The 141360-nt window shown below is 48.0% G+C and overlaps 4 protein-coding genes and 1 long non-coding RNA gene across 7 annotated transcripts; 2 read left to right on the top strand and 3 right to left on the bottom strand.

Annotated features, from left to right (window-relative positions):
- Positions 1-135: 135 nt before the first annotated feature.
- POLE4 (DNA polymerase epsilon 4, accessory subunit) lies at positions 136-7250 on the bottom strand. The gene is made up of 4 exons (XM_053372658.1): positions 6979-7250; positions 4620-4704; positions 2218-2259; positions 136-394 (listed from the first exon to the last, which is right to left on the bottom strand). The coding sequence occupies exons 1-4, from the start codon at positions 7213-7215 to the stop codon at positions 381-383; spliced, it is 378 nt and encodes a 125-aa protein (XP_053228633.1). The 5' UTR covers positions 7216-7250; the 3' UTR covers positions 136-380.
- Positions 7251-8221: 971 nt separating this feature from the next.
- Positions 8222-46125, top strand: LOC128405735 (excitatory amino acid transporter 5-like). Of its 3 annotated transcripts, none has more exons than XM_053372648.1 (11): positions 8222-8806; positions 16239-16318; positions 24718-24930; positions 27702-27744; positions 31993-32215; positions 35017-35116; positions 38190-38423; positions 40023-40217; positions 41941-42075; positions 44724-44823; positions 45566-46125. In XM_053372648.1, exons 2-11 carry the CDS (start codon positions 16275-16277, stop codon positions 45686-45688), a joined length of 1410 nt encoding a protein of 469 aa, XP_053228623.1. In that variant the 5' UTR covers positions 8222-8806; positions 16239-16274; the 3' UTR covers positions 45689-46125. The 3 variants fall into 3 exon arrangements, with proteins under 3 accessions (XP_053228623.1, XP_053228621.1, XP_053228620.1); XM_053372646.1 differs by lacking the exon at positions 8222-8806 and adding an exon at positions 8926-9949; XM_053372645.1 differs by lacking the exon at positions 8222-8806 and adding an exon at positions 11775-12379.
- On the bottom strand, positions 9839-11878 carry LOC128405743 (uncharacterized). Its single transcript, XR_008328348.1, has 2 exons — positions 11812-11878; positions 9839-10047 (listed from the first exon to the last, which is right to left on the bottom strand). It is a non-coding gene; the product is annotated as an uncharacterized LOC128405743 (long non-coding RNA).
- Positions 46126-49667: 3542 nt separating the features above from the next.
- Positions 49668-76885, bottom strand: CREB3L3 (cAMP responsive element binding protein 3 like 3). Its single transcript, XM_053372649.1, has 10 exons — positions 76441-76885; positions 73509-73633; positions 70937-71240; positions 64842-64954; positions 62933-63067; positions 60124-60230; positions 57503-57571; positions 55798-55882; positions 55067-55163; positions 49668-51377 (listed from the first exon to the last, which is right to left on the bottom strand). The coding sequence occupies exons 2-10, from the start codon at positions 73629-73631 to the stop codon at positions 51013-51015; spliced, it is 1398 nt and encodes a 465-aa protein (XP_053228624.1). The 5' UTR covers positions 73632-73633; positions 76441-76885; the 3' UTR covers positions 49668-51012.
- Positions 76886-87097: 10212 nt separating this feature from the next.
- MAP2K2 (mitogen-activated protein kinase kinase 2) lies at positions 87098-127148 on the top strand. Its single transcript, XM_053372650.1, has 11 exons — positions 87098-87365; positions 97146-97356; positions 99320-99466; positions 103113-103190; positions 105153-105204; positions 107005-107129; positions 108934-109147; positions 115135-115199; positions 118351-118412; positions 119812-119857; positions 125303-127148. Exons 1-11 carry the CDS (start codon positions 87268-87270, stop codon positions 125411-125413), a joined length of 1209 nt encoding a protein of 402 aa, XP_053228625.1. The 5' UTR covers positions 87098-87267; the 3' UTR covers positions 125414-127148.
- Positions 127149-141360: the final 14212 nt, after the last annotated feature.

Raw genomic sequence — 141360 nt, 5'->3', positions numbered from 1 at the left:
AGTCGGCCATGACTGGACCTAATGGTCAGGGGTCCCTTTACCTTTTTACCAATGTGTGTGTTGTATTAGGAATTGCAAGGTAGAGGCCAGGTGGCCAAGAGGTAACATACACAACACTGTACTGCACAACAGAGGTATGGAAAAAAGATGTATGTATTTAGAGTACAAAATGACATACAGACTTGGGAGAAACCACAAGGGTTGGGGTATATACAAAGGAATTTACAACAGAGCCTGTTTCAAATTCAGGGCCATTTCAAATCCACCAAGTCTGGCAGGCAGAAACAGTCCCTTCATCTCCCTGGGAACGTTTCCTTCTGTGCCTTTTGCACGGCACGTTCTGTTCCAATCTCTCCTTCCAGGGATTCCCCTTTCTTGCATCAGTCCAGAGTACCTACAGAATTAAACAGAGGAGCAGGCAGACCGTGAAATGAAAATAGGTGGTTTTCGAATCAAGGCAGCTACCATTTTAACAGATTTACATTTGGCCTGGACATAGCTTGGAAAGTTCATTTTAAAGAAGAACTAATTCCAGTTCACGTTCATCCCTTTAGAAAGGGATCTAAATTTATCCATTTTTATCAATTGTGCCTTGGCTTCTGTTCTGCTTCTCAGCATTCAGGTTGTTACAAGTCAATGTGCTAAAGCATAAAATATACTGTATTTTTCGCCCTATAGGACGCACCATCCCATAAGGCGTACCTAGGTTTTTTGGGGGGGAAATAAAGGGGGGGAAATTATTTTTCCCCCCCAGGCACGGGGCTGGGGAAGCCCGAGCTTCCCCCAACCCCAGCCCCCAGAACAGGCAACTCTCCACAAGCCGTGGGAGCCCGGCACCGGGCTCCCACGGCTTGCGGAGAGCTGCGCAAAGCCTGCAGAGCGAGAGGGGTCGGTGCGCACCGACCCCTCTCGCTCTCCAGGCTTCAGCGAAAGCCTGCATTCGCCCCATAGGACGCACACACATTTCCCCTTCATTTTTGGAGGGGGAAAAGTGCGTCCTATAGGGCGAAAAATACGGTACTTAAGAAGACTAAGAAAACATCAAAACACACACACACCGTGGAATGTGAAAGGTTTAATTTATTTTTTCCAACTATTATGAACCTTCAAGGCCCAAAGGGTTGGACTACAACTCCCATCATTCCTAGCCTATCCTCCAGATACTGTATTGTTGTTCGGAGACCTTAGCTCTTAAACCCAAAGCCAACCAACCAAATTGCTCCTTTATATCTCAAGTTGCCATCAAAAGGTTTTCAAACACCATCTCAAATGCCCACAAGCCCCCAAACAACACACTGTTGGAGCAATTGAAGGATCCAACCCCCCCACACATCCATTAAGGCACTGGGGAAAGGGTGAGAGGGCGTGATATTTCCTGGACTCCAACTCCCATAATCCCTGGCTGCTGGTTATGATAGCTTCTAGGACTGATGGGAGAATGGACTCCAACCATTTCTGGATGGCATTCGCATTGGCCTTGACTTTAATTCTGACCTATACAGAAATTGCTGGCTTCACATGGACTATACACCTCTGAGGTTCATGGCTTTCCCCAAAGAATGGCAGGAACTGTAGTTAGTTCAGGGCGCCGGGAATTATAGCTCTGCGAGTGGCAAATTAACAGTTCCCAGGATTCTTTCGGGGAATCCAAATGTATGCCGTAGATGTGCCCAAAGTGATTCTCCGTCTGAACTAGAGCCTGGCTTTCACCCACTGGAATTCAGAGCCAAGGTGTCAGGTGTGCGTGCAGGAGCCAGGCCCTGTGACCAGTAGGACTCTGCAGGACCGGGGTCTTCCTAAGTTTGTTCTGAAGAGGCAAGGTGCGGCCACACAGGTGAGGCCGATTGGTAACTCACAGCACCTGGTGGCAAGAGCTGGGAAGGGCTATAAGGTCAACATTTCCCTTTGGCTCTTTGCCACAGCAACACGTTCCCTGCCTTGGGGTCCTTGACTCCTTGCTCCTCGGACCCCTGACTTCGTGACTCCTTGCTTCCTGACCCCCGGACCCTTGGCTTCTTAACTCCCGGCTCTCTGACCCTCAGACGCTTGGCTCCTGGACCCCCGTTCCTGCTTCCACCCAGCCATTTTGCCCCCGGTCCTGACGTCCCCTGCCGGGACTTCGATCGCCCGTGAACCGGACCGGGACACCAGGTAAGGCTAGCTCACCATTCTGACAAGGCAGCGACACCACCAAGAAAACTTGAAACAAAACCTTACCTTCCAGAAACGCAAACTCGTCTATTGCTTCTATGGCGTTGTCTGTGGCGGGAGCACCAATTTGAAAAGGAAATAATAATAAAAGGGAAATTAGGACTGATATCTGCAAGGATGGATCAGACCACAGAAATTTGTATTCTGAACTGTAAAAGGGCTCCTATTTGTTGGCTGCAAGAGAAGTTATGGCAGCTAATTTCAAATCTTCCCCATGCCCTTGAGGCTTCCCCAGATCCCTGATATGGCCACTCTTTCTGCCCAAATAACACAGCTTGTGTTCCTAGTCCCTGTGAGGTTTCTTGTGGGGGGAGGGGTTGCCTTCCACCCTAATCCCTGTACCTCTTTCTCCCCTTTAGGAGGAAGACCTATAGCTCAGTGGCAGATGGTGGGAATGTAAGAAGGTAAAATGCTTTTGGGAAATGATTTAAAATGAATTGAAGAAAATGTTGAAATATACATTTGTTAAGAAACCAGAAGCATTTTTACTAGGCGTTACAGGTAATGAGATAAATAAGAAAGAAAAGAAGTTATTTTTATATGCAGTGACAGCAGCAGGAATATTGATGGCCCAGAAATGGAAACAGGAGGAATTACCTACGATAGAAGAATGGAGAACTAAAATGATGGATTATGCAGAACTGGACAGAATGACAGGAAGGATCCGGAATCGACGAGATCAAAGATTTACAGAAGATTGGGAAAAGTTTATCCAATATATGCAAAAACTGAGTGATAATAAAATTACGTTTGTAAGCTTTAAGGAAGCTGTGTGAGGGGAAAGGGTTAAAAGGGCAGAAATGTGTAAAAAGTAGTAATAGGAAGGAATGGCAGACAAATTGAGGGAAGTCAAAAAAGAGAAGATGTAATTAAGATGTATGGAATGTATAAATTTGTTTTTGTATTTGAAAACTAATAAAAATGTAATATAAAAAAATATAGCTCAGTGGCAGAGCAGCCGTTTTGCCTACAGAAGTACCCCACCATCTCCCTTCCTAATCTACAACCTGTGCTGTTTTCTTTCTCCACTCAGTTGGTTAGAGCTTGGTGCTGATTGTCAGGGAACTGACATCGGAGCCAGAAGTGGAGGCAAGGCTCCCAAGCGATGCCGGAGAAGGGCCCAGCAGGGAGAGAGGGGACTCATCGGCTGGGGAAGGAAATCAGCGTAACACCAGGGATAAAGGGGGGGCGGATGGGGGAATCGGAGAGAGGGCTCCAGGACTCTTCGCCGGAGACCAGCGGGGAGAGCACAGGTCCTCCGCTACCCACACCCACCCTGCGCAGAAGGCTTCCGCGCAGGGAAAGTAGGCGTAGACTTGGCGTCAAAGAACTTCTTTGCTGGAAGAAGTTCAAGAAACGCCCACTGACGGATTCTGCTAGCGACTGAAACAGCCACGAAGTGAAGGGCTGTCCGGCCAGGAAAAGGTTTAACCAGGCAACCTCGCCAAGAGTGGCGGCAACTTACACACGAGCAACCCCATATAACCATTACACTGATGATGCCAAGAGGTTGCAGGTTCGATTCCAGTATGGGACAGCTGAATATTCCTGCATTGCAGGGGGTTGGAACAGATGATCCTTGAGGTCCCTTTCCAACCCTACAATTCTATGATTCTATAATTCCACAACTATCCGGGCTTTAGCATCACGGCAAACAACAATTAAGTGTGTCCTGGGCGAATTCCTCTCCTCCACCTACTTGAACCAACCATTCACTGAAACTGCAATGCTCTCTTCCTGCTTCGGCAGCGACCGTTCTTGTGAACTGCACAGCAGCTCAAGGGGGCCAGGATAAGGATTGTATCCAATGCAGGCCCTACTCAGAGTAGATCAATTTAAATTAATGAACCTAACTTACTCATGTTACACTAACTTCCAATGTGTCTAGTCTGAGCAGGACAAGCACTCAATACAGCCCTGTCCTGCCTTGGACAGGTAGGAATGCGTTCTTCTTTTTCCACTAATGCTTATTTTATGTACGGCTATTTTAATTTTGTTTTAGGGCTACCATACGTCTGGAATTTCCTGGGCATATCCAGGATTCGCCCGTCGAAGATAGTTTCTGGGTGAAATTTTTGAAAATCAGTTCAAATGTCCAGGAAAACCCAGGTATATGGAAGTGTTAATTGTTTTTGGTGAATTTCCTAAAAAATAGCTTAAAAACTATTTTTTTTGGAGATGTTGCAAAAAAAGAGAAAAAGCCCAACAACTTTGCCAAAACAGAAAAAAGCTCACTTTTCAAAATATGGCAACCCCATTTTGTTTAGTTCTTTAATAACCCATGAAGCATTCCTCTGGTTTACAACCTTGTCAACACATACGCACAGCATCATTTTGGTTCTTAAGAATTAGGAAGACAAGATGGGCGGGGTATAAATGATAAAATTGTTATTATTTTACTTCCTTACCCAGGTCTTTCCTCTGGAGAGTTTTCCGTTTTCCTTGCTGTGCATAGATGTAGGCATCTTTTGCAATGGTTTCCACAAACAACTCCTGTGAGGATGGAAGCAAAGCGGGGAAAACAGTTTTAATGGACTGTAAATAAGTATCTACTTTTGTCTGTCCTGAATCACCAAAAATTCAGCTTTGCTGGATGCCCAGGACTTTTGACATTATGGAGAGAGGAAGAGAAACTTCTCTCTCTGTTCACTTCCTCCACACAATTTGATACACCTTTCTTGTATGTCTGCTGCCTTGCTTTTTCTCTGAACGGTAAAGGTAAAGGTACCCCTGCCCGTACGGGCCAGTCTTGCCAGACTCTAGGGTTGTGCGCTCATCTCACTCTATAGGCCGGGAGCCAGCGCTGTCTGGAGACACTTCCGGGTCACATGGCCAGTGTGACAAAGCTGCTATTTATCTACTTGCACCCGGGGGTGCTTTCGAACTGCTAGGTTGGCAGGCGCTGGGACCGAACGACGGGAGCGCACCCCGCCGCGGGGATTCGAACCGCCGACCATGCGATCGGCAAGTCCTAGGTGCTGAGGTTTTGCCCCCAAATGTTGTAACCCTTCCTCATCAGGGAGTTGTCTCCACCACCACAATCATTTTGGTTGCTTTTTCTGAGCCTTTTCCAAGTTCACAATATCCTTATTGAGTTGAGTTCACAATATCCTTATTTAGTTGGACGGTTAAGTTCAGTCAAAGGTGACTCTGGGGTTGCGGCGCTCATCTCGCTTTCAGGCCGAGGGAGCCGGCGTTTGTCTGCAGACAGCCTTCTGGCTCATGTAGCCAGCAGGACTGAACCGCTTCTGGCGCAACGGGACAACAGGACGGAAGCCAGAGTGCATGGAAACGCCATTTACCTTCCTACAAAAAAGTTACCTATTTAACTACTCGCCCTGGCGTGCTTTCGAACTGCTAAGTTGGCAGGAGCTGGGAAAGAGGAATGGGAGCTCACCCCGTCACAAGGATTCGAACCACTGACCTTCTGATCGGCAAGCCCAAGAGGCTCAGTGGTTTAGACCACAGCGCCACCTGTGTCCAAAGAAGTACATGGTATTCTAAGCACGTTCATGCTATAAATTTGTATAATAGCATGATGATACTGTGCATTAATATGGAAAGCCAAATTGGTTTATTAGAAGATCCAAAAGCCACAGCGGGGGCGATAGCTTTATCTTAACCAATAAAAATCTCACTCAGCAACACTACCAATAGTATATGCTGTCATACTAAAACATCCTATTTTATTAATATTACTATCAGTGTTCTCTCAAACCAGAACCATCATCAATAATTAAATGGCATCACCAGTAATTTACTGCAGAGTATTTGTTAACATATTATTAATTAATATAAAACCATGGTCAAATCCACCAAAATTTCTTATTACGAAGAATAAAAAGTAATTCTCAAAGTGTGCAAATTAGATCTCAGAGTCCTCTTTGCAATTGACCGCTAGCCCATCCAGCGACTGCTGGTTTGTTTGTTTGTTTGTTTGGATGTTGCCATGGCCTCTGGCTAGCACAATAAAAATTATTAAATTAAATTAATATATGAATTTATTTAAAATATGAATCCTGCCTGTCTCCCAAGTTAGGCTTTGCCTTTTACATGTATCCCAAGGAAATATACAAACATAAGATGATTTGTAAACAATTTGGGGAGCTAAAACTTATATTAATTATGAGCATTAGAAAAATAATTACATGATTACTGTATTAGACACACCAATATTCACAATTATGATAAACATTCAAGAATAGCCATAATTATAATCAGAACACCCACAATTGTAATTAATTCATATGGATCATGTGATAATGAATTACCTGGCCAGGTATATAACAGAACAAGCATCAGGAATATGTTTGCAGAACCCCACCCCCTCTTCACCACGTGGTTAGAACTTGCAGCCAATCGCCGCAGCCAAAAGTGGCACATCCCCGCCCACCACCCACCCTCCTTTCCACTCTGTCACGCCTTTCACCCAACCCAGGGCAAAGGTAAGCTTCTGATTGGCTAGGGGTTTCCCACGTAACCATCCGTCCCCGCGTAGCCGAAAACAGCCTTCTGATTGGGCAAGGGCGTAACCGTGCAAGACCGCCCACCTCCTTGGCTCGAGGGCAACTCACGTCAACCGCCGCAGCGCGCGCCAACCACGAAAGCCGGCCTCCTGATTGGCGGAGGCTTAAAAGCGGCGCCCCGCCTACCGCCTTAACCTAAGTCAACCGCCGCCGCGCGCTCGCGCGCCAACGCAGTCGGCCTCCTGATTGGCCGAGGCGAACACGAGACCCCGCCCACCGCCTCCCTCAGTCAGTCGCTCACCGCCGCGCGCGCCAAAATGAAGATGGCCTCCTGGCTGGCCAGGCTGACGTCCGGGTCGGCTTTGACCAGCGCCTTGACACGCGCCAGGGGCAGTCGGGCCGGCCGGGCCGCGCTGGAGGAGGTGGCAGCGGCAGCAGCTGCCGCCGCCCCCGGTGCTGCCGGTGGCGGCGGCGGCGGCTCGGACTCTTCGTCTGCCGGCGCCGAAGCCGCCACGGCGTTTCCCTCAGCCAGCGCCATCTTAGCCGGGCTGTGGAGTGGCGCCAGTGCGCCTGCGCCGCGGCCGGCCTGTCAATCGAAGCGCCCATTTCCCGCTCTTTGCGCTCGAAGGCCACGCCCCCTCTGGCGCGCCACGTGCTTCTGGAGCCCAATAACTTGGCATCACGTGTTCAAGTTACCACGTGGCAAACCTCTAGACCGGATTCCAGTTGTCGGGGAACCGGCTCCTTGCCGAGTTAACCCATTGGAATAATAATAATAATAATAAATAATTTTATTTATACCTTGCCCTCCCCAGTCAAGACCGGGCTCAGGTTGGCTAACAACCAATAATAAAACAAGTTGATTAAAATACAATTTAAAAAACGAGATTAATATACAACATTAAAAAGTTAGGATGCAGCCTCTTCACAGGAGGAGAAAGGAAAAAAGAAAAAGGGGGAGGGAATCAAACTGATTCTAAGCCAAAGGCCTGGCTGACCAACTCTGTCTTACAGGCCCTGCGGAAAGAAATCAGGGCCCTGGTCTCATGAGACAGAGCGTTCCACCAAGTTGGGGCCAGTGTTGAAAAGGCCCTGGCTCTGGTTGAAGCTAATCTAACTTCCTTAGGGCCCAGGACCTCCAAAGTGGTGTTATTTGTGGACCTTAGGGTCCTCCATGGGACGCGGGTGGCGCTTTGGGTAAAAGCCTCAGCACCTAGGGCTTGCCGATCGAAAGGTCGGCGGTTCGCATCCCTGCGGCGGGGTGCGCTCCTATTGTTCGGTCCCAGCGCCTGCCAACCTAGCAGTTCGAAAGCACTCCCGGGTGCAAGTAGATAAATAGGGACCGCTTACTAGCGGGAAGGTAAACGGCGTTTCCGTGTGCGGCTCTGGCTCGCCAGAGCAGCGATGTCACGCTGGCCACGTGACCCGGAAGTGTCTCTGGACAGCGCTGGCCCCCGGCCTCTTGAGTGAGATGGGCGCACAACCCTAGAGTCTGTCAAGACTGGCCCGTACGGGCAGGGGTACCTTTACCTTTACCTTTAGGGTCCTCCATGGGGCATACCAGGAGAGGCGGTCCTGTAGATACCCAATGAAGGGTGGGGAGGGGAAAAATATTTATTTTGAAATATGGAGTTTTGGTTGCCACGTATTTATGTAATAAGAAGCAAGAAAATAGTCAACCATACACATTATTGAGGACAACAGTTCCTTTCCAGAATATCTAGGAAAGAAGTGTGTTGTATAAAGACAGATAAACAACTAAATATTATTTGATATATGATGCTCCCCTACATTTTTAAAATATAACAAGTATAGAACTTTGACCATTCAAATGGCTTTGTGGACATTTTGTTGTAATCTTTACAAAAAACCACGTAAGGTAAAGGGAACCCTGACCATTAAGTCCAGTCGTGGCTGACTCTGGGGTTGCGGCACTCATCTCACTTTATTGGCCGAGGGAGCCGGCGTTTGTCAGCAGACAGCTTCCGGCTCATGTGGCCAGCATGACTAAGCCGCTGGGACTGAGCAACGGGAGCTCACCCCATCGCGGGGATTTGAACCACTGACTTTCTGATCAGCAAGTCCTAGGCTCTGGTTTAACCCACAGCGCCACCTGCGTCCCTTGTAAGGTAGGGCACTGCTAATAAACAGTACATAAATCCTTACTTCTTGTAATCACCATTTACCCAACATTCCATGGTGCACATATATATATGTGTGTGTGTGTGTGTGTGTGTATACAGGTTTAGAACAAATTGAGGTAGTGATTATCTCCTTTTACTTGATCATGTTTAATATTTAGAAGTACATAGGAAGCTGCCAAATTCCAAGTCAGGCGTTTCACTGGTCCAGCTCACATTGTGGCAATGCCTTTCCAGAGTTTCCGGTGGCATCTTACAGGGTAACAGGACTCAAAACTGGAACCTTCTGCATGGCTTTCTAACAGTTACGGCTTACCCCACTGCATATTACCCAGACCTTATTTAATTTACACTGGTATTAAAAAAATATACCGCCTCAGAAGCTGATAGAAGGGAGAAGGGTAACCAGTATCAAGTCAAATCGCTGGTCCATCTAGCTCAATATCAACTATGCCAACTGGCAGTAACTTTAAAGACTGGTACTATCTGGAGATGCCGGGAATTGAATCAAGGACCTTGGGCATGCAAAAGTATCCCATTGAACTCTGGACCTTTCCATAAAAATTAATGGATCCTGAATAGCGGGCTGAATTAAATAGGAACTTATAGAACCCAAATGCTCTATAAAGGGCTTAAAACATAGGAGCACTGTGGTGAGTCAGTGTAAGCATGACAGCTAAACAGAACAGTGATAAGACACGGCATAATGCTTTTAAGTTAGTATTTTACTATTTGACTTTAACGAAGTAAATATTTGGGTTGTGGGGGCTTGCTGACAACTGGTATCCTGTGATTTGTTGGAACTGCAGTCAAGGTTTCCTTTTCAGTTTTTTGAATATGTGGGCAAGACCAGAAATTGTGCGCAAGATCTGCTTCTGAGTGCATAAGGGAGGCCTACACTGAGAGCTTGCTTGGTAAATCTGAGCCTTTGAAGTAGTACAATATGAGCCTGGGCTCCTCCACACCGATGTGTTATTGTGTGTGTATCCTGCCAACATGCTCTTGACACGGTAACAGTGGTGGATTTATTCTGCTTTATTCTATGATGCTTCTCCAATGCTGTTCTGTCCAGAGGGCAACAAAAACAGGTCAAAAAGAACATTTGTGCAGTTAGAGGATTTCACCGGGAAGGTATGCCCATTAAGAATGGAGTAATGTGGCCACCTCAAAACTTCTGCAAGCGCACAAACAGTACTGAAAGTAGGGTTGGCTGTGTGTCGTGTGACTACCTTGAACACAAATCGTGAATGTGCAATGGAACAGATGCTTGGAAGGGCCCTCCTTTGTTTTGTTTTTCTGCAAGCAGACGTAGCTCTATTCTTGCTTATTCCAAATCTAGACTTGGATTAATACGTCACAGGACATGTCACTTTCTATTATTTCCTGGACTCCAACTCCCATAATCCCTGGCTGCTGGTTATGATAGCTTCTAGGACTGATGGGAGAATGGACTCCAACCATTTCTGGATGGCATTCACATTGGCCTTGACTTTAATTCTGACCTACACAGAAATTGCTGGCTTCACATGGACTATATACCTCTGAGGTTCATGGCTTTCCCCAAAGAATGGCAGGAACTGTAGTTAGTTCAGGGCGCCGGGAATTATAGCTCTGCGAGTGGCAAATTAACAGTTCCCAGGATTCTTTCGGGGAAGCCGTGTGCTTTAAATATATGCCGCAGATGTGCCCAAAGTGACTCTCCGTCTGAACTGGAGCCTGGCTTTCACCCACTGGAATTCAGAGCCAAGGTGTCAGGTGTGCGTGCAGGAGCCAGGCCCTGTGACCAGTAGGACTCTGCAGGACTGGGGCCTTCCTAAGTTTGTTCTGAAGAGGCAAGGTGCGGCCGCACAGGTGAGGCCGATTGGTAACTCACAGCACCTGGCGGCAAGAGCTGGGAAGGGCTATAAGGTCAGCATTTCCCTTTGGCTCTTTGCCACAGCAACACGTTCCCTGCCTTGCTGCGTTTGGCTCCTTGACTCCTTGACTCCTTGCTCCTCGGACCCCTGACTTTGTGACTCCTTGCTTCTTGATCTGCGGAACCCTGACTTTGTGACTCCTTGCTTCTTGATCCTCGGACCCCTGACTTTGTGACTCCTTGCTTCCTGATCTGCGGAACCCTGACTTTGTGACTCCTTGCTTCTTGATCCTTGGACCCCTGACTTTGTGACTCCTTGCTTCTTGATCCTTGGACCCCTGACTTTGTGACTCCTTGCTTCTTGATCCTCGGACCCCTGACTTTGTGACTCCTTGCTTCTTGATCCTCGGACCCCTGACTTTGTGACTCCTTGCTTCTTGATCTGCGGAACCCTGACTTTGTAACTCCTTGCTTCTTGATCCTCGGACCCCTGACTTTGTGACTCTTTGCTTCTTGATCCTCGGACCCCTGACTTTGTGACTCTTTGCTTCTTGATCCTCAGACCCCTGACTTTGTGACTCCTTGCTTCTTGATCTGCGGAACCCTGACTTTGTGACTCTTTGCTTCTTGATCCTCAGAGCCCTGACTTTGTGACTCCTTGCTTCTTGATCCTCGGACCCCTGACTTTGTGACTCCTTGCTTCTTGATCCTCGGACCCCTGACTTTGTGACTCCTTGCTTCCTGATCTGCGGAACCCTGACTTTGTGACTCCTTGCTTCTTGATCTGCGGAACCCTGACTTTGTGACTCCTTGCTTCCTGACCCCCAGACCCCTGACTTTGTGACTCCTTGCTTCTTGATCCTTGGACCCCTGACTTCATGAATCCTTGCTTCCTGACCCTTGGCTTCATAACTCCCGGCTCTCTGACCCTCAGACTCTTGGCTCCTGGCTCCTGGACCCCCGTTCCTGCTTCCACCCGGCCATCTTGCCCCCGGTCCTGACGTCCCCTGCTGGGACTTGGATCGCCCGTGAACTGGACCGGGAGACAAGGTAAGGCTAGCTCACCATTCTAACTAGGCAGCGACACCACCAAGAAAACAGTACTGAAAGTGGGGTTGGCTGTGTGTCGTGTGACTACCTTGAGCACAAACCATCGTGAATGTGCAATGGAACAGATGCTTGGAAGGGCCCTCCTTTGTTTTTTTCTGCAAGCAGACGTAGCTCTATTCTTGCTTATTCCAAATCTAGACTTGGATTAATACGTCACAGGACATGTCACTTTCTATTAAGCTAAAAGGGGATCAGATAACAACCGTGCTCTGGTGTGATCCTCCGTGGAGATTACCAGGGAGCGAAAGAGAGAGTCTTTCCTTTGCATTCCTTCTACCTCTCCAGACAGGTTCTAAGCAGGGAGATATGATTCCTCCAGGACAAAAGGTGCCTCAATGATGCCCCATGGGCTCCAGGATCCTGCCCTTGACGCTGCGCTCTCTGGTTCATCTTGGTGAAGCTCTGAAAGCTAAGGCACCATGTGGGAGCAGTTGAAGAAAGCACTCTTTTGCCCGTTCTCCATCAGCCTTGTGGGGCTCCGGAAGTGGATACGGGCCTTCTGGAGCAAAAATGGCCTCTTGACACTTTCCATGCTTTCTGTGATGACTGGATGCCTTGTGGGGTTTCTGCTTAGGACACTGGAATTGTCTGATTTGGTAAGTGACTGGTTTTTATGGAAGAGCAACAGGACAGGCCTTTCTGAAGCAAGACATGCAATAGGCAGAGACTGGATTTCTACGGCAGAGGCCATAGCTTGCTTGGAAATGGCATACTCCGGCATGACCCCAACATGGTGGGGATCGGCTGTGTTTACTCCAGTATAGTGCATATGCTCGGGCGCGCTTAACATCCCATGCAGATACTGCAGGAAGCTTCTTTCCAGAGAAAGGAACTGAGCAGTGGGATTTTGTTACCCCAGAAGCAGCCAGTTTCAAATCTGAGTGGCCCTGGAAGAATGGAGAGTGTGTGTTTTGGTTGTTGCTTTGTTTAGTGAGGCGATTGAGTTTGGGATTCTTCACTTTTTTTCTGGCAGAGGGATTGGTATCTAGAGAGGCAGAGTTTCTGCAGGTGAAGCTTTTTGCTGCCATGGTGATCCATGGATCAAAGGTGGAGGAGCAATTCTATTTGCAGTTTAATGAGAAACTGTCTGTTTTCCACTTCTTGAACTAATACAGAAACACAGCTGTCCTTCGAAACTCACACCTCTCTGACTTTTGCAGTGCAGTGTTCCAGTCAAGTAATGTATACAAAAATACATGTTTTGGTGAAGGTAACATACAAAAAGGCATTATATTAGAGGGAATTGCTTCCCAAAATGTGCTTATTAGGAGAAATCTGTACCAAAATGTTGGTACCTTACTTGGCTGGAAAACCCAGAAGTGTGAATTCCGCAGGACAGCTGTCTTTCAGATCGCATATTGTTTCAGAAAGCTTGAATTAGCTATGTTCGCCTTTAAATGTGATTCAAATCAAACTCACCCTGCATCCCCAATGACAGGGGTACCTTATTTCAGAGGTTGTGGCTACCTGAAAACTCAGGAGGAATCACCAGAGAATAAGCTGTTACTCCTTCCCCACCCACCTTGGCCGGCTCCTCTTTCGACATGGCCTTGTGCCATCTCTGACAGGGTTTAGAGAAGCCATTTCAGTTACGGGTGCTTGGTGTCATAGCTCAAAGTGCCAAGCTAAGCTGGTTACTTAACTGCAGCAAGACTCTTCTCTCCTTCCCCATTGTTGTGGCTATGATTCCCACTGAACGCAGTGCTGAATTGAATAAATTGACATTGGAAAAGTATTGGTGCCAGGGACAGATCTGCTATGAAACTAATGAAGTTTAACCTTCAGGGCCCCTAATCCCAGAGGGGCCCCAGAAGTAACAGTCTACATTGATTTAAAAATTTGGGTCTAGTAGACCCAATTTGAGTCACATGACTCAAAATTGATTATTTTTTTGTTTATGTTTCAACAATCGCAAAGTGTTGAGTGTCAGCAGCACAAATGTTGTAAAGGTGGTGTCACAGTACAGCAATTTTAAGCCAAATCTTAGCTGTAGTAGTTATTTTTTAAATAACAAGTGTGGTGATCTGTCATGGAACAACCCCATTGGAGAAGATAACAGTGGTTACCCAGACCTCGTTGCTGGTTGCAAAGCCCCGCCCCCCCAACAGTTCAAGCTTCAGGGTCCAAAAATGTATGTCTGGCACTGATACCTTCACCTCTTAAGCCAGGGGTGGTAAACCAGTGATCCTCCAGGTGTTGGACTAGAACCCCGTCCCTGACCATAGGTCATGCTGGCTGTTGGTGCTGAGGAGAGTCCAACAATGTCTGGAGGGCCTAACGTTCCTCAGCCCGTTCTTAAGCCTACCTGTCCAGGTTTGCAGCCAGTTGACCCACTGAAAAAGATGAACAAGACTAAACAGGTCCAGTAGTTTTCATAGGTCTACTCTGCGCAGAGTAGAGCTTGATTCAACCCCTTCTTCCTAATTCTATAAACTCTGCTGGGGAGTTCGAAGGATAAGCCTGCAATCTTTACATAGGCTTTCTACTGTTCTGTTGAGCTCTGTGGGACACCCTCCTCAGAAAGTGAGCATGCATTTGGGCCGTGAAATACTCCTCTCCATTTTCAAGCTTAGTAGCAAAGGATCAACTCTTGTTTCCTCTCCTTTTTGGCACTCAGAATGGGGGCTTCCCAATAGTTGCTTCCCCTGGCCACATGCGCACCACGCATTTAAACCACACGCCTTCCCCTAAAGAATCCTGGCAATAACGTAGGAACACAGGAAGCTGCCTTATACTGGATCAGACCATAAGTCCATCTGGCACATGGTTGTCTATGCTGAGTTGCAGGGTTTCTCTCCAGGGTTTCAGGTAAAGGGCATTCACATCCCTACCAGGAGATGCTGGGATCTGAACCAGGGATATCAAGAATAAGAATAAGAATTTATTATTTATATCCCACCCATCTGGCTGGGTTTCCCCAGCCATTCTGGGCTGCTCCCAACAGAATATTAAAAACACAATAAAACATCAAACATTAAAAACTTCCCTAAACAGGGCTGCCTTCAGATGTCTTCTAAAAGTCAGTTAGTTCTTTATTTCCTTGACGTCTGATGGGAGGGTGTTCCACAGGGAGGGCGCCACGACCGAGAAGGCCCTCTGCCTGGTTCCCTGTAACTTGGCTTCTCACAGTGAGGGAACCGCCAGAAGACCCTCGAAGCTGGACCTCAGCGTCCGGGCAGAATGATGGGGGTGGAGACACTCCTTCAGATATACTGGACCAAGGCCGTTTAGGGCTTTAAAGGTCAGCACCAACACTTTGAATTGTGCTCGGAAACGTACTGGGAGCCAATGTAGGTCTTTCAAGATCGGTGTAATGTGGTCTCGGCAGCCGCTCCCAGTCACCAGTCTAGCTGCGGCATTCTGGATTAATTGTAGTTTCCGGGTCACCTTCAAAGGTAGCCCCACGTAGAGCGCATTGCAGTAGTCCAAGCGGGAGATAACCAGAGCATGCACCACTCTGGTATCCAGCATACAAAGCAGATGCTCTACTACCAAGCTACTGTCCTTCTCTATGTGAGAGGGTGGGGTAACTGCACCCACCACCACAAAGCAGTCCTTGGAGAGCTGGCCACCTTTGCCCTATGGAAATGTCTCCATTCGTGATTCTGGATGTGAGGGCTAAGCCTGCACAATCTTGTCACCAATGGGAAGTGTGGAGGATGGCAACATGAGAATGGGCCTTTTCAGTGGTGGCCGGATGGGCGAGGTATAAATACTACTACTACTACTACTACTACTACTACTACTACTACTACTTCTTCTTCTTCTTCTTTTCTTCTTCTTCTTCTTCTTCTTCTTCTTCTTCTTATTCTTATTCTTCTTATTATTATTATTACTATTATATGCTCTCTTGGGGAGGCTAGAGTGGTACCATCGTTACATATCCTTAGCTGCCAGGTGAAAACATCCATCAGGCCTTTAGCTTTTAACTAACTTCGGCCTTTTCGTGTGAGTGGGATGCTTTAATGTAGATTTTTAGGTGTGTGGTTTTTTGGTTTGTTTTGCTGGCTTTATTGCTTAAAATATTTTAAGTCGCTTTGAGTTGCTGTGGCAAAAAAAAGGGACATCATCATCACCATCATCCTACCCACGTGTAAATTTATAGGAGGGAAAATGTGCTTAAAAAGAACATCGTTAATTCCTTGCCATTGAATGATGGCTGCTACTTGGTCACATCCACACCAGCACATAGCTTCCCTCAAAGAATCCCGGGAACTGTAGTTTACCCTTCACAAAGCTTCAGTTCCCAGCCCCCTTAACTAACTACAGTTCCCAGAGTTCATTGGGAGAAGCCACACACTTTAAATGTATGGCGTGAATGTGAGATTGTTTTCAACCTAGGTTCCAGCTGTGTGTGCGATGACTTTCTTTTTTTGCTGCAAGTTCTGTGTTTCTCTGCTCCTCCCAAGTTCTCCTCTGTGGCCTAACGCTTTTGCCTTTCCCCCTCCCCTACAGGAGAAGCAGTATTTCTCATTCCCTGGAGAACTCCTGATGAGGATGTTGAAGATGCTGATATTACCACTGATCACCTCCAGGTAAGAGCAAGAAGGCCAGGAAGCGGCAGGTGGAGAGGGAGTCGCAATATTGTTTAGAACGGCTCTTTTGCGCCTGGAAGAGAAGAGTTTGCTTTCCTGGGGGGTGCAGTTCAGACCTCCCTCCAGAGTTGCCATGGGCAATGTGCCAGGAGAAGTGCAATTAGTTCTTCCAAAAAAGAAATAGTCAGCTTTGTTTTTGAGCCACTCCAACCTCTCTCAACCCCAGGGAAGAAAACATTCGAATCTCATGGGCCTCTGCATTTATTTACGCATGGAATCGGGCTCAACAACATAATGTCTAGGCGTGCTTTTCCCCCTTTTTAATAACAAGAATACAAAGCTGAAAATGAATGAACGGCAGCTAAAATACTACGTTCATTTTTCACATCATCTGGTCCTTCCTCTGCCCCCCCCCCAATATTCTTAAGAGGGTCTCTTCTCCTGTCTTCAGAGAATAGCTGGAAGTGGGGAGGCAGAAAAAGGTCCTCCTTTCCTTCCACTCTGCAGTTTTAATCTGAAATCTTAGGCGCAGTACTGCACCCAGAACTCAGTAACTGCTTGCACTAATCAAATTCCCTGTCGCAAAATGCACCTAGAACAACAGTGGGAGTTTCGAACACTGCCAGGGCAGGAGCGGTTCTGTTGCTTCCCTTGATCTGGACACCAAACTTCTGTTGATGCAGACTAGGATAGCATTCATTTTCTTTGCTGCTGCATCACACTTCCTTTCATTTTTCTACTACTGGCAGGATGGTGTTATACCACAGGCCCAGTTCTGTGTGCTGGCTTGAACCTGCCTGAGACCCATATACATTATTGACCCCTCCCACCATATAACAATGTGTGTTTGTCGTCAGCAGTCCACCAAGCGAATATGATTGGTGTTTGCTCACATTGCTGCCGTGTTATTTTATAAGTCCATAAACCAAACTTAATTAATCATGGGGTTTTTTTGTTTATGTTGAAATGAATTTAAGTATGTTATACAAGTTATGTAACTTACATTAAACAATGGACAGCAGAATCATGGACTTCTGGAGTTGGAAAGGACCCCAAGTGTCACTTCGTCCAACCCCCTGCAATGTGTCAGGAGCTGGAGAAAGGAGTAAAGGTAAAGGGACCCCTGACCATTAGGTCCAGTCGCGGACAACTCTGGGGTTGTGGCGCTCATCTCGCTTTATTGGCCAAATTGGCCAGCATGACAGCCACTTCTGGCGCAGCGGAACACCGAAACCAGAGCAGCGCACGGAAACGCCGTTTACCTTCCCGCCGGAGTGGTACCTATTTATCTACTTGCACTTCGTGCTTTTGAACTGCTAGGTTGGCAGGAGCAGGGACTGAGCAACGGGAGCTCACCCTGTCATGGGGATTTGAACCGCTGACCTTCTGATCGGCAAGCCCTAGGCTCTGGTTTAACCCACAGCGCCACCCGCATCCCTGGAGAAAGGAGTAGGTCAGCAATAAAACAGCCGGTGTTTACTCAAAGATACCAAAGCAGCACAGAGCTAGTGATCACAGCAATTCTTCCCAGTTGGTCTTGCCCCAATGAGGCAGTTGCGAGGACTGAATGCCCCCACCTTCCAACCACACTCTAAGGCAGGCATAGGCAAACTCGGCCCTCCAGATGTTTTGGGACTACATCTCCCATCATCCTTAGCTAACAGTGGTCAGGGATGATGGGAGTTGTAGTCCCAAAACATCTGGAGGGCCAAGTTTGCCTTTGCCTGGGTTAGAGCAAACTTGGATCTCCAGCTGTTTTGGGACTACAGTTCCCACCATCCCTGGCAACTGGTCCTGTTAGCTAGGGATGATGGGAGTTGTAGTCCCAAAACACCTGGAGGGCCGAGTTTGCTATTCCTGCTCTAAGGCTCCTCCCCTGTTCCTTCCCCAGCAGCCTAAGGCTCTGACATCTCTCTTTGCTCCACCCTCTTCATACTGTACTTCTTTGGGTTCTGGGACACCAGGGGGAGGGGAGCTGGTCACAGCAGGAAGGGGAGACCCTCCTGGCTTCTTCAGCCTCCTGCCTCATCTCTGTCTCCTGGTCCCCGTCTTCTCCTGCCCCTGAGTCGGGACTGCTCTCTGCCATAGCCTCTTCCTACTCACTAAACGCTGTTACCTCTTCAGCTTCCGACCCCTCATCCTCCCGGTCTTCTCCCTCTGACCGCTCACCGTTGTCCCACCAGCACTCCCTGGGCTCTGAGCCGTTTTCCCCTGGGGGTTCCCCAGCTGGTGCCTCCCACCACTCCTTGCATCCAGCCAGCCCACGACACAATGCAGGAACCACAGCTAAAAAATCCCTGGTAGGTGGCCATCCAGGGACACGGGTGGCGCCGTGGGTAAAAGCCTCAGCGCCTAGGGCTTGCCGATCGAAAGGTCGGCGGTTCGAATCCCCGCGGCGGGGTGCGCTCCCGTTGCTCGGTCCCAGCGCCTGCCAACCTAGCAGTTCGAAAGCACGTCAAAGTGCAAGTAGATAAATAGGGACCGCTTTCTAGCGGGAAGGTAAACGGCGTTTCCGTGTGCGGCTCCGGCTCGCCAGATGCAGCTTGTCACGCTGGCCACGTGACCCGGAAGTGTCTTCGGACAGCGCTGGCCCCCGGCCTCTTGAGTGAGATGGGCGCACAACCCCTGAGTCTGGCAAGACCGGCCCGTACGGGCAGGGGTACCTTTACCTTTACCTTTTAGGTGGCCATCCAGTGAGACGAACAACATAGAATTTGACAGAAACTGAACTGCAGCAGAACGGAAGCCTTGCTGATTCCGACAAACAAGAGGTCAGAACAGACACCGCTGCCTTTTTAACAATCCTGGTGTCGGATCATGCCCTTCTCTGCTTTCCATATGCGCAATACAAACATTGGCCACTAGGCTTAGGGCCTTTGCAGCGATGGCAGCTGGACAGGGGTGGCGTGTCCTGCTTTGCCACTTAAGGCGAAATTGGCACATGACTCCCCACCACTGAAGCCGCCTGTATGTGTGTTGAAAGGTGGCACCTGCAAAGCGTTGGCAACAGCGCTGGCTTCTGGCAACATCTCGCTAAATACTGGTGCCAGTGCCAGTGCCACTCCTCTGCTGCCCGTGGGGTGGGGTCTGTGGGAGTGCCACCCCATGGACTCCCACTGCTTGCCTCATGGGACGTCTGGCCCTGCACCTGAGGCTCCCTGGAATGGGGGAATTCTCCCTGTTTGCATTCCAGAAGGGTCAAAACCTCTCCTTTTTCGTCAGACGTTTTCTTAACTGGCTGATAACATTTCCTGGGTAGTTCTATTCTGTTTTATTGATCTTGTATATGATGGTAGTGTGAATGGCTCCGTTTCTGAGAACAGCTCTTGGAGCCCATTAAGTGCCTCTGCAATCCCCTTGGGAGCTAAATATCTCCCAGGCTTGACCCTGGATAAGGGAGCGTTGCCTCATTACAAAGGTCAGAGCTTTTGCTATCCCCACTCTCTGCTTCAGTAAATCTGGCTCCACGACATCCCACTCTCCCTTGGTCAGTCATCAGTCCTTGCAACTAGGAACAGTGAATGAACTTAGTTTTGTTTTGTTTTGCATTTTAATGAGAAACTACCTAATTGCCACCTAATTCAAACCAATATGCAAACACAGAAACACCTTTGACCTTTGCGCTTCTCCAAGTTTCACAGTGCCACTTCTCCAGCCAGTTTGTGCAGCAGTACACATCAGAGGATGGTGTACATAGGAAGGCACTTGCCACTGAAAGTAACACGCAAAAATGCCTTATATTTGTCGAAACCGCATTTATTGGGAATAACCTGCACTAAAACGCTGACGAATTTTCTTGAATATTTTTGTTAAATGCAAAAATTTCAGTACAGTGTGGAAAACCGAATGCAAGGCTAATAAAATGAGAAACTGAGAAAAGCAGAATGGATTCATCCATTTGCAACACACGTTCCTAGCTTCGTCTCTCCACTGCCTTCTTCTGAGTTGACTCTCCCACATTTATATAGCACCTGGCTTGGTTGTGCTTCCTGTCTCTTTTCACCAGCTCCTGGAATGCTTAGATTGGGTTTTAGTGAAGCAACGTCACAGCCAAGTCCTTCAAAGTCTCCATCCTCACACTTCTATTTCTCTCTCTCTTTTGTTTCAAGCTGTTCTGGACACATGCTTGAAAAGCAGAATGTGACAAATAGACAGATTAATAGATGTGGAAGAATTGTCTGTTCTGCACCCTGTACCTGTAGACAGAGGCAGGGGGTGTGAAGGGAGGAAGAGAGAGTCACAGGTTGTAGGTAGATGGATGGACTGCTGGATCAGGACCTCGGGGTCCCTGCAGCTCAGCATCCTGTTCCCCACAGTGGTCAACCAAGATTCCTCCAGAAAGCTCAAAGCAGAACGCAAGCACGTCCCTACATCTTCTCCCCTCCTCCATGGTTGCCTCACAGCAAATTGTATTTAGGGTCATATTGCCTCTGAATTTGAATATATATATATATATATAGAATTGTAGAGTTAGGAAGGGACAAACAAGATGAATTTTAACAGGGAGAAATGTAAAGTATTGCACTTGGGCAAAAAAAATGAGAGGCACAAATACAAGACGGGTGACACCTGGCTTGAGAGCACTACATGTGAAAAGGATCTAGGAGTCTTGGTTGACCACAAACTTGACATGAGCCAACAGTGTGACGCGGCAGCTAAAAAAGCCAATGCAATTCTGGGCTGCGTCAATAGGAGTATAGCATCTAGATCAAGGGAAGTAATAGTGCCACTGTATTCTGCTCTGGTCAGACCTCACCTGGAGTACTGTGTCCAGTTCTGGGCACCACAGTTCAAGAAGGACACTGACAAACTGGAACGTGTCCAGAGGAGGGCAACCAAAATGGTCAAAGGCCTGGAAACGATGCCTTATGAGGAACGGCTAAGGGAGCTGGGCATGTTTAGCCTGGAGAAGAGGAGGAGGCTAAGGGGTGATATGATAGCCATGTTCAAATATATAAAAGGATGTCACATAGAGGAGGGAGAAAGGTTGTTTTCTGCTGCTCCAGAGAAGCGGACACGGAGCAATGGATCCAAACTACAAGAAAGAAGATTCCACCTAAACATTAGGAAGAACTTCCTGACAGTAAGAGCTGTTCGACTCCCATGGATCATCTAGTCCAACCCCCCACCAAAGGAATCTCAGCTAAAGAATCTCTTAAGTGATTCCTGTCTGTTTGAAAACCTCGAACAAAAGGAGAGCCCACCACCTTCCAAGATCATCTATTCCATTGTCAAAGCAGCTTCTCCCACCAGAAAGTTCATCCTAACGTTAAGCATTTTAGTGCCAATTTCTTCTAATACAGCCGGGATGACCCTGGTCAGTCCTGGTTTGCCCTCCCCCCAAAACAAAACAACCCTCAAGAACTTTAACCCAACGAAACTTTGATGAAGCTTTCTCAAAAAAAGCTCAACAACTCTGGCCAATCCTTTTTTTATATAAAGATATTTATTAAGTTTCCAATTTTACACAAACAAAAAGCAAAAAAACACACATACAGTTCTCAATACTTAATTTTCAATGACATATTTCCCTGACCACCTCATACCTCCCCTTCTTGTATTCCAATTCAAATTATTTACTCAGCAAATCCTTATCTCAAAACATTACAGCTGGAAACCCCTTAGTTTCAATCCAACATCATTCAACATTCTTTAATTTTACAATATTTCTGTAAATAGTCCTTAAATTTCTTCCAGTCTTCTTCCGCCGACTCTTCTCCCTGGTCACGGATTCTGCCAGTCATTTCTGCCAATCCCATACAGTCGATCATCTTGGCCAATCCAATGAGTAGATCACTGCCAGTTTTTTTTAATAGTGTGAGTAGATCGTGGTCTCTTGGAAGTTGGACGTTCCTGTTCTAATATAAACATTTCTGCAAAGCAATTTACCCAGTATGTTATTTTTGCTAACTTATGTCTTCTTATGCAAACTTTATTATTGTCATTTATTAAATTTGCATACCACCCTTCATCCTTAGATCTCAGAGCAGTTTAAATATTATTATTATTATTATTATTATTATTATTATTATTATTATTATTATTTTATTTATTTATTTGTACCCCACCCATCTGGCTGGGTTTCCCCAGCCACTCTGGGCAGCTCACAATAGAATATTAAAAACATGATACAACATCAAACATTAAAAACTTCCCTAAACAGGGTAGCCTTTAGATGTCTTCTAAAAGTCAGATAGTTGTTTATTCCCTTGACATCTGATGGGAGGGTGTTCCACAGGGCCGGTGCCACAACCAAGAAGGCCCTCTGCCTGGTTCCCTGTAACCTCACTTCTCGCAGGGAGGGAACCTCCAGAAGGCCCTTGGAGCTGGACCTCAGTGTCTGGGCTGAACGATGGGGGTGGAGTTTAATGCATAAACTTTACCCTAGTTATATGTTGGTTTTTTGGTACACACAACTTGGTGGGAAGAGCCGCACTGCCAAATTTGAAGCGCAAATTTCCCAGGATGGCTGTGCGTTTCGGTTTGTGCATTATTTGGGGAAATTGCAGATTTGGTAGGTTTGCCTTTAAATGCAGACTGAATCCAGTTTCTCCCTCCACTGCTAGATGCAGGTGAGCCATCTGTGCCAGGAGTCCATTCATGCGGAGGGTTGCGTTTCTTGTTTTCCAACCCCCACCTCAGCATCTCTTCCTGCTTCCTTTAATCAGCCGCCCTGTCCATTTTCCCTTAATGGGATCCATCACATGGCCCAGAAACGTGCAGCTGGGAGCTTAGGCTAAATTGCTGCAGATTACCTGACATGGCAGGGATCTCACATGTCGCCTGTCTTAGTTCCCAAAGCTGCCCGTCCAGTCTGGCTGCCGCCACACCATTTTAGCAACTTGAGAGCGAGCTTTCGGAGCGTTCTGAAGATCGCGGCAGGAAGTGCCGGGGTTTAAAGGGGGCACCTTGCAAGACTGGGCGGCACAGAAAGGGCAGTATTAGCACCCATGCCAGATATCTGCAAATCCGTGTTTGGGTTTCACTCCTGCCAGCTCAGCATTTAGAGCCCTTGCAGCCGTTTTGTGAAGTTATAATTTTAAAAACATCAGCTTCCAAACCAGCACCCAAAATTACAGATGCTAATTGAAAATGAGCTACTTAAAACAGTGCATTTAAGGAGCTGGCATGACTCCATAGAGAGATGAGCTCCTAAGGGAGTCCTGCTGCCGCAGAGATCTGAGATGTTGCTCTGCTGATGGGATGGCAGGGCAGGGCCCTGCTATCGGAAATCAGATCTGGAATCTCGTTGAAACCTCTACCGTTTACCAAATGCTATCTCAGTCAAATGATTTAAACACTCAGGAAACATTACAGGGGAGTCCAAATTCATACTGTGTATGGGACATGGGTGGCGCTGTGGGTTAAACCACAGAGCCTAAGACTTGCCGATCAGAAGGTCGGTGGTTCAAATCCCCGCGACGGGGTGAGCTCCCGTTGCTCGGTCCCTGCTCCTGCTAACCTAGCAGTTCGAAAGCACATCAAAGTGCAAGTAGATAAATAGGGACCGCTCCGGCGGGAAGGTAAACTCTTTCCATGCACTGCTCTGGTTCGCCAGAAGCGGCTTAGTCATTCTGGCCACATGACCCGGAAGTTGTACGCCGGCTCCCTCGGCCAATAAAGCAAGATGAGTGCCGCAACCCCAGAGTTGGCCACAACTGGACCTAATGGTCATAGAATCATAGAATCATAGAGTTGGAAGAGACCACAAGGGCCATCGAGTCCAACCCCCTGCCAAGCAGGAAACACCATCAGAGCACTCCTGACATATGGTTGTCAAGCCTCTGCTTAAAGACCTCCAAAGAAGGAGACTCCACCACACTCCTTGGCAGCAAATTCCACTGTCAAACAGCTCTTACTGTCAGGAAGTTCTTCCTAATGTTTAGGCGGAATCTTCTTTCTTGTAGTTTGGATCCATTGCTCCGTGTCCGCTTCTCTGGAGCAGCAGAATGTTGGAATGTTGGAAGGATCCGGGGGGTGGGTGTTTCATCCAGTCTAACCCCCCTGCAACGCAGGAATCGCAGCTAAGTCTTTTCCTTCCAGTAGCACCTTAAAGACCAACTACGTTAGTTCTTGGTATGAGCTTTCGTGTGCATGCACACTTCTTCAGAGGAGGTTGATGGACTTCCATTTTATGCGGCTCAATGTGGTGCCTTCCATAGTTCCAGTTACAGATAGGTAGCCGTGTTGGTCTGCCATAGTCAAAACAAAAAATTTTTTTCCTTCCAGTAGCACCTTAAAGACCAACTACGTTAGTTCTTGGTATGAGCTTTCGTGTGCATGCAAAAATTTTTTGTTTTGACTATGGCAGACCAACACGGCTACCTATCTGTAGCTAAGTCTTTGTAATGATGTACACAGTTAACCAGATCACCACTATCCTCCTCCTCTCCCTTCAGCTTGATGTCTGGCTTGGCCACCATGGACTCCAAAGCCTGTGGAAGGATGGGGATCATTACCATCACCTATTACCTCTGGACAACCTTCCTGGCAGTTACCACCGGGATCGTCTTAGTCATCAGCATCCACCCGGGGGCCGCTGCCCAAAAGGAGGAGTACACTGTCGGCAAAGTGGTGCTCAGTTCCGCGGATGCTTTGCTGGACCTCATCAGGTACAATCTGCTTCTCTGCATGTTTCTCAAAAGCTCGCGGTGTGTTTGAACAGTTTAAAAGGAGGGGCGGGGGGCCTCAGCCTTGGGGGGCCAGATGTGGACTTCCAGCTATCTTCATCCGGCCCATGGAAGCCACATTATAGCCCACACTCTACCTAACAGCAAAAGTTTCATTCTGCAAATTTCTTTTAATATCTTCCCAGGTTTTTAAATAGTTATCTTTATACAGATTTGTACTTTTTCACATTACTTTTTAAAAAACTGGGCCAAGTAGACGGGGGTGGCGCTGTGGGTTAAACCACAGAGCCTAGGATTTGCCGATCAGAAGGTCGGCGGTTCAAATCCCCGCAATGACTGGGTGAGCTCCCGTTGCTCAGTCCCAGCTCCTGCCCACCTAGCAGTTCGAAAGCATGTCAAAGTGCAAGTAGATAAATAGGTACCACTCCAGCGGGAAGGTAAACGGCGTTTCCGTGTGCTGCTCTGGTTCGCCAGAGGTGGCTTAGTCCTGCTGGCCACATGACCTGGAAGCTGTACGCCGGCTCCCTCGGCCAATAAAGCGAGATGAGCACCGCAACCCCAGAGTCAGCCACAACTGGACCTAATGGTCAGGGGTCCCTTTACCTTTACCTTTATGTATGTATGTATAAATAAATAAATGTTGGTATTATTATTATTATTATTATATTGTACATCTCAGAAAGACCTGCAGTCAGTGTAAGGGCCATAGATCTAATGCCCTGAAGAGTCACCCTCTGACAAGTGCAGTCTTTCCCAGAATGATTATTAAAGGTAAAGGTAAAGGTACGGGATTTTGTTGTAGTTGTCGTCTAAGACTGCGGCTGGCGTCATTTGGAAAAACAGCTCAGTAAAGGCATTTCTTAAGGAATCTTGGTGGGAGTTTGGTCAGATAACTAGGTCTAAAATGCTCTCAAGAGTGGATACCCAGGGGGAAATCTGGTGTTTCTAATTAGTTGTGGGTCCCTTCTAAGCCAATCCTTTAGTTGTCACTTAAAGGTAAGGTAAAGGTACCCCTGCCTGTACGGGCCAGTCGTGACCGATTCTGGGGTTGCGTGCTCATCTCGCTTAAGAGGCCGGGAGCCAGCGCTGTCTGAAGACACTTCCGGGTCACGTGGCCAGCGTGACGAAGCTGCTCTGGCGAGCCAGCACCAGCGCAGCACACGGAAACGCCGTTACCTTCCCGCTATACAGCGGTCCCTATTTATCTACTTGCACTTAGGGGTGCTTTCGAACTGCTAGGTGGGCAGGAGCTGGGACCGAACGACGGGAGCTCACCCCGCCGCGGGGATTCGAACCGCCGACCATACGATCGGCAGGTCCTAGGCGCTGAGGTTTTACCCACAGCGCCACCCGCGTCCCTTATTATTATTATTACTATTATTTTATTTATTCCTTTTTTTAGTTTATTTATACCTCTCCCATCTGGCTGGGTTTCCCCAGCCACTCTGGGTGGCTCCCAACAATAGATTAATTTAAAAAGCAATCAAACATCAAACATTTAAAACTTCCCTAATAGGGCTGCCTTCAGATGTCTTCTAAAAGTCAGATAGTTGTTTATTCCCTTGACATCTGATGGGAGGGCGTTCCACAGGGCGGGTGCCACCACCGAGAAGGCCCTCTGCCTGGTTCCCTGTAATTTCACTTCTGGCCATGAGGGAATCGCCAGAAGACCCTTGGAGCTGGACCTCAGTGTCCGGGCAGAATGATGGGGGTGGAGACGCTCCTTCAGGTATACCGGACCGAGGCCGTTTAGGGCTTTAAAGGTCAGCACCATCACTTTGACTTTTGCTCGGAAACATACTGGGAGCCAATGTAGGTCTTTCAGGACCAGTGTTATATGGTCTCGGCGGCCGCTCCCATTCCTCAGTCTAGCTGCCGCATTCTGGATTAGTTGTTGTTTCTGGGTCACTTTCAAAGGTAGCCCCACGTAGAGCGCATTGCAGTAGTCCAAGCGAGAGATAACCAGAGCATGCACCACTCTGGCAAGACAATCCATGGGCAGGGAGGGTCTCATCCTGCGTACCAGATGGAACTGGTAGACAGCCGCCCTGGACACGGAATTAACCTGCGCCTCTATGGACAGCTTTGAGTCCAAAATGACTTCCAGGCTGCGCACCTGGTCCTTCAGGGACACGGTTACCCCATTCAGGAGCAACTTCCCGTATATGTTCTTTCTTCAGGCCAGTACGGGTTAACATTGTGGTTTTAATATGCAAATGCAGAAACTCTCCGGGGATTATTTACTTCAGTGAATAATCCATACTGTGACTTGCAGGGATTTTTTTTTTCCAATTTGCATTTGTAATTTGGACCCTCACATCCCATGTCTCCTATATGAATCCGACTCTCTTTCTTAAAGATCGTTGGGGGGCTGCCTCCCTCGGCCACCCACGACTCGAGAGCAGGAGGTGGAGAAATTGTGAGCCTCTGGCACAGATGCCATAGCATCTGATAGAACATTGCTGCTCAAACTTTCTGATGTGGTGCACTGACAATTCCGCCCCCACCCTCTCGATATGCCAGGACAGGTGCCATCCTTAGTCTGGGAAGCGTCCCACCCAACCTGGGCTGTGGATAAACTACAGTTCCCATGAGTCTTTGAGGGTGGGAAGGGAGCCATGACTGTTAATATGCTACAAATGTGCTTTAAATGTATGGTGTGGGTGTGACCAAAAATAAATGAGTAAACCTCCATACATGTGGCTGAGGTCTAAAGTGGCCTTCTCAATACTGTTTTGTTCTGTCTCCTGCAGAAATATGTTTCCTTCCAACCTCATCGAGGCTTCGTTCCAGCAGGTGAGCCCTTGATATAGTTCTCTTCTCAGCCCTTGTGTGCAGATCAAGCCGTCCAGCCAGCCCAGGGGCAGCCTCTCTCTGCTCTCAGCTCCTACTCACCTAGGCCATGGGGGATAGGCACATTCAGAAGCTCTTGAGACCTCAGGATACGCTGACCCCAGCCTGTCCACTTTTGAGAGCTTCCAGAAGTATATGGCCTGCTGGCCCAAGACATTTTGGCACCCGAGGCGGTTTCCAAAATAGTTCCTCCCAGTGCCAGGGAAGGAGAAGGGGTGTGGGAATAGCTACATCAGGAGGGAGCTACATCATCAAGGGGGAAAGAAATATCTACATTGGAATCTGCTGCCTCTGTGGATAATGATAATAATAATAATAATAATAATAATAATAATAATAATAATAATAATAATTTATATCCTGCCCATCTGGCTGGGTTTCCCCAGCCACTGTATTAAAATACAATGATTAATCAAATATTAAAAACTTCCCTAAACAGGGCTGCCTTCAGATGTCTTCTAAAAGTCAGATAGTTGTTTATTTCCTTGATGTCTGGTGGGAGGGTGTTCCACAGGGCGGGCGCCACCACCGAGAAGGCCCTCTGCCTGGTTCCCTGTAACTTGGCTTCTCGCAGTGAGGGAACCACCAGAAGGCCCTCAGCACTGGAGCCTGCCACCTGAGGCACTTGCCTCACCTTGCCTCATAGGTGGGCTGGCCCAGTGTTTGTGAGATGCAAAGGTGTTCCCCTAACACGCATATTTTTGACAAGCCATCCCCCCTGGCATTCTTGCATGTTATTTCCACTAATATATGCACTTTAGTATATTCATGTTTGTAACTGACTGGAGAACTGCATTGCAAAATTCAGAGAAGTGGGAATTTGTAGGATGGCTGTTGTTTCGGTTTGCATATCGTTTCAGAAAGTGTGGATTTGGCTGATTAATCAGATTTCTCTCCTCCCCCCCAGCAAAAAACACACAGGGCCCCTCCAGATATCTGTTTTATTGCGCTTTCATGATGATTTCTGCTCACGGTGGTATTGGTGTGGTTATATACAGTCCCACTTACACTGCGATTTCCCCTGCAAAAGTCCCAGGGAAGTCTGACTGCTTCCTCTGTAATTGATGCAAGTCCTGTAGTTCCCTTTTAAAGCCCAATAGCTTTCAATACCGCGAATGCTTTGATGGCGAGGGAGCAAATCTTTCAGTGGAGAGGGAGGTTGTTCTGCTTTTGTTGAGCTGTCCCACGAGAGCTTCCCTCCAGATCTCAATAACGATGCATCACAGAAGAACTAATAAAGCAAAAGGATGTGTGGTCAGTCCACAATCCATAACTGACCGCTAATGTGCTATTTGCCTGTTGCAGAATGCACCCACAAGGGGGGGAACCCTCTTAAGCTCTTTATTTCCCTCAGCGAGCCAGGAGGGTTGTGTTCTCACCCATCCATACCAGGTAAAGGTAAAGGTACCCCTGCCCATACGGGCCAGTCTTGACAGACTCTGGGGTTGTGCGCCCATCTCACTTAAGAGGCCGGGGGCCAGCGCTGTCCGGAGACACTTCCGGGTCACGTGGCCAGCGTGACAAAGCTGCATCTGGCGAGCCAGCGCAGCACACGGAACGCCGTTTACCTTCCCGCTAGTAAGCGGTCCCTATTTATCTACTTGCACCCGGAGGTGCTCTCGAACTGCTAGGTTGGCAGGCGCTGGGACCGAGCAACGGGAGCGCACCCCGCCGCGGGGATTCGAACCGCCGACCTTTCGATCGGCAAGCCCTAGGCGCTGAGGCTTTTACCCACAGCGCCACCCGCGTCCATACCAGGTACTATGAGCTGAAAAGACTACATGGTCTCAGCACCATGGATAGCGCCAGTGAAAGGTGAAGGTGGATTGAGACCATCAGAGCTTGGATGGCCTCCAGTCAGGGATTCTTGAGCTGTGATTCCTGCATTGCAGGGGGTTGGACTAGATCAGGGACGTCCAACTTCCAAGAGACTGCGATCTGGTCCCTGCGATCGACCGGTAGATGGCGATCGACCTGTTGGACAGCCCTGGACTAGATGACGCTGCAGTTTTATGAAGCCTCAGTCACATCCACACTGGGGTGATTTCAACAGTCTCCTCTGAATGAAACTTACCGTATTTTTCGTCCCATAGGATGCTCCGTCCCATACGATGCACCTACTTTTTTGGGGGGGAAATAAAGGAAAAAAATTTCCCCTTTATTTCCCCCCCAAAACCAGGTCGGGGAACAGTGGGATGGCGGCGCTGCGCCTCCCCGCTGTCCCCCGAGCTTGTGGGGCTGGCCGATGTCTGCCCGGTGCGAGGGGCGCTCTGCTTCGGGGCGCCCTACGTGCCGGGCGGCAGGCTTGTGGACACCTGCGCGAAGCATGGGGCGTCCTCCGGAGGGCGCCCCGTGCTCCGCGCTGCAGGCTGCCGCCCGCAAGCCTTGCGCTCCCGGGGGAGATCCCCCGGGTGCGCAAGGCTTGCCGACACCTGCGTGAAGCACGGGGCGTCCTCCGGAGGGCGCCCCGTGCTCCGCGCTGCAGGCTGCCGCCCGCAAGCCATGCGCGCCCGGGGGGAGTTCCCCCGGGCGCGCAAGGCTTGCAGACACCTGCGCGAAGCACGGGACGTCCTCCGGAGGGCGCCCCATGCTCCGCGCTGCAGGCTGCCGCCCGCAAGCCTTGCGCTCCCGGGGGGATCTCCCCCCAGGTGCGCAAGGCTTGCCGACACCTGCGCGAAGCACGGGGTGCCCTCCGGGGGACGCCCCGTGCTCCGCGCTGCAGACTGCCACCCGCAAGCCGTGCGCGCCCGGGGGGATCTCCCCCCAGGTGCGCAAGGCTTGCTGACACTTGCGCGAAGCATGGGGCGTCCTCCGGAGGGCACCCCGTGCTCCGCGCTGCAGGCTGCCGCCCGCAAGCCTTGCGCTCCCGGGGGGAGATCCCCCAGGTGCGCAAGGCTTGCCGACACCTGCGCGAAGCACGGGGCGTCCTCCGAAGGGCGCCCCGTGCTCCGCGCTGCAGGCTGCCGACCGCAAGCCGTGCGCACCCGGGGGAACTCCCCCCGGGCATGCAAGGCTTGCGGATAGCTGCCTAAAGCCTGGAGAGCGAGAGGGGTTGGTGCGCACCGACGCCTCTCGCTCTCCAGGCTTCAGCGAAAGCCTGCATTCGCCCCATAGGACGCACACACATTTCCCCTTCATTTTTGGAGGGGAAAAAGTGCGTCCTATAGGGCGAAAAATACGGTAGTTGAATACCACCCCGTACATTTAAAGCACACGGCTTACCCAAAACCACCCTGGGAACTGTAGGTTGTTAAGGGTGCTGGGAATGGTAGTTTGATGAGGGGCAAATGACCATTCCCAGGATACTTTGTGGGGAAGCCACAAACTTTAAATCTATGGTGTGGATGTAATCTGCCTTATTGGCCTGAATATAAGCTGCACCCGCAAATAAACTGCACCTTTAAAATTGGGGGGGAGGGAGAAAAAAGACAATACCGGGTCGCTTCCTGGGGGGGAGCTGCACAGCTATGCTGGTGGCGTAAGGTCGTGAATATAAGCCGCGCTTTAACTTTTCACTGTTGGAATTGGGGGGGAAAGTGTGGCTTATATGAGGGCCAATACAGTATATGGCTTACATGAACCCTCCTTTTCTATTTCTTTTTAAGCTTGAAAAAACAAAGAAATGACAGTGTGCAGAAATAAAACATCTGACATCAAGCACTTTTTAACATAAAGATTAAAAGAAAATAGATAAAGAGAAACGACAAAAACTTCTGATTCTCTGTCTACCAGCTTACGGAAAATTCTTACTTCATAATAACATTCAGTTCTCCACTTTCCATAAACCAACCTTTCTTTTTTCAGTCTTCAAACCCTGACACCACAAGTTCATTTTCCTTGTTGTGTGGGGAGTTTTCGGTTGTTAATAAGTGTCAACAGTGATTTTTCTCAAATTAAACACGTCAACTTTGCCATCTCGGCTAAAACTATCGTTTTAATAACTGTTCTTCTATAGTAGGTAATAATAAGTCCTTTCATCTTTCTGCATATAACAGTCCTGTGGCTGTGATCATATATTGCAGTAATCGTTCATACTCTTTTTCTAGTTGTATATTCAGGAACCCCTAGCAGAAAAAGCTATGAGCCCTCTTTTTCTAAGATTTAAAACAAAGCAGCCCAACCCAAATTGTGTAAAAAACCATTTCTCCAGGATCCACCCATCTGACATGTCATCTGACATTTTGCTTCTAGTACCGAACAGTTCTTCTGCCCGTGGTGAAGTCATCTGGGATCCCGAAGAAATCGACAAAGTCACTAAGTTTCATCTACTTTGTGCCGGATGCTGAGAACTCTGAGATCCAGCGGCCGGTGCTCCTTGAGATCACGCCAGCGCCAGAAATGACCTACCGGACCCTCCCTGGCAGCAATAACGAGATGAACGTGCTAGGAATAGTTATCTTCTCAGCCACAATCGGTATGCATATCAAATCCCAACTTGGGGGGGGGGGTTCGCCCCAACGTGTGTGAACAGATGAATTTGGTGAAGTCAGGATTTGGAGACATTGTTTTATCTCTGCGCAGAAAGGGATTCTTTGGGTGCCTCAGTTTTTGGGGTTGCGTGCAGTATAGCACTAAGTTAAAGTAAGCTAAAGTACAAGGGACACGGATGGCACTGTGGGTTAAACCACAGAGCCTAGGACTTGCCGATCAGAAGGTCGGCGGTTCGAATCCCCGCAATGACGGGGTGAGCTCCCGTTGCGCGGTCCCTGCTCCTGCCAACCTAGCAGTTCGAAAGCACGTCAAAGTGCAAGTAGATAAATAGGTACCTCTCTGGCGGGAAGTTAAACGGCGTTTCCGTGCGCTGCTCTGGTTTGCCAGAAGCAGCTTAGTTATGCTGGCCACATGACCCAGAAGCTGTATGCCGGCTCCCTCGGCCAATAAAGCGAGATGAGCGCCACAACCCCAGAGTCGGTCACGACTGGACCTAATGGTCAGGGGTCCCTTTACCTTTACCTTTAAAGTACACTTGCTCTGCTGGCAAAACCCTTTGTGCCAGAGGAACGTTGTCATGTAAGAGAATGCATAAGAGGATGCTGGTAACTTGGTTGCACAATAGGTTGAACAATCTGTCGCCCAGTGAATTTCCGCCAGTGCAACTGCTGTACGAGATTCCTCTTGTGCACAGCATAAGAACTCACTTGTCTACTAGCACAAAAGCCCTTTGTATTTCTAAGATGTCTTGATTTTAAGAAACAAAAATTCCTTCCAGTAGCACCTTAGAGACCAACTAAGTTTGTTCTTGGTATGAGCTTTCATGTGCATGTGTATCTGAAGAAGTGTGCATGCACACGAAAGCTCATACCAAGAACTAACTTAGTTGGTCTCTAAGGTGCCACTGGAAGGAATTTTTTAAATTTGTTTCAACTACAGCTGACCAACAAGGCTACCTGCCTGTAACTTGATTTTAAGAAGGTTTTGTTAATGCACATTTCCCCCTGCCCCAAAGTCAACAATTTAATACATGCTCTCATTCATTAATAATGTAAAAAGGGGGAAGAAAGAACATCACAAGATTGATAGCGCATGTTAGCATAGATTTTCATCATGGTGATCCCTATTCCAGTAACAGCCATTCAACAGTGGAATGGGCACATTTAGAAGGTGGAGGACTCTCCTTCACTGGAGGTTTTTAAGCATAGAAGAAGAGTTTGGATGTGATATCCCGCTTTATCACTACCCAAAGGAGTCTCAAAGCGGCTAACATTCTCCTTTCCCTTCCTCCCCCACAACAAACACTCTGTGAGGTGAGTGGGGCTGAGAGACTTCAGAGAAGTGTGACTAGCCCAAGGTCACCCAGCAGCTGCATGTGGAGGAGCGGGGAAGCGAACCCGGTTCACCAGATTACGAGTCCACCGCTCTTAACCACTACACCACACTGGCTGGGTGGCTGTCTGCCAGGGATTCTTTAGCTGTGATTCCTGCATTGCAGGGGGTTGGACTAGATAATCCTTGAGGTCCCTTCCAACTCTAAAGTTCTATGACTATGGAATTAGCAAACTGAATTTAACATTCGCAAGTTGTCCTGTTACGATTTGTGCACAAAATATAAACATACGTACGGTGGTCCCTTGGTTCTCAAACGACTCAGAACCCAAACACTGCAAACCCGGAAGTGAGTGTTCCGGTTTGCAAACGTTTTTCAGAAGCCAAACGTGTACCGGTTTGAGTGTTACGCTTCTGATTTGAGTGCCACACTTCCGTTTTAGTGCCACTCTGAGATCTGTCTGTTTTTGCTGTCTATTTTGCATTTTTGTTTTTGTGGCTCTTTTCTTTTTGTGACTGTGTGGAATCCAGTTCAGCTACTGATTGATTGTGTGATTGTGCTACATTATTTATTGCTTTCATTTTATGGATCAATGGTCTCGTTAGATAGTAAAATTCATGTTAAATTGCTGTTTTAGGGGTTTTTTTTCAAAAGTCTGGAACGGATTAATCCATTTTGCATTACTTTCTATGGGAAAGTGTTCCTTGGTTTTGGAACGCTTTGGTTTTGGAACAGACTTCTGGAACGGATTAAGTTTGAGAACCAAGGTACCACTATACACGCTACTAAGCAGATAAAATTTCAAGCTCAATTAGAATTTTAAAAAACCCATACAATTTAAAACACGGGGCATGATTGTGGCGGTTGCTAAGAATTTTTCAGACTCTGCTGCCACCAGCTTCATCTGCAAAGAGAAAAGTCACATAATAATTGGCTGAATTGTCCTGGCTGGAAAGGAGCATCTTGTCTTACACCCCTTGAAGATGAGATTATATTTCTTATTATTTACTTTTATTGATCACATTTGCATCCCACCTTCCCTTCAAAGAGCTCAAGGTAGTGCACTCTTTCCTTATAACAACAGCTCTGTGGGGCCGGTTAGGCTGGGAGACTAGCCGGCCTGAGAGTCACACGCAAGCTTCATAGCTGGGTGGGGATTTGAACCCTGGTCTCCCAGGTCTTAGTCCGACATGCTGACCACTACACCACACTGGCTCACACCAGTTGGTAAAGGACTCTGTCCAATGCCCGGCCTACTCAAGAGTAGTCCCATTGAAGTTAACTGGGCATGGCTAAGTTGAGTTCATTCATTTCAGTGCGTCTCTCCTGAGTAGGGCTGGCATTGTTTACAACCCGCTGCAACCGCGAGTAACGTTGGACACTGCATTGCACACTGTTATTATTATGCAAGTGGGGCCTTCATTTATACACCAGCAACTGTTTGTCGGCAGGCCTCCTTCTGGGAAAGATGGGCGAGCGAGGGGCTCCTCTGGTAAACGTCTGCCAGTGCCTGAACGAGGCAGTGATGAAGATTGTGGCCATGGCAGTCTGGTAAGTCAAATGCCGACCCGGTGGGCCAGCAATTCAGGCAGAGATGGGGAAGCTTTTTGGCTTCGTGGGCCAGGTCCTTTCCAGGATCAAATTTGACAGATAATAATAAGGGACGCGGGTGGCGCTGTGGGTAAAACCACAGTGCCTAGGACTTGCCGATCGTATGGTCGGCGGTTCGAATCCCCGCGGCGGGGTGCGCTCCCGTTGTTCAGTCCCAGCGCCTGCCAACCTAGCAGTTCGAAAGCATGTCAAAGTGCAAGTAGATAAATTGGTACCACTTTATAGCTCGCCAGATGCAGCTTGTCACGCTGGCCACGTGACCCGGAAGTGTCTGCGGACAGCGCTGGCTCCCGGCCTCTAGAGTGAGATGAGCGCACAACCCTAGAGTCTGGCAAGACTGGCCCGTACGGGCAGGGGTACCTTTACCTTTACCTTAATAATAATAATAATGATTTTTATTTATACCCCGCCCTCCCCAGCCAAGGCCGGGCTCAGAGCGGCTTACAAGCACTAATAAAAACAAGTTGAATAATTACAACTTAAAAACAAAATTAAAATACAACATTAAAATATTGAAACATTAAAATATTAAAATGTAGCCTCATCGCAGGAGGAGAAGGAAAGGAAAAAAGAAAGAGAGGGAGGGAATCAAATTGGCTCCAAGCCAAAGGCCAGGCGGAACAACTCTGTCTTACAGGCCCTGCGGAAAGAAATCAGATCCCACAAGGCCCTGGTCTCATGAGGCAGAGCGTTCCACCAAGCCGGAGCCAGTGTTGAAAAGGCCCTGGCTCTGGTTGATGCTAATCTAACTTCCTTAGGGCCTGGGACCACTAGGGTGTTGTTATTTATGGACCTTGAGGCTCTCTGTGGGGCATACCGGGAGAGGCGGTCCCGTAGGTACGAGGGTCCTAGGCTGTGAAAGGCTTTAAAGGTCAAAAGCAGCACCTTAAATCTGACCCTGTACTCCACCGGGAGCCAGTGCAGTTTGAAAAGCACTGGGTGAATATGCTCCCATGGCAGAGACCCCGTGAGGAGCCTCGCTGCAGCATTCTGCACCTGCTGGAGTTTCTGGGACAGCTTCAAGGGCAGCCCCGCGTAGAGCGAATTACAGTAGTCAAGCCTGGAGGTGACCATTGCATGGATCACTGTGGCCAGGTCGGGGCGGGAAAGGTAAGGGACCAACTGCTTGATGCGGTGAAGGTGGAAAATGTCGCCTTGGCTGTTGTTGTAACCTGCCCCTCCATGGAAAGGGAGGCGTCAAGGATTACACCCAAACTCTTAACGGAAGGCAATGGCACTAATTGGGCCCCCGCAAGAGAAGGGAGTTGGTCCCTCATCTCCATGCCATCCCGACCCAGCCATAGGACCTCTGTCTTCGAAGGATTTAGTTTCAATCGGCCCCCACGAAACCATCCAGCCACAGCTTCCAAGCATCTGGTCAGTGTGTTCGGGGCTGAGTCGGTGTGGCCATCCATCAGCAGATAGAGCTGAGTGTCATCAGCATATTGGTGACAGCCCAGCCCAAAGCTCCGGATAATCTGGGCAAGGGGGCGCATAAAGATGTTAAAAAGCATTGGGGATACATGTGTGTCTTGCCTTTTTAGTTTGTAAACCTGGTGGCAAAGCCTGCCTTTCTTTCTTTTACTAATGTGAGACACTTTGGGAGCCAATAATTGTCTGAAAAGCAAGATTAGAATATTTAAATAAGCCCTGGTGGCTGCATTCTTCCTCCACTGGAACGAGCTAGTTTGGTTTAACGGTCCTAAGAGACCTGCATTGGCTCCCAGTACATTTCCGAGCACAATTCAAAGTGCTGGTGCTGACCTTTAAAGCCCAAATGGCTTTGGTCCTGTATACCTGAAGGAGCGTCTCCATTCTCATCGCTCAGCCTGGACACTGAGGTCCACTTCTGAGGGCCTTCTGGCGGTTCCCTCATTGCGAGAAGTGAGGTTACAGGGAACCAGGCAAAGGGCCTTCTTGGTAGTGGTGCTCACCCTATGGAATCCCCTCCTATCAGATGTCAGAGATAAATAACTATACAATCTTCCGTAGGCATCTGAAGGCAGACCAGTATCAGGAAGTTTTTAATGCGTTGTGGTTTGTTGTGTCTTTATATATTTGTTGGAAGCCACCCAGAGTGGCTGGGGCAAACCAGTCAGATGGGCAGGGTACAAAAAACAAATGATGGTATTGATGATGAAGTTCACTGAGTAAGTTTCAAAACTTCCAAAGTCGTTCCAGTTGCTGAGCGAATAGAACGTGAACTAAATTTGTTTCAGAGTAGAATGATTTCTAGCTCACATTCAAGCTCATTCCCTTACATTTTGCTTTGTTTACGCTGTAGGCTCTCTGGGCCTTTAGATTTAAATTGTTGGGGGAAATAAACGAAGCAGTTCACGTTCCTCTGTGTGTGTGTGTTTTGACGCCCTCGCCGCAGGCTCCACGATCATAGCTGTCAACTTACAGATTTGAAAATAAGGGACCAGCAGCCTTGAAAATAAGGGACCAGCAGCCAAAATAAGGGACCAGCAGCCTCACCTCTTCCAGGCACTCCAGTCTTCCTGTCCTCCTGCAGTCTGGTCAAACTCATGCTGGGTAGCTTTGAGAATACTGTCCAACCAACTTTGTAACCAGAGGTTCAACTGAATAGAATCTGAATCACATGTACCACAAGGCCTATGCAGCCTCAACTTAAGATGGCTCCCCGGCCTGGCTTTGCACTGCAAAGTTTGCAGCAGCACATGCAACAAAATGCATTCAAAACCCCCCTCAGCTTGCATTAACTAGCCACACACAAGGCGTGCAAGCTCCACCCCCCAGTCGTTCTTAGACTTCTTATTGGGTGAGCAACACAGCCAAGCAACACAGTTGGAGCCTCCCTCCTCCCTGGCCGGCAGGGAGGGAGGGAGAGGAGCTGCTTCCTTTGAAATTTAAGGGACATCATTTAAGGGACATCCATCAATAAGGGACAGCAGCGGGACATGGCGCTGGAATAAGGGACTGTCCCTTCAAATAAGGGACGCTTGACAGCTATGCCGCCGATCCTGAGCTTGCCCGTTTTGTGCTGTTGCAGGTACTTCCCGTTCGGCATCGTCTTCTTGATAGCCGGGAAGATCTTGGAGATGGAAGACCCCTCCACGATTGGGAAGAAGCTCGGCCTCTATGCCATGACTGTCGTGACTGGCTTGGCCATCCATGGCCTCTGCTTCCTGCCTCTGCTGTTTGTGCTCATCACCAAGAAGAACCCTTTCTCCTTCATCCGGGGGATCCTCCAAGCCCTGCTCATCGCTCTGGCAACGTCGTCCAGGTAAGAGGCGCAGGAGACTCTTAAGGCCTAATGTGGTGTCAGGGCTGGAGTCAGGCGGAGGTCAGCAACACCTGAGGCCAGTGAAGTTAAATCTTTACTCAAGGAAGTCAACCACGGAACTCAGGCCTAGTGGTCTGTCTTTCCAGGAGGTCTTGCCCCAATGAAGCAGCTGCGTGGACTGAAGGTCCCCGCCTTCCCACCCCTCTCTCTAAGGCTTCTCCCCTCAAAGGTTTTCCCCATTCAGTCTCAACAGTGTCTGCACACAACTAACCTCTGTTCTGCTCTTTTCATTTCTCTGCATGTTCTGGGAGACCAGAGGGGGAGGGAGCTGGGTTCTTCTTCCTCACCCTGAAATAATCCTTGGAACTGCAGTTTACCCCTTGCAGAGCTATCATTCCCAGCACCCTTTAAAAACTACAATTCCCAGGATTCCTGGGGGGGGGGGGACACACACACACGCCATGTGTGTATGGTGTACGCACAGCTGGTTTTAAAAATCTGTTTGCCCCTTCTTGGGTGGGCGGCTTTGCGGATGGGCCCCGGGTCTCTTCTATTGCAAGCCAGATCGTCCTCCTGCCAACAGATTTGCCAACGGCAGTAGGGATCAGAGGGTGGGCGCAGAGCCAACTGACCAGTAGTAGCGCTTGGCCCCACGCCCAGTGCAAGGCAAAATTCCCAGCTTGCAGGGCCTTTCGGCCTCTCTCTCACTGAAAGGCGGATAGGCGTTGGGGAAGCCTAGTCTTGGTTGGGGGAGGGGGGGTTGTAGCCTCCGCCTGCTTCTCCATGGGTAAGGGTATTGTAAAAGGAATTGGGGGTTGCTTGTGCGTAAAGGGTGCTGCAGCTCTAGGCAACGTTGCCTGGCTAAACCTTTCCCTGGCTGGACAGCCCTTTCTCCATGGCTGTGTCAGTCGCTGGCAGAATCCGTCAGTGGGCGTTTTCTGAACTTCTTCCAACATAAAAATTCTTTGACCCCAAGTCTCCTCCTAGCCTCTCTGCGCGGAAGTCTCTTGCGCAGAGTGGGCGTGCCCAACGGAGGTCCTGGGCTCTCCCCGCTGCTCTCTGTGGAAGAGTCTTGGAGCCCTCTCTCCGCAGTTCCCCCTTGCTTCCTGGTGTCCCTCCTATTTCCTTCCTCAAAGGAAGTGTTCTCTCTCTCCCTGCTGGTCCCTTCTCCTGCATCGTTGGGGAGCCTTACCTCCACTCTAGGCTCCGATGGCAGTTCCCTGACAGGTATCCTGTTAAAAGGATCCAGGAGGAGTGGCTCCTGTCCCAGACAGGGGCTAGGGCCATACTGTTCCTCCAACGGTGACCATTTGGGGGACACCCCTATCTGATGTAGGTCATAGGGCGTCCTTCCCCCCACTGGCTTCACCCTTAGTAACACTCCCAGCAGACGATCGGGAGTGACATACGCAGTTGCTTGCCACAACGCCTATGGCCAAACCTTCACAGCTGTAACCAATAACTTTGTGGCCTTATTTGATCCCAAACCAATATGCCTAGTGTTGTCTAGTTATTTGCACCTTAGGGAACAGGGAGGTTGCAGGGCCTCACTACGGAAACACCTGTGTCTTGCTAACTAGCGTGGGTTTTCCCTCACAGCTCAGCCACGCTGCCCATCACCCTGAAGTGTCTTTTAGAAAACAACGGGATTGACAGGCGGATAGCCAGGTTTGTCCTCCCGGTCGGGGCAACCATCAACATGGACGGGACTGCGCTTTATGAGGCAGTGGCAGCCATATTTATCGCGCAGGTCAACGAATACGACCTGGACTTTGGGCAGATCATAACCATCAGGTAAATCCACTTCCTTCTTTCATATCCCCCCTCTGGCCTTTGTAACTGAAGCAGAAGAAAGAAAGAAAGAAAGAAAGAAAGAGAGAGAGAGAGAGAGAGAGAGAGAGAGAGAGAGAGAAAGAAAGAAAGAAAGAAGGAAAGAAAGTTTAGACATTGTGATTGAGACCATGCATTTTTCATGACAAGTGTCGAGAAAAGGCAAGAGTGTGGCTTTCTTGCCATATTTGTTATGTTTTGCCAGTCTTCTTTATTTTATATGGTGATGACCCAGTGCTTAGAAAGTCCTTTAAAAAAAAAAGACCTAACTCAAGTTCATCCTTTCCAAAAATGAACTACGTTGTTCCTGTTAACAGTTCGTCCTTTTACAAAGCAAGATAGTTTAGTTCAAGTTAATCCAAATGAACTTTCTCAGGTTAGAAAAAAATTCATCCTTGCCCCCTTCCCCCCCCCAAAAAAATGTTCCAATGTGTAGTATAAAATAATAATGTTCCAGTGTGCAGTATAAAATATAGTTAGGTAGACTGAGAAAACATGAAATGTGAATGGCTTCGTTTATTTTCGCAATCTTGAAGCTTAAAGGCCCAAAGAATCTAAAGCAGAAAAAAACATATGTAAGAGGACTATGAAAACCTCAAAATGCACACACAATAGAATATGAATTGCTGATTCCCCACAACACTTAGAATCTTGTTCTGAACTTCAACTTCAACTAGAAATCATGTGAAGTTCTGCCAGAAGATGAACTTAATTCACCTTTAGTTTGCTTGGCAAAATTTGATGCGTCGATAAATGTTGAAACTGATGAACCTGTAGCCAGTTAAAACCAGGGTCCAGGCAGCTAGTGTTCGTTGATGGCTGTATTGCCCGCCAGTATTAGAGACTGCATGCCTCTGAATGTCCGTTCCTGGAATTTGCAGATGGGAGACATTGTTCTTGGGCCTTACAAGCCGGGTGGCTACCGTGAGAACTGAATGCTGGGCTGGATGGGCCTTTGCCCTGATGCAGCAGACCAGTTTTAATGGACCTTTCTAGTGGCTTAGGCCCAGGGCCAGCCCAAGAAAATTTTGGCACCTGAGTCAGACCCCAAAATGGCATCCCCTTCCCTGCCACCCTGCCTAGGAAGAAGAGGCGAGGGAAGATCTACATCAGGAACAAGTAAGGGAAAGAAAGATTGACACCGGGAACTCCTGCCCCGGCAGATCCTACCGCCTGAGGCAGTCAACTCGCCTTGCCTCTTGGGTGGGCCGGCCCTGAATAACAATCTACATTGAGATCTGCTGCCCCTGAGGATTCTGCCGCCTGAGGCAGTCTCAGCTTGCCTCATGGGCGGGCCGGCCCTGCTTAGGCCAGCTGCTGCCTTTCAGACTTAACTTCCCCCCAATGCCATCTGTAAAATGGGGGCAATACTACTTGGCCGGTTTAGCTGTAAGGATTGCTGAGATTATGCAGAAAGCACTAAGTGGAAATCACCGGGGGCTACTGAAAGGTTCTGACCATTCGTCTATATCAGTGATGGCCAAACTCGGCCCTCCAGCTATTTTTGGGACTACAATCCCCATCATCCCTGACCACTGGTCCTGTTAGCTAGGGATGATGGGAGTTGTAGTCCCAAAACACCTGGAGGGCCAAGTTTGGCCGTCACTGGTCTATATGGCATCTGCAATGGTTGGGAAAGCCGCCCTGTCCCCAGAGCAACAGCACTCTGCTTCTCCTCTTCTCGCAGCATCACGGCCACAGCGGCAAGCATCGGGGCAGCCGGGATCCCCCAGTCGGGCCTTGTTACCATGGTCATCGTGTTGACCTCTGTCGGCCTCCCCACGGAAGACATCACCCTGATCATCGCGGTTGACTGGGCCTTGTGAGTTGCTCTTTACTCCGTTGGTGTGTCATGTTTGAATGCAGACTGATTAGACAAATCCATGGGGAAGAGGGCCATCGATGGTGTCCGTTAAGAGTTTGGGTGTAATCTTCGACACCTCCCTTTCCATGGAGGCGCAGATTGCAGCTATAACAAAGGCGGCATTTTTCCATCTCCGCCAAGCTAAGCAGCTGGCTCCTCACCTCTCTCGCCCTGACCTAGCCACTGTGATCCACGCGACGGTCACCTCCAGACTGGATTATTGTAACTTGCTCTATGTGGGGCTGCCCTTGAGACTGACCCAGAAACTCCAGCGGGTGCAGAATGCTGCGGCGAGACTCCTTACAGGGTCCTCGCTGCGAGATCACATTCACCCGGTGCTATACCAGCTGCACTGGCTCCCGGTGGAGTACAGGATCAGGTTTAAGGTACTGATTTTAACCTTTAAAGCCCTATATGGCCTAGGACCCTCGTATCTCCTGGTATGTCCCACAGAGGAACTTGCGATCTTCAAATAAAAACATCCTGAAGGTCCCAGGCCACAGAGAGCTTAGGCTGGCCTCAACCAGAGCCAGGGCTTTTTCGGCTGCGGCTCCGATCTGGTGGAATGTTCTGGCACAAGAGACTAGGGCCCTGCGGGACTTGACATCTTTCCGCAGGGCCTGCAAGACAGAGCTGTTCCACCAGGCCTTTGGCCAGGGCACAGCCTGACTCCCGCCTTTGGCAATCTTCACGGAGCTCTGGCCCAATGGTTGCCATTGGTTTGATTTGAATTAATTTTATAATGAATGATTTTAGAGTGTTGTTTTGTGTTGTACTGTTGAACTGTTTTATTGTTGTTAGCCGCCCTGAGCCCGGCTTCAGCTGGGGAGGGCGGGATATAAATAAAATTTATTATTATTAACCCTAAAAAGCTTGGATGGAGTTGCATTCCCTTGCCATTCCTGTTGCATGCTGAAGACATGCTCCCTTACCCTGACTGTTGACACTTGAGATATACATTTTTAGGCTCCACCCCCTTACTGTGATTGCCGCTTGCTTTAAACCGTTTTCAATACTGCATTTCAAATTGTTGTGGCGCAACCTGGGGCCTCAAGGTGAAGGCCAGGTAATAAATCAGAATAAGCACAGTAAGCACAACTCAACCAAGGAAAAGGAACAAAAGAGATGGGATTGTACCCACTGTTAGTCCTACGGAGAGGAGTCCCACTGGTTTTAAATAACATGAATGGACTGCAGCCCAATCACCTTCTAAATCTGGCATAGCTGTCAACTTACAGATTTGAAAATAAGGGACCAGCAGCTTTGAAAATAAGGGATCAGCAGCCAAAATAAGGGATTTTAGTTAACCAGCTGAAATACGAAGTTAAAAGGGACCAGATAATTTGGGAGAGCAGCGCCGGTTTTTAGCCCTTCGTTTCCAGAGGTTGCTGCTCAAGACACCAGCCGATGAAACACTGCAATTAAATAACTACAAGCAGCAACCACTTTTTGCGCAAAACGAAGTCCAAGCTACGAAGATGCTGCTGCAGTTCTGTATCTTTTCTCTCGTGCTCCATCTGCAGCTCTCAGTTCCATCAGGTGGGGCAGGAGGAGGGCGGGGGGAGATAGCGCCCGAAGTAAACCTGCAGATCAAACCATCTATGCTAGTCTACCACTACAAATCTATGGGAGAAGCGCTTGCAGTCCTTCCTCTGCTTTCCCCCTCTATGGTTAGCCTTTGGAAGACCTGCCCGTGCCTCCACCTCCTCCTCATCTCTCTGAACTGCTTTCTCTATGGTTGCCCTCGCTCTCCTCTCAAGGCTCCTCAGCAATTCATAGGCCGCGCCAGGCTGCCCATCTCATCTGGGTCCTTCGGCGGCACAGCTGCAGTACGACCTAGCGGGAGCAGTGGGCAGAGGGGAGGTCCCAGGCAGAGAAGCTCAGTTCGGCGGCCGCGAGGAGGATAGCGGCGGAAGGGCCCGAGGGGCTCCCGGGGGCCGAGGCTGGTGAGAGGAGGCCAGAGGGGGGCGGGGCGGGCAGCCAAACAACACAGTTGGAGCCTCCCTCTTCCTGGCCGGCAGGCAGGGAGGGAGAGGAGCTGCTTCCTTTGAAACCCGGGAAATTTAAGGGACATCATCAATAAGGGACAGCAGCGGGACACAGCGCTGGGATAAGGGAGTTTCCCACCAAACAAGGGACGGTTGACAGCTATGAAATCTGGCCTGTGGATGGTCTGGGAATCAGCATGTTTTTACATGAGTAGAATGTGTCCTTTTATTTAAAATGCCTCTCTGGGTTATTTGTGGAGCCTGTCTGGTGTTTTTACATGAGTAGAATGTGTGCCTTTATTTAAAATGCACCTCTGGGTTATTTGTGGGGCCTGCCTGGTGTTTTTACATGAGTAGAATGTGTGCTTTTATTTAAAATGCATCTCTGGGTTATTTGTGGGGCATAGGAATTTGTTCATTTTCCCCCCTTCAAAACATAGTCCGGTCCCCCACAAGGTCTGAGGGACAGTGGACCGGCCCCCTGCTGAAAAAGTTTGCTGACCTCTGTCTTTGAACATAAAGCTGCGGAGAAATGGGAAGGGCAGCCTGACTGACCATCTGAACCTCTTCTTTGAAATGGTTTCCAACCCTGTTCTGTTTGTCTCCCACATCTTCTAGGGACCGATTACGCACAATGACCAACGTCTTGGGAGATGCGCTGGCAGCAGGAATCATAGCCCACGTCTGTCGGAAAGATTTTGCTCCGAAACCAGGCAAAGTATGTGTGGGTGTCACTTGAGAAGCGGTTACCGTGTTACCTCAGGTTACAAACATTTCAGGTTACAAACTCCGCTAACCCGGAAGTATAGTACCTCAGGTTAAGAACTTTGCCCCAGGATAAGAACAGAAATCGTGTGCTGGCTGCAGCATGAGGCCCCATTAGCTAAAGTGGTACCTCAGGTTAAGAATGGTTTCAGGTTAAGAACGGACCTCCAGAATGAATTAAGTTCGTAACTAGAGGTACCACTGTACATCCAAACATATCATAAAGTCAGTTAAGGAGTCGGGTGAGAGGGAGGGGTAAGGAAGGACAAATCGATCAGGTTTGTTTTTCAAAAATTCTCATTTTTCCAATCTTAAATTCAGTTCTCCACATTTCCACAATAATTTGCGGTTTGCTTAAAAAGTCCTCATGGCCATTCGTCAGCTTCTTAGCGCAAAACATACTTTTAAAAAATAGGGTTTTGACTAATAAAAGTTTTTGCAGAATGATTTCCCCCAGATTTGTATGATATTTTCACAAAGATGTGCATTTATATGCACGCGTTGCCTTTGTTTGTACATTTCTGTACCGATTACTTGGCTGAAGGAGTGCAGAATTTTAAAGGATGTCTGCATTTCGGTTTGCACATTGTTTTGAAAGATAAAGATTTGGCTTGTACGCTTTAAAAATGTGGACTGAATTGAATTCAGAGCTGGTTCGTCTCAGCACCTGCATTTTGCTTCCCACTTCCCTACAGGATCCCGAGAACAACGAAGAAAAACCAGCCTTGAGGGGGACGTCTGCCTCCAACGACCACGTGATGGAAGTGATCGGAGAGGTTTTAGCTGAGCAAAAAAACTACAACATCTGTCAGGTGTGACACCTGCAGCCCACCTGCTCCTGGGGAGGGAAGGCAGGTCAGTGCGAAGAAGGTGCCTGTTACAGCTGCTTGACCCTCTGAGTGTCCCACCGGACAAGGGCCTCATCGCGCACAAACACAGCAGAGAGATATGCACTGTGAAGAAGAAGCTCCGAACGACACAAAAGTGCCACGGCGTGAAGACCTCCTCTTGCACGGATAAGAACATGAGAAGAGCCTGCTGGGCCAGGCTAGCGGCCCGTCTAGTCTCACAGCAGCCAGCCAGCTGCCTGTGGGAAGCCAGCAAACAGGATTTCCTGTTTCCCAGCCTATTAGGAGAAGCCGGGGGGCGAACCTGAGACCTTTGTGCATGCAAAGCAAGATGCTGTGCCGCTAAGCTACAGACCTTCCCCTGCAGACGCCCAAATTAGAAGTCCGTCAGCAAGAAAGAAGTGCAGTAAGACTGCTTTCCCCCCACCCCACCTCAAGCCTGGGACATGGGCCTTCCATGAAGAAGACGTAAAAGGAGCCAGGTGGTCCATCCATTGCAGCATCCTTTTTTCACAGCGGCCAACCAGACGCCTGCGGGGAAATCCGCAAGCGGGATTCGAGCGTGAGAGCAACCTTCCCCTCCTGTGTTTTCCAACAACACTTATTCAAAAGCATAGCCGCTTCCAAGTGTGGCAGCAGTAGCCTTAGATAGCTCCATGAATTTCTCGAAATCCTCTTTTAAAGCCATAGAGGTTTTTGACCATCACTGCCTCCTATGACAGCAGGTTTCAGAGTTTAACGATGCACCCTTTAAAGGATAACGGGTGTAAGGAAGCCTGTTGACAACTGCTTTCAGCTCTGCCCAGACACAAACAGACAGACAGCAGGATGGAATTTCCCCAAGCCACATCTTGCTAGCGTCTCTAACTAGGTTACGCGGGTGGCGCTGTGGTCTAAACCACTGAGCCTCTTCGCCTTGCCGATCGGAAGGTCGGCGGTTTGAATTCCCGCAACACGGTGAACTCCCATTGCTCCGTCCCAGTTCCTGCCAACCTAGCAGTTCAAAAGCACATCAAAGTGCACTTACAGTGGTGCCTCGCAAGACGAAATTAATCCGTTCCGCGAGTCTCTTCGTCTTGCGGTTTTTTCGTATTGCGAAGCACGGCTATTAGCGGCTATTAGCGGCTATTAACGGCTTAGCGGCTTTAAGAAAAAGGAAACAAACTCGCAAGAACTCGCAAGACGTTTCATCTTGCGAAGCAAGCCCATAGGGAAATTCGTCTTGCGGAACGACTCTTCATAGAATCTTCATAGAATCATAGAATCATAGAGTTGGAAGAGACCACAAGGGCCATCGAGTCCAACCCCCTGCCAAGCAGGAAACACCATCAGAGCACTCCTGACATATGCTTGTCAAGCCTCTGCTTAAAGACCTCCAAAGGAGGAGACTCCACCACACTCCTTGGCAGCAAATTCCACTGTCAAACAGCTCTTACTGTCAGGAAGTTCTTCCTAATGTTTAGGTGGAATCTTCTTTCTGGCATTTCCGTGCGCTCTGGTTTCCGTCACGGTGTCCTGTTGCGCCAGAAGCGGTTGAGTCCTGCTGGCCGCATGACCTAGAAAGCTGTCTGCGGACAAACGCCGGCTCCCTCGGCCTGAAAGCGAGATGAGCACCGCAACCCCACAGTCGCCTTTGACTGGACTTAACCGTCCAGGGGTCCTTTACCTTTTAGTAGGTTATAATTTCCTTAGGATAAAAGAGACCAAGTGCTTATCTAGCTAAGGAGGTTTGGAAGTCATATTGACTTTAAAAGGTTGCGGCTGCTATTATATAATGTGAGAGGAAGCTCTCAGAGCCTTGTCTGTTCCCCGTGTTCATGTTTTCTTTTTACTTGGAACTTTTAATTTTTAAGAAGTTAGATCTGAGCAAAACTGAGGGCCCCTTTGGGACACGGGGAGTAATCCAGAGCAGTTCATTGGCAAAAACGTCTAATACTTAGCGAGTCTGTGGAATGAGCCAGTTGTGTGGCCTCCGCCCTTGTAAGGAGACAAAAGGAAGAGTGAAAAAGCTGGGCTTTTGCTGCTTCGGGACAAAAATGTACATTAAAAACCTGCATGCGGGCCATGCAAAGGGAGAGGGGAATTGTACAAAGACGCTTTTGAAACAAAATAAAATGTTTTTTTCCAAATGTAGTCGTTGTCTTTATGGATCTGTTTTCTTCTAGAGAGATAAAACGTCTTCTCCCTGTTGAGTTGAGGTTTTTCACTTCGCTCTAAGGATTCTCCTGTGCTTGGCCAACAAGGGCCAGAGTTTCCTCGAAGAACCCGAAAGGCTGGATGATTTTTATTGCGATATGTTTGTGGAGAGGGGGTCAGAGCGCCCTGCTTCAGAGCGGGATAAGGATGTCAGGAGTCAAGAGTCCACTTACAGGATGGCCCAGAGAGCGAGTTCAGGTCATGTTGGTTTGGGTCAATGAAGCCCACTTACAGGGCCAAGGTCATGCAAATGTGGAAATCAGGTTTCCAGCCAGGCGTATGGAAATTGTTCCGGCAGCTTTCCCCAGGACTAAAGGTTTTTATTGATAGGTACAGCTGATTGGCCACCAGAGCTATCTGAGTTGTGTCTCCTCACGAGGAAGCACCTCTTCACAAGTAGCCCTTGATGAGGCCCTGGCTTTCAGACGGGCGACTTTTTAGACAAGAAATCTGAGAATCAACGCTCTGCAATAAGGGAGTCTCTGAAGCATCCTTAACAACCAACATTTCCCAGGATTCCTTGCAGGAAGCCATGACAGCTCAGAATGGTAGGATGTGCTTTTTAACAGTACAGTGCTTTGGGGCCTGAGTATGCAAACACAGAAGGTATGTTTTGGGGGTTTTTGTTTTGTTTTAAGAGGAGGGGCCAAATGGTTCAGGAGTGCCTAAAACAAAACTGGTGTTGAACTTGACTACGTAGTTGGAAGAAGCCCCGGATAAAATGAAATGTAAGCTAAGAAAATATATTTGTTTACTGAAAACTGGCTCAAAGAGTTGGATTGTAGAAGCTTTTCAGCTCTAATTCTACAGTAGAAAAGAGTGTAACCAGGGATGTGTGACCTTGCTGTGATTCTGCAAAGGTGCACACAAAAGCTGGAGAATGCAGCCACAGAATTCAGCTCCCTAAGAACCTCAGGGTTCACTGGGAAGGTCACAGAATTCTGCCAGAAGCGGAAACGGACATTTCCGCAATTTGCGTGTTCTTCGGAGGTCAGGAACGGAAAACCACACAAGCTAATACAAGTGGTATTTTGCTCTTTTTAAATAATTTTTATTAAGTTTTCTATTTTACAATTTAAAATATTCATTAAACAACTTCCCTTCTTCTCTTTCCATGGTTCATTTTGCATATCATAAATCCCTGCATTTTTACAGAAACCATACCATTCAGTATCCCATTATTATATCCATTAAAACTTATTTACACTGTTGAATTTATCTTAATGCTGCCAGCATTTTCAAGCGTTTCCCCCCCCCTATATTCAATAAACTTTTTCCAATCTTCTCTAAACGCATGTTCTTCTTGTTCTCTTATTCTATATGTTAAGTCCGCAATTTGCACATATTATGTCAGCTTAAGTTGCCATTCTTTAGTTGTGACCTCGCTCGTTTTCCATTTTTGGGCTAACAAAACACGGGCCGCAGTAGTGGCATACAAATATAGTCTTTTTTGACACCTGAGAATTTCCATCTGAATTATCCCCAACAAAAAGGACTCTGGGTTTTTTTTGGGAAATGTACTTTTAAACATTTTTTTCCAATTCATTATAAATTTTTTCCCATACAAGTGGTATTTGCAATGATTTTTTTTTTTTTTAGTCCACAAACATTACATAAATAATTATCTTCTGATGCTTCCCTTCCGTTGAGATTAATTACACAATTCATTACATTACTTCCAGGCTACAGCAAACAGCGAAAGAAGGTGTGTTTTTTCCAGAAGCTGAACTGTAGCAGAACAGGAACACCACTGTTTGAGACGGACCCAGGACAGGACAAAAATCACTGCCTTTCCCTGCCCAACCGAGCTTTCATTTGGGAGTTTCTAGCCCTCGTGACTGCAAAGAAATATACTTGAAAACGTGTGGGCAGTGTCGGACAAAACCTCTAATTTTTTCCACCTTCGCCACATTAAGCAGTTGGTCCCTTACCTTTCCCGCCCCGACCTGGCCACAGTGATTCCATGTGATGGTCACCTCCAGGCTTGACTACTGTAATTTGCTCTACCCTTGAAACTGTCCCAGAAACTCCAGCGGGTGCAGAATGCTGCAGCGAGGCTCCTTACAGGGTCTCTGCCGTGGGAGCATATTCACCCAGTGCTTTACCAGTTGCACTGGCTCCCGGTGGAATACAGGGTCAGATTTAAGGTGCTGGTTTTGACCTTGAAAGCCCTATACGGCTTAGGGCCCTTGTACTTGCGGGACCGCCTCTCCTGGTATGCCCCGCAGAGGACCTTAAGGTCCACAAACAACCATAGTTTAGAGGTCCCGGGCCCTAAAGAAGTCAGATTATCCTCCACCAGGGCCAGGGTCTTTTCAGTGGTAGCTCCGACCTGGTGGAATGCTCTGTCCCATGAGACCAGGGCCCTGTGGGATTCAACTTACTTCCGTCGAGCCTGTAAGACAGAGCTATTCCGCCCATTCAATTTGAACTTAGCCTGATCTTTTATTCCCCTTCCTTCCCTCCCCTTTTTATGAAGATTACCCGCTCTGGGATCCCACAGCTCATTCTCCCCTGGTCTCCTCGCTGGCCCAAATAGGACTAATTCAGCCAGCCAGCCCTGGTGATCACCTAATGTTTATTGGGTGGATTTTCCCCCAAATTGATTTTCGAATTCTGAATTTATTGTTATTCACGTTTTATACTGTATTTTATGCTGTTTTTGGTTGCATCAATGAAGTGTTTTAAATCTGTTGTTCGCCGCCCTGAGCCCGGTTTTCTGAACCGGGAAGGGCAGGGTATAAATAAAAAATTATTATTATTATTAAAGCAGAGGAGGAATTGCTGAGAGATGTCCAGCCGGCAGAGGAAGGATGGACTCAACAAACCTTTGACTAAGGCCCGCTGCTGACCGCAGGTACTGGGGGGAGGGAGTTGAGCTTTTCTGAAGCTTATCACAGAGAGGGCGAGAAGAAAGGGGGCCACCCTCTTTACACTTTTCACTTGCTCTCTTGCAAACGGCACCTCCATGCCTTTCCACCCTCCCTGCTCAGTGGGAAAGAAGCAGTTTGGTCTACACACATCCAGCCCTGTCCCCCATCACCACCCCCTATTAAGTCCCCAAATGCCGTACAGGGGAAAGCAGCGGGGAGAGAGGGTCACAACTCTTCGGCCTGCTCCAAGGCCCCCTTGCTGGGCTGGCCAGACTCTGCCCAGGCCGTGGGTGCCAAGCTGTGCCCGACGTGTTCCCCGGGGCCTTCAAGTCCCTCCAAGTGCGAGTAGGCGACTTCGTGCAAAGGCTCGGTGCCGTTGCTCACCACGGCCTCTCCTGCGTCGTGGTGCCTTGACAAGACGTGGTGCCTTACAACCAGGTTTTTGAGGGTTCCATCCTGCTCTGTGTGGCCTTTGTGGGCGTATTGGGTCCAGAGGGGTCTCTCGGGCTCTTTGGAGCTCTGTTCGGCTTCCTTTGCCATGGGATAGGCTACCCTAGAAGAAGCGTCGTTGTTCAGGGACCTGGAAAAAACTGGGAAGAGGAGGAGAAAGGCAAGGCATGAGCGCCACGAGGGGCACATGGGCTCAAATATTCAGCGGGGCTCAGAGATTGAGGGGTCTGCCTTACAGAGAAGCATAGAATCGTATGATCTACTCCTGGGGCGTTCTAAAGCAAAGGAAGGATTAAAAGTACAGTGGTGCCTCGCAAGACGAAATTAATTCGTTCCGCGAGTTTTGTCGTCCTGCAATTTTTTTCGTCTTGCAAAGCACGGTGTCGGGAAAGTTTTGGAAAAGCTTCAAAAATCACCAAAGTCTTTCAAAACCTCAAAAAAGGCTACCACACCGCGTTCTATGAGTTGCTCCTCGAAGTCAAGTCGCAACTGTATTAACGGTGTTAAGAAAAAAGAAACTTGCAAGACGTTTCCGTCTTGCGAAGCAAGCCCATAGGGAAAATCGTCTTGCGAAGCAGCTCAAAAAACAAAAAACCCTTTCGTCTTGCGAGTTTTCCGTCTTGCGAGGCATTCGTCTTGCGAGGTACCACTGTAAAGGTACCCCTGATCATTAGGTCCAGCCGTGGCCGACTCTGGGGTTGCGGCGCTCATCTCGCTGTCTTGGCCGAGGGATCTGGCGTACAGCTTCCAGGTCATGTGGCCAGCATGACTAAGCCGCTTCTGGCGAACCAGAGCAGCGCACGGAAACGCCGTTTACCTTCCCGCTGGAGTGGTACCTATTTATCTACTTGCACTTTGACGTGCTTTCGAACTGCTAGGTTGGCAGGAGCAGGGACCGAGCAATGGGAGCTCACCCCGTCACGGGGATTCGAACCGCCGACCTTCTGATCGGCAAGTCCTAGGCTCTGTGGTTTAACCCACAGCGCCACCTGCGTCCCTTCCTGGCCCTTAAGATCTATCAAACTCCATCAAGAAGCTACCTACTATCTTTTATTGCTCAAGATGCCTGATGAAGCCACTGGCCTGTGTTTAGAATGCTGATACGTGCCTGTCAGGCGTAGAAAATGAACAGTAGAGAAAATGGCCAGAAGTGCAGAGGCTTGTGGGATTTGATCAGCAATTATTGTCAATGAATCGAACCCAGTCAACGTCATGTTTTCATAACGGACACAATGACTTGATGCACACAGTGGTACCTCGGGTTAAATACTTAATTTGTTCCAGAGGTCCGTTCTTAACCTGAAACTGTTCTTAACCTGAAGCACCACTTTAGCTAATGGGGCCTCCTGCTGCTGCCACTGCACCACTAGAGCCCGATTTCTGTTCTCATCCTGAAGCAAAGTTCTTAACCCGAGGTAGTATTTCTGGATTAGCGGAGTCTGTAACCTGAGGCATATGCAACCTGAAGCGTATGTAACCCGAGGTACCACTGTAATCCTATTTGGGCCAGCAAGGAGACCAGGGGAAAATTAGCTGTGGGATCCCAGAGCGGGTAATCTTCATAAAAAGGGGAGGGGGGTACCACTGTATTTTATAATTCCTCATAGTATTCCCAGAATCCTATTTGGGCCAGCGAGGAGACCAGGGGAAAATTAGCTGTGGGATCCCAGAGCGGGTAATCTTCATAAAAAGGGGAGGGGGGTACCACTGTATTTTATAATTCCTCATAGTATTCCCACCTGATCCCCACACTCTGGATATTTGCACTCCTACAACTCCAAGCCCCCTGCAATGTGGGAATCTCAACGAAAGCATCCCTGACACATGGCCACCCAACCTCTGCTTAAAAACCTCCGAAGAAGGAGAGTTCACCACCTCCCAAGGGAGTCCATCGCCCTGCCAAAGCTCTTCCCATCAGGTAGGTGGCTATCCTGTCACCTCTCACGTCTTCTGTTTCCCAGGCTAAACATACCTGACTCCCTCAACCATGCCTCATAAGGCTTGGTTTCCAATCCCTGTATCGCCGTATTTTTCGCTCTATAAGACGCGCCCAACCATAAGACGCACCTAGTTTTTAGAGGAGGAAAACAAGAAAGCAATGCAAAGCCTCTTGAGCGAAGAGGCAGGAGCGCTCCCGCTGTGCTTAAGAGGCTTTGCGTGGCTATCCCTGAACAGTGAGAGGGAGCGCTGCGCAGCGATCCCTCGCTGTTCTGGCTTCTGGGATAGCTGCGCAGCCTGCATTCGCTCCATAAGACGCACACACCTTTCCCCTTACTTTTTAGGAGGGAAAAGGTGCGTCTTATAGAGCGAAATATATGGTACATTCAACTAATCTGTAATCATTTGTAAAATGTCTAAAGAAATTTTTCTGTTGGTCTTGGACATGGGTAGTCAAACTAAGTACCGGGGGCCGGATGTGGCCCAATCGCCTTCTAAATCTGGCCCACAGACGGTCCAGGAATCAGTGAGTTTTTACATGAGTAGAATGTGTGCTTTTTAATAAAATGCATTTCTGGGTTATTTGTGGGGCCTGCCTGGTGTTTTTACAGGAGTAGAATGCGTGCTTTTTAATAAAATCATCTCTGGGTTATTTGTGGGGCATAGGAATTTGTTCATGTACCCGTATTTTTTGCTCTATAAGACGCACCAGACCACAAGACGCACCTAGTTTTTGGAGGACGAAAACAAGGAAAAAAATATTCTGAATCTCAGAAGCCAGAACAACAAGAGGGATCTCTGCGCAGTGAAAGCAGCAACCCCTCTTGCTGTTCTGGCTTCTGGGATAGCTGCGCAGCCTGCATTCGCTCCATAAGACGCACACACATTTCCCCTTACTTTTTTAGGAGGGAAAAGGTGCGTCTAATAGAGCGAAATATACGATGCATTCAACTAATCTGTAATCATTTGTAAAATGTCTAAAGAAATAATTGGCATTGGAATGGAGTCAGAGGAAGCTGCGCTGATAAAAAGACAGTTGGAAAAATATATACTAACGAAGCCGTATTCGACGGATGAAAGTACACAATGTTTGACATGATTGAGAATTGTGGACTCGGGGGCGGAGAATTACAAAGCGTCAAAATCGAGATGTGGAAAATAGGGAAACAACGAGACTGAGATGCAGAGATATGCTTCAGAGATCCAGACCGTTGGGAGCTCCGAAAAATTAATAATTATAATTTGGTCTTTTTTATTTTAGTTTTTTATTTAAATTGGAGTATTATGATTGGATATATTAATTAATATCACCTTGCCCATCTGGCTGGGTTTCCCACCCATCCTCTACTGAAAAACCTCCACTTATTTGGAAGCGCCAAATTAATGTATTTTTCGCCCTATAGGACGCACCGTCCCATAAGGCGCACCTAGTTTTTTGGGGAGGAAATAAAGAAAAAAATATGTATTTCCGCCCCCCCCCCAGGCGCGGGGCTGGGGCGGGGGAAGCCCGAGCTTCTCCCGACCCCAGCCCCCAGAACAGGCAACTCTCCGCAAGCCGCGGGAGCCCAGCGCCAGGCTCCCGTGCCTTGCAGAGAGCTGCGCGAAGCCTGGAGAGTAAGAGGGGTCGGTGCGCACTGACCCCTCTCGCTCTCCAGGCTTCAGCGAAAGCCTGCATTCGCCCCACAGGACAAACACACATTTCCCCTTCATTTTTGGAGAGGGAAAAGTGCGTCCTATGGGGCAAAAAATACAGTAGGTATATTTGCCATTAAATATGTTCTAAATAATTCCCTCCCCAATCCCGTGCATCAAATATTCAGTACCTCTGGCAATTTACTGTGTGTATGTGTGTGCTTGTCAGCCACTTATTTTCACCCAACCCATCGCTCACCTCTCACAGGTATGAAGTCTCCTTCCAACTCGGCTTTGTTGCGAGTGAAAGGTCTGATGGAGGGGAAGACGATCAGGGCAAAGGAAAGCAGCAGGACCTGAAAGGGGGGGGCAGAAAGTAGAGTCAGGTGTCTGTCTTAAAAGGTAAAGGACCCCTGACAGTTAAGTCCAGTCGCAGACGACTCTGGGGTTACAGAGCTCATCTCGCTTTCAGGCCGAGGGAGACTGCGTTTGTCCGCAGACAGCTTTCCGGGTCATGTGGCCAGCAGGACTAAACTGCTTCTGGCGCAATGCGACACCATGACGGAAACCAGAGCGCACAGAAACACCATTTACCTTCCCGCCAGAGCGGTACCTATTTATCTACTTGCACTGGTGTGCTTTCAAACTGCTAGGTTGGCAGGAGCTGGGACAGAGAAACAGGAGCTCACCCTGTTGTGGGGATTCGAACCGCCGACCTTCCGATTGGCAAGCCCAAGAGGCTCAGTGGTTTAGTCTTAGTCTTAGTCATGCCCATTAACTTCCACAGGCCTACTCTTGAGTAGGACTTGGAGCCCAGCAACCTCTGAAGGGCCACGGGGTCTCTCTCCATCATTGGCCCGAGCTGCACAGGGTCATTCAAGCCTAGACTCATCCCAAAACCTCTCTTGAAAAGAGGCAGCGGGGAGGGAGAATAGACAAGCTTCTTCCACACCCACATGACACCCCACACACACACACAATACCACGTACCGCAACACAAGTGCCTGTTTGGGCTGCCTTGCCGCTTGACTGCATCACCAGTCCCTGAAGTTTCTTCAGTTGCTGCAGGAGGGACCTGGGAAGAAATTAGGTGGTGTTATGTACTGAGTTGAATAGGATCCAAATTGCAGCAGTCTGATTGGTCCTAGAACAATAGGATCCAGAAGGCAGCAGTCTGATTGGTCCTAGAACAATAGGATCCAGAAGGCAGCAGTCTGATTGGTCCTAGAACAATAGGATCCAGAAGGCAGCAGTCTGATTGGTCCTAGAACAATAGGATCCAGAATGCAGCAGTCTGATTGGTCCTAGAACAATAGGATCCAGAATGCAGCAGTCTGATTGGTCCTAGAACAATAGGATCAAGAAGGCAACAGTCAGATTGGTCCTAGAACAATAGGATCCAGAAGGCAGCAGTCTGATTGGTCCTAGAACAATAGGATCCAGAATGCAGCAGTCTGATTGGTCCTAGAACAATAGGATCCAAAATGCAGCAGTCTGATTGGTCCTAGAACAATAGGATCCAGAAGGCAGCAGTCTGACTGGTCCTAGAACAATAGGATCCAAATTGCAGCAGTCTGATTGGTCCTAGAACAATAGGATCCAGAAGGCAGCAGTCTGATTGGTCCTAGAACAATAGGATCCAGAAGGCAGCAGTCTGATTGGTCCGCAGGAGCCACCCAATCGGACTCCTGTGGGAATGTTCAGGGATTCAGGAGAGGATATATTGACTGATTATATCCTTATCCAACTTGTGCTAACAAGTTCCCAAAATACCAGCAGAGTAAGACGTTCCCCTTTTAAGTTCGCAACGGTAACGTGTGCTCAGGTTCACTAGAACCTCTATAATAATTACTCTGGTAATTTCCCCTTTGTTCCCTCTTAAAATACAAGACACAACACAGTCTTTTATAAAAGTATATAAAAAAAGAGTTTACTCACATTCTGTTTACAATCGGATCCCAGAAGGCAGACGGCTTAATAAGGTAATATACATTTAGATTCTATCTTATAAGAAGATAGTCCCTTTGTCCTCTCTTGGCTGGGAGCCAAGAGAGCATCTTTAGCAGATGTTGCTTCTTCAAAGGAAGATAAGAGGCAAGAGCAAGAGAATAAGAGAGAGATGGCTGCCCCTGCCCTGTGCTTTTATCATTACCTGCACAGGTGAGGCCACACCCACCTCTGGTCACATGCGGAGGAAGTGTGTCCCAGGAAGTTTACCTGCTGGCTGGACAAACATCCCTCCCCATGTCTCAACATGTACACTCTAGGAATGTTGTAATTGACTGCTCCTGTGTTTTACATCCCACAACTCCAGATGGAAGTGAATCCACAACCTGATTGGCCTACAGGAGAATCCTGGGACTAGCCAATCACGTGGGGCCCATTGTGTAAATAATGTATATAAAGCAGACATTTCGGGGGAACTTCCATTCCTCACCACTATGAGCTGAGTAAAGAGCATGAAATCCGCACTCGACTCCGAGTATATTTCAGGTGGATAACCAGGGATGGGTGCGTTTCTGTCCATTTTGGCGTCCTCGCGTTTCTATTCTTAAATTCAGTCCTCCACACGTCCTACATCTGCGCAGGTACAGATGTCTCGCGGTCGCTCTTCATCCACCCCCCCTGCGAGTAATTGCTTCCCGGTTAAAAAGCAAAACTAAAAGACCACCACGGAAGCAGGAAAACGACTTACAAGTTCTGCTTCTCCAAGTGAACGACCTTCCTTTGCAGCTCCTGGTTCTGAGCCGTGCAGGCAGACATCCTGGAGGACGGCAAAGAGGGTGAGTAGGAAAGGATAGCAAGTGTGATAGGAATTTTATGGTCTTAGATATATGGTAATGTTCATAACTGCACATACATAGATCAACACAGGAAGACCAACCTGGAACCATTTTGATTCCTAAACTGACCAAATGTTTTCTCTGCAAGGTCAAACTGGAAGTCTCCCCATTGTCTCTTTCCTCACAAATCCTGTCTTAAGGGCACATTTAAGATATGAATAAGGTGTGAGAAGTATTTTACCACTACAAAAGAATGGCCAGGCTCCCCGGGAAATCCAATCAAGTAACTTGCCAGACAGGAGATAAACTGTGACAGGAGAAAAACAATATTTAAATTTCTGTGATGTAGGTATGATGTATCTGAGGGGTGGTCTTAGGTTACACCCCTTCTGTGATGTATGTGTAATGTTTCTGGGGGTGGTCTTGATCTAGAGGATGGGAATTTCAAAACTCTTTATAAGCCCTTGCACAGCATTTTTATGAGCCTCCTCCTCTCCTGCGTGTGAGGGGAGCACCCTGTTGCAACAGATCAATAAAGATCAAGCTTACTAGCTGCTTTGCTTCTCAATATTCTCTGGTTGACCTCTGTTATTTTCTCCTACCAATAGGGAACCTATGTAAGGACTCTATATGGGCTCTTGGATACCCCATAAGGGAAAAGGGCATATTTTTATTTACAACACAAGAAGCCCGGCCACCCCTTAAAGGTTCCTTGAAACTTAAAACATCCTGTTGGCTGAGAAAACGAGGCGGCAAGATCTATGCACGAGGAGCAGAGAGAACAGAGCGTAAAGCTTTCATTGGTGCCAGCGGCAAATTCCCTTTCCAATGTGTTGTAAAGAAAAATTGCCCTTTCCCCTTTCCAAGAGCCCATATAGAGTCCTTACATAGGTTCCCTATTGGTAGGAGGGAATAACAGAGGCCAACCAGAGAATATTGAGAAGCAAAGCAGCTAGTTAGCCTGATCTTTATTGATCTGTTGCAACAGGGTGCTCCCCTCACACGCAGGAGAGGAAGAGGAACCCAGAAAAATGGCGCGCAAGGCCTTATAAAGACTTTTGAAATTGCCACCCTGGAGTCCAAGACCACCCCCAGAAACATCATACATACATCACAGAAGGAGTGTAAAACAACATTTGCATGTTGTTTTTCTCCTGTCGCTTTTTATCTCCTGTCTGGCAGGTTACTTGATTGGATTGCCTGGGGAGCCTGGCCAGTCTTTTGTAATGATAAATACTTAGTTCCTGGGCCAGGTCACAGGCTCACACCCTATTCAGACACAGACATACCCTTAAGACAGGATTTGTGAAGGAAAAGACAATGGGGAGGTTTCCCACTTTGACCTTGCAGAGAAAACATTTGGTCAGTTTAGGAATCAAAATGGTTCCAGATCGGTCTTCCTGTGCTGATCTATGTATGTGCGGTTATGAACATTACTATATATCTAAGACCATAAAATTCCTATCACAGTAGGAAAGGATAGCAAGAAGCTCGGCCACCCCTTAAAAGTTTCTTAAAACTTAAAACACCCTGGTGGCTATCACCATTTGAAGCTTCGTTACTCAAACTGCTTGGCAAAAAGGGGAAGCGGCCTACATATAAAGACTTTTTGAGGATTCAAGAAGGGAAATGGGAATTAAAAGATTATGAGGAAATTAAAGATCATTTTCAGAGTTGGTTACACTACAGACAATTGCATGAGATGCATAAGGAAAATAACAAGAAAGGGTTCGGTTATATAACTTCCAGATTTCAAAAGAAAGTTATAGAAGCAGTGGTGAAGCTGCTGAAGAAAGCATATAGTATTCTGCTAGAACGGGAAGCAAAAGACGAGAAGGTCAAATAGGTCATGATCAAATGGGCACAAGATATAGGACATAATATACAATTTGAGGACTGGGGGAAATTGTGGAAAGTAGATCTGAAATTTACAGATTGTTCTCTTTTGAAAGAAAACTATATGAAAAGGATGTACAGATGGTATATCGCACCAGTACAAATAGCAAAAATGTACAAAACCGGATCAAACGTATGTTGGAAATGTAAAGAAAAATAAGGCTGAGAAAACGAGGCGGCAAGATCTATACGCGAGGAGCAGAGAGCGTAAAGCTTCCATTGGTGCCAGCGGCAGATTCCCTTTCCAATGCAAGCGACAACTTTGCAGAGCTTGCGCATGCACAGAAGAGCTAAATCACGTTTTGCGCATGCACAGAAGCGCCGAATCGCAAACCGCGTGTGCACAGATGCGGCACTGCGGGTTGCAGACACGTTCGCAACACGCGTGTCCACTGTTTTAGGGGGGGAGGGAGAAAGAAATTTAAGAAACTGCAGAAAGAGGGGGAAGGAAGTCAAATTTTAGGATGTCAGCTTGATTGTAAAACTAACGAAATTTATAAATTGAAAAGGATAAATAAATAAATCAAACTGAACTGAACACTAAACTCAAAAATTTCAGCTTTCACATCTACTTTCCCCCTTCCTTCTCAGACTATGAATAAATTCTGCAGGAAGAGGGCGCAGAAAGATGACTTACCGGCTCTCCAGTCCGTCAATATACTCTTTCTTCTTCTTCCGACTTTCCTGCGCCGACTGCTTATTCCGGATCTTTCGGCGAATCTTCTTGAGGACTCTCTCCTCATACTGCAAGGCGCAAAGGAAACAGCTTAACAGCTGGATTCTAGCCATGGGGCTACTAACTATTTTATTTTTTCTGCAGCCGGCTTAAGGTAGGCATGGGAAAATATGTCCATTTCAATTTCTCGTTTCCCCCCGCTTTTCTGTACTGCATTTCTATTTGGGTTTGTGAATTAACTCGTGGAAATTCACAAACGGTGGGAGAGGGATGCAAAAGCCCTTCCTCTCCCAGTTCTAGCTTGGCATGGTACTCAGGTGTAATGATCTCAGGCAGGCAAGCAAACTCCGATAATAAATTAACGAGTCTCTGGCAGTTTTGTGTACGTTTATTTACAACGTGCGGGGATGCGGGTGGCGCTGTGGGTTAAACCACAGAGCCTAGGACTTGCCAATCAGAAGGTCGGCGGTTTGAATCCCCGCAACCGTAGTGAGCTCCCATTGCTCGGTCCCAGCTCCTGCCAACTTAGCAGTTCGAAAGCACGTCAAAGTGCAAGTAGATAAATAGGTACCACTCTGGCGGAAAGGTAAACGGCGTTTCCGTGCGCTGCTCTGGTTCACCAGAAGCAGCTTAGTCCTGCTGGCCACATGACCCGGAAGCTGTACGCCGGCTCCCTTGGCTAGTAAAGCGAGATGAGCGCCGCAACCCCAGAGTCGGCCACGACTGGACCTAATGGTCAGGGGTCCCTTTACCTATTTACAATTTACATCATGGGTAGGCAAACTAAGGCCCGGGAGCCAGATCCGGCCCAATCGCCTTCTAAATCCGGCCTCCGAACCGTCCGGGAATCAGTGTGCTTTTACATGAGTAGAATGTGTCCTTTTTTAAAAAAATGCATACCTGGGTTATTTGTGGGGCACAGGAATTCATTCATTTTTGTTTTTCTTTTCAAAATATAGTCCGGCCCCCCACAAGGTCTGAGGGACAGTGGACCGGCCCCCTGCTGAAAAAGTTTGCTGACCCCAAGTTTACATCCTGATTTACATCCGGGCCTGCCGCCCTTAGCTATGAGTTGGTCACTCTGAGTTTCCGCCCCGTCACAGCACGAAGGGCGCCAAAGTCCAGTCCTTCCTCTCTTACACTTCCGTTGCATTTTAACCCTTTCAGATCTTCTGGTTCGAGAAGGCGGGTTAACCACACACACACACACACACACACTATCAAACGAAGATCCCTCTACACCAGGAGTAGTCAACCTTTTTATACCTACCACCCACTGATGGAAGGAGGATTCAGCTTGTGCTGTAGAACCCCACACCGCCCACCTAGAATCCTGAAACGCCCACTAGTGGGCGGTAGGGACCAGGTTGACAACTCCTGCTCTAAACATTGCCTGCCTCCTGGTTGCATAGCATCCCCCTCAATGTCATCTATCTCCTCCCCTCCTGCCTGTGAGCTTTCCGAGTCTGGGAACTCTTGGTGAATAGGGGCCAAACTAGCCCACTACTGCTCTGGCTGTGGCTGCAATTCCTTGTCTCCAGAGTCTCCCTTTGTACAGGCATTCCTTCACTCCAGAGTCGTACTCTTCCCAGGCATTCGATTCAGCCACATCCCTGACATCAGGTAAGGCAGGCAGGTGGGACGAGGAGTGCCTCTGGTCGGGATGGCAGCTGCAGAGGTGCCCCCATATATATATATATTTGTGCCCATGGCAATTGCCTTGGTAGCCCCCCTTGTCAGGAGTGCGTGCAGGAGCCAGGCCCTGTGACCAATAGGACTTTGCAGGACTGGGGCCTTCCTAAGTTTGTTCTGAAGAGGCAAGGCGCGGCCACACAGGTAAGGCCGATTGGTAACTCCCAGCGCCTGGTAGCAAGAGCTGGCAAGGGATATAAGGTCAGCATTTTCCTTCGGCAACACGTTCCCTGCCTTGCTGCGTTTGGCTCCTTGACTCCTTGCTCCTCGGACCCCTGACTTCGTGACTCCTTGCTTCCTGACCCTCGGACCCCTGACTTCGTGACTCCTTGCTTCTTGATCCTCGGACCCCTAACTTCGTGACTCCTTGCTTCTTGATCCTCGGACCCCTAACTTCGTGACTCCTTGCTTCTTGATCCTCGGACCCCTGACTTCGTGACTCCTTGCTTCTTGACCCTCGGACCCCTGACTTCGTGACTCCTTGCTTCTTGCTCCTCGGACCCCTAACTTCGTGACTCCTTGCTTCTTGCTCCTCGGACCCCTAACTTCGTGACTCCTTGCTTCCTGATCCTCGGACCCCTGACTTTGTGACTCCTGGCTTCCTGACCCTCGGACCCCTGACTTCGTGACTCCTTGCTTCTTGACCCTCGGACCCCTGACTTCGTGACTCCTTGCTTCCTGACCCTCGGACCCCTGACTTTGTGACTCCTGGCTTCCTGACCCTCAGACTCTTGGCTCCTGACTTCTGGACCCCCGTTCCTGCTCCCTCCCCGCCATCTTGCCCCCGGTCCTGACGTCCCCTCCCGGGACTTCGATCGCCCGTGAACCGGACCGTGACACCCCTCCCCCACTACGCCCCTGGGCCAATGGCCCATCTAAGCCACCATCCTGTCCTCACAGTGGCTGCCCAGACGCCTGTGCGAATCCTGCAAGCACAAGAGCCCTCTCTCCTCCTGCAGTTTCCAGAAATTGAGGCATTCTCATTGAGGCATCTGGTTGGCCAATGCAAGAAGAGGATGATGGACCAGATGGTCCAGCCTTTGTCCTGGTGTGGCATTGGTTCTGAAGTTTGCCTCACCTTGGTGAGAGGCAGCTGGGTGGGTAGAGTCACTCCTTCCTTGGCCAATAGCTTCTTCTCATCCTCGGTCAGGACCAGTTCCTGGCAGGTCCCGGGGGTTTGTCTCAACAGCGATGGGTTCATGCCTTGCTGGTGCTGCGACATGAGAAAGGGGCACATTAATCAAAGCTGAAGATGGCCGCTTACTAGGTGCTTCAACAGAAGACAATACATGTACAGTGGCACCTCGGGATGCGAACGGGATCCGTTCTGGAGCCCCGTTCGCATCCCGAATGGAACTGTTATGTACTGAGTTGAATAGGATCCAAAATGCAGCAGTCTGATTGGTCCTAGAACAATAGGATCCAAAATGCAGCAGTCTGATTGGTCCTAGAACAATAGGATTCAGAATGCAGCAGTCTGATTGGTCCTAGAACAATAGGATCCAAAATGCAGCAGTCTGATTGGTCCTAGAACAATAGGATTCAGAATGCAGCAGTCAGATTGGTCCGCAGGAGCCACCCAATCCAGCTCCAGATGGAAGTGAATCCACAACCTGATTGGCCTACAGGAGAATCCCGGAATTAGCCAATCACGTGCAGCCCATTGTGTAAATAATGTATATAAAGCAGATACTTTGAGGGGACATTCATTCCTCCTCACCACTATGAGCTGAATAAAGAGCATGAAATCCACTCTCGACTCTGAGTATATTTCAGGAACGCAAGACGCGTCGGCGCATGCACGGGTTGCGTTTCGCCACTTCCGCACATGCGTGTGACGTCATTCTGAGCGTCTGTGCATGCGCGAGTGGCGAAACCTGGAAGTAACGCGCTCCGTTACTTCAGGGTTGCCGCGGAGCGCAACTCGAACGCGCTCAACCCGAAGCACATTCAACTCGAGGTATGACTGTACTGTAAAAGCAAACCAGGATTTATCGGAAGCCTCCTGAGAGCTTTAGCCTGATTATAATAATAATAATAATAATAATATAATTTATTATTTATACCCCGCCCATCTGGCTGGGTTTTCCCGGCCCCTCAGGGCGGCTTCCAACCGAATATTAAAAACAATACAGCGTCAGACATTAAAAGCTTCCCTAAACAGGGCCACCTTTAGTTGTCTTTTAAAAGTAAAATAGTTGTTTATTGCCTTGACATCTGCTGGGAGGGCGTTCCACAGGGCGGGCGCCACTACCGAGAAGGCCCTCTGCCTGGTTCCCTGTAATCTCACTCCTCACAGGGAGGGAACCACCAGAAGGCCCTCGGAGCTAGACCTCAGTGTCCGGGCTGAACAATGGGGGTGGAGATGCTCCTTCAGGTATACGGGACTGAGGCTGTTTAAGGCTTTAAAGGTCAGCACCATTGAGAGAATCATAGAATCATAGAGTTGGAAGAGACCACAAGGGCCATCGAGTCCAACCCTCTGCCAAGCAGGAAACACCATCAGAGCACTCCTGACATATGGTTGTCAAGCCTCTGCTTAAAGACCTCCAGAGAAGGAGACTGCACCACACTCCTTGGCAGCAAATTCCACTGTTGAACAGCTCTTACTGTCAGGAAGTTCTTCCTAATGTTTAGGTGGAATCTTCTTTCTTGTAGTTTGGATCCATTGCTCCGTGTCCGCTTCTCTGGAGCAGCAGAAAGCAACCTTTCTCCCTCCTCTATGTGACATCCTTTTATATATTTGAACATGGCTATCATATCACCCCTTAACCTCCTCTTCTCCAGGCTAAACATGCCCAGCTCCCTTAGCCGTTCCTCATAAGGCATCGTTTCCAGGCCTTTGACCATTTTGGTTGCCCTCCTCTGGACACGTTCCAGTTTGTCAGTGTCCTTCTTGAACTGTGGTGCCCAGAACTGGACACAGTACTACAGGTGAGGTCTGACCAGAGCAGAATACAGTGGCACTATTACTTCCACCATCTCACCATCTCACAGCTGTTTGACAGCAGAAGGTCCTTTATGGTCAGGGTGCACGAATTCAGCTGGGGGGCGGCTTGCTCCTGCCTCTCCTCCGGGTAAAATCCTGCCTCCCACATATCTGCAAAAGAGGAAAGAAAATGCTCAGAGCTGCTGCATTTTAAAAAAAACGGGGGGGCATATAAGAAGCTTTTGGCATTACAGTATCACAATGTGGGATCTTTGGAATTTTAAAAAAATTAATTAATTTTATTCCCGCCCCCCCCCCAACCAAATAATCATATATACAACAAGTCTGGTGAAGGGCTTGAAGAGGCCCCACCCCCCAAGAAATGTTTTTGGCATCATGGTATCACAGCGGGTGGCCTATGAGAGTACAGTGGTACCTCGGGTTACATACGCTTCAGGTTACAGACGCCGCTAACCCAGAAATATTACCTCGGGTTAAGAACTTTGCTTCAGGATGAGAACAGAAATCGCCTGGCAGCAGCGGGAGGCCCCATTAGCTAAAGTGGTGCTTCGGGTTAAGAACAGTTTCAGGTTAAGAACGGACCCCCGGAACGAATTAAGTACTTACCCCGAGGTACCACTGTAACGCGGGTGGCACTGTGGGTTAAACCACAGAGCCTAGGACTTGCTGATCAAAAGGTCGGCGGTTTGAATCCCTGTGACGGGGTGACCTCCCATTGCTCAGTCCCAGCTCCTGCCAACCTAGCAGTTCAAAAGCACGTCCAAGTGCAAGTAGATAAATAGGTACCGCTCTTGCGGGAAGGTAAACGGCGTTTCTGTGTGCTGTGCTGGTGCTGGCTTGCCAGCTGCGGCTTAGTTACGCTGGCCACGTGACCCGGAAGCTGTCTTCGGACAAATGCCGGCTCCCGGCCACTAGAGCGAGATGAGCAAGCAACCCTAGAGTCGGACACGACTGGCCCGTACGGGCAGGGGTACCTTTACCTTTAAAATGTTTTTGGAAAAAATGAAAATGGTAAAAAATAATAATAATCAGGGAGCAAGCAGTTCGGCAGGAGATCAATAGAAGAAACAGATTTTTTTTTTAAGTGCATTAAGATTATTTTAAAATGACCGATTTTGGGAGGAGAGGCCACAGGTGAGCCATGCGTGTTCAGCATACATAACTCTTTTTTCTTTTTTTTTAATACATTTTTATTCAAATTTTGTAAATAAACAGTTTCTTATAGATGTAATGTACACAAATAAACATGCCAATAAATATTACAATATATATATAAATGTACATATCTTTCATTTACATAGTTTATTATATCCCTTCCCTAAACAAACAAACAAAAACCTTTGGACTCCCCTCTACCCTTTTGGTAAGTATCGAATAAAATTCTATAATCACGTACTTTGTTTTTAATCTTATATATTAACTGCTGTTAGTGTTACTCCATTCCCGCTAATATCATCTACAAATTATTTCCAATATATTTCCAATATTTATTCCAATTTTTATGAAATTCCTGTTCATCTTGATCTCGTATTCTTCCTGTTATCCTGGCAAGCTCTGCATAATTTACCATTTTAAGCTGCCATTCATTTATATTAGGTATAACTTCCGTTTTCCAGTTTTGAGCCAACATAATTCTTGCGGCTGTAGTGGCATAGAGGAATATTATCTTATCTTCTTTTTTAATTTCTTTACCCAAAATTCCTAACAAAAAGGCTTCGGGTCTTTTGGGAAAAGTATATTTGAAAATTTTTTTAAGCTCATTATAAATTTGTTCCCAAAAGCCTTTCACTTTATTACATGACCACCATAGATGATAGAGATCGCCCTCCGCCTCACCACATTTCCAGCAGCTTTTGTTCTTTAATCTATACATTTTGGCCAATTTCACCGGTGTATGGTACCACCTATATATCATTTTCCATACGTTTTCCCTCAGTGCCGTACACGCTGTGAACTTTATATTTTTATTCCATAATTCCAGCCATCTTTCAAATTCAATATTATACCCGAAATCTATCGCCCATTTGGTCATTGCCTCCTTCACCTCCTCGTCTTTTGTATACCACTCAAGTAATATATCATATATTCTAGACAATATTTTACTCTTGCCTTCAACAACCTCCACATTAAACTTAGATTTTTTATCCTCAAAACCTGCCTTCTTTTTATCTTCTTTTAACAAATCATTCACCTGGTGGTATTGCAGCCAACCAGTAAGTGAGTCTTTTATTTCTTCATACGGTCTAAGTTTAATACCTTGTTCTGTTTTACTTATGAGATCTTCATAGGTGGCATTTTTTTCTTCCATATTAGATTTCTTGATAGTTAACACCTCTATTGGTGAGATCCACCAGGGAGTCTTCCTTTCCAGTAAATTTTTATTTCTCTCCCATACTTGAAATATTGGTCCCCTGAAAATGTGATTTAGAAAGCCCTTGTGCACCTTCACCTTTTCATACCATAGGTACGAGTGCCACCCGTACCTATTATCGAAACCCTCCAGATCCAATATATCTCAATTTTCCAATCTAATCCAATCTGTTAGCCACAGTAGACAAGCCGCTTCATAATATATGCTCAACTCCGGTAGAGCAAAGCCCCCTCTTTCCTTTCTATCAACCAAAATTTTCATTTTTATTCGCGGTCTTTTTCCCTGCCAAATGTATTTCCCCAGGGCTCTCTGCCATTCTTTGCATTGCCTTAAACCTTTGAGTACGGGTATAGTTTGAAATAAAAACAGCATTCTGGGCAGAACATTCATTTTCACCACTGCTATCCTCCCCAAGAAGGATAGCCTCATTTCTCCCCCAGATTTCAAGATCTTTCTTAATATTTCTCCAAGTGACCTCATAATTATCTTTATATAGATTAATATTCTTTGCCGTAATCCATACTCCAAGGTATTTCACTTTCTTAGCTGTCATAAGTCCCGTCCTTTGCTCTAGATCTAGCATTTCTTCCTTTGTCAAATTTTTAACCAGCATTTTAGTTTTGTTCTTATTAATCTTAAGTCCTGACACTGCACCAAACTCTTCAAATTTTTTTAACGCTTCTTTTACACTATGTTTTGGATCTTCCAGTGTTAATACGATATCATCGGCAAAAGCTTTTATTTTATGTTCCTTCTTTCCTACTCTGACTCCTTTAATCTTTAATACATAACTCTTGTGCTTTCCGCTGCTCCAGAGGGATGGAACTCGAAACAATGGGTTCAAATACTAGAAAGCAGATTCGGACTAAACATTAGGAAGAACTTTCTGACGGTAAGAGGTGTTTGACCGTGGGCTGGGCTGCTTCGGAAAGTGGTTGACGGGAGGTTTTTAAACAGAGCTTGGGTGGCCATCTGTCAGGGATTCTTTAGCTGGGTGGCCATCTGTCAGGGATTCTTTAGCTGTGATCCCTGCCTTGTAGGGGGTTGGACTAGATGACCCTCAGGGAACCCTTCTTGTTGTTGTTGTTATTTAGTCATTTAGTCGTGTCCGACTCTTCTTGACCCCCTGGACCAGAGCACGCCAGGCACTCCTGTCTTCCACTGCCTCCCGCAGTTTGGTCAGACTCATGTTTGTAGCTTCGCGAACACTATCCAACCATCTCGTCCTCTGTCATCCCCTTCTCCTTGTGCCCTCCATCTTTCCCACCATCAGGGTCTTTTCCAGGGAGTCTTCTCTTCTCATGAGGTGGCCAAAGTCTAGGAGCCTCAGCTTCAGGATCTGTCCTTCCAGTGAGCACTCAGGGCTGGTTTCATTCAGAATGGAGAGGTTTGATCTTCTTGCAGTCCATGGGACTCTCAAGAGTCTCCTCCAGCACCAGAATTCAAAAGCATCCATTCTTCGGCGATCAGCCTTCTTTATGGTCCAGCTCTCAATTCCATACATCACTACTGGGAAAACCATAGCTTTAACTATACGGACCTTTGTTGGCAAGGTGATGTCTCTGCTTTTTAAGATGCTGTCCAGGTTTGTCATTGCCTTTCTCCCAAGGAGCAGGCGTCTTTTAATTTCGTGGCTGCTGTCACCATCTGCAATGATCATTTCCAACCCTACAATTCTCTGATCGTAAGCAATGCGCTTAGCACCAGGTCCTGGAGACGGAGGGCTGTCCCCTGGCTGTCCCCGTATTTGGTGTGGGATTCAATCACATACTGACAAGATTCAGGTGATGCAATTAAAATTGGCTGCCAGGTCTTGGAGGAGGAACCTTCTCCCTTGAAAGGTCAGAGTTTTTAGAGATAAGGAAAGTGACATGGCCAGGGCAGCCGCTGCTCTGACGCAAAACGGCCATCTAATCTCCCTGCAAACAAATCAGGAGAAATAAGCCCTCTGGAAGCCCCTGCGATGTCCACTTTCCCTTCTGTTTTCCAATTTGTTTGCTCTGGTGCATTTTGCACGAAGACGAAAAGAAGGTAAAATAAGACAAGTTCACAGGGTACCCCTCAGCTTGGCTTTGCCCAAATGAAGAATGTGCAAGCCGGCAGGTCGTACGGAGGCTCAGCCCATCAGCCTTGCTTCCCACCAACCACTCACCCCAGTAACGTATGGGGGGATCTCCTGGCAGCAACACAGACGCCTGCAAACCGTTGCTGTGCAGAGACAACTACACCACCCAATGTTCAATATCAGGTTTTTTTCTTTCTGAGCTTAACTCGGGAGAGGAAGCCTATGCCGTGGAAAGGAGCGATTCATGCAGGTAAGGTAAAAAATATATATGGTAAAGGCGACTCTGGGGTTGCGACGCTCATCTCGCTTTCAGGCTGAGGGAGCCGGCGTTTGTCCACAGCCAGCTTGCCGGGTCATGTGGCCAGCAGGACTAAACTGCTTCTGGCGCAACAGGACGGAAACCAGAGCGCACGGAAGCACCGTTTACCTTCCCGCCAGAGCGGTACCTATTTATCTACTTGCGCCGGTGTGCTTTCGAACTGCTAGGTTGGCAGGAGCAGGGACCGAGCAACGGGAGCTCACCCCGTCGCGGGGATTCGAACCGCCGACCTTCTGATCGGCAAGCCCAAGAGGCTCAGTGGTTCAGACCACAGCGCTACCTCCTACTCTGAGCAAGGAACAATCGGGACGAAAGAAATAAGCAAGGTTTTTGATTGACCATAAGGAAATTGAATAAAGAAGGTTTGGAGGAGGAGGAGGAGGGAGAAGACATTTGATTAGTTAGATCTGCAACAATTTTTTTACAATCACGCGATTTGTTATGAAACAAATAATTCAACGAAACTGATGGAGCTGATCCAGCGATACCAACTTTCCAATGACCACTCCCCACATCAAATGGGGGCGCCTTTTGCGTGGTCGCGCGCAGCCCCCCAGATCCCAGTGCGACTCCTGGTAGTTTGGGCTGGCTTCATCCTCCCCAGGCTGGATACCTGAAGGTCTCCGCCTACCTCAGCTAATCGCCCAGTCCCGCCTGGGGATTGGCCAGGTAAGCAGAGGGACCGTCCTGCCCACACAACAGAAGGTGAATCTTACCTGCAAAGTGGCAGTCGGCTCCAGAGCTTCTCCCACCCTCCCCTCCCTCAGTTTTTTTGCAGGTTAACCTCTTCTCCACAGGTATGCAGGCGCTGCTACATCAGGGTCAGGGCCGGAAAGGAATTTTGCTGCATTGGCAGGTTTTGCCTTTCCCGTAGCAAAACGTCACAACTTTGGCGGTTTCAGGCCTTGGGCGGAATCGTTTAGCCTATCATCCTAAATAGGGGGGGCGTGAAGCGGTGACCCATGCCCCCCTTGCGGTGGTGATACCAGGGTTCCCCATTAAAGGGGTCTTGAGGGGACGCATTGGCCATACGCCAAGAGGTTGTCTTTGCTCTCCCCTCCAACGGCAGCAAAACGGGGGGCGGACTCTCTGCTTGAACATATGTTCTCCAGAACCAGCCCAATCCCCACACATTCTGGATAACCCTGATGTCTCCCAGATTCCCGGCTGGGGACCGGGAAGGATAAACGCCCAGTGCCTAAGCCAAGGTCTCCCTATATTTGAAACTTAATAAAGTTGTGGCCAGTTTTAATCCCATAGCATGTTGTCTTGTCGTTATTCCGCTCTGGGGTTGGGGGGACTCTGCCTGTCCATGCAAAGCTGTTTACACGCACTGTGGGAAAAGCTGGTCTAGCAAAAGGCGAAGGGGTCACTCACTGAAGTCTATAGACACCTCCGCTTCTCTAAGATCGGCACCCGGCCCTTTCAGAACCGGGAGGGCCCGGCAGGAGTCCTGGTAAGCAGGGTAACCCAGGTCACTGTGTGAACCTCCATCAGAGTAGGCCTCCGGGCTGCCTGTCGGCACGTAGTGAGGGGGGCTGTCCAGTTGATCAGAGCTGGGGTCCTCGGAGATGCCGCTGTCGCTGGCCGCCGGGGACCAGCTTGGGGAGTCGAGGGCGGCATCTGGGGCCCCCAAGATAGAATTGATGAAATCCTCGTTCTCTTGAGCTTTCAGCAAACGCTGTAAAAAGACAGGCAAGTTGTTTGTTTAGTCATTTAGTCGTGTCCGACTCTTTGTGACCCCCTGGACCAGAGCAAGCCAGGCACTCCTGTCCTCCACTGCCTCCCGCAGTTTGGTCAAACTCATGCTGGTAGCTTCGAGAACACTGTCCCACCATCTTTGACTGTGTCGGCCACAGCAACCTATGGCAGAAATGGGAGCGCCTGATCTGTCTCCTGAGAAATCTCTACGTGGGACAAGAAGCTACAGTTAGAATTGGATATGGAACAACTGACTGGTTCAAAATTGGGAAAGGAGTACGGCAAGGCTGTATATTGTCTCCCTGCTTATTTAACTTATATGCAGAATTCATCATGTGAAAGGCTGGGCTGGATGAATCCCAAAAAGGAATTAAGATTGCCGGAAGAAATATCAACAACCTCAGATATGCAGATGACACAACCTTGACGGCAGAAAGTGAGGAGGAATTAAAGAACCTTTTAATGAGGGTGAAAGAGGGGAGCGCAAATATGGTAAGGAGTCGGTGAAAAAGGATGCCTGACCTCCCTGTTGGTGAAAGAGCTTTGCCTGGGAACTGTAGTTTAAGGGTGCTGGGTGTTGAATGGAAAACTACAGTTCCCACTTTTTCCTTGGGTGGGGTGCCACAGCTGTTCAAATTCATGGTGCTACAGAACTGGGTGGGGTGTCCCCCTAAACACTAAAATCAATAAATGCTAGGATTTGGGGGTTATTTGTGATAGGAAGGGAGAATATAAGCTGCAAAGGTATTCCTGGGTAGCCTGGCCAAACTAGGGCTGTTAAGAGAGCCATCGTGGGTGGTAGACAATGGAACTTTTCGCACCAGTTGTGGACTGGAGATTTAGAAGGTTTCCTGGGTAAAACTGCTCTGGGGAAGGGCAAGGGGCTTCTGGGAAGAAGGAGGAGGAAAGGAAGAGAGATCCATCTTGGCAATGAAGGAGGAAGGACTGCCTGCAATGCTGTGGGTCACGTTGTAAGATCTGGACCCCCTCCATGCAGACCGATAGGCGAATAAATAGGTGAATAAACCCTAAAAGCACAAGAGTCTTCACAGTGTCTTATGCTCTCCAAAGGGGAGACCCTATGTTGGTGCCTGTTATGTACTGAGTTGAACAGGATCCAAAGTGCAGCAGTCTGATTGGTCCTAGAACAATAGGATCCAGAATGCAGCAGTCTGATTGGTCCTAGAACAATAGGATCCAGAATGCAGCAGTCTGATTGGTCCTAGAATAATAGCATCCAGAATGCAGCAGTCTGATTGGTCCTAGAACAATAGGATCCAGAATGCAGCAGTCTGATTGGTCCTAGAACAATAGGATTCAGAATGCAGCAGTCTGATTGGTCCTAGAACAATAGGATCCAGAATGCAGCAGTCTTATTGGTCCTAGAACAATAGGATCCAGAATGCAGCAGTCTGATTGGTCCTAGAACAATAGGATCCAGAATGCAGCAGTCTGATTGGTCCTAGAACAATAGGATCCAGAATGCAGCAGTCTGATTGGTCTGCAGGAGCCACCCAATCCAACTCCAGGTGGAAGTGAATCCATAACCTGATTGGCCTACAGGAGAATCCCGGAATTAGCCAATCACGTGGGGCCCATGGTGTAAATAATGTATATAAAGCAGACTTCCATTCCTCCTCACTACTATGAGCTGAATAAAGAGCATGAAATCCACACTCGACTCCCAGTATATTTCAGTGCCTGTGACCCCATGTGCTCTGGCCACTGCTTGGCAGAGAGAGGGGCCAGACATCGGGCTTTTGTGGTGTGGGTGTCTCCCACAAGAGTGATCCCTGCATTGCAGGGGGCTGGACTGCACCATAGCTGTCAAGCGTCCCTTATTTGGCGGGACAGTCCCTTATCCCAGCGCCATGTCCCGCTGCTGTCCCTTATTGATGATGTCCCTTAAATAAGCTACTGAAGGTAATGGGGTCATTTCTAGGTCCAGCTGTGCTTTGTCAACAACAAATTGTTGCTGTTTTTTGTGTTGAATATATGCTATATGGTAATTTATGGACCTAATAGGTATCTAAAGCCATTTGCACGCAACAAAAGATGTATTTTATCAAAGTAACTGTTGATCCCTTATTTTGGCTGCTGATCCCTTATTTTCGAGGCTGCCGGTCCCTTATTTTCGAATCTGTAAGTTGACAGCTATGGACTGGACTGAGCCTTGGAGATCCCTTCCAACCCTACTGTTCCATGATTCCATCTCTGCTTCTGTGTCACTACAAGCTCTTAAACTCACGCTGTCTTCCAGTCCCATCCAAGCTGTAGCCGTTGACCCAATCTCCACGCTGCGGAGGACTCCGTCCTGCCGGTCAAAGAGAAGGTCTAGCAGCTCCATGCTGTCAAGGCTGGTGGCAGTCATGTCTGCAAGTTAGAGAGAAAAAGAGGAGTCTGCAGCGGCCAGAAGCTCAGGACTCTGTGCCACATCCACAGCATTCATCACCAATAAATAACAATAACAACAATAATTTATTATTTATACCCCGCCCATCTGGCTGGGTTTTCCCAGCCACTCTGGGCGGCTTCCAACAAAATATTAAAAATACAATAAGACATCAGACATTAAAAACTTCCCTAAACAGGGCAGCCTTCAGATGTCTTCTAAAAGTCAGGTACCGTGGTACCTCGGTTTACAAACTTAATCCGTTCCAGAAGTCCGTTCTTAAACCGAAACCATTATTAAACCAAGGTGCCTTTTCCCTAATGAGGCCGCCTGCTGCCGGTGCCCTTCCACTATTCTGCTTCTGTTCTTAGACCGAGGTAAAGTTTGCAAACCGGGACGCTACTTCTGGTTTTGCAGAGTTCTCAAACCAAATAGTTCATAAACAAGGCTGTTCTTAAACTGAGGTGCCACTGTAGTTGTTGTATTTCCTTGACATCTGATGGGAGGGCGCCACTACCGAGACGGCCCTCTGCCTGGTTCCCTGTAACTTGGCTTCTCGCAGTGAGGGAATCACCAGAAGGCCCTCGGCACTGGACCTCAGTGTCCGGGCTGAACGATGGGGGTGGAGACGCTCCTTCAGGTACACAGGACCGAGGCCGTTTAGGGCTTTAAAGGTCAGCACCCACACTTTGAATTTTGCTCAGAAATATACTGGGAGCCAATGTAGGTGTGCTGGTTCCAGGGGAAAGGTTACCGTTGACGTAGTCGAAGTCCAGTCCTGGGTCACTGGCCTGGAAACAGTTCGCAAGGAGCGGGGCGAGGTCCGAAGCAGGAAGCCGAGCAGGGACAGGAACACTGGAGGGTCAGGTCTGGGTCCGGACAGGAGCAGGTACTCAACGACGACGTTGCTCCCGCAACCTGGGACCGGGCTGACTGGCCTTTATCTTCTCTGAGGCCAGGGGCGGTCCCGGCCCCCAGGAGACCCGCCTCTCCTGGCCTTAAGGCGAGCACTCCTCCTGGGAGAAACCAGTTCCCTCCGCCTCTCTGCCCTGAGCCTCTGCAGTTCAGGAGAGGCTGAAGGGTTACTGGGCCCAGGGGGAGACTCACCTGTAGGCACTGAGTCCTCAACTACCTCTGGAGCCAGAATGGGTTCACCTGGTGCCTGCTCCTGACTTCCAGATGTGTCCAGTCGACTACTTTGATCTGAGGAACTGGCGCAGGTGCCAGTAATAATTATTCTGCACTTGTAAAATACCAACATTTTAACGTGGCAGTGCCTACACTTCGGAACTCCCTGCTTATTGACATCAGGCAAGTGTCTTTGCTTTGCTCTTTTCAGTGCCTGCTTAAATTTTAATAATTTTTTTAAGGCAAGCCTACCCAGACATGCAGGGACGCGGGTGGTGCTGTGGGTTAAACCACAGAGCCTAGGACTTGCCGATCAGAAGGTTGGCAGTTCAAATCCCCGCAATGACGGGGTGAGCTCCCATTGCTCAATCCCAGCTCCTGCCAACCTAGCAGTTTGAAAGCACGTCAAAGTGCAAATAGATAAATAGGTACCGCTCCGGCGGGAAGGTAAACAGCATTTCCGTGCACTGCTCTGGTTTGCCAGAAGCGGCTTAGTCCTGCTGGCCGCATGACCTGGAAGCTGTACACCAGCTCACTCGGCCAGTAAAGCGAGATGAGCACTGCAACCCCAGAGTCGGCCGCGACTGGACCTAATGGTCAGGGGTCCCTTTACCTTTACCTACCCAAACATGCAGCATTTGAGATTAAGCACAAGTCTTTTTAGCCCATCATTGATTTTAATTATCTTTCAAATGTTTCCAAGACCGTTTTTTAACAGACTGAAAATGTTAATGTCCTATTTACCAGTAAATCTTATTTTTTGGTAAACAGTTCAGAAGTTTTATTACGATCCAGCAGTAAATATATTTTGGGGGTTTTTTACCCCAAACATGTTTAGTGCTTAGTTCGGTTTTACAGTGTGTGGTTTTGCAAAGCTGCTTTAAACAAATCCATTTAAGGAAAGGATGTAAAACATTTGAAATACGTGAAATAATCAATATTAAACCACCAGGTTTTAGCCTGAGCTTTGACACCAAGTACACATTCTGCTACTGTGGCTCAGGCACAAACTAATTCAGGCCCTGTGAGCAGAATTCATGCATGCACAATTTCCCAGTTCATGCCTACCTACAAAATCATGACTCTTCAGCAATTTTGAACATGTTCCCCCGCTTTGAAAAGGATAATTGCAAGCAAACGCAAATGCCACTGTAGCTGGGGCTATTAATCCAAGCAAGCTTGTACCATATGCTCACCTTACGCAGAGTAGACCCACCAAAGTTAATGAACGTGACGGATCAGGGCTGTGCCCAGCGTGAGCTGTTCTCGCCGCAGACCCACTGAAATTCACGAGCGTGACTAACTTAGGTCCAATAATTCCAGTACGTAGGTGTGTTCCAAGTGGAACTAAAATTGGAAGCAAGCCCTAGGTTTGTTGGTTTCAATGGGTCTACTCTGAGCAGGATCTGCAGGGTGTGGATCTGAGCCAGACGCAACCCAAACTGTTTGTTGTTTGCTTGCTCAAGTGGCTAACAGGCTTAACTCAATACACCACTCAATGTCCAATCTCCCCTCCACCCTCCCGTCGCCATCCTGACCTTCGTCCTCTTGTTTGCATTGCTCAGGTTTCCAGAGATGGCCCAAGTTGGGTCAAACGGTGGCGGATGCGGTGGGGGGTTTTGCACCAAATCCTGCCACAAACTAAACTGCACCAACTCACCCCAGCCGTGTGTGGGTGACTTCTGCCTCCTTCGACACGGCTTTTGCCAAGCGGCCTTTATTCCAACTCAACGGCGCTGCGTTTTTCTCTCCTCCTGTCTCCCTTAGGTCCCTCTGCCCCGAAACCTCCTTCCACTGCGTAGCAAAGTTTAAACTCCAACTAAACAAAACAAAAAAAGTCGGCGTCAGGGGTCTAGAAATCCCTCCCCTCGCCCAGTCTACCAATGGGACGAAAGACGGGTCGTTGATGGGCAAAAAGAAGGAATTGGCGTCGCTGGGTCAAATTGAGTAACCGTTATCTAAATAGCTTTTGACCGCCACCGCCCACACCTGCTCCTTTCCAGTTTGGGGTGGGCAGTGAGCCCATAGGGGCAAAGTCCTCTCCTGTGCTGTGTCGCACAGCGAACTTTTACCTAGATTTCAAGAATAGCTTCCTCTCCCTGAAAAAGAACAGCATGTTCAATAATTGCCTTCTAGGGTCAACCCTCCGGTGTGCCCTTTTTTATTGATATCAGGACGGTCAGACGCAATCTATCTTTCCAGGTTTTCAGCTTCGTTGGAAAAAACAGAAGGAAAGAAACAATAAAACCAAGGAATAGAGGGAAATGGATAGTAGCCGTGTTGTAAACAAAAATTGCCCTTTTCCCTTATGGGGTATCCAAGAGCCCATATAGAATCCTTACATAGGTTCCCTATTGGTAGGAGAAAATAACAGAGGCCAACCAGAGAATATTGAGAAGCAAAGCTGCTAGTGAGCTTGATCTTTATTGATCTGTTACAACAGGGTGCTCCCCTCACACGCAGGAGAGGAGGAAGAATCCAGAACAATGGCACGCAAGGCCTTATAAAGACTTTTGAAATTGCCCTCCTGTAGATCAAGACTGTTATGTACTGAATTTCTCACCCAGGGCCAACAGGGGGATACTGTAGATAGTTATGCAAATGAAGGATCGAAAGTGATGTTCAGTGATTGGATAGTTTGTATGCAAATGAAGGATCGAAAGTGACATTCAGTGATTGGCTAGTTACAGAAAATGGTTACTGTTGCATTCTAGTGGAGCTCTATATAAGCAGGCTGACTGAGCTCCTCAGTTCAGTTCTGTTCCAGCTTACATATAAAGAGCTGCTTTGGAAGAATCGCTGTGTCGTCTGATATGTTCGCCCACAACTTAACAAAGACCACCCCCAGAAACATCATACATACATCACAGAAGGGCTGTAACCTAAGACCACCCCCCAGATACATCATACCTACATCACAGAAAAGGCGGTCTAAAACAGAAATTTGAATGTTGTCTATCTCCTGTCTGGCAGGTTACTTGATTGGATTTCCTGGGGAGCCTTGCCAGTCTTTTGTAATGATAAATACTTAGTTCCTGGAACAAGTCACCCTATTCATATCTTAAATGTGCCATTAAGAAAGGATTTGTGAGGAAAGAGACAATGAGAGGTTTCCCACTTTGACCTTGCAGAGAACACATTTGCTCAGTTTGGGAATCAAAATGGTTTCAGGTCGGTCTTCCTGTGCTGATCTATGTACGTGCTTGGTTGGTACACTTATGAACATTACCATATATCTAAGACCTCAAAATTCCTATCACAGTCGTCACATACCCAAGAGATCCTGGGACCGCTCTTTTAATACTGTTTGAGGTTGCTAAGGTTTTGGGGCAGTCACACTATCTATTACTATCTAGTGCCGATTCTTTAATGTCTTGCTGAAATCTCATCGCTTTTTATGCCGCAAATGTTCCGGTTTGTTTTTGTCCCGCGTCTTTTGCACTATAACGATTTTAGCAATTGTCGCTTTCGCGAAAGGTTGCCCGGTTAGCTCCCAGGCGGAAACATTTCAAGGGAAGGGCTGTTGCTCAGTGGCAGAAAAACTAATAAATCACAGAACAACTAATGAAGGAATCACAGAACCACAAAGAAAGCAGAATAAACCATTAAGGTGTCAAGAACATGTTGCAGATTCAGCTCACCAGTGTGGAGGGACCCCGGATCAGGGCAGCACACCAGTCATAGCTTTGACATGACAAATTCAAAAGATGCCATGTAGACAGGTAAAGGTAAAGGATCCCTGACAGTTCAGTCCATTCACGAACGACTCTGGGGTTGGGGCGCTCATCTCGCTTTATTGGCCGAGGGAGCCGGCGTACAGCTTCTGGGTCATGTGGCCAGCATGACTAAGCCACTTCTGGCGAACCAGAGCAGCGCATGGAAACGCCGTTTACCTTCCCGCTGGAGTGGTACCTATTTATCTACTTGCACTTTGATGTGCTTTCGAACTGCTAGGTTGGCAGGAGCTGGGACCGAGCTCATCCCATCGCAGGGATTCGAACTGCCAACCTTCTGATTGGCAAGTCCTGGGCTCTGTGGTTTAACCCACAGCGCCACCCATGTCCCATACTGAATGGTATACAGTGGTACCTCAGGTTACATACGCTTCAGGTTACAGACTCCTCTAACCCAGAAATAGTGCTTCAGGTTAAGAACTTTGTTTCAGGATGAGAACAGAAATTGTGCTCCGGCGGCGCGGCAGCAGCAGCGGGAGGCCCCATTAGCTAAAGTGGTACCTCAGGTTAAGAACAGTTTCAGGTTAAGAACGGACCTCCGGAACGAATTAAGTACTTAACCTGAGGTACCACTGTAGTTTCTGTAAAATATGCAAGCACTTATGATATGTAAAATGAACCGTGGAAAGAGAAGAACGGAAGTCACTGATATCTTAAGGATGTAAAAATGAGTCCTTTAAATTGTAAAACCGAAAACCTAATAAAAATTTGAGAGAGAGAGAGAGAGAAATGAAAACTTGTGGGCTCAAAGACAGACCTGATAAAAGAGACAGATAGAAAAGAGACTGTCCTTGCCTCCCTGTCCTGCTGTGTATCTATTAAAAGAAAGAAAATAAGTGTTTAAACATCCGTGTTTTACCCTCTTGCCACAAAATCCATATTGACAGACTATTTTTACCGTCACCGCAACCCTGTAGAGGCTCAGTGGCTCCATCCACTGCTATTTACACCTCCTCTGGTGTTGTGCGGTCATTGGAAAAGCCCAATCCAGCGATAAGAAAAAGAAGCCTGTCTCCTTCCTGGAGTCTGTGGGTTTTATTTTTATTATAGTTGCATAACCAGGCGCTGACAACGCCGGATGCCCCTTGCACCCTCGCTCCTGCCCGTCACACCCTGATCACGAGCTGCTTTACGCAGACGTTCTCCAAGAGGAATCGAGATTACAGGGAGACTTGACCTTGGATCATGGCCGCAGGTGAGATGGGTGGGAAACAGCTGGGGAGAGAAGGGGCACCTGTGGAACCTGATGATCTGAAAAAGGGCAATCCGAGCCTGGAGGGTTTTTACGCATGTTAAGCTGACATTGCTTAAATATTAACAGCACGGCGATAACAAACATTTGAAAGACCTACGTCTCGTTGACTACAGCCGCTGGCTAAAAAAATGTGCTTGCGGTTAAGAACGTAAGAATAGCCCTCCTGGATTAGCTCAATGGCCCATCTACTCCAGCGTCCTGTTTTGTTTTGTTTTTAAATCATTTTTATTAAGTTTCCCATTTTAACAATCCAATCAAATCACATTGAATGTTCCAAATTACAGTGGTACCTCGGGTTATCCTGCCAACCTAGCAGTTTGAAAGCACGTCAAAGTGCAAGTAGATAAATAGGTACCGCTCTGGCGGGAAGGTAAACGGTGTTTCCGTGTGCTGCTCTGGTTCGCCAGAAGCGGCTTAGTCCTGCTAGCCACATGACCCGGAAGCTGTACGCCGGATCCCTTGGCCAGTAAAGTGAGATGAGCACCACAACCCCAGAGTTGTCTGTGACTGGACCTAACGGTCAGGGGTCCCTTTACCTTTACCTTGGGTTAAGTACTTAATTCGTTCCGGAGGTCCCTTCTTAACCTGAAACTGTTCTTAACCTGAAGCACCACTTTAGTTAATGGGGCTTCCTGCTGCCACCGCACAATTTCTGTTCTCATCCTGAAGCAAAGTTCTTAACCTGAAGCACTATTTCTGGGTTAGCAGAGTCTGCAACCTGAAGCGTATGTAACCTGAAGCATACATAACTGGAGGTACCACTGTATACAAATACATATCAAATAGTCCAAATTTGATAACAACAGGAAGATTTAAAGGAACTATCACCTCCTGGCAAATAGAAGGGGAAGAAATGGAGGCAGGGAGAGATTTTACTTTCTTGGGCTCCATGATCACTGCAGATGGTGACAGCAGCCACGAAATTAAAAGACGCCTGCTTCTTGGGAGAAAAGCAATGACAAACCTAGACAGCATCTGAAAAAGTAGAGACATCACCTTGCCGACAAAGGTCCGTATAGTTAAAGCTATGGTTTTCCCAGTAGTGATGTATGGAAGTGAGAGCTGGACCATCAAGAAGGCTGATCGCCAAAGAATGGATGCTTTTGAATTATGGTCCTGGAGGAGACTCTTGAGGGTCCCATGGACTGCAAGAAGATCAAACCTCTCCATTCGGAAGGAAATCAGCCCTGAGTGCTCACTGGAAGGACAGATCCTGAAGCTGAGGCTCCAAGACTTTGGCCACCTCATGAGAAGAGAAGACTCCCTAGAGAAGACCCTGATGTTGGGAAAGATGGAGGGCACAAGGAGAAGGGGACGACAGAGGACGAGATGGTTGGACAGTGTTCTCAAAGCTACAAACATGAGTCTGACCAAACTGCGGGAGGCAGTGGAAGACAGGAGTGCCTGGCATGCTCTGGTCCATGGGGTCACAAAGAGGCGGACACGACTAAACAACAACAACATCTCTCTCTCTTATACCGAGGGCACATTTGTGCATGCTCACCAGCTAGCCAATCTGTTAGCAAATCCAGCATTTTGCAGGGGACAAGTGCGAAATGTTCATTCTGTTCTTCCTATTTTTAGGCGGCTGAGAAGTTTTTGGCTGTCACGGGGACTGGGAGCCATGCACACGCCTTGGCAGATGGGCGAGGAGGTAAAAAACAAGAGGAAAGAACAGAATGCAGTGAGCACCATGCTTCCTATGGCAAATACACTGCAATTTCCCTCAGAATGCCTTGTTGGTCATTTAGGACTGTTGAATGGAGGCCAGAGCCGGCCCTATGATGAGGCAGAGGGAAGCAGCCGCCTCAGGCGGCAGATGCTGAGGTGCGGGGAGGGAACAGATTGACATGTGGCCTTCCTTGTGAAATAAAACAAATAAGGTCTTATATATATATATATATATACAGTGGTACCTCGCAAGACGAAATTAATTCGTTCTGCGAGTTTTTTTGTCTTGCGAATTTTTCGTCTTGCGAAGCACGGATTCCCTGGGTATTAACTGTTTTAAGAAAAAGGAAACAAACTCGCAAGACGTTTTCGTCTTGCGAAGCAAGCCCATAGGGAAATTCGTCTTGCGAAGCAACTCAAAAAACGAAAAACTCTTTCGTCTTGCGAGTTTTTCGTCTTACGAGGCATTCGTCTTGCGAGGTACCACTGTATAATAAATGTCCTAAATGTACCAAGCAAACACGTACATAAATATATAAAACACATGTCTGAAGCAGCACAGGAAAACAGCCCGGAAATCATTTTGACTCCCAAACTGACCAAATGATTTCTCTGCAAGGTCAAGAAAAATGGAAAAGCCTCCCCTTTGTCTTTTCATTCACAAATCCTGTCTTAAGGGTATGTCTGTGTATGAATAGGGTGAGTCTGTGACTAAGTACCGTATTTTTCGCTCCGTAAGACGTACCTGACCATAAGACACACCTAGTTTTTAGAGGAGGAAACCAAGAAAAAAAAATATTCTGAACGAAACAGTGGATGTATGATTTTTGTGGTTCATGCTGTGGCAGCCTCCTTTATCGCTAGAGTCCCTTATCTCCCCTCCTGAACGCTTGCTGATCAGCTGCTAAGCGGCTTTGTTTCAACACGCCATTCCCTCTTTCTAAAAAAAAAAAAAAGCACAATCTGCTTTTCACCCCTGGGCAATTGGGCTCCAGGGACCACGCATTCACTTCATAAGACGCACAGACATTTCCCCTTACTTTCTAGGAGGAAAAAAGTGCGTCATGGAGCGAAAAATACAGCATTTATCATTACAAAAGACTGGCCAGGCTCCCCAGGGTATCCAATCAAGTGACCATTAACAGGTAACCTGCCAGACAGGAGGTAAACAACAAATTTCTGGTAAACAGCACTCAGATTTCTGTTGTAGACCACCCCTTTTTGTGATGTATGTATGATGTTTCTGGGGGTGGTCTTGGACTCCAGGGTGGGCAATTTAAAATGTCTATATAAGGGTGGGCACACCTTGGTTCTGGGTCTTCCTCCTTCTCCTGCGTGTGAAGGGGTCACCCTGTTGCAACAGTTCAATAAAGATCAGGCTTACGAGCTGCTTTGCTTCTCAATATTCTCTGGTTGGCCTCTGTTATTTTCTCCGACCAATGGAGAACCTACAAAGGACTCTATAAGGGCTCTTGTGTCACCATAAGGGAATAAGGGCAGATTTTCGTTTATTACACCTGTGCCCTCTATTGCTAGCCTGCTGCCCCCAAGTACAGTGAAAGATAACTGCATATTCCTCCCAAAGTTTTTCAGCGCTTTGCAGCAAAAGCCCCACATTTTGCAGTGCCCCACAAAAGGAGTAATTGATGCATCAAACTGGGGTTCACAGCTAACACCCCAAAACCCAATGTTGCCTGATTCACTCGAAATCGGCGCCAAACTTTGACAAAGTTTTGCAGCTTTTTGCAGCAAAAGCCCCACATTTTGCAGTGCCCCACAAAAGGAGTCATTGACGCATCAAACTGGGGTTCATAGCTAACACCCCAAAACCCAACGTTGCCCGATTCACTCGAAACTGGCACCAAAGGTTGGCAAAAGTTTTGCAGCTTTTTGCAGCAAAAGCCCCACATTTTGCAGCGCCCCACAAAAGGAGCCATTGATGCATCAAACTGGGGTTCGTAGCTAACACCCCAAAACCCAGTGTCGCCTGATTCACTTGAAATTGGCTCCAAGCTTTGACAAAGGTTTTGCAGCTTTTTGCAGCAAAAGCCCTACATTTTGCAGCGCCCCACAAAAGGAGTCATTGATGCATCAAACTGGGGTTCATAGCTAACACCTGTCGCAGGAAACCTGCCCCCCAATCATTCACTTTGTACAAACTTCACACACACTCACACACTACATACGCTACGCTTCTGTTATAAATTCATAGAAAATCAACCATACATCGGATTTGCACTGTTCCGCTTTTATTTGACTCCATGAAGGAAGGACTACAAAATGGGGAAGGTTTGATACAGGGCAGCCATAATCCCTCCAGCATACCAGCACATACACAGGAGCCCTGCCCAGTTGCTATGCCAACCCTGATGATCCCAGACAGAAGACAATCAAGCTCACAAAGAACTTGCGTATGGGAGTGGATTCAGCATGGACTGGGACAAAGGACAATAATCAGCTCTTCCCTCTGGGGGCAGGAAACTGCAAACTCCCCTCTGTCACCTGGAAAGTACTCATGGGGAGGGGGAAAGGGGGAACCAGCCAGGTGACAGGACACTCAGGTTACCACCACAACCCCTCCCTCAACCCCTCCTTTCTGTGATGTATGTGTGATGTTTCTGGGGGTGGTCTTGATCTACAGGGTGGCAATTTCAAAAGTCTTTATAAGGTCTTGCACACCATTTTTCTGGATCCTTCCCCTCTCCTGCAAGTGAGGGTGAGGCATCTGATCAAGGCCTGTATTTTAAAATGAGCTTAAAGATATATTTGCAGATGTTTGTATGTTTCATGCCAGGCATAAAGCAGCTGGCTAAGTACTTTGGCAGTTGTTTATCTTCCTGCTCTCCTGGAAAGGGCCCCCCTGATTTATAGCAGTAGCAGGAGACAAATTTCTCAAAGTTGTAAAAGGGAATTACAGGCTGAGAGCAAAGGTTACACAGATTGTATTCTGTATATTACAGAATACAATCAAGCTGCAAAAACACTAATTAAGAGTTGGTAAATAGTAAGATTTATTGTTTAACAGAAAATAATACCATGTGCCTCCCATCAGACTCGAGCCATATTTTCCTAAGGTTAAAGGGCAAGAGCTAATGGGAAAAGCAGCTGGCTGGGAAAGGGGGTGTAAATTTAAGAGGCTGCTTTTGAAGCTGTTTTTACTGAGTTCCTTTTCTTCTAAAAAGCTATCTATGTTATGTACGAAATGTATTGGCTTAATGTAATTATGCAAAGGATTTAGGAAGTAAGAAATGATAGATTCTTATGTTAGATTCTTATTTCATTGATGGTGTGTGAGAATGTGAACCCAAGATCTCTGTTTAGATAGAATTTAAAACCCCGAGCCATCTGTTTTAGCCATTTGTTTTGGAGTGCAGGGGCAAAAGGGCAAAAGGTGATCTGGTAATTAAGGTGCCTGGTTGAGGCAAATGTAAGATATATGGCTACTTGTCTGCCATTTATGGATAGAAGGAAATATAGCTCTTTGTCTCCCATAAAAGGTAATAGGAAGTGGGTGTATCTTTTATGATTGGTTCTAGCAAACAGCCAATAGGAATTTCAACCAGGCTGATTGGACAGAGGCAGCCAAAGGAGGAGCAAGGGGGCTGGGCTGAGGGAATATAAGTGCTGACCATCAGGGCTGGAAGGGCAGAGCTTTGGTAACCATATACCACTGTGCCTATCATTTATTTGTCTGACAAATAAATTATTATTTTAATTTCTCTATTGCTGCGTTGAATACTGTATTTTTCGCACCATAGGGCGCACCGGACCATAGGGCGCACCCAGTTTTTTGGGGGGGAAATAAAGGGGGAAAAATTATTTTCCCCCCAGGCGCGGGGCTGGGGCGGGGGCGGGGGAAGCCCGAGCTTCCCCCGACCCCAGCCCCCAAACAGGCAGCTCTCTGCAAGCCGTGGGAGCACTCCCACGGCTTGCTGAGAGGTCCGCGAAGCCTGGACGCGCTGAGCTCAGCGCGCGCAGGCTTCAGCATGCAGGCAAGTCTCCGCAAGCAGCGGGAGCGCTCCCGCTGCTTGCGGAGAGGTCCGCGAAGCCTGGACGCGCTGAGCTCAGCGCGCGCAGGCTTCAGCATGCAGGCAAGGCTCCGCAAGCAGCGGGAGCGCTCCTGCTGCTTGCGGAGAGGTCCGCGAAGCCTGGACGCGCTGAGCTCAGCACACGCAGGCTTCAGCATGCAGGCAAGTCTCCGCAAGCAGCGGGAGCGCTCCTGCTGCTTGCGGAGAGGTCCGCGAAGCCTGGACGCGCTGAGCTCAGCGCACGCAGGCTTCAGCATGCAGGCAACTCTCCGCAAGCAGTGGGAGCGCTCCCGCTGCAGCAGCGCTGGGCTCCCGCTGCTTGCGGAGAGGTGTGCGAAGCCTGGAGAGCGTGAGGGGTCGGTGCGCACCCTCAAACCCAGGGGTATCATAGGGTCACCCCAAAATCCCAACATCGCCCAATTTGCTCCAAACCAGGGCCAAAATTTGGCAAAAGATTTCCATATTTTGGCAGCCAAAACCGCACATTTTGCTGTGCTCCACAAACGGAGCAATAGACCATTTACATTTGCACATAATTTCTCCCCATTCTCCTGGGAGAAAACCTTGGGAAATGTAGTTTGCTCCGGGTGCTGGGAATTGTAGCTCTGTGATGGATAAAATACATTTCCCAGGAGACTTTGGGGGAGGAGGGATGCCATGAGCTTAAAATATATTTATGACCTTAGTTATAATCAAAGCAAGCCTGAGAAATTTGTTATCTAAAAGTATGGTTTATGAATTTTATGTTTTTGTTTAATGTTTTTGTTTGTTTTGTTTGTTTGTTGTGTTTAAAAAATTGGAAAATTTTATAAATACTCTTTTTAAAAAAATGAAATTTGCCTCCATACTTTAAAAAAAAAGGCCTGCCCCAAGGAATCCTGGGAACTGTAGTCTGTCTAAGCTGCTGGGAGCTGTCAGTCTGTGTGGGGCAAACTACAGTTCCCACAATCCTTTGGGGGAAGACGCAGCCTCTTAAAGTTACCTCAGTGAAACTCATTGGTGAGGGGAAAATGCACTCTGCACAGCCTCAGAGGTGCTCTTATTTATTCATAGTAGGGCCTTTGATAAGTGCTTTGGGTGCTTGGACTTTGGCTGCTCCCCTGCCATTACCGAGATGAGATAATTCTCTTTCTGTCAATCTCCCCTACGGCCAATAATTTTCCCGCCCATTTTTCTTTCCCGCCCATCCACCACTCCCCTCCCCAAGCGCATGCGCCGCTCTTTCCCGTCTCGAAACCAATCTTTCTCCGGTCGGCTCTCGCGAGATTTCCTTTTCGCCGCCTTCCCCCAGGACCCTGCCGTACGTCCCATGTACCACTCGCCGGCGCGCACGCACGCATGCGTTCTAGGACTTCGGGTATAACCGTCTAACCAATCAAAGCAGGCTGTGGGCGGGGGAAAGAAAAAGGAAAAGGGTAGGCGTTGCGACCTCAAACGCAGCAGCCAATCCCGTTGGCCGGCACCGTCCTGCGCGTGCGCTGCCGAACCGAACCGACCAATGGGGCCCGGGGGCGCCCCAGCGCCGCCCAATCGGAGGAGAGGGCTCGCGGAGCTCGCCCAATGGGGCGTGGGCGTTGGTGGGGCGGCCGTCCCTCTCCTCCTCTCCCTTTGGCCACGCCCCTCCTCCTCCCCCTCCCACCCCAGCTCCGCGTTCCCCTGAAGGGCCGGGCTTGGGAACGCAGGTAGGCCTCACGCGCAGCCTCGGCCTCGCGTAGCTCGCCGAGCCGGGGGATGACGACGGCGACGCCGCGACTGAGGCGAGGCCCTCGCTGAGGAAGAAGGCCGCCGCCGCCGCCGCCATGCCGGCCAAGAGGAAGCTGGTGCCGCCGGCCCTCAACATCACCCCCACCATCGCCGAAGGGCCCAGCCCCACAGGCGGGGAGGGCGACGGCTCCGAGTGAGTGCGGGGCGGGGGCGGGGAGGGAAGCGGGAGGGGTCTCCGAGGGGCGGAGGCCTTTGGAAGTGGGGCTGGGAGGCGGAAGGGGGCGAGGGGAGGTCTAGGAAAGGGAAGGCAGGTGGGGGGGAGGGGTGTTAGAATGAATTATTATTATTATTATTATAATTAAGGCAGGGGGAGGAGGTGTTATACTGAATTATTATTATTGGGGGAGGGGGTGTTATACTGAATTATTATTATTATTAAGCCGGGGAGGAGGTGTTATACTGAATTATTATTATTGGGGGAGGGGGTGTTATACTGAATTATTATTATTATTATTAAGCCGGGGAGGAGGTGTTATACTGAATTATTATTATTGGGGGAGGGGGTGTTATACTGAATTATTATTATTATTAAGCCGGGGAGGAGGTGTTATACTGAATTATTATTATTATTATTAAGGCATTGGGAGGGGTGTTATACTGAATTATTATTATTATTATTGTTAAGCCGGGGGAGGAGGTGTTATACTGAATTATTATTATTATTATTATTATTAAGGCATTGGGAGGGGTGTTATACTGAATAATTATTATTAAGGCACGGTGTGTGGGGGGAGGGGGTGTAAGACTGAGTTATTATTAAGGCAGGGAGAGGGGGTGTTATACTGAATTATTATTATTACTAAAGCAGGGGAGGGGTGTTATACTGAATTATTGTTATTAAAGCAGGGGAAGGGGTGTTATACTGTTTTATTATTATTAAGGCAGGGGGGTGTTAGACTGATTTATTATTATTAAGGCAGGGGAAGGGGTGTTATACTGAATTATTATTATTAAGGCGGGGGAAGGGGTGTTATACTGAGTTATTATTATTAAGGCAGGGGGAGGGGGGATAAGACTGACTTCTTATTAGTAATAATAATAAAAATAGCTTGTGGGGTGCTCTTCCCAGAGAGGCTCTTTGCATATATTTAGGTGCCAGCCAAAAACATTCTTCTTCATTCCTGCATTGCAGGGGGTTGGGCTGGGTGACCCTTCCAACTCAACAATTCTAGGATTCTCCCACAACCTTTGGCTCATCAAATCATCTGTTTAAAGTGGTTGGGGGTTTTTTTTTGGGGGGGGGTGTAATTGTTTTTGTGATTTGCTAGGGTATGTGTTATATGTATATATTGCAAAGCGCCCCGTGGTCTAGGGTGAAGGCATAGAAATAATGTATAGTGTGGGGGATTCCCTGGTCCTGAATGGGGTCACTGTGCCCCTGAAGGACCAGGTGCATAGCCTGGGAGTCATTTTGGACTCACAGTTGTCCATGGAGGCACAGGTTAATTCTGTGTCCAGGGCAGCTGTCTACCAGCTCCACCTGGTACGCAGGCTAAGACCCTACCTGCCCACGGACTGTCTCACCAGAGTGGTGCATGCTCTGGTTATCTCCCGCTTGGACTACTGCAATGCGCTCTACGTGGGGCTACATTTGAAGGTGACCCGGAAACTGCAATTAATCCAGAATGCGGCAGCTAGACTGGTGACTGGGAGTGGCCGCCGGGACCACATAACACCGGTTCTGAGAGATCTGCATTGGCTCCCAGTACATTTCCAAGCACAATTCAAAGTGTTGGTGCTGACCTTGAAAGCCCTAAATGGCCTTGGTCCTGTATACCTGAAGAAGCGTCTCCACCCCCATCGTTCAGCCCAGACGCTGAGGTCCAGCTCCGAGGGCCTTCTGGCGGTTCCCTCATTGTGAGAAGCAAAGCTACAGGGAACCAGGCAGAGGGCCTTCTCGGTAGTGGCGCCTGCCCTGTGGAACGCCCTCCCAGCAGATGTCAAGGCAATAAACAACTATTTTACTTTTAAAAGACAACTGAAGGTGGCCCTGTTTAGGGAAGCTTTTAATGTCTGACGCTGTATTGTTTTTAATATTCGGTTGGAAGCCGCCCAGAGTGGCTGGGGAAACCCAGCCAGATGGGCGGGGTATAAATAATATATTATTATTATTATTATTATTATTATTATTATTATTGTTGTTGTTGTTATTGTTATTATTATTATTATTATTATTATTGCCCACCCTTCCCCCGTCAGGGCAGGTTGCAGCAACTGAAAAGCATAACGCTTCCATGAAAACACACAATGTTACACAAGGTGTTGTGTGTGGTTGTTTTTTTTTAAGTGGCTTGCGATCGTGGGAAGAAATACATATAAATACATATAAAATACATATAAAAGTAGGGTGTGGGGATGCAGAGGTGGGGAAGAGGAGGTCTAGAAAAGGGAATAAAGAGTGTGGGGGTGTTAGACTGAGGGAGGAAGGGTGGGCGCTTGTGGGAATAATTATTATTATTATCCGCCCTTCCCTTTAAAGTCCTGGGGCTGGTTACAGCAACTAAAAGACAGCACTAAGATGAAAAGCACAATGTTGCACAATGTTTTAAAACAACATAGCAATCTCAGAAAGAAGGCATGTCTTTATAAATACGTACCTCAGGTGCCAAAAGCTGGGTCAGAAGAGGTGAGGCTTCAGCATTTACCGAAAACTATATTGCTATGATTACTTAGAATCATAGAATCATAGAGTTGGAAGAGACCACAAGGGCCATCGAGTCCAACCCCCTGCCAAGCAGGAAACACCATCAGAGCACTCCTGACATATGGTTGTCAAGCCTCTGCTTAAAGACCTCCAAAGAAGGAGACTCCACCACACTCCTTGGCAGCAAATTCCACTGTCGAACAGCTCTTACTGTCAGGAAGTTCTTCCTAATGTTTAGGTGGAATATCCTTTCGAAAGGTCGCGGTTCGAATCCCCACGGCGGGGTGCGTTCCTGTTGCTCGGTCCCAGCGCCTGCCAACCTAGCAGTTCGAAAGCACTTCAAAGTGCAAGTAGATAAATAGGTACTGCTCCGGTGGAAGCTGTACGCCGGCTCCTTCGGCCAATAAAGCGAGATGAGCGCCACAACCCCAGAGTCGGTCACGACTGGACCTAATGGTCAGGGGTCCCTTTACCTTTTTATGATTCGCCCAGACCTGAAGGAGCCTTTGGGGTGGGAACCATTAGCTATTTCCTACTTCCTTCCTATACAGTTTGGATGCAGGTGGCGCTGTGGTCAAACCACTGAGCCTCTTGGGCTTGCCGATCAGGAGGTCGGCGGTTCGAATCCCCACGACCGGGTGAGCTCCCATTGCTCGGTCCCAGCTCCTGCCAACCTAGCAGTTCGAAAGCACCCCCGGGTGCAAGTAGATAAATAGGGACCGCTCTGGCGGGAAGGTAAACGGCGTTTCCGTGTGCGGCTCTGGCTCGCCAGATGCAGCTTTGTCACACTGGCCACGTGACTCGGAAGTGTCTGCGGACAGCGCTGGCCCCCCGGCCTATAGAGTGAGATGGGCGCACAACCCTAGAGTCTGTCAAGACTGGCCCGTACGGGCAGGGGTACCTTTACCTTTACTAGATGTTGAATAATGGAGCAAGAAGAGTAGCTGGGAGGTGGGGGCATTAACACATGTGAAGGGGGGTCCATGTGGGCAGGTGGTCTGGAAAGGGACATCAACGATTGGAGGGGCTTGAGATGGGATTGTTGTTATTAATGGTGTTGGGATGGCTGTGGAATGTAAGAGGAGACGATTAATGAGCAGGTGTAACTAGAAGAGACAGAGGGGGAAATATCTATATGTGGGGGTTGGAGGGAAACGTTTTGTGAGTAGCATTGATAATACAGTCATACCTCGGGTTACAGACACTTCAGGTTGTGTGTTTTCGGGTTGCGCACCGCGCCTAACCCGGAAGTACCGAAACGGGTTACTTCCGGGTTTTGGCGCAGAAGCTCTAAATCGTGCTTTGCGCATGCACAGAAGCGCCGAATTGCGTACGGCGCTGCGGGTTGCGAACCCGCCTCACACACGGATCACGTTCGCAACCGCCAAGCATCCACTGTAGGTTGAGATGGGTCTTAAAGTGTTACTGTACATGAGGGTGGGGAAAAGCAGCTGAGGCAATGAACCGGGGAGGGGCATCTGGGAGAGAGACGTTTGTGCTATATTCAGTTGGACTTATTCCCAAGTAAGTGTGTATAGGATCACAGCCTTAAAGAGGAATCCATATATGGAAGAGGCCAGGGTTTGGGTTGAATGATGATTGGCATTTAAAGGGCACCTATTCTTAGTGCCACTGGTGTTGAAATGGCATGTGTTTCTGAATAGTTTGGGGGGTGGGTTGCATGTTAACAGAACTGAGGCAGAAGGGAAGGCAGTGAATGGAAAGAGGGGAGCTGGAAGAGGTTTTCTTTATGAGAGTTTATCATTCCAGGCAAGCATCCACTCTGATCCAGGTCTCCCAGGTCACAATGGGTCAGGGCATCTGGCTGTTAAACCAGAAGGTTGGTGGTTTGTGCCCACCCAGGGACAGGATTCCTTTCATTGCATTAGACTGGAAGGCCCTTGGGGGTCCTGTCCAACGCTACAGTTCTCTGATTAAACGTTTGAAGGAGCAAATTCACACAAGGAAGAAAGTGTGGGGAAGAGAATGGAGTGGTTGTGTTGGCTAAGAGAGGGCAGGAGTTGCATCGCCAAGTAGGACAGTTCAGTCCCCAGCATCCCCAAGTGTGGCTGGGAATGTCCCCTGTCTGAAATTCTGGAGAGCCTCTGTCAGTGGCTGCAGGCAAAAACTGAGCAATGGTATGACCTAGTTGTAAGGTAGTTTCTTAGGAAAGGTTGTGGTTAAAAGGGTGTCATGGAGTTCATTTGTAGAGGTGTAGAGAGATGTGTGAGAGGCCCAGTATAGCCCTCTGGGAAGGGTGGCTCAGATTGAAGAGGGAGTGGTGTTAAAAGATCTGGATAGATGGGTACCTTGCAGGGATGGGGTTAGAAGGTAACACAGTGGGGAGTGCTGAGAATTAAGGTAATGTAACGATTAAACCAGCAAGTCTTTTATGTAAGTTGCAAGAGGACATGAAAAATGTACAGGAACAGATAACCTAAGAGCAAATGACTAGGATCCACTGGGAGGCTGGCTTGAAATGTACTGTCTACTTTCTCATTTCTCCATTCTTCCTTTGGCAGAGGGGGAAAGGGAGTTTTATTTTAATTTTAAGATGGATTTACTGCCTTTCTACTCTCTTAAAAGGCCACCAGGACATTTTGCATTAATGCTGTATCTATTTTACAGTTTTAACAGCCAGCAGTAGTGAAGCCAAAAGAATAGCATTGGTGAGAGCAACCAGATAAGGCACACACAGTTGCACCCTGCTCTGCCTTTTGGAACAGAAAGGCTTTCTTCACAGTGTAATTTCACACATTCTTTCTTAGAGGTGTGTCTCACACAGTGTTAGAAACTAGCCAAGCGCCAGGTGTGTTTTGTGACTGGCATGAGTCCAATTGCGACCACATGGAGATCTCTGGATGCCAGGTTGGCAGCTGGGGAAAGCAACATGTGCTTTAGAGAAGGCTCTGAAATATTTTCCTTGAGGCTTGTTGTATTTTGGGTGGTTTTATTTGATGTTTTACTGTGTCGTCAACCACTTTAAGATTTGTTCTGTAAACTATAAAGCGGTATAGAAATGAAATTAACAACAACAACAAATAACTTGATTGTAAAAGGGGGGGAAGGGACGCGGGTGGCGCTGTGGGTAAAACCTCAGTGCCTAGGACTTGCTGATCGCATGGTCGGCGGTTCGAATCCCCGCGGTGGGGTGAGCTCCCGTTTTTCGGTCCCAGCTTCTGCCCACCTAGCAGTTCGAAAGCACCCCTAAGTGCAAGTAGATAAATAGGTACCGCTTTATAGCGGGAAGGTAAACAGCGTTTCCGTGTGCTGCACTGGTACTGGCTCACCAGAGCAGCTTCGTCACGCTGGCCACGTGACCCGGAAGTGTCTCCGGACAGCGCTGGCCCCCGGCCTCTTAAGTGAGATGGGCGCACAACCCTAGAGTCGGACACGACTGGCCCGTCCGGGCGGGGGTACCTTTACCTTTTTAAAAGGAAAAAAAGCGACTAGACATTCCATTATGGTGACCGCCACCTAGGTTTAAGGTGCCATTTGGTGATTAGAGTCTATATCAAGTTTCTGACACTGGTCCCTCTGTATTTAGTGGTGTTTGCTCTGAGGACATGGTTCAGTGGTAGAGCGCATGCTTTGTATGTTGAGTATCCTGAGTACTACACCTGAACCTTCCAGGTAGAAATAGGAAATATTACCATGGAGAGCTGCTGCCAGTTGATGTAGAATACCTTGTAGAGCCTTATTTTATTTGTTTATTATTTCTTAAATTTCTATACCGCCCTTCATCCAAGGAGCAAAGGGCAGTTAAAAGGCCATAGGTGGTTTAGTTTATCAAAGGCCTGGGAGTAAAGGACTCTTTTTGCCTAGTGCCTAAAGATACGTAATCTTCCCTAGGAAGAGCATTCCACAAATGGGGAGCCCCCTTTTGTGGAGGGGTCACGTGACGAAGGGCCTCAGATGGTGGTCACAGGGTCTGCTCCCATCATACCTGACCATTAGCCATGCTGACTAAGGTTGATGGAAGTTGGAGTCCAGCAAGATCTGGAGGGCCACAGGTTCCCAGCCCTGGGGTTGTATTAGCTAGATCAGGCATAGGCAACCTCAGCCCTCCAGATGTTTTGGGGCTACAATTCCCATCATCCCTGACCACTGGTCCTGTTAGCTAGGGATGATGGGACTTGTAGTCCCAAAAACGTCTAGAGGGCCGAGGTTGTCTATGCCTGATTTAGATGGACCTGTGGCCTAGCTCAGTGTAAGATAGCTTCGTACGTTCTACCTGCCATTCAGGTACGTTCTACCTGACATTCAGAAGACATCTTAAGGCAGCCCTGTTCAGGGAAGTTTTTAACGTGTGATATTTTACTGTATTTTTGGTTTTTATGGAAGCCGCCCAGAGTGGCTGGGGAGGCCCAGCCAGATGGGCGGGGTATAAATAATAAATTATTATTATTATTATTATTATTATTATTATTATTATTATATTAGGATTTCAGTTTCTTTTTCTTCCTTTTTTTTAGAAGCTTACTGGAGTAAGTTGGCGGAATGAGCGACCTTAGGTAGAAGGGCACAGCAGTAGAAAAGGCCTTGCTTTTCATCTGCTATAACTTGTCGTTGGAAAACAGTTCATGACTTCTCTGTAGACCAATGGTGTCAAACCTTACGGAACATTGCATTGTAAACATTACTCGTCCATTTAAACTGCTTAGGGGTCAAGACTTGCTGGGCTCCCTTTATATCATCTGGTACATCTTTATTGAACATCTATCAAAAAACATCCTTACAGTACATCGAGAGTATGTTGGTAGATATGGATGATGTTAACTTCTGGCTTTGGACCTTTGGACTTTCTGTTGGTAATAATGTCTTTTGTGCGTATCTTAAAAGGTCTTGGGCAGTGAAAAAGATCTCATTCATAGTATGTTTTTACCTGGTTAAACTTTTGCATTTTTTGTTTTATTGTGATATGGCAGGCATTAAATCACAATGAAAATGAAGGAAAAGCCCTACTTTTCATAACTTACAGCTACCCTGATAACTTACAGCTAACCTGATAACTGATAACCAAAGGGCCGGATTAGGCGCCCAAAACAAACTTTGGACTGCCTGGTCTATATAATTCCTACTGTGGGGCGTATGGGGTGTTAGGAGAGGGGGTAGTACTTCTGGGTAGTGCTCCTTCTGGGGTCTTTTATCCACCTTTGGTCCTCACTCTGTACTCGGCTGTTACCTGCAGCTCCTCGAAGCTGTCAGCAGGCAACAGCGGCCACAGTCCCGAGAAATGGCTTCATTGTTGTTTAGTCATGTCCGACTCTTGGTGACCCCCTGGACCAGAGCACACCAGGCACTCCTGTCTTCCACTGCCTCCCGCAGTTTGGTCAAACTCATGATGGTAGCTTCAAGAACACTGTCCCACCATCTCGTCCTCTGTCGTCCCCTTCTCCTTGTGCCCTCAACTTCTCCCAGCATCAGGGTCTTTTCCAGGGAGTCCTCTTCTCATGAAGTGCCCAAAGTATTGGAACCTCAGCCTCAGGATCTGTCCTTCCAGTGAGCACTCAGGGCTGATTTCCTTCAGAATGGATATGATCTTCTTGCAGTCCATGGGACTCTCAAGAGTCTCCTCCAGCACCAGAATTCAAAAGCATCCATTCTTCGGCGATCAGCCTTCTTTCTGGTCCAGCTCTCACTTCCATACATCACTACTGGGAAAACCATAGCTTTAACTATACAGACCTTTGTTGGCAAGGTGATGTCTCTGCTTTTTAAGATGCTGTCTAGGTTTGTCATTGCTTTTCTACCAAGAAGCAGGTGTCTTAATATTGTGACTGCTGTCACCATCTGCAGTGATCATGGAGCCCAAGAAAGTAAAATCTCTCACTGCCTCCATTTCTTCCCCTTCTATTCTATGATTCTATTTGCCAGGAGGCGATGGGACCAGTGGCCATGATCTTCGTTTTTTTGATGTTGAGCTTCAGACCATATTTTGCGCTCTCCTCTTTCACCCTCATTAAAAGGTTTTTTAATTCCTCCTCACTTTTTGCCATCCAAGTTGTGTCATCTGCATATCTGAGGTTGTTGATATTTCTTCCGGCAATCTTAATTCCAGTTTGGGATTCATCCAGTCCAGCCTTTCGCATGATGAAATGGGAATGGGGTAGAGGAAGTCAAAAAGTGAGTTGAAGGCAAGGGCCATAGCACAGAGGTAGAGCATCTCTGACTTGCATGCAGAGGGTCCTGGGTTCAGGCTTCAGGTCGGGCTGAAATCCTATGCTTCTGCTACCAGTCAGGACAATACTGAGCCAGATAGACCAATAGTCTGACTCAGTACAAGGTAGCTTTATAGGTTCCTAAGAGAGGATTATGTGGGAAATGCTTGTCTAGAGAGTTGTCATGAATGTGATGAAGGGTTAGCTTTGGCAGAGGGGCTGGGAACATTGAAGAGGGTTGCCTTGGAGTGAGAATTGTTTCCAGGGATCCAAATGTAGGCTTTGCATTCTGACTTCAGAGAATCAGATTTTCTGGGGGAGGCAGTTAGTGTAGAAAGTGAGATCTGATCAGGAAGCCCAGACAATGGAGTTGAGGGCTGCTTCTTAGGAAGAATAAATTTGACCTGTGCAGAAGAGCTGCTATGGGAATGTCAGAATGCACCCTTAATGCACAAAACACACAAGGAGGGTGTACTGGAGAGTAAGGCTCAACTGGCAGCAGTTGGGCAAGAAAAGGGGGGTAAAAGGTGCTCTCTCCAAAGCAGCTTTCCACAATGTGTAACGTTTACACCTTCATGGCCATTGTCAGAGAGTGGGTTGCAACTCAGCACTCTTAGCTGGAGAGAGATGGCTGTGTTTCCTTACATGTTGTCTTGCTAGATAAGCCCCTTCAGGAATACTACCAAATAAGTTGATGGTGCTTCAGTTTCCTAGGAGTCAGCACTGAATACTTAGAAGCCAATCTCACATAGTGAAAATCCCTAGACTCTGGCACCACAGTTTTGAGGGTCGTGACAATGTAAGAGTGATTTGCCATGGTAGTTTATGTGCAGGGCCCAGGGGATTATTATAGCTCAGTTGGTTAGCATGTGGTGCTGATAACGGCAAGGTTGCAGGTTCGATCCCTGTATGGGGCAGCTGCACATTTCTGCATTGCAGGGGGTTGGACTAGATGATCCTCAGGGTCCCTGCCAACTCTGTCGAAGTTAAGTTAAAAAGATTAATCTATGGCCAGCAAATAGTCTCACTTCTCAGGCTTTGGTAGAAGCAGCGGGACAGACTGGGAATCCCGGGGTCCTCAACAGTTTCCTCCCGTCTTTCCTTGAAGAGCACATCTTGTTGACCTCCAGAAGAAACTGGAAGAACTGGAACTGGATGAGCAGCAGAAGAAACGGCTGGAGGCTTTTCTCACCCAGAAGGCCAAAGTTGGAGAGCTGAAAGATGATGATTTCGAGAGGATTTCTGAGCTGGGAGCCGGTAATGGTGGAGTGGTCACCAAAGTACAACACAAACCCTCAGGGCTAATCATGGCACGGAAGGTGAGGAGGAGGAGGGTGATGTCTCATCCAGTGCGACCAAATGTTTGGGGGCATCTGCAGAGGTGGCAAGAAACAGTTGAGCCATAGCCAGTAAATCTGTGATGAGAATTCTGTGGGGGCGAGCCAAATCTAGCAGGCATGTAGCCTGAGCTGTCACTAGCCACCTCATTTAATGCACCTTGGTTTAAGAGCAGCTTCGTTTATAAACAAGTTGGATTAAGAACGCTGCAGACCCCGAAGTAGGTGTTTTGGTTTGTGAACTTTGCCTTGGAAGCAGAACACGTCGAGTGCGTTCCATTTGTAAACTGAGTCTCCAGCTGCTATGGGAAAGCACGTCTTGGTTTAAGAACACTTTGGTTTAAGAATGGACTTCCGGAACGGATTAAGTTCGTAAACCAAGGTACCACTGTTTTAAAGCTTCTGGGCTAGCTTGAAAAAGATTTGAATTTGTATCTTTCTTGTGTCTTTAATCAGTTTGTTTGTTCGTTGTACAGGCCTCCCCATCAGTGGAGCACATATAAGCCCCCTCCCCCGCCCCGTTATGACCCTGTTCTGCCTACTTCTGGGTCCAAAAGGACCCATGTGCCAGCATTTGCGTGTCAATTGGATTCACCTATAATGGTCGCCTCCTGTATATATATATTGCATTCCCCCCCCAAAAAATGAGCTTGTCAGGGTAGCATACAATGGTTCGCCTTCCTTGAGTTTGTCGTCTCTGCAATCTCATGGAATATGTTTGGCTGAGATAAGAGTGAGTGGCTCACTTCATAGCTGAGTGGGGACTTGAATGCAGACCTGGTCTGACACTTTAACTTCTTGCCCTGTTTTCTTTTACACACACACCTGTCTCTAAATTCAGGTTGGTCTGACACAGTTGAAATAAAAAAATAATAATTGTCCAGTAGCACCTTAGAGACCAACTAAGTTTGTTCTGGGTACAACATGCACGCGAAACCTCATACCCAGAACAAATTTAGTTGGTCTCTTAAGGTGCCACTGGACAATTTTTTATTTACCTGTCTCTTAAAATTGCCATGACACGTTTGGTGCAATACAGCCAATACACTTTTCCCCCCATCAGTCCTCCTTCAGTTTGTTGGCTTTCCCCCCGTGGTGAACCATTCCTGAAGCAACTTAATAGTTTCCCCCTCTTCTTCCCACGGTTTGCAATTGGTGTTGTTCAGCTGTCTGAAAAAAGGGGCTGGAGTTTCTCTTTAAAGTGCCTTTGGGTGGTATAATGGGAAATGGTGTTGCTCAGGCGTAAAACTCCAAACTGCCTCCAAGAAGGTTATATAGCTCAAATTTTCCCTGGTTTGACAGCGCCTTGCAAACGCGACTGTCTTAGTCACTGCTAGAATCCGTCAGTGGGCGTTTCCTGAACTTCTTCCAACATAAGAACTCCTTGACCGCCAGTCTCCGCCTAGCTTCTCTGCGCGGAAGCCTTCTGCGCAGAGTAGGCGTGCCAAGCGGAGGTCCTGCGCTCTCCCCACTGGTCTCACTGGCAGAGTCTCGGAGCCTTCCCTTTCTCTCAGCCTCCCCTTTCTTCCTGGTGTCACCTTGGTTTCCTTCCCCAGCCGAAGCTCTCTCTCTCTCCTTGCTGGTTCCCTCCCCTGCATCCTCGGAGCGTCTTCCCTCTCCGTTGATCTCTGATGTCAGTTCCCTGACAGGTGGCAATATGGAAATATAGTGGTACTTCAGGTTACATACTCCGCTAACCCAGAAATAGTGCTTCAGGTTAAGAACTTTGCTTCAGGATGAGAACAGAAATCGTGCTCCGGTGGTGCGGCAGCAGCAGGAGGCCCCATTAGCTAAAGTGGTGCTTCAGGTTAAGAACAGTTTCAGGTTAAGTACGGACCTCTGGAACGAATTAAGTTCTTAACTCAAGGTACCACTGTAGTTCTTGGTGCAGCCTTTTATCCCCTTTGTTCCTTCATTCCCCACTCCCTCCCTCTTCTCTCCACAGCTGATTCACCTGGAGATCAAACCTGCCATCCGAAACCAGATAATCCGCGAGCTCCAGGTGCTTCACGAGTGTAACTCTCCATACATTGTGGGTTTCTATGGCGCCTTCTACAGCGATGGGGAGATAAGCATCTGCATGGAGCATATGGTAAGTCAGTGTTTTTTCTCTCTCCCTCCTTCTTAAGCAAGACAGATACCCTGTTCAGCACCAGTCAGAGCATCAACCTCTGACTGTAGCTAATCCTTCCATCTAGGACAGGGGTCTGCAACCCGCGGCTCCGGAGCCGCATGTGGCTCTTTTACACCTTTGCCGCGGCTCTGGGGCGGATACTAGTGAGGGGAGGAGGCGCATTGTGCGCCTTGACACTCCCCACTGTGGCGGGCGCTGTACTGGCTGTGACGTCGCATGGGGGCGGTGCATGCGTTAGTCACGCACCGTCCGACGTCACCTTCCCGCCCGCCCGCTACATTGTAAGGGGCATGTACACTGGTCACTGCATTGAAAGGGGGCATGTACGCTGGTCACTGTTTTGAAGGGGAGTGAATAACACACACACACACAAAAAGGTAACTTGTTAATTTAATGTTTATTTCTATGAGGAGGAGTAATTCTGAGGGGTCAAACAAAGAAATAATAAAAAAGTTATTTTTATAATGGCGAGTTTTGCGGCTCCCAGTTTTTTTTCCTTTGGAAACGGGTCCAAGTGGCTCTTTTTGTCTTAAAGGTGGCAGACCCCTGATCTAGGACATGCAGAAGCAGCATAACGTTCTTGCATTGAATGTGTAGCAATTCTTGTGTTTTCCTCTGAGTTTCTGCACTGGCTGCTTGTTGTGTGCCTGGCACTCCATGTCTTTTAAAAAAATTCTGCTCTTAATTATATAACCCCGAGGATGTTCCTAGTGCTGGCGGGGGGCGGGGAGAATTAAAATCCTAGCTGCCAGCACCATGTTATTTTTCTAGAAGCAAGCCTTGCGCAGAATGAAGACAATGTCTCTGATTCACAGACACCAGCAATGACCTTGGGGGGCTAAATAGGGGCCAGTGTGTTTTCCAGTCTCGACTCTTGCTTATACCTGTACCCAGGTTCTTTCGCCATTTGATCAAGCCATATCTCTCCCCTTCTTGCAAAGGTCTTGGGAACCTTGTGGGAGTGGCTATTCACATATGAACCTCCCTGACGCTTAAGGTCAGCTGGGGAGGCCCTAATTCAAGTTCCAGCTTGTTCAGAGACCAGAAGAGTTTCTGCAAGAAGTGGTGTCTTCTCAAATTGCCGTTTCAGAGGTTTGGAATGCACTTCTGTGGACTGTATTTGTGATCTCTCAATACATTCTGCAGACAAGAGCGAACTTTACCTTGTCAACTTTTTTGTGAGGCAAGATCAGGGCCATCTGCTACATTCTCTCTCTCTCTCTCTTTCAGATTGTGCATTTTTAGCTTTGTTTCATTTTAAGAATCGTAACACAACAGAGATTTGTATAAAATAATGTATGCCGTGGGCAAGGTGGATAAAATAGAATGTTTGAGAATCGCCCTGGCTTGCTTACACGTCTCCAGTGTTGTTAGGCATTGATTTAGTGGATGGCAAAGGACGCCGGTGCTTTATTTTATTTTCTTAAGATATGCGCCCCACCTCTCAATCAAAATAATGGCCAAGATGGCTTACTCATACACATATATGCATACACAAGTGGTTTTCTTTTAATGATAGGCAGAACTAAGATCAGCTATGAAATAAAGGTCAAAATTAGTCCCTTCATTCTGTTAAGAGAAAGAGATATAATAATAATAATAATTTATTATTTATACCCCGCCCATCTGGCCGGGTTTCCCCAGCCACTCTGGGCGGCTTCCAACTGAATATTAAAAACAATACAGCATTAGACATTTAAAACTTCCCTAAAGAGGGCTGCCTTCAGTTGTCTTTTAAAAGTAAAATAGTTGTTTATTGCCTTGACATCTGCTGGGAGGGAGTTCCACAGGGCAGGCGCCACTACCGAGAAGGCCCTCTGCCTGGTTCCCTGTAACCTTACTTCTCGCAATGAGGGAACCGCCAGAAGGCCCTCGGCGCTGGATCTCAGTGTCCGGGCTGAACGATGGGGGTGGAGACGCTCCTTCAGGTACACAGGACCGAGGCCGTTTAGGGCTTTAAAGGTCAGCACCAACACTTTGAATTGTGCTCGGAAACGTACTGGGAGAGAGAAGCATTTGGCTTGTAATGAGGTAACTTGGGTGCCAGGCAAATATGCTTAGGATGGATATTCTGTATTCGGAAATGCCACATAAGAAAAAAGCAACACCCTTGTTCCTGCCAGCCACTTGCCTATCCTGAAGGTGAGGTCAGAGCCTTGCTTGCAGATCTCTGCAAATATGGCAGTTCTTGCAGTAGACATTGAGAGATGTTGGCCAGTTGTGTCAACCGTAAGGCAAGTGCAGATCTACTGCAGGATCTGGCAGCGAGAGGGGGGTCCTCTCCCTATTGCTTTGGTTCCTTTTACATAGTTTACGGGAGCTGCTGCCATTTGGTGACTTGTTCGGTGGTCACTGGTATGCTGTGAATTCTGCATTTTGCCAAATTTAAGTGACACAGAAATAATACGCTGCCTGAGCCACAACGGGCAACTGTTATTAGTAGTAATGGTATTAGTAGTAATAGCAGCAACAGCATTTAGACCAGGCATAGGCAAACTCGGCCCTCCAGATGTTTTGAGACTACAATTCCCATCATCCCTGACCACTGGTCCTGTAGGAATGATGGGAGTTGTAGTCCTAAAACATCTGGAGGGCCGAGTTTGCCTATGCCTGATTTAGACTTATCAGTTGCTTGTTACCCAAAGGTCTCCAAGCAAACCACAACACATATAAAAACATAAATACATTATACCATTAATAAGTTATGCAAAACATTAGCTAAATAGTAAACAGATTGATAGGGACATGAGTGGCGCTGTGGGTTAAACCACAGAGCCTAGGGCTTGGCGATCAGAAGGTCGGCAGTTCGAATCCCTGCCACGGGGTGAGCTCCCGTTGCTCGGTCCCTGCTCCTGCCAACCTAGCACTTCGAAAGCACGTCAAAGTGCAAGTAGATCAATAGGTACCGCTCTGGCGGGAATGTAAACAGCGTTTCCATGTGCTGCTCTGGTTCGCCAGAAGTGGCTTAGTCATGCTGGCCACATGACTCGGAAGCTGTACTCCGGCTCCCTCGGCCAGTAAAGCGAGATGAGCGCCACAACCCCAGAGTCGGCCATGACTGGACCTAATGGTCAGGGGTCCCTTTACCTTTAAACAGATTGATACAGAACACCAACAATTCATGGAATACACACACACACACAAAGATGCAAAATCAACCCCCCTTAACAACCACAGGAAGTTTTAGGGGCCTGCTAATTGCAGAACTAACTGGGGTCAGTCCATCAGACGCCTGGGAAGCATGGTCAGCCTTTACCTGTTGTTGCAAAGATGGCAAGTGGGGAGTCACAATTGAAAATGCCCTTTCCCTTCTCACTGCGCGAAAAAAAGTGTTAAAAGGTCCCCCTTCCTGAAGAACTAAAAAATGATATTACTGATTCGAGGTATAAAAATGCTTGAGAAGAAAAGTTTCAATTAGCAGTAAAATTTGGCTGCGGCTGGGGAGTACGTACACCAGGTACCTTTGCACCATGCCTGTGTCTGGGGAAGAGATGGGTTAGCACTCTGCCTCCATACAGGAATCCCTGGCTTGCGCGGGGTGTGAACTGTGGTTATGGCCAATGTCTTACTTTATGTCAGCTGGTCTCTTTTCCTCTGAGTTTAGGATGGAGGTTCCCTAGATCAGGTTTTGAAAGAAGCCAAGAGAATTCCTGAGGATATCTTGGGGAAAGTCAGCATAGCGGTGAGTATGCTGTTGCCTTCCTCTTTAAAAAAAAAAAGTTTGTTTAAAGAAAATAGGCTCAGCTTGGTTCAATAGAACGCTTGGAAATGGATTTGTTTCCCGGTAGACTGGCCACAGAAATCTCTAGCAGGAACCCTCCATGATTCATGTGAATGCCCCCCTCAGCATCTTCTCCGTTTTTTGTTTCTCCTTCCATTAGATGTTCTTTCTGCCTTCTCCCCTTTGGAAATTCAGTGTTTTTATGCAGCCTTTTTAGGGCACTTTCTTGGGGACTAACACTTTACCCTCTACGGCAGGCACGTCCAACAGGCTCCCCTAAGCTCAACATTTTTGCCCTGAACCCCCCAAAAACGGGGCTTTCCTCCTCCCTAAAGAAAGCTCAACTTTGACCTGAACCCTAAAAAGGGGGTAGATCACTGCCAGTCTGTAACTGGAAGCACCTGCAGCTAATCGGAAGCCACGTCGGACGTTCAGCTTCCCAAAATAGTTCGCAAACCGGAACAGTCACTTCCAGGTTTGCGGCGTTCGGGAGCCAAAATGTTTGAGAACTAAGCTGTTCAAAAACCAAAGTACACTTGTATTAGCAGCTCAGTTCTGATGAAGTAGAGAAGGATAACAATTCTTTTTCCCCCTTGCTTACAGGGTGTCTAAAAAATAACCAGTTGCCTTCGTACTTCTTCTCTAAATGAAAGGCGTTGCATGAATTATTTTAACAATAATTAATAACCACTTTTCAGGAACAAAGGTTCATCGAGTTTGTCGGCTGCTCTTCCTTACCTTAAACTGTTGAAACTGATCAGGCAATAAAAGTGAAACTCTTGTGATGGTTTTGAGGGCTCCCTCCTTTAACATGGAAGAGAACTTCCCCAAATTTGGGGGGGGGGTAATTGCCTTTATCAAATGTCAGTCCTGCTCAAGATTAGGCCTATTTGATGGACATGACTAATTTGGCTCCATTAATTTCAATGGTGAGTGTCAGTCAATCATAGAATCATAGAATCATAGAGTTGGAAGAGACCACAAGGGCCATCGAGTCCAACCCCCTGCCAAGCAGGAAACACCATCAGAGCACTCCTGACATATGGTTGTCAAGCCTCTGCTTAAAGACCTCCAAAGAAGGAGACTCCACCACACTCCTTGGCAGCAAATTCCACTGTCAAACAGCTCTTACTGTCAGGAAGTTCTTCCTAATGTTTAGGTGGAATCTTCTTTCTTGTAGTTTGGATCCATTGCTCCGTGTCCGCTTCTCTGGAGCAGCAGAAAACAACCTTTCTCCCTCCTCTATGTGACATCCTTTTATATATTTGAACATGGCTATCATATCACCCCTTAACCTCCTCTTCTCCAGGCTAAACATGCCCAGCTGCCTTAGCCTCTTCTCCAGGCTAAACATGCCCAGCTCCCTTAGCCGTTCCTCATAAGGCATCGTTTCCAGGCCTTTGACCATTTGGATTAGGTGACCAAATGCAGGTTATAGTCAAAGGAGAACAAAAAATGGGCAATGATGGATGAAAAAGCAGGACAATTGTTGAGGTGGCAAGACCCAAGCATAGATCTATAGTGGGGGCTCAGAGAAACATAAATTCCCATGAAAGGTTCTGGCCCAAACAGAATGAAATGAGAGGGGAGGAATGGGGAAGGAGCAGAAACATCAAATACGTCTGCTCCCTCAAGCCCCACTCGAAATTTTGGCGTGGGGACCTGAACATAATTGGATCTGGTTAGTTCTGGACCAGCCAGTATGGTGAGAGGGAACCAGTCAGTCCATGGTGGAAGAAAAGGTGTTGCAGCCTCCCTTCCTCTTTTGCAATCTGTTGCATTGGCCAACACTTGGCAGCCTTTGTCTTCCTTGATCCAGAAGAGCCTGATTTCCACCCTGCAAAGCCTTCAGCTTTCCAAATCCTCATGGCGCCCTGACCTTTCCCTTCTCCTCTCTTCTCCTTTCCCCCGCCCCATCACCAGGTTCTGCGAGGATTGGCTTACTTACGAGAGAAGCACCAGATCATGCACAGGGGTGAGTTAGCAGCTGGAACGCAGGGAAAGCTCTGCGAGGGTCTTTTGTGCCGAGGGAACCCAGATTCCTCAAGCGCAGTGGACATACGTAGACTTGGTTTCAACGCTTACTGTGTTTCAAGACGTTGACTTTGCAAACCGCTCTGTTTCTGGAGCTCTATTTTGGCTTGAGTCGGACTTGGAAACAACCAAGCAAGCACCGTCATGCCAGAACATGCCAAGGATTCCTTGGTTACATCCCACTTGCTCTCTGCGATTAACAGACAGGAGGGTATCTGAATTCCACATTCATTTGGACATCAGGAATAATGGGGCCTCAACTGAGTCCTGGGAGCAAGTTTGGATGCTAAGCCGTTTTGCTCCAGCCGTATGTGTGATTCGAACACCGCCTGTACTACCATGAGTGCTGGATTGAGGTCCAGTTGCCAGGAGGCCATACTGATTGGCAGCATCTCTCAAAGGCCTCTCTCCCACCCCTGCCACTTTCCATGCTGAGTTGCTGGGTGTTTATCTTTGAAAAGGCCCTGGTTGCTTTGCAGGACTTCAGTGCTTCCAAAATTCAATCAGACGCAGCCTTCCTAGGTGTGCTGCTGTCCTCCAGGTGTTATCAGACTCCAACTTCCATCAACCCCAGTTAACTTTGCCAATACAGTGGTGCCTGGCAAGACGAACGCCTCGCAAAATGAAAAACTCGCAAGACGAAAGAGTTTTCCGTTTTTGAGTCGTTCCGCAAGACGAATTTCCCTATGGGCTTGCTTCGCAAGAAGAAAGCCCATAGGGAAATCTCCGGGGACCTCTTTTAAATGCTGGCGGTGGGGAGCAAAGCCTTTCGCCCCCCTCCGGCCTTCAGAAGAGGTCCAGGAAGGCCGGCGGGGGCCGAAAGGCTTTGCTCCCCACCGCCAGCATTTTAAAAGCGGTCCGGGATAGCAGGGAAGCGCGCTGCGCTTTCCCGCTATCCCGGACTGCTTTTAAAATGCTGGCCATCGGGAGCAAAGACTTTCGCCCACCGCCGGCCTTCAGAAGAGGTCCTGGACCTCTTCTGAAGGCTGGCGGGGGGCAAAAGTCTTTCCTCCCCCCCGCCTGCCTTTCCGGTATAGCGGAGAAGCGCAGCGCGTTTCTCCGCTATCCCGACGGCTTTTGAAGGCAGGCGGGGGGGGAGCAAAGACTTTGGCCCACCGCCGGCCTTCAGAAGAGGTCCTGGAACTCTTCTGAAGGCCGGCGGGGGGCAAAAGTCTTTGCTCCCCCCCGCCTGCCTTCCCGGGACAGCGGAGACTTCTCCACTGTCCCGGGGCGATCTTAAAATGCTGGCGGGCGGCAGCGAAGCCTTCTGAAGGCTGGCGGTGGGAAGAAAAGCCCTTGTCCCCCCCCCCCCAGCCTTCAGAAGAGGTCGGGGGACAGACTGTCCCCGGACCTGGTCTGAAGGCGGTTTCCATAGGAACGCATTGATTGATTTTCAATGCATTCCTATGGGAAACCGTGCTTCGCAAGACGAAAAACTCGCAAGAAGAAAAAACTTGCGGAACGAATTAATTTCATCTTGCGAGGCACCACTGTAGACAGAGATGATGGGAGAAGTAGTCTGACAACATGGAGAACACCATGTTGGAGAAAATTGTTGAATAGCCATGGTGGGCTAGGAAATTGCATTCATTCATTCGTTTTCATTAAAAACAAAAACAGAAAGCTGAATGCTCTGAGGGTATGTAGAACCTTCACTAAGGGCTGCCCCCCATTGCTTGAATTGCACACACTCTGACATTTCCCCTCCTTTCAGTCTTTTCTCTCAAAAATCAATTTTCAGATGTGAAGCCTTCTAACATCCTGGTGAATTCACGGGGAGAGATTAAGCTCTGTGATTTTGGAGTCAGCGGCCAGCTCATCGACTCCATGGCGAATTCCTTCGTGGGCACTCGCTCCTATATGTCGGTAGGTCCCTTTGCTGTGTTTGTTGTGCCACCTTTGGTTGTGTGTGTTTTGCATCAGAAGTGGGTGGCTCCTAAGGTGATACATTTGAGCAGCACCCAGTTGGGGGCTTGGAGAACTGGCGGCCCAAAACCGGGTGGCATTAGACTCCCATCAGCCCTAGTCCAGCCCAGCCCAGTGGATAGGGATAATAGGAGTCGCAGTCTGAAAACATCTGGATGGCCACTGCTGCCCCATCCCTGATGTGTTGTCTTACAGCTGTTAATACCATGCTTACGACTGTTAATACCATGCTACAGATACTGGGTACATTTTCATTCTCGGATATCACTTTATTAAATTACCGTATTTTTTGTTCTATAAGACGCACCAGACCACAAGACGCACCTAGTTTTTGGAGGAGGAAAACAAGAAAAAAAATATTCTGAATCTCAGAAGCCAGAACAGCAAGAGGGATCGCTGAGCAGTGAAAGCAGTTCTTCCTGTTCTGGCTTCTGGGATAGCTGTGCAGCCTGCATTCGCTCCATAAGACGCGCACACATTTCCCCTTACTTTTTAGGAGGGGAAAAGTGAGTCTTATAGAGCAAAAAATACGGTATATACTCAAGTCCTTGGTATGGGCCAAGAAAGTTTGATGACTGTAAAGTTCAACTAATGGGTTTTTTAAAAAAAATTAAAAATGCCCCCCTCCCCAAAAACCCAAACTCTAGTATTTATGTTTTTAAGCTTTTCTCTCTGATCCAAATGGGCTGTGGATTCCCTGGCTGTGGATTTTATTTTCATAAGGACTTTTTGAGAATTGAGAAAGATCTGTGGAAGCCACGTGGTGTTTATAGTTTGCTGTAGGTGGAGATGATCGAAGTTTGTCAGCTCAAGGCTGTCTAATAAATGGCAGGTAAGTTCATTTGGAATGAATACGATGAGAGGTGGTGAAACAACAGCAAAGTGTGGATTGGACGGACAGTTGACCCACAGGGGTTCGGTTTCGAGGGTAATATATATGCACGAAAATTGTGTAAAATTGTGTTACCATAATTGGAGCCACCCCGTGGCTAGCCAGTTCATCTTCTATAAAGCAGATGGTGATGGGGAGGAGAGAAAGAGAATCTTTGGCAGCCCCAGAGCTGCTTGGCATTACAAAAACAGGTATTAAGCTCCTGGCTTTGCTTCCTGCGCTAGGCATGCCATCTCTGCTACTGCTGGGGGTGCTCTCGCGAGATCGCACAGGATAATCCAACTTCCCACAGGATCCCGCAGGTGCACCCTCACCTTCCCCACGTGTCGTTAGAATCACGCAAGTTGAAATACGCTTAGGATGCGGGCATACTGTATTGGCGGGGAGAAGAGAGCCATATTTAAGAACACTTGCCACTGGTTACATTGCAATAAGCAGAAACAACATTCTGCTGAGGAATACAAATAGTACCTCCAACGTTAATGATGGACGATGCAAAGTAAGAGGTTCTTCACTGACCACTTAGGGGGTAAAATTAAACGTGCTGATCCCAAACTGTAGTACAGTTCCCTTTCTTAATATTTGCTTCCGCAAAGGAAAAAGAAGAAAGGAGCTCTGGCTATGATGATGGCTTCCTTCTTTGGCTGGTGATCTCTTCTGTCTTTTTACAGGCATTGCAATTCTGAAAGCCCGGGGCCGCCTTAATTCCAAAATTCTCTTTATTTCTCAAGGTCGCCCACTCCTTCATCCGGACTAGGCAACAGGCTGCAAAGTACCATTTCAAGTCAGGCTTGAGGTTGGTTGTTGTTCAAGCCCGAACTAACCCACCTCTCTTGTTTTGACCGCTTGCAGCCTGAGCGCTTACAAGGTACTCACTATTCGGTCCAGTCTGATATCTGGAGCATGGGTCTCTCTCTGGTGGAGCTGTCGATTGGAAGGTATCCCATCCCTCCGCCAGACGCCAAGGAACTGGAAGCGATATTCGGCCGCCCCGTGTTCGATGGGGCAGAAGGGGAATCCCACAGCATCTCACCACGGCCCAGGCCCCCAGGACGCCCTGTTAGCGGTAGGCATTGTATGAGGACAAGAGGGGCGGGGGGGGGGAGAGGTGTTGTTGACGGTCAAGTTTTAGTCACTGGGATTTGTTTCCCAGTTCAGGGTGCAAGAGCGAAACTGGGTCTGATTGCTCTGGGTTAGCGTTGCCAAGTTAATTTGGACCAGACGAAGGAGCACTGACAGCGGCCTCCCGAAAACCTCTGTGAATGCTCGCAAGAGGTCTTTTTTTTTTTTGTAAAATTTTTATTGGCTTTTCAACATATATTATAATACATTACAAACAACAAACACAAACAAACAAACATAGAAACATGTATAATTTCATGAATTTTTTCATGTACCCAATTTCAACGACTTCCCCATGCCTCCCTTTTCTGCATCCCTATTTTAAACTTTTTCAGCAACCCCTGATCTAAATTACTTATAAGTTCCTTTCTTTAACCCTTTTCTTTCCTCTTGTCCAATCATTTATCTCTGCAAATCTGCTATGCTTTACCCATGACATTTTAACACTCACTAATTTTACAACAATTTTTAAGATAAAATTTAAATTTCTTCCAATCTTCTTCCACCGTCTCTCTCCCTTGGTCACGGATTCTGCCCGTCATCTCCGCCAGTCCCATGTAGTCAATCACCTTCGTCTGCCACTCTTCCAGCGTGGGTAGTTCTTGTGTCTTCCAATACTTTGCTAGTAGAACTCTTGCTGCTGTTGTAGCATACATAAAGAACGTCCTATCTTTCTTTGACACCAATTGGCCTACCATGCCCAGGAGAAAAGCCTCTGGTTTCTTATGAAAGGTACACTTAAGCACCTTCTTAATTTCATTATAAATCATTTCCCAGAAGGCCTTAATTCTTGGGCACGTCCACCAAAGGTGGTAGAAAGTACCTTCAGTTTCATTACATTTCCAGCATTTGTTATTGGGCAAATGATAAATTTTTGCAAGCTTGACTGGGGTCATGTACCACCTATAAATCATTTTCATAATATTCTCTCTTAAGGCTCGCAAGAGGTCTTGAGGCAGTTCAGTGTATTGGTTAGAGCAGGTGTGGGGAGCATCTGCCCCTCCCCAGTGTTGCTATATTATTATTATTATTTACTGGATTTATATACAGTGGTACCTCAGGTTACATACGCTTCAGGTTCCCTTTCTGCATCAGACCTGAAGAGACAATCTCTTAAGTGCCTCTTATCCATCTTCATGATCACCTGAAGATCTTGTAACTGATACTGTGGTACCTCGGGTTACATACGCTTCGGGTTACAGACTCCGCTAACCCAGAAATAGTGCTTCAGGCTAAGAACTTTGCTTCAGGATGAGAACAGAAATCGTGCTCCGGCGGTGCGGCGGCAGCAGGAGGCCCCATTAGCTAAAGTGGTGCTTCAGGTTAAGAACAGTTTCAGGTTAAGAACGGCCCTGCGGAACGAATTAAGTACTTAACCTGAGCTACTACTGTACTGCCCTATACCCAGAGGTCTCAGGGCGGTTCGCAGAATAAAATCAAGGTATAAAACAACAACCCAATAGCACCCCTTCCCTCAAAAAACACATTTTAAAGGGGCATAGGATGTAAATCGGATCAACCAAGGGCCTGGTTAAAAAGGAATGTTTTTGCCTGGCGCCTAAAGGTGTATAATGAAGGCGCCAGGCTAACTTCCCTGGAGAGAGCATTCCACAGACGGGGAGCCACTGCAGAGAAGGCCCCGTTCTCGTGTTGCTACCCTCCGAACCTCTCAAGGAGGAGGCACCTGAAGGAGAGCATCGGACGATGATCTGGGTAGGTTCATCTGGAAAGAGGCGGTCTTTGAGGTATTGTGGTCCTGAGCCATTTCAGGCTTTATAGGTCAAAACCAGCACTTTGAATTGGACCCGGAAACTATCTGGTAGCCAGTGCAGTCGGACCAGGATCGGTGTAATATGGTCAAACTCTCGTGCTCGGGTGAGCAACCTGGCCGCTGAATTCTGCACCAGCTGAAGTTTCCGAACCTCTTTAGAGGCAGCCCTATGTATAATGCATTGCAGTAATCTATATTGCTATTCCCACCCTGGACATGCTTGCTAGGACTGATGTAAGTTGTAGCAACACCTGGAGGGCAATAAACCTCCAATCAGCCATAAAGGTCACTGGGTAACTTTTGGCCCATCACTGTCTTTCATCCTAAGCTACGTAAAAGTGGAGGAAGAATGAGATCCTTGAAAGAAAACCAAAATATAAATGTATTAATGGTACAGGTAGCTTGCCCCCGTCGCCCGTAAAGGTAAAGGTAAAGGTACCCCTGCCCGTTCAGGCCAGTCTTGCCAGACTCTAGGGTTGTGCGCTCATCTCACTCTATAGGCCGGGAGCCAGCGCTGTCCGCAGACACTTCCGGGTCACGTGGCCAGCGTGACAAGCTGCATCTGGCGAGCCAGCGCAGCACACGTAACGCCGTTTACCTTCCCGCTGGTAAGCGGTCCCTATTTATCTACTTGCACTTTGACGTGCTTTCGAACTGCTAGGTTGGCAGGCGCTGGGACCGAACGATGGGAGCGCACCCCGCTGCAGGGATTCGAACTGCCGACCATGCGATTGGCAAGTCCTAGGCGCTGAGGTTTTACCCACAGCGCCACCCGTCGCCCCTAATATCTGGTAATAGGAACAGTCCTCAAGCATAGGGGGTTGTATCCAGCTAACTCCTACTCAGAGTTGATCTCTTGAAATTAATGGACCTAAATTAGCCATGTCCATTAAAACTGAGTGAATCTGTTCTGAGTAGCCATGAGTAGAAGGAATAGGCCTAATTTAAACGTGCCTTGAGGGCTTTTTTAAATAGTCTGCTCCGCTCCCCAAACGGACGTTGCACACAAATATTACAGCAACCACAAATCATAAAAAGGTATAATGTGTGCCGCTTGCGTCAGTAAATTCAGATTTAAAAGATCAAGAGTGATTTAATACTCCAAAGCCGACCACGGTTACCTGTGCCGGAGGGAATTTTGCGGGCCTTCGTGTACAGATCTTAACCACTGGCTAGAGTCACTTCAAAAATTTCCTTTCCTTAATGGTTGTGCAAACAAAGTTGCCAATTAGGCAGCTCTTGAAGTGTAAGTGTACTTCGCTTGATTAGCCAGGAGAGAGCTTGGTTTGGGTACGCTTCCAATTGAGACAAACCCATGCAATATAATGCATCATCGTAATCATTATTAATTGGCTCATTTATATGCCACATTTTTCTACAGACCTCTCTCGTGTTTCCTCTTGGCCTTTTCCCTGCCAGCACTGGGGGGGGGGGTGTGGATGGTATGTCCCTGTCAAGGTAGTATTTTAAGACTCCTGCGCAGCGCATCGTTTGTAAGATTCTTCTACAAACCTCTCTCATGTTTCCTCCCAAAGGGTGTGTATGAGAGAGGCTAGGACCACCTCCAGTTAGACAAAGAGCGAACACAATTTGGGTTGCAGCCAAAGCCTTAATACCGACTCGGCCCCGAACACACTGACCAGATGCTTGGAAGCTGTGGCTGGATGGTTTCGTGGGAGCCGATTGAAACTAAATCCTTCGAAGACAGAGGTCCTATGGCTGGGTCGGGATGGCATGGGGATGAGGGACCAACTCCCTTCTCTTGCGGGGGCCCAATTAGTGCCTTTGCCTTCCGTTAAGAGTTTGGGTGCAATCCTTGACGCCTCCCTTTCCATGGAGGCGCAAGTTACAGCAACAGCCAAGGCGACATTTTTCCACCTTCGCCGCATCAAGCAGTTGGTCCCTTACCTTTCCCGCCCCGACCTGGCCACAGTGATCCATGCGACGGTCATCTCCAGGCTTGACTACTGTAATTCGCTCTACGCGGGGCTGCCCTTGAAGCTGTCCCAGAAACTCCAGCAGGTACAGAATGCTGCAGCGAGGTTCCTCACGGGGTCTCTGCCATGGGAGCATATTCACCCAGTGCTTTTCAAGCTGCACTGGCTCCCGGTGGAGTACAGGGTCAGATTTAAAGTGCTGCTTTTGACCTTTAAAACCCTATATGGCCTAGGACCCTCGTACCTACGGGACCGCCTCTCCTGGTATGCCCCACGGAGAGCCTCAAGGTCCATAAATAACAACACCCTAGTGGTCCCAGGCCCTAAGGAAGTTAGATTAGCTTCAACCAGAGCCAGGGCCTTTTCAACACTGGCTCCAGCCTGGTGGAACACTCTGCCTCATGAGACCAGGGCCCTGCAGGATCTGATTTCTTTCCACAGGGCCTGTAAGACAGAGTTGTTCCACCTGGCCTTTGGCTTGGAGCCAATTTGATTCCCTCCCTCCCTCCCTCTCTTTCTTTTTTCTTTTCCTTCTCCTCTTGCAATGAGGCTACATCTTAATATTTTACCGTTCCATTATTTTAATGTTGTATTTTATTTTTGTTTTTAAGTTGTAATCATTCATCTTGTTTTTATTATTGCTTGTAAGCCACTCTGAGCCCGGCCTTGGCTGGGGAGGGTGGGGTATAAATAAAAAATTATTATTATTATTATTATTAATAATAATAATACAGTAGTACCTCAGGTTACAGACACTTCAGGTTGCAGACTCCGCTAACCCAGAAATAGTACCTCAGGTTAAGAACTTTGCTTCAGGATGAGAACAGAAATCGCACAGCGGTGGCAGCGGGAGGCCCCATTAGCTAAAGTGGTGCCTCAGGTTAAGAACAGTTTCCGGTTAAGAATGGACCTCTGGGATGACTTTAAGTTCTTAACCCGAGGTACCACTGTAGTTCCGCTTCTGCAGTGCGACTCCACCTTCTTCTCTTTCCCCTGCGCAGCCCCCCGATCCGCTCTGGGGGGTCCCTCCACCCTGCAGAAAAGATATTGAGGGTGCCAGGTGGCACCCTCCCCCTCCTTCAGGGGAGAGGGGGGGAAAGTTCAATTGCAGAAGACCGCTGTTCCAGAACTGCAGTGTTCAATGCAACCCTCTTATTCCACACCGTCGTGGAGTAGGAGAGCTGGGGGGGGTCATATCTGACAACCAATATGCCTCTTTGGTTGCAGATGGCACAAGGATAGGTAAAGGTAAAGGGACCCCCGACCATTAGGTCTTGTTGTGACCGACTCTGGGGTTGCGGCGCTCATCTTGCTTTACTGGCCAAGGGAGCCGGCGTTCAGCTTCCGGGTCATGTGTCCAGCATGACTAAGCCACTTCTGGTGAACCAGAGCAGAGCACGGAAACGCCGTTTACCTTCCCGCCAGAGCGGTACCTATTTATCTACTTGCACTTTGACGTGCTTTCAAACTGCTAGGTGGGCAGGAGCAGGGACCGAGCAACGGGAGCTCACCCCGTCACGGGGATTGGAACCGCCAACCTTCTGATCGGCAAGTCCTAGGCTCTGTGGTTTAACCCACAGCGCCACCCGCGTCCCTTCATGGTTAGGTAGATTAGTCTAAAAAAGGGGTCAGCAATTTTTTTCCGCAGGGGGCTGGTCCACTGTCCCTCAGACCTTGTGGAGGGCTGGACTATTTTTTAAAAAACTGAATTCCTTTGCACACTGCGAGGGGGGCGACTAGTCGTCCTCCTCACCCACCCCCAGCCACCTTCTCGGTTTGCCCTCTGCCTCATTCACTGAAGGGCTGGCGGTGGCGGCGTATCCATTTAGCGTTCTCCCAATTTTCTTACACCACAGCCCCCAGTATACATCATCTTTCTTACTACACCCTCATCCAGCCAGGCAGCAAAAGCCTTGTGTGCATTGTGACATGTGCTTGGTGATGGGGAGCTGTTAAGCAGCGCAGCTTTCCCAAGTGCGCTGTCCCCAGGAGAAAGCTGTATGGTTTGTGTCCATACATTGCACATACGCACCACCGTTGGGTGGTGTTCAGCCAAGTTTTACTTCGAGCAGACCTGTTGAAATTAATAGGCGTCATGTTCGTTCTTGTCAGTGGGCCAGCTCTGAATAAAACCTAGCAGCTTGGGTGGGGCCAGTTGGTCACACAGCCAGTGTCCAGTGCTTGCTCTGACTCCACTCTCTTGGTTCCTTTTTCTTCATGCAGGCCACGGGATGGACAGTCGACCTGCGATGGCTATCTTCGAATTGCTGGACTACATAGTTAATGAGGTTGGTGGCTTGAAGAGGCTCTGTTAGTTTTTGCGGGTTCTCCCCCCGCATAGTTTTAAAAGGGGTGAGGTGGGGGGACAGAAACAGTACACAAACACACAGAGCTTAATATTTCAAAGCTCTCTTAAGCCATGAACAGGCAATATATCAATTTTTTAAAAGGTGCAGTGCAAAACTGATAGAACAGCAGTATCAGAACACACAAAAGTAAATAAAGCTGAAGTTCTGAGGACTCAAAAGCAGAGTCCAGCCTTATAGGTCAGGGGAAAGCCTGTGTGAAAAGGTAAGTCTGCACAAGAGGCCTGAAGCAGCTGGCGGTTGCCACCTTGACGTGTGGCAAAGGGAAAGCTATTCCATAGAACGGGGCAGCGGCAGAAAATCCCCGTTTTCGGGTCTCCGCCCTCGCAGAATCCAGGGCCTGGTTTAATACCTGGTTTATCGAGCAAGTAAACCCACATGCCTGCCTAGGGAGGCTGGCAAAAGTTGAGGTGTTTGGGACGCGGGTGGCCCTGTGGGTTAAACCACAGAGCCTAGGACTTGCCGATCAGAAGGTCGGTGGTTCGAATCCCCGCAATGACGGGGTGAGCTCCCGTTGCTCGGTCCCTGCTCCTGCCAACCTAGCAGTTTGAAAGCACGTCAAAGTGCAAGTAGATCAATAGGTACCGCTCCCGCGGGAAGGTAAACGGTGTTTCCGTGCGCTGCTCTGGTTCGCCAGAGCTTAATCTCTCCCCGTGAATTCACCAAGATTGGCCACATGACCTGGAAGCTGTACGCCGGCTCCCTTGGCCAATAAAGCGAGATGAGCGCCGCAACCCCAGAGTCGGCCACGACTGGACCTAATGGTCAGGGGTCCCTTTACCTTTAGCAAGCTGTGTGAACTGCTGCCTAAATCATATTGCTTGCTCCCCTCTGTGTGAGCATGGGTGGGGGACCCTGTGGCCCCCACGGGGACATTGGAGTCCAGCTTCTATCGGATCCAGCCACCACGGCCAATGCCCCAGGGATCAAGGGAGCCGTAGGCATCAATGCCTGAAGGGCCACAGGTTCCCCATGCCTGCTGTATGCCTTCCTAACCCTCCCTCCCCTTCCTTTTCCTTTAAAATTTACGTCATGAACGAAGAAGCACCACAAGCCAAACCCATTTTCAGCCCTGCCTACCTGCCCAGGGACGCGGGTGGCGCTGTGGGTTAAACCACAGAGCCTAGGACTTGCCGATCAGAAGGTTGGCGGTTCGAATCCCCGTGACGGTGTGAGCTCCCGTTGCTCAGTCCCTGCTCCTGCCAACCTAGCAGTTCGAAAGCACGTCAAAGTGCAAGTAGATAAATAGGTACCACTCCGGCGGGAAGGTAAACGGCGTTTCCGTGTGCTGCTCTGGTTCACCAGAAGCGGCTTAGTCCTGCTGGCCACATGACCCGGAAGCTGTACGCCGGCTCCCTCAGCCTGTAAAGCGAGATGAGCGCCGAAACCCCAGAGTCGGCCACGACTGGACCTAATGGTCACGGCTCCCTTTACCTTTACCTGCCCAGTTTGGCCTGAGAAGGCTGGCCCATGGAGCCCGAAAGGTTCCTCACCCCTGCATCATGGGGACAGAGAGCAGGATCAGCCTACAGGTTCACGTTGCACACCGCAGTGAGAATCCACAATTCACAAGGGCACAAGTTGCTGAAATGCAGGAGTTATTTGGGATCTCAAAGAGACGTGTGGTGTTATGTAAGACTTTGTGGACTAGGGAAAGAGCAGATGGACTTCGGAGACAGTCTGCAGAACAGACAGTACCGGGCATCGGAGTCCCTGCAGAGCTGTGCTCTGCCTCCTACGTTTTCTGGCTCGTCTTTGCAATCTGTGAAGACTAGGTGCTTTTTCCTTTTTGAAGCAGAAGTCAAGATTCTCAGGGTGTTCGTGTCCTCCGGTCAGGGATTGCTGCTTTCGCATCAGTCCTGGGCCACTCTTGGGTTTAATAATAATAATAATAATAATAATAATAATAATAATAATAGGTAAAGGTAAAGGACCCCTGACAGTTAAGTCCAGTCGCAGACAACTCTGGGGTTGCAGCGCTCATCTCGCTTTACAGGCCAAGGGAGCCGGCGTTTGTCTGCAAACCGTTTTTCTAGGTCGTGTGGCCAGCCAGAGCGGTACCTATTTATCTACTTGAACTTTCTGGCGTGCTTTTGAACTGCTAGGTTGGCAGGAGCTGGGGCCAAGCAACGAGAGCTCACCCCATCGCGGGGATTCGAACTGCCAACCTTATGATTGGCAAGCCCAAGAGGCTTAGTGGTTTATACCACAGCGCCACCCATGTTCAACAATAATCATCATAATCATCATAATAATTATAATAAAGATTTTATTATTTATACCCCGCCCATCTGGCTGGGTTTCCCCAGCCGCTCTGGGCTGCTCCCAACAGAATATTAAAAACACGATAAAACATCAAACATTAAAAACTTCCCTGAATAGGGCTGCTTTCAGATGTCTTCTAAAACTCTGATAGTTGTTTATTTCCTTGACATCTGGTGGGAAAGTGTTCCCACGACGGGATGGGCTCCCGTTGCTCGGTCCCTGCTCCTGCCAACCTAGCAGTTCGAAAGCATGCCAAAAAGTTCAAGTAGATAAATAGGTATCATTCCAGCGGGAAGGTAAACAGCATTTCCGTGCCCTGCTCTGGTTCGCCAGAAGTGGCTTAGTCCTGCTGGCCACCTGACCTGGAAGCTGTACTCCGGCTCCCTCGGCCAATAAAGCGAGATGAGCACCGCAACCCCAGAGTCGGCCACGACTGGACCTAATGGTCAGGGGTCCCTTTACCTTTATATATATCTTGTTAAAACTTGGAACTGCACATTTATTTATTTTTTAAAGCTTTAGCATCCAGCACTCAGCACATTACAGTCGCTAAATGGGTAAAATAAATTAAGTGGTTCTCCAAGACGCTCTGCAATATTCAGGGGGGGGGGGGATTTGGCATGCCAGCCCACGCCTGATAATGATTTGACCCATGGAGCCTCTGTATTGCAACCCCTGCCCATCTTTAATTCCCCTCCCCATCCAGTGTCTCCCATCACCCCGGCTGCTTTTCTCAGTGGCGTCTACTTTTCCTGGGTTCCGACATGTCTTAACATCTGTGTTCCTTTTCCTCCCCTCTTATCTCTAGCCACCTCCAAAGCTGCCAAACGGGGTTTTCACTCAAGAGTTCCAGGAGTTTGTAAATAAATGGTAAGCATTTGCTTTCATCGGTGTGGGGTGTTCAAACCCCAGTGGGCTGAGAGGGGAAGCGTCGCCTTTTCCAAATGCACACGGCCACAAATGCCACAGTTCCCCAGGCTTTCCAGGGAGCGAGAGCCAGTCTCCACCAAGGATATTTTCTCCCCTTTACAGTTTTATTCATGTAAACTCAGGAGTAAGCCCTGCTTAACTCAGAGAAGCTTATTTCCAGGTACAGTGGTGCCTCGCAAGACGAAAAACTCGCTAGGCGAAAGAGTTTTCCGTTTTTTGAGTCGTTCCGCAAGACGAATTTCCCTATGGGCTTGCTTCGCAAGACGAACCGTCTTGCGAGTTCTTGCGAGTTTGTTTCCTTTTTCTTTAAGCCGTTAAGCCGCTAATAGCCGCGCTTCGCAAGACGAAAAAACCGCAAGACGAAGAGACTCGCGGAACGGATTAATTTCGTCTTGCGAGGCACCACTGTACATATTTTTGGGAGGGAGGGGTGTAGGATAGAGCCTTCATGACTGGGGTGTCCTCTAGACCAGAGGTCGGCAACCTAAGGGCGCCACCCCACCCCCCGCCAACATTTCCCCCCCCCCCTCACCGTGGCAGAACCTCCTCCGTTCCTCCTGGTGCAGCAAATCGCCAGTCAATTGCCTGCTAAGGTTTGAGGCCCGTTCCGGAGCACTATTCGCATCCTGAATAGAACATAAGATGCGCAGGTCACGTTTCGCTACTTCTGCGCATGCACGTGACGTCATTTTGACCGTCTGCGCATGTGTGAGCGGCGAAACCCGGAAGTAACACGCTCCGTTATTTCCGGGTCGCCGTGGAGCGCAACCTGCAAATACTTATCCTGAAGCATATTTATCCCAAGGTATGCGCTGTGGGTAAAAGCCTCAGCGCCTAGGGCTTGCCGATCGCATGGTCGGCGGTTCGAATCCCCGCGGCGGGGTGCGCTCCCGTTGCTCGGTCCCAGCACCTGCCAACCTAGCAGTTTGAAAGCACCCCCGGGTGCAAGTAGATAAATAGGGACCGCTTACTGGCGGGAAGGTAAACGGCGTTTCCGTGTGCTGCGCTGGCTCGCCAGATGCAGCTTTGTCACGCTGGCCACGTGACCCGGAAGTGTCTCCGGACAGCGCTAGCCCCTGGCTTCTTAAGTGAGATGGGCACACAACCCTAGAGTCTGTCAAGACTGGCCCGTACGGGCAGGGGTACCTCTTACCTATGACTATATATTTTGAGGGTGGGGGTGAGTTAGTGCAGCCAATGGAACTGTACAAGGCTGTTGGCTCTGGACGCACCCAAAGTATGGCAGTGCTGATAAACTAAAGAGTGTGGCCTTGCAAAGGCAAACTTTGCCTTTTTAAAAAAGAAATCTGATTTTTTTTCCCCTCCTTGTCCTACACAGCTTAATTAAAAACCCTGCTGAACGGGCAGATTTGAAGAAGCTGATGGTAAGTCGAAAAGGATTCCATATATGCACAATCAGGGCCGGCCCACCCCTGAGGCAAGGTGGTGCGGCCGCCTCGGGTGGCAGGGGCAGCAGACCCGGCCTCCAAGGAGCGCTTCACCAGCAGCTGCATCGCCCTGCCTCAGGTGCCAAAACATCTTGGGCCGGTGCTGCTACGCATGTTGCGTCAAAATGAATTCAGAATCTCAGTCCAGCTCCCAGCAAATGCAAAGTTCTTCAACTGGAATCAGTTAAGCATTTTGCATGTGATTATTACCCCTTTTCATATACCATATTTTTTGCTCTATAAGACTCACTTTTCCCCTCCTAAAAAGTAAGGGGAAATGTGTGTGCGTCTTATGCAGGCTGCGCAGCTATCCCAGAAGCCAGAACAGGAAGAGGGATTGCTGCTTTCACTGCGCAGCGATCCCTCTTGCTGTTCTGGCTTCTGAGATTCAGAATATTTTTTTTCTTGTTTTCCGACTCCAAAAACTAGGTGCGTCTTGTGGTCTGGTGCGTCTTATAGAGCGAAAAATACGGTATTTCTGTTCAGGGCAGAATGGCAAATGGCTGGGCATTGATGGATGGAAGATGCACCTCCATTCCCCCAGCCTCCAGAACAGGTGTGGGGAACCTTTGGCCCACCAGATGTTGCTCCAATCAGCCCCAGGAGGCATGGGCAGGCTGAGGATGATGGGAGTCGTAGTTCAGCAACACCTGCAAGTCCTAAGCTCCCCCCCAACGCTGCTCTCAAACTTCACCCAGGCACCGCTCCACAAGCTCTGAAGCTTTATCTTCCAATCCGTCTGGCCTAGAAACCCAACGCATGAAATGGAAACCGAGGTTGCTCCGCGCCTTGCAATATTTAGACGCACACCTTACGATGCCGCAAGTTCGCCTTTGCATTGCCCTGGCATCCTCGGGAGCTGTTTCCCGGGGATGTTGAATTCCTTAATCCATATCAGATCCCTCAGTTGTCTGTGAAAGGCACTAGATTAGGGGGGCTGGGGAACCTTTGGCCCTCGAGGCGTTTCCTGGACTACAACTCCCATCACTCCCAAGCTGTTCTTCGGGGTGTGGCTGATGGGAAGTGGAGTCCAGCAGTAGCAGCAGCAGCAGCCGGGGCCTCAATTGTCCTCTAGCCCTGCGCTAGGTCATTCTTGCTTCACGGCAGTGACATTGTCCCACAGTGGACAGTGTGCTCAGGTGGTTTCGATCCCCAGCAGAGCTGCAACGTGACTCTGTGTATTCGTTGGATCCCAGTTCTGAGCTACAGTTAAAGGGGGGGGGGCAGGTTTCATGCCGGCACCATCGGCCTGACTTCCCCTTATTGTTTACTTTACCCCCTCCAAAAACAGCAACGCAAAAGCCTGTAGTGCAAATATCCACCAGCTTTTCCCTACCTGTATGCTTGCGATTTGCCTACACCTGAACAACCACCGTATTTTTCGCTCTATAGGACGCACCGGACCATAGGACGCACCTTGTTTTAGAAGGGGAGAGCAGGAAAAACAATTCTCGCCCTCTCTGCGCAGCGCCCCTTCAGCGAAGCGGCAGGAGAAATGGAGCCCCTTCCATTTCTCCTCCCGCTTCGCTGAAGGGGCCCTGCGCAGAGAGGGAAAACTGTGCAGCGCCTCTCCAGCAAAGCGAAGCCTGGAGATCAAGAGGGATCAGTGTGCACTGACCCCTCTTGCTCTCCAGGCTTCAGACGGCTATCCGCAAGTCTTTGGAGCACGGCAGGAACTCCCGCTGCGCTCCGAAGGCTTGCGGATAGCTGCCTGAAGCCCCGGGAGCGCAGCGGGAATAGCGGGGGCAGTGGTCAGGGATGATGGGAGTTGTAGTCCCAAAACATCTGGAGGGCCAAGTTTGCCTTTGCCTGGGTTAGAGCAAACTTGGATCTCCAGCTGTTTTGGGACTACAGTTCCCACCATCCCTGGCAACTGGTCCTACTAGCTAGGGATGATGGGAGTTGTGGTCCAACAAGACCCAGTTTTGAGAAACGCGAGGTTTGAGAAATGGGTAGGCCTATGGGGGCAGAAACGCCGTCCCTGCAGAGCAGCTGGCCCTCCTTTTGCCCCAGTTCCATCCTCGAATCGGTGAGATTTACAGAACAGAGTGAAGGACCTCTAAGACCTCAGGCCTATTTTGGCTCACCAGTTCGGCCCCCAGAGGCCATTCCCCCAAAACTGACCACCTATTACTGTATTTTAATATTTTGTTGGAAGCCGCCCAGAGTGGCTGCAGTAGAAATAATACTGTATTTTTCGCTGTATAGGAAGCACCAGACCATAGGACGCACCAGACCATAGAAGGGGGAGAACAGGGGGGGGGAATTCTCCCCCTCTGCTCAGCGCCCCTTCAGCGAAGCAGCAGGAGCAACGGAGCCCCTTCCATTTCTCCTCCCGCTTGGCTGAAGGGGCGCTGCGCAGCTCTCCCTCTCTGCTGATGCCAGGAGAGTCTTGCTCTCCTGGCTTCAGCAAAAGGAACCCAAAGACTTTGGAGCGCAGTGTGAGTTCCCGCTGCGCTCCAAAGGCTTCAGGCGGTGTGCACCGACCCCTCTCGCTCCCCAGGCTTCAGCAAAAGCAACGCAAAGCCTCCGGAGCGCGGAGGGAGCGCTCCCTCTGCGCTTCGGAGGCTTCGCGTTGCTATCGCTGAAGCCAAGGAGCCTGCATTTGCTCCATAGGACGCACAAACATTTCCCCTTCATTTTTGGAGGGGAAAAAGTGCGTCCTATAGAGCGAAAAATATGGTTTGTTATTATTATTACTATCGATCGCTGGGCGAGGTCAGTTCTGCACTGGCTGTCCCTGCCAGTTGAGAAAAATGGAGAGGGAGGGGGCGGTTAAATCCTGTTTCGTAGAACAGGATTGAGGCCTTCTCACAAGCTGTTGAGTGGAGAGCTCGATTCTGCTCGGTGCTGCTTCATCAACACACCCGGGGAACGGACTCCCTCAGGAGGTGATGGGCTCTCCTTCCTTGGAGGTTTTTAAGCAGAGCTTGGGGGGCCACCTGTCACGGATGCTTTATCCAAGACTCTTGTATTGCAAGGGGTTGGACTGGATGACCGTCGGGGTCCCTTCCACCTCTGTTCTATGATTCTCTTAAATTTCCTGCGGGGAACACAGGGGCCAAGCTGCGTATCTCTCACACCTGTGGCCCTCCAGATATTGGTGGGAAACAGTTCCTGTGCGTCCTGGCCATGCTGGAAAGCGTTGCGAGTCCCAACAGCATCTGAGAGCTGCAAGTTCTTCCTCTCTCTTACGGGTCCCTGGCTGCATGGCTCCCTCTGCAGGCCACGCCAGGAGTGTTTCGATGGCTGTGTTTGTGGAAGCTTGCTGTGACTGCAAGCCATGCATTTCGCTTCTAACTGACGTGAGTCTAGCCCAACTTTCCACACCGAGTGAGCTGCAAGAGTACCTTGACACTGGAGTCTGTAGTTCGCACAGTGCCTTGTCGTGTGGGGAGCAAGGCCAAAATTTGACGGCCACCCCCAGTGGCTTCCCAAAGGTGGCTAAGTAAGGTGCAGGGCTTTGGGAAGGACTACAACCCTGTTGGAACACTCATGCCTCATTCCTAAAGCCCAGAACCTTGTTTGCCCAAGGGGGCAGGGTGTCAGATGTTGCGGTGGGTCGCCAGAAAGACCTTGAGGGCTAGAGGCTTCCCTACTGGTGACTGGGAGTGGCCACCGGGACCACAAAACACCGGTTCTGAGAGATCTGCATTGGCTCCCAGTACGTTTCCGAGCACGATTCAAAGTGTTGGTGCTGACCTTTAAAGCCCTAAACGGCCTCGGTCCTGTATACCTGAAGGAGCGTCTCCACCCCCATCGTTCAGCCCGGACACTGAGGTCCAGCGCCGAGGGCCTTCTGGCGGTTCCCTCACTGCGAGAAGTGAGGTTACAGGGAACCAGGCAGAGGGCCTTCTCGGTAGTGGCGCCCGCCCTGTGGAACACCCTCCTATCAGATGTCAAAGAGATAAATAATTACCTGACATTCAGAAGACATCTTAAGGCAGCCCTGTTCAGGGAAGTTTTTAATATGTAATGCTGTACTGTTTTTAACACTGATTGGGAGCTGCCCAGGGTGGCTGGGGAGGCTCAGCCAGATGGGCGGGGTATAAATAATAAATTATTATTATTATTATTATTATTATTATTATTACTCTGCTAGCTGATTTGGCGAAGACCTGGATATGCATAAGCTTCTGCCCATTTCTATAATAATAATAAATAATAATAAATTTTATTTATACCCCGCCCTCCCCAGCCAAGACCGGGCTCAGGGCAGCTAACAACCAATAATAAAAAAACAATTTGATTAAAATACAATTTAAAAAACAAGATTAAAATACAACATTGAAACATTAAGATGCAGCCTCTTCACAGGAGCAGAAAGGAAAAAAGAAAGAGAGGGAGGGAATCAAACTGATTCCAAGCCAAAGGCCAGGCGGAACAACTCTGTCTTACAGGCCCTGCGGAAAGAAATCAGATCCCGCAGGGCCCTGGTCTCATGAGACAGAGCGTTCCACCAGGCCGGGGCCAGTGTTGAAAAGGCCCTGCCTCTGGTTGAGGCTAATCTGACTTCCTTAGGGCCCACGACCTCTAGGTTGTTGCTGTTTATGGACTTTAAGATCCTCCGTGGGGCATATTGGGAGAGGCGGTCCCATAGGTACAAGGGTCCTAGGCCGTTATTTATTTGTTCATGAAATCTCTACCCTGGCCTTTCCTCCCAGGGGAGCCCAGGGTGGCAAACGTCAGAATGTTAAAACAGTGGAAGTCTAACACAAAGGGTATGGGGTGGTGGATGGTGATGGGAATTATCTGTGGGATTGAGTGTAGGTATGTTGTATGTATGTAGGTATGTTGTATGAAATGTATGTTTGTATGTGTATTAATATTGAATTATTTTAACAATAAAAAATTATATAATTTTTTTTTAAAAAAAAGAATGTTAAAACAGTGCCATTTTAAATAAATAAATAAACTTCCATTACGATAGGATTACTTAAATTCACTGGTTGCCAATTTTTTCTTTTTCTTTTTAAACCATGGGGGTAACACAAAGCAACTTAACAATAGATGAACACCGAAACCGGAACAAAAGAAACGTCTAAAAAGACGATCCTCCTTAGGCGTGATCGAAACGTCCCACCCACCTATCCAAGGAAACCGCAGATAGCTAGGAGCCCAAGGCCTGGCGGAAAGGATATGTTCTTTTGCCGGGCGGCTGTGTAATTATGGTGCCGGACAAGCCTCCCCAAGGAGAGCATTCCACAAGCAGGGAGCCACCACTGAAAAGGCCCGTTCTCATGTTGCCACCCTGGAGGGAATAATAAAAAATAAATAAATCTGAAAACATACTATGCCTTGTAATGTAGGCAGAGCTTTGCGGGAAGGTTTCTAAGTGTATGTTTTGATGTTTACGCCTCCTCTTTTTTCCCCCTTTTCCAGAATCACGCCTTTATCAAGCGCTCCGAAGTGGAAGAGGTGGATTTCGCCGGCTGGCTCTGTAAGACGCTGCGGTTGAACCAGCCCAGCACTCCCACCCGCACTGCCATGTGACCGCCAAGCAAGCCGCCTTCTTCCCCTCTACTCCTCCTCCTCCTCCTCTTGTGCATCTTGCTTGTCTGCTGTCGTCCGTCACCCTTCAGCAGAAGAAAAGAACCCGCCTCTCTCGGCCAGCCTCTCCTCCGCGACCTTTTATTCTTTATTTTTGGCTCCGGAACAGCAAAGGCGCCGCAGTTCGGAAGCTGCCCGGTCATCATCCAGACAGAGCAGAAAGCGGGCTTGCTTCACCCTCTTCCTGTTCCGTTGTTCAGCTCCATCCCTCTCCCCGCAGCTGAGTGTGGATCTCTTCAGAGCTTCTGACTCTGGGCAAAGGATTGGGGAGGGGGGCGGGTTGTGTACAGCAGCGGTGAGCTGCTTTTTCCTTTTACGTTTGTGTCACCTGTTTGGGGGGAAAGGGACAGGCTGTGCTTTCTTTCCTTTCTTCTTGTGCACTTGCTTCCTGGGTGGGGGGTCTGAGAGGCGCAGGCAGGCTTGCCAGACGGGTGCTGCAGATGGGTGGAGACACGTGGAGCAGCTTGGGCGGAAGTGGGCAGATTGGCCAACGGAGCAGTGTGGCAGCTTCGCCGGCCTGGGCTCGGGTCCTTCCTAGAGCCTGCGAGAGGACCGTGCGATTTTAAGGAAGTTTGTGTTTGGTGGTTGAGAAGCTAGCAGTCAATTCCTTCCCATTCTCTCCTCTTCCCCTCCCCACGGTTTCTGCATTCAGTTTCTTTACAAGAGAAGTTTTTAGTTCAACTTGCCCTCTTTGTGTTTGTGGGAGAGGGAACGTCCACGGCTTCAAGGCGAACGTGGAACCGTCTTCACGTGTGTGTGTGTCATTTTTACGTACAAATGCAACACGGGCACCGAGGGGTTGTATCCGGCACTAGTCGTGCTTGGCGTAGACCCGCTGGAATTTGCGGACATGCCCATTTTGTGTGCCTGCGTTTCGGTGGGTCTGTTCTGGGTTGGGCCTCGCTGGATGCAGCCCCACCTGTGCCCCGTGGAAATTGTGTCGTCATTATAAAATGCGGGGTGGGGGGGGGCAGCAGTCCACACACTGCTTCTCCAAAGACGTGACGGTTTTAAAGCCATCTCCTTCCAGTCTTAACAGAGTGCTTTATTTCTGAAATCAATGTGCACTAACTCGTCAAGTGGAGGATGGAGGTCAGTAGTCCTCTGCGGGTATTTATTGGAGAAGAATCACAGCTACTAATTCTTGACGGTGGAGGGGGCGCAAAGGCCGCCTCTTCCTCTCCAGCGCACGCTCGGTGTGTGCTATTCCTCGGGCCTTGCAGCGGAGGAATCGCTCTCCCGATAAAGGTGCCGTCGGTTTCTGCCTTCTTGGTACTGGCGTTGCTACGTCTCTGTTTCCGAGAGTGTGTGATTTAATGGTGAAAGAGTCCTGTGCTGCAACTGGATGCTTCTCGGTGTCTTGTTGATGCTGCTGTCCTCCATAGCTCAGAGGAGCCCTCACCTCTGGAGCAGGTGAACTGGAAGAAAAGCTGTTGGCGGTGGTTAGGCTGCCTCTCTCCCCTCCTGCCCCCCCCCAGTCCTTCTGCTGCACCTCATCCCCAATCTTAACAGATCCTTCTTTAAACTTCCATCTCTCTCTCTCAAACTCCCCCCCTCCTTCTTTCATTTCCAGTTAATTCCTTTACCATCATTGGCTTTTCGCTGTCCAGGTAACTGAAGGGGAGTTTATGAGTGAGACCCAATACACACTTGCCCTACAGCCCATTTTCTTTCTTTTTTTTAAAAAAAAAGCATGAAAAAGGAGGGTCAGGTGCTTCAAAGTTCTCCAGCACCTCGCAGTCGATAAGGTTTTGTTCTCCTTGAATACCGGGCCCTCTGCCATTCTGGGAAGTGTGGGAACCGGTGTCCGGCCGGCCAAAGTGCCCAACCCCCACCCCTTCAATTCCAGCAGGTAAGGAAGCCACAGCTGGGTGGCTGAACCAGGTGGAGTCCCCAAATCGGGGCTTGCTGAGGGTGATGTTGAAGAGGCGCTGGCCATGTTCCGTCTTTGCTTGGGTTTGCGCCTTGGGATGCAGGACTTGGTGCAGGCCAAGCGGCAGGTGGGCTGACGGATGAGTCACTCGGCCACAACGGAAGCCGGCAGCTCGCAATGGTACCACCGCTTTCTTGCTAGTCACCCTGCAAAAAACCCCATCTAAGGTGAAGCTGCTTTTAAAAGACACGGCTGCCTTGAGCTCCCCGACGCAAGGGATTAAGTTCTCCCCAGCCTGTCTTGGCACTTGCCTCTCGAAAGGGTGGCAGAGCCGGTGGGTATCTTGGCATCCGTGCATGGCACGACCGGCTGGCATGGTTGCCAAGTGCTTCAGGGGAGAGAAAGGCCCACCCTGGTGTCTCCCAACATGTTTCCCAGAGCGTCTCCATGTGGGTTGGGGAACTTTGTGGAGTGCCTACCCTTGGGGGGGTGGGATTTTGGAATGCCTTCTGAAAATATCCAAAGGTTATTGGGTTGCCAAGAGCAAAAGACTCTCCCTCTATTGGCACTGCGACCGTAAATCCCTGGGCCTCTGCAGAGATAGGGACACAGAACAACATTTAACCACAAGTCGGAGGCGCAATTTTTGACTTTGGTGAACTGGGCTGGTTTCTTGCATTCAGGACTTAGTGGGGCAAGGTGCTTTTTCTCTCTCCCAAGCCCTTCGAGAAATCCCCTACCCCACTCAAAAAAATAAAAATAATTCACTCTTCTCTCACCGAACCCTCTCCTCATATACTCGTTTTTGCTTTCAAGAGTCTGCAAACTTCCTTCTGTTTCTCGTTGGCTTGCCTGTGAAGGATATTTGAGTATCAGTGCTTTCCGTTGATTCCCACCCGATTGCAGGGCAAAGATGTAAACTTTGCACAGAACTTTGAGAGAGAGAAACTGAGTCCATGCGTGTCTCTTCACTGCTTTGAGTTTTTCTTCTCTCCCGCAAACCCCACCCCACCCTCCCCGGACTGCTAGCATCTGATATGATCTAAAAGGGGCTGCGAACAGGACCCCCGCAAGCCGACAGAGGACTGCTGGGAAGATTACCCAGGCCAGGGGAGAGACCCTGCGTTCTTCCCCGCTCCCCACTGATCCATGTTTTGCTGCTGATTGTGGATACGGAATATACTGGGTATGGAACGAAAGCAAAATAAAAACGGACTGTGCATTTTATTTCCCCTTCTAAATAGTGTAAGTGACTCAATCGTGGATTTGAAAAGAAACACAGCGTTCCACCCCACCCCTTTTAACCTCGCAGTTGCTCTTAATTGGTGTGCTTTCTAAGCGAGACTGACCATGTCATTGCTGTCTTCGTAAGGGAGAAAGATGGGTGGATTTTCTTGTGGGGCAGAGCTTTACCGCGCGTGTTTTCTCCCCCTAGAGCAGCTGGGGGGGAAAACTTGCAATTTTTCGATCCTCTTTAAGCGGGCCGAAGGAAATGGGAAGAGACCCCCTTAGCAGATCTATAGGCGATATTTCTTGGGTGGGGTGGTCTGGGAGGGGGAGGCCTTTCGTAACCCAAGTCCTTTTTCCCTCAAACTATAATTTGAAATTCATTACCGCAGCCAGATCCCTTCCACTTTTGACACTGTCTGACAGCTGATTTAATCCCCCCCCCCCTCACTCCAAGTGCAAACGTTAGTTTTATCAAATGGGGTAACTCCTGAGGATCTGAATGTATAATATTCAGTGTTTGAGTTAAAAGTTGTCAATGAACTTAGTGGGATCATGTGATCTAATTACTGTACTTGGTTTTTTCCCATAATGCTTATATATATCTGAACAGTGAGGCTTTTGCTGGGTGTGTGTGGGGGGGTGCATTTTACGGTTCAAAAAGAGTTTTTGGTTATGTTTCCTTTTACGGCTTTGGTTTCTTGGGGAAGGGGGTTTAAGAATGTCTGAGCATTTTGACGGTGCTTTTTTTTTTTTTAAGAAACTATTTTCACCATGGGGAGATGAAATAAATGGCACTTTACATTAAGAAGCCTGGTTTCCTGTGGATTTTTGTTCGCAGTGTGTGATCCGAGAGGCCAAGTAATTGCCATCCAAATGCCTCAGTTATGCTTTGTTTCGCAAACTTTTTCTTAGTTTATCGCCTATTAGTGCAGCAAAACATGGGTAAGCACAACCCACCATTGTTAATAATAATAATGATTTTTTATTTATACCCCGCCCTTCCCAGTTCAGGAAACCGGACTCAGGGTGGCTAACAACAAATTTAAAACACTTAATTGATGCTACAAATAAAATAAAATAAAATACGATATAAAGCGTAAATAACAATAGAATCAAAAATCAATTTAGGGGGGAAATCCATCCAATAAACATTAGATGGTCACCAGGACTAGCTGGCTAAATTAGTCCTACTTGGGCCAGCGAGGAGACCAGGGGAGAATTAGCTGTGGGGTCTCAGAGCGGGGGATCTTCATAAAAAGGGGAGGAAGAGGAATAAAAGATCAGGCTAAGTTCAAATTGAAACCAGGCGAAATAGTTCTGTCTTACAGGCCCTGCAGAAAGAAGTTAAATCCTGCAGGGCCCTGGTCTCGTGAGACAGAGCATTCCACCAGGTCGGAGCCATCACTGAGAAGGCCCTGGCCCTGGTGGAGGATAGTCTGACTTCCTTAGATAGCAACGAACATTAAGGCCGTAACACCAGCATACAGAAATCTGCATGCAAGAGTTATGCAGAGAGGATCTTAAGGAAGCTTCCTTGTAAGAAGTCAAACTAGCTCAGCACAGTCGTTCCTTTGAAGTCGAACGGAATCTGTTCCAGAAGTCCGTCCGTTCGACTTCCAAAACGTTCGGAAACCAAAGCGCGGCTTCCGGTTGGCTGCAGGAAGCTCCTTTTGCAAGTCCACCACACATGAAAGAACGTTCCCTCCAACTCATTGCATCTCCATGGAAATGTAAGGAAAATGAAGGTACATTCTTTCACCTTTGGTGGACGTGCCCTAGGATTAAGGCTTTCTGGGAAATGATATATAATGAATTGAAAAAGGTATTTAAATATACCTTCTTGAAGAAACCAGAGGCCTTTCTCCTGGGCATGGTCGGCCAATTGGTGCCAAAGAAGGACAGAACGTTTTTTTTTGTATGCTACAACAGCAGCAAGAATACTCATCGCAAAGTATTGGAAGACGCAAGATCTACCCACTCTGGAAGAATGGCAGATGAAACTGATTGACTGTATGGGACTGGCAGAAATGACGAGCAGAATCCGTGACCAGGGAGAAGAGTCGGCAGAAGAAGATTGGAAAAAATTTAAGGACTATTTACAGAAATATTGTAAAATTAAGGATTGTTGAATGATGCTGGATTGAAATTGAGTGGTTTCTAGCTGTAATGGTATAAAGGAACATGAAAAAAAAGGATTGGATAGAAAACAAGGTGTTTATAAGCTGTAATGCTTTAAGTTAAGGATTTGCTGAACAAATAATTTGAAATGGAATACAAGAAGGGGAGGTATGAGGAGGTCAGAGAAATATGTTATGGAAAAGTATGTATTAAGAACTATATGTTTTTTTAAAAAACTTTTTTGTTTTTTGTTTGCATAAAAATTAGAAACTTTAATAAATATCTCTTAAAAAAAAACTCATTGCATCTCCAGCACTTACCGTATTTTTCTGTCCATAAGACGCCCCCATGTATAAGACACCCCCTATTTTGTGGGACTCAAGATTTAAGATAATGGGGGGGCACTGTGTATAAGACGTCCCCTAATTTTGGACATTATTTTTTTAGGGGGAAAACCTAGTCTTATACCTGGGAAAATACGGTATCTGATTCAGTCTTATATATCTTAGCAAGCCTACTCTGAGTTCGATAACATCTGCGAATCATTTTCAGGTAGTTCTCCTCCACATTCCGAATTTGCATTTCCACATCCCAATCATTTGGATGACTTGAACCAAACACAAACCAAACTAGCTTGTTTTGTAAAGCGACAAAGATGGACTGGAATCACCGCAGTTCCTCTTTGAGACGGGCTTCTTAAGCTCTGCTTATACGGTGTCCCACAAGGGATTACTTCCCTGCCCTTTGGCAGCGATGCTAAGGGATTATACTATATTTTACCTCCCGTGGTACTCAATATCTACCTGACCCTTGCCAGGGGGAGGTAATCCAAAGATGTGGACTCAAGTGTCCCTCTCCTCTCCATCAGGGGATGTTCTGAACCAGTGCTTAGGTGTGGCAATGGACTGGATGAGGTCCACTACGCCTAAACCAGCCTTTCTCAACCTGCGGGTCCCCAGATGTTGAACTACAACTCCCATCACCCCTAGCTAGCAAGGCCAGAGCTCAGGGATGATGGGAGTTGTAGTCCGACAACATCTGGGGACCCAGAGGCTGAGAAAGGCTGATCTAGAGAGTGGGTAGGCAAACTAAGGCCCGGGGGCCGGATCCAGCCCAATCGCCTTCTAAATCCGGCCCGCAGATGGTCTGGGAATCAGCGTGTTTTTACATGAGTAGAATGTGTCCTTTTATTTAAAATGCATCTCTGGGTGATTGGTGGGGCATAGGAATTCGTTCTTTTGTCTTCTTCAAAATATAGTCCGGCCCCCCACAAGGCCTGAGGGGCAGTTGATGACCCCTGGACTTTGCTGACCCCTGGACTAGCCTCAATCCAGACAAGACGAAGACACTGCAGCTGATGGATTCTTCATGAGAACAGATGAAGGTACATTCTTTCACCTTTGGTGGACGTGCCCTAGGATTAAGGCTTTCTGGGAAATGATATATAATGAATTGAAAAAGGTATTTAAATATACCTTCTTGAAGAAACCAGAGGCCTTTCTCTTGGGCATGGTCGGCCAAGTGGTGCCAAAGAAAGACAGAACTTTTTTCATGTATGCTACAACAGCAGCAAGAATACTCATCGCAAAGTATTGGAAGACGCAAGATTTACCCACTCTGGAAGAATGGCAGATGAAAGTGATTGACTGTATGGGATTGGCAGAAATGACTGGCAGAATCCGTGACCAGGGAGAAGAGTCGGCAGAAGAAGATTGGAAAAAATTTAAGGACTACTTACAGAAATACTGTAAAATTAAGGAATGTTGAATGATGTTGGATTGAAATTGAGTGGTTTCTAGCTGTAATGATATATAAAAAAAGGGGGTTTGGATAGAAAATAAGGCGATATTATAAGCTGTAATGCTTTAAGTTAAGGATTTGCTGAACAAATAATTTGAAATGGAATACAAGAAGGGGAGGTATGAGGAGGTCAGAGAAATTTGTTATTGAAAAGTTTGTATTATGAACTATATGTCTTTTTTAATCTTTTTGTTTGTATAAAAAATTGAAAATCTTAATAAATATCTTATAAAAAAAAAGAACAGATGATTATATATTCACCTTTCTTTTGATAAATGGAAAATTCCTCACTTCAATAAAGAATGGAGGGGGGGGGGAATTATAATTTATAATTTACTGTAAATACTCTGGTCCAGGGGATCACAAAGAGGCAGACACGACTAAACAACAGCAACAATTTACGGGACCGCCTCTCCTGGTCTGCCCCGCAGAGGACCTTAAGGTCCATGAATAACCATAGTTTAGAAGTCCCAAGCCCTAAGGAAGTTAGATTATCCTCCACCAGGGCCTTTTCAGTGGTGGCTCCGACCTGGTGGAACGCTCTGTCCCATGAGACCAGGGCCCTGCAGGATTTAACCTTCTTCCGTCAGGCCTGTAAGACAGAGCTATTCCGCCTGGCCTTTAATCTGAATTCAGCCTCATCTTTTATTTCCCTTCTCTTCCCTCCCCCTCCCCTTTTATGAAGATCACCTGCTCTGAGACCCCACAGCTAATTCTCCCCTGGCCTCCTCGCTGGCCCAAGTAGGGCCAATTCAGCTAGCTAGCCCTGGGGATTATCTAATTGATTTTTGAATGTTATTGTTATTCATGTTTTTATACTGTATTTTATGCTGCTTTTATAATTAAGTGTTTTAAATTTGTTGTTAGCCGCCCTGAGCTCGGTTTTTGAACTGGGAAGGGTGGGGTATAAATTATTATTATTATTATTATTATTATTATTATTATTATTATGGCCCTCGGGGTCCCTTCTAACTATGGTTGTTTGTTGTTTTTTTGCATTTTGTTAATTTTTATTGGTTTCTCACACAATTACATTCAAAAAAAGAAAAGAACATCTTTTAACGTTTCTTACTTACATTCTGTAATTATACGTCCATATATCACTGTAACCCCTCCCCCCTTTACAACCCTGTGACTTCCCTCCACCCGTGCTTGGAATTATTTAATTAATTCAATATTCTTTTAATATTGTGTTAAAGCAATATAATTTATATAAAAACCTGTAAAATCTTTTCCAACTTTTATCCTTCTCGGTAGTGGCACCCGCCCTGTGGAACGCCCTCCCACCAGATGTCAAAGAGAAAAACAACTACCAGACTTTTAGAAGACATCTGAAGGCAGCCCTGTTTAGGGAAGCTTTTAATGTTTGACGGACTATTGTATTTTAATATTTTGTTGGAAGCCGCCCAGAGTGGCTGGAGAAACCCAGCCAGATGGGCAGGGTATTAATAATAATAATAATAATAATAATAATAATAATAATAATAATAATATCATCATTATCATTATTATCATCCTAACTTTGCAAACGTCAGTCTAAGCATATCAGTAAGTTTACAGTGGTACCTCGCAAGACGAATGCCTCGCAAGACGGAAAACTCGCAAGAAGAGAGAGTTTTCTGTTTTTCGAGGTGCTTCGCCAGACGAATTTCCCTATGGGCTTCCTTCGCAAGACGAAAGCCCATAGGGAAATCTCCGGGGACAGCGGGGAAGCGCAGCGCGTCTTCCCCACTGTCCTCGGACCTCCTCCGAAGGCTGGCGGTGGGGCGGAGAGACCTCCTCCCGCCGCCAGCCTTCGGAAGGCTGTTCTGAAGGCTGGAGGTGGACCGCCAGCCTTCAGAACAGGTCCGGGGACAGAGGAGAAGCGCAACGCGCCTTCCCCTCTGTTCCCGGACCTGTCCTGAAGACTTGCGGTGGGAGGAGGGTTTTCCTTCCCACCGCCAACATTCAGAATGCTGTTCTGAATGTTGGCGGTGGGGAGGAAAGCCCTTCTCCTCACCGCAAGCCCCGCAAACAGAGGAGAAGTGCTGCGCGCCTTCCCCTCTGTTCCCGTACCTGTCCTGAAGGCTTGCGGTGGGGAGAAAAGCCCTTCTCTGCACCACCAGCCCGGCAAGCGGTTTCCATAGGAACGCATTAATTGATTTTCAATGCATTCCTATGGGAAACCGTGCTTCGCAAGACGAAAAACTCGCAAGAAGAAAAAACTCGTGGAACGAATTAATTTCGTCTTGCGAGGCACCACTGTATTTCGGAACAATGTTTTGCCATTTACTCCTCTACACATTCCCATTCTTTTCTTAGTTTTTGATTAGATTGTAATCTGATTGCTGCCGTCATCTTGGCCAATTCGATAAATTCACAAAAGTTAATTTGCCAATCCGCCACTGCAGGGTCTGTTATCTCCCTTCCAGTTTTTCGCCACTAAGATCCTAGCAGCAGCCATCGCATATAGGAATTATTTTTTTCTTATCAATGGGGATGTCTTTTGTCATTATGTATATCGGTATGTAATGAATGAAGCTTTGCAGGGTTAAAGAAAGAGAAAAATGGTGCAAAAGTAATAAAGATAAGAGGTAATTACATTGGACACAACCATTTAGAAAGAGTAAAAATTTCGAGGTCTTAGAACAAAGGAAGTCAATATGTGTATACATACGTAACGATCAGAATGATTGTACAGATTTATTTGTAAATGTGTGTTTTTGTTTTGTTCGTTTTTCTTTTTTTCTGGTGTTTTGTTTTGCTTGTTTGTACTGCTTTATTTTGGATTCAATGTTTGTAATTTTTGTTGTAATTTTGCCTTGAAAATAATAAATTTTAAAAAGGGCGGGCTGCACGCCCTGTCCATTTTGCTACCTGGACAGGTAAGGTCACGGCCACCTCTAGTCACATGCAAAAGGATGTATGTCCCAGCTAGGAGGAAACAGGAAGTTCTCGACTGGTTGGACCAAACATTCCCCGCATGGCCACTCTAGGAAAACAAGGAATGTTGTCCTTGACTGCTACTTATGTATGACATCCCACAGATTCATGGAGTTGGAAGGGAGCACGGCGGTCGTCTAGCCCAACCCCTTGCAATGCAGGAATCTTTTGCCTAATGTGGGGCTTGAAACCACAACTGAGATTGAGTGTCTCGTGCTCTGCTGACATCTTTGGCGATCCTCGTAGCCGAGTAAGATTGTCTCCCTTAAACACGGTTTTAACAGTGAGTCCGTAAGTGACTGTGGAGGCCAATTCTGAATCCACACATCCTTCCACAGTGGGGACATTGGTTCCCGAGTGGGAGTTGATCACGGTGTGGATTTGCCAATCTTAGCACGTTTCTCTCTTGCGTTCTGAGTTCAAGTGTCTTCTTTTTTTTTTTAAAGATATTTATTAAAGTTTTCAATTTTTTATGCAAACAAAAAACAAACAAAAAAATTAAAAAGACATATAGTTCATAATACGCAGTTTTCGATAACATATTTCTCTCATACCTCCCCTTCTTGTATTCCATTTCAACACCTTGTTTTCTATCCAACCATTTTTTCATGTTCCTTTATACCATTACAGCTAGAAACCACTCAATTTCAATCCAGCATCATTCAACATTCCTTAATTTTACAATATTTCTATAAGTAGTCCTTAAATTTTTTCCAATCATCTTCTGCCAACTCTTCTCCCTGGTCACGGATTCTGCCAGTCATTTCTGCCAATCCCATACAGTCAATCAGCTTCATCTGCCATTCTTCCGGGGGGGGTAAATCTTGCGTCTTCCAATACTTTGCGATGAGTATTCTTGCTGCTGTTGTAGCATACATAAAAAACGTTCTATCCTTCTTTGACACCAATTGGCCGACCATGCCCAGGAAAAAGGCCTCTGGTTTCTTCAGGAAGGTATATTTAAATACCTTTTTCAACTCATTGTATATCATTTCCCAGAAAGCCTTAATCCTAGGGCACGTCCACCAAAGGTGAAAGAATGTACCTTCATTTTCATTACATTTCCAACATTTGTTATCGGGCGAATGATAGATTTTTGCAAGCTTGACTGGGGTCATCTACCACCTATGCATCATTTTCATAATATTCTCTCTTAAGGCATTACATGCCGTAAATTTAATCCCGGTGGTCCACAACTGTTCCCAGTCAGCAAGTTCAAGTGTCTTCAAAGCCCATGACACGTTTGGTAAAGGCTGTTCTCCAACTGGAGCGCTCGCAGGCCAGTGTTTCCCAGTTGTTACTGTTTATGCTACATTTTTTAGATTTGCCTTGAGACAGACTTCAAACCTCTTTTGTTGACAACCAGCATTACGCTTTCCATTCTTAAGTTTGGAATAGAGGAGTTGCTTTGGAAGACGATAATCAGGCATCCGAACGACATGGCCAGTCCAACGAAGTTGATGTTGAAGAATCATTGCTATGACACGGGTGATCTTTGCTTCTTCCAGTACACTGGCATTAGTTCGCCTGTCTTCCCAAGTGATGTGTAAAAATTTTCAGAGACACCGTTGATGGAATCTTTCGAGGAGTTAGAGATGGCGTTTATAAGTGGTCCACGTTTCACAAGAATACAGTAAGTTTGGTAGTACAATAGCTTTGTAAACAAGCATTTTGGTTTCCCTGCGGTTCTCCCAGTCCTCAAACACTCTGCATTTCAATCGGGAGAAAGCTGCAGTCACAGAGCTCAGGAGATGCTGTATTTCGGCATCAATGTCGGCCCTTGTGGAAGGATAACTGCCCAGGTAGGAGAAGTGATTGACATTTTCCAAAGTTACACCATTGAGTTGGATTTGTGGCGCTGCAGAGGGGTTATTTTGTACTTGCTGGTGCAGCACTTTGGTTTTTTTCTGCCGACATATACAGTGGTGCCCCGCAAGACAAAAAACTCGCTAGACGAAAGAGTTTTCCGTTTTTTGAGTCGTTCCGCAAGACGAATTTCCCTATGGGCTTGCTTCGCAAGATGAAACGTCTTGCGAGTTCTTGCGAGTTTGTTTCCTTTTTCTTAAAGCCGCTAAGCCGTTAATAGCCGCTAAGCCGTTAATAGCCACTAAGCCGCTAATAGCCGCTAAGCCGCTAAACCGCTAATAGCCGTGCTTTGCAAGACAAAAAAACCGCAAGACGAAGAGACTCGCGGAACGGATTAATTTCGTCTTGCGAGGCACCACTGTACTGGAGACCTTTGGGTGACCAATAAGTTTCATAAACAAATAAACACAATTTAAAAATCCATTAAAAGGTGGTGAGGCTTTAAATAAAAGCTGCCTCCGTACCTGCCTCAGTGCTCTCCCCATTTACAATACTTGAGAGACCACCTTAACCCTGATATACCTAGCAGGTCACCGCAGTCTATGCGAGATTTTAGCGGAATCATAGAATCAGCGAGAAGGGACCCTAATGGCCATCTAGTTCAGCCCCCTGCAATGCAGGAATCTCAGCTCAGACATCCAGGGCAGAGGGCTGCCCAACCTCTGCTTAAAAACCAAGGAAGGAGAGGCCACCACCTTCCATCCCGCGGTCAAACAGCTCTTACCGCCTGAAAGTTCTTCCCAATGTTCTGTCGGAATCTCCTTCCTTGCAACTTGAAGCCACGGATTTAGGCCTGATCCTCTGGAGCAGGAGAAAACAAGTTTGCTCTGTGCAAGTTTCCCCTGTGCGGTCTGAAAAGAACAGGGCCTTCAGCGTGGTGGCCCCTTTTTGTATACACACAGTGTTCCTCATGAGATAAAGACAGGTGTTCCTCATGAGATAAAGACAGGCGTCCATCGCCTGAACTTTTCAGTAAACAACCGAAGGAGTTTGGGAGCTGCTCTGAGACCTACGGGCTGGTATGCAAATTTAATACCTAAATAAATATTACAGTGGGATGCGGGTGGCGCTGTGGGTTAAGCCACAGAGCCTAGAACTTGCCGATCAGAAGGTCAGCGGTTCGAATCCCTGCGACGGGGTGAGCTCCCATTGCTCAGTCCCAGCTCCTGCCAACCTAGCAGTTCGAAAGCACGCCAAAGTGCAAGTAGATAAATAGGTACCGCTCCAGCGGGAAGGTAAACGGCGTTTCCGTGCGCTGCTCTGGTTCGCCAGAAGCGGCTTAGTCATGCTGGCCACATGACCCGGAAGCTGTACGCCAGCTCCCTCGGCTAGTAAAGCAAGATGAGTGCCGCAACCCCAGTCGGCCACAACTGGACCTAATGGTCAGGGGTCCCTTTACCTTTAAATATTACAGTGGTACCTCGGTACTCGAATTTAATCCATTCCGGGAGTCCGTTCAACTCCTGAGACGGTTCGAAAACCAAGACACAGCTTTCAATTGGCTGCAGGAGCTTCCTGCTGCCAAGCAGAAACCGAGTCAGACGCTTCCAAAAAGTGTTTGCAAACCGGAACACACCTTTCCGGGTTTGCGGCATTCGGGAGCCGATTTGTTTGGGAGCCAAGCCGTTCAACTACCAAGGTACCACTGTATTTTTCTTCCTGACATGCTTCCCCAGCTATATAAATGGGTCTCTGCCATCCACGGGTGTCTATTTTATACTGCTTTTAAACTTCTCCGATGTTAATTTGTATGTTTGTGCGGTGGAGGTGTTAAGCGTTTTTAAGTTCTTTTGGTTTCCTTCTGTACGCCACTACAAGACATGTACGCAGAAGGCGTTTCGTAATAGAAAATACAGACCCACCTCGTGGTTGCAAAGGGTTACAGGAATCTGTGCCTGGAAAGCCCAATGTTTGTTAACAGCACAATCCTATTCAGAAGGAAATCCCGTTCATTAGAGCATATTCCTAAGGTTAACTGATACAGGATTGCAGGCTCAAGTTGCAGTAGGTCTAAACTGGTTTTTTTCTTAATGAGATTTTATCTGCTGTTTTTATGAGCTTTTAAATATTATTATTATTATTATTAGTACCCCACATATCTTGTTGCCCCAGACACTCTGGGTGGCTTCCAACATATTATTATTATTATTAATAATAATAATAATAGTAATTGTAATAGTAATAATAATCATAAACATTAAAAAAACTTCCCTATTTATTGCTGCTTTACTATATTTTATTCATACTATCATAAGGTAAAGGGGCCCCTTACCATTAGGTCCAGTCGTGACCGACTCTGGGGTTGCGGCGCTCATCTCGCTTTATTGGCCGAGGGAGCCGGCGTACAGCTTCCGGGTCATGTGGCCAGCAGGACTAAGCCGCTTCTGGCGAACCAGAGCAGCGCACAGAAACACCGTTTACCTTCCCGCCGGAGCGGTACCTATTTATCTACTTGCACTTTGACGTGCTTTCGAACTGCTAGGTTGGCAGGAGCTGGGATAGCTCAGCCTTAAAACATTGCACTACACAAATGCAATAAATAAATCATATGAACGGTTCCTTTGTTATTCACTGATCATTAATTTATTATAGTTCAATACCAAAAAATACGCTGAACATGAAAATGCGCTTAACACGAAACTAAAAAAAAAAAACTGTTGGGGAAAATGCATTGGTCACCCTCTGGCAACAGTCATAATAATAGTTTATTTTGTTATAACCATTTATTTAGCAGTAACGGTATTTATGCTGGCTGCCTACCAACACAGGCCTTTGGATGATATAGATAACACAAAACATCATCATCATCATCATCATCATTATTATTATTATTTTAAAAAACACACAACCTAGACTGATTACAGTCTAAACTTAATACCCAGCCCAGTGGCTGATGTTGCCCAAGATGACATTAAAAAGCACTGGAGGAGCAGGAGGGTTTCCCACAGCTGACTAGGGATTTAAGCTTGCATCTCCGGCGTGCTGTGAGGTCCTAAAGCTTGCACCACTACCATCATAGGTAAAGGTAAAGGGACCCCTGACCATTAGGTCCAGTCGTGACTGACTCTGGGGTTGCGGCACTCATCTCGCTTTATTGGCCGAGGGAGCCAGCGTACAGCTTCCAGGTCATGTGGCCAGCATGACTAAGCCGCTTCTGGCGAACCAGAGCAGCGCACGGAAACGGCGTTTATCTTCCTGCTGGAGAGGTACCTATTTATCTACTTGCACTTTGACGTGCTTTCGAACTGCTAGGTTGGCAGGAGCAGGAACTGAGCAACGGGAGCTCACCCCGTTGCGGGGATTCGAACCGCCGACCTTCTGATCGGCAAGTCCTAGGCTCTGTGGTTTAACCCACAGTGCCACCCGCGTTAAAGCTTGCACCACTGCCATCATAAATAAAGCAAAATGTCTCCTTGGCTCACCAGCAGCATGAACCCAAGGCTGAGCTCAGCGATAGGCGTCTTGTTGGTGAAATCAAATTGCACACTAGAACGGTCAGACCAATATTTATGTATGCAGCTACGGCGGCAAGGTTATTGATTGCCAAAAATTGGAAAAGCAGCAGTGTCCCAGCTAAAACAGACTGGTTATCTAAAATGATGGAATACAATAAATAAATAAAATAAAATGATGAAATACTTCCATATTGCCAAACTAACAGGGAGGATAAGAAGAGATCTGGTACAAAAAGCAAATAAGGAGGGGGCTATCTTTAAGGAACACATCAAAATTTACGTGGGAAAAGTAGAATTTCTGACAGATATTGCGTGAATCCAGAAAATGATTAGAGTGAAAGGAGAGTAAAGTCAAGATAGAAGAAGAGATTAAAGAAATAACGGAGCTAGTTGGAAAAATAAAGTAGCGTAACAAGAACGGCTGGAAGTCAAGTTGGTGGGTGTTCGTGTGGGGTAGGTGTGTTGGTATGTTAATATGTATAATATAGGTAGGTATTATATAGAGTGATGTATGTTTTATTTTATGAAAATAAGGTAGTGTGTTGTGTACGTGTATTGTGTAAATGTATATGTACAGTGGTACCTCAGGTTACATACGCTTCAGGTTACATACGCCGCTAATCCAG

The sequence above is a fragment of the Podarcis raffonei genome, chromosome 18 (genome assembly GCF_027172205.1).
Source record: "Podarcis raffonei isolate rPodRaf1 chromosome 18, rPodRaf1.pri, whole genome shotgun sequence".
Taxonomy (NCBI): domain Eukaryota; kingdom Metazoa; phylum Chordata; class Lepidosauria; order Squamata; family Lacertidae; genus Podarcis; species Podarcis raffonei.
This window is presented reverse-complemented; position numbering and strand designations above follow the sequence as displayed.

Excerpts from the sequence above, each read along its gene's own strand:
- MAP2K2 (XM_053372650.1), top strand. The coding sequence starts at position 87,268 with ATGCCGGCCAAGAGGAAGCTGGTGCCGCCGGCCCTCAACATCACCCCC. Across the intron at positions 97,357-99,319 it reads GGCTAATCATGGCACGGAAG|CTGATTCACCTGGAGATCAA; the intron begins GTGAGGAGGAGG and ends TTCTCTCCACAG. Across the intron at positions 119,858-125,302 it reads CAGATTTGAAGAAGCTGATG|AATCACGCCTTTATCAAGCG; the intron begins GTAAGTCGAAAA and ends CCCCTTTTCCAG.
- CREB3L3 (XM_053372649.1), bottom strand. The coding sequence starts at position 73,631 with ATGACTGCCACCAGCCTTGACAGCATGGAGCTGCTAGACCTTCTCTTT. Across the intron at positions 63,068-64,841 it reads TGTCAAACAGCTGTGAGATG|CACCAGCAAGGCATGAACCC; the intron begins GTGAGATGGTGG and ends CTCATGTCGCAG. Across the intron at positions 60,231-62,932 it reads CCCAGCTGCCTCTCACCAAG|TATGAGGAGAGAGTCCTCAA; the intron begins GTGAGGCAAACT and ends TGCGCCTTGCAG.
- LOC128405735 (XM_053372645.1), top strand. The coding sequence starts at position 12,203 with ATGTGGGAGCAGTTGAAGAAAGCACTCTTTTGCCCGTTCTCCATCAGC. Across the intron at positions 24,931-27,701 it reads GCTTTGCTGGACCTCATCAG|AAATATGTTTCCTTCCAACC; the intron begins GTACAATCTGCT and ends TGTCTCCTGCAG. Across the intron at positions 42,076-44,723 it reads ATCGCGGTTGACTGGGCCTT|GGACCGATTACGCACAATGA; the intron begins GTGAGTTGCTCT and ends CACATCTTCTAG.
- POLE4 (XM_053372658.1), bottom strand. The coding sequence starts at position 7,215 with ATGGCGCTGGCTGAGGGAAACGCCGTGGCGGCTTCGGCGCCGGCAGAC. Across the intron at positions 4,705-6,978 it reads TCATTTTGGCGCGCGCGGCG|GAGTTGTTTGTGGAAACCAT; the intron begins GTGAGCGACTGA and ends CCATCCTCACAG. Across the intron at positions 2,260-4,619 it reads TCTCCAGAGGAAAGACCTGG|ACAACGCCATAGAAGCAATA; the intron begins GTAAGGAAGTAA and ends CTCCCGCCACAG.